This window comes from Erpetoichthys calabaricus, chromosome 14 (assembly GCF_900747795.2).
Source record: "Erpetoichthys calabaricus chromosome 14, fErpCal1.3, whole genome shotgun sequence".
Lineage (NCBI taxonomy): Eukaryota > Metazoa > Chordata > Cladistia > Polypteriformes > Polypteridae > Erpetoichthys > Erpetoichthys calabaricus.
Genome location: NC_041407.2, coordinates 104,253,261 through 104,397,439, shown reverse-complemented (window position 1 = coordinate 104,397,439; position 144,179 = coordinate 104,253,261). Strand labels below are relative to the sequence as shown.

Here is a 144,179-nt window from a genome sequence, read left to right as displayed (position 1 = left end):
GTGGATGAGTTTAAATACTTGGGATCAACAGTACAGAGTAATGGGGATTGTGGAAGAGAGGTGAAAAAGAGAGTGCAGGCAGGGTGGAGAAGAGTGTCAGGAGTGATTTCTGACAGACGCACATCAGCCTGAGTGAAAGGGAAGGTCTACAGGACGGTAGTGAGACCAGCTATGTCATATGGGCTGGAGACGGTGGCACTGACCAGAAAGCAGGAGACAGAACTGGAAGTGGCAGAGTTAAAGATGTTAAGATTTGTATTGGGTGTGATGAGGATGGACAGGATTAGAAATGAGGACATTTGAGGGTCAGCTCAAGTTGGACGGTTGGGAGACAAAGTCAGAGAGGCGAGATTGCGTTGGTTTGGATATGTACAGAGGAGAGATGCTGGGTATATTGGGAGAAGGATGCTAAAGATAGAGCTGCCAGGGAAGAGGAAAAGAGGAAGGCCTAAGAGGAGGTTTATGGATGTGGTGAGAGAGGACATGCAGGTGATGGGTGTAACAGAGCAAGATGCAGAGGATAGAAAGATATGGAAGAAGATGATCCGCTGTGGCAACCCCTAACGGGAGCAGCTGAAAGAAGAAGAAGATTTGTGATACTTGGAATTTCTCCTTAAGGGATAATGTTACATTCCTCCAATACCGTTCTAGAAACCTCTAGAGTCTGTGACAGGAGGTGCTGCAATTGTTCAGATAGGTAGTGGAAGTCAAATACACTATTTATGTAGTTATTTTCTTTACTTTATTATTTATTGCTTTCATATTTCACCAAGAGAAGTTTAAAAGCACTCAGTAAAGGGTTTACAGGGTAGGTGAAAAGTGAGAATCAAGTTGTAAAATTCTGCTTTACAATCCAACATTTTAGGCATCTGGGAAACCTACTATACCCGCAAGGCATAAAACTGATAAACATATTTTTAATATGTCAAAGTAGTTTTTATGAATACAAATATAAAATTATATTTAAATATTATAATATCTATGACCAGAGGGGTTGACTTTATACTCCGAGAAGAGATTAAAAACAATAACATAATGAACACAGACTTCTTGACATATCACACTCCAAGCACATAACAAGTTTATTCCTACTTTACCAAATTTATTCATGGACTTTTTCAGCTAGGTTGAGTCCAAACATTATATTAGAAGTGGGACATTTCTCTTTATTATAAAACAAAACCTTGTGACGAGACGTGATCTTTGGAAGACAGACAGAGAGACACTTTCACGTCCCACGAGATGGACAAGTCACGTCATACTTACAACCTTTTGAAGCAAGTCCTGTGATACACATGCAGAGCAAGTTAGAGAGAATGGAAGTAGGAAAATTCGAAAGTCTCAAAAAAATGAGAGTAAAGATCACATTAGCGCAAACAAATGGGAAATATTACTCAGTGAAATAACGGAACAGCGAAAAGAGATCGAATAGTGTTTGAGGATATCTGGGGGAGAAGTGAGACAAGGCAGTGAGAAAAAAGGACAGCTGCTGTACAGGCTTTTAAATGTTCGAAGCGCCATGCGAGATGCGGATCACGCGGCACGGCAGGAGCAGCAAGCCAGCAGCTGATCGAGCAAAGAGGAGGTAAAAAAAACAACTGTTATTTGTTTCCCATTGTATCACCGTTTAAGAGGGGTTTTGGAGGAGCAGCCGCGTCTCCTTGGGGTGCGTTCAAAGAAATCCTGACTAATAACATTTCATGAAACATTAAAATGTAAAAAGTCATAATACCAGTCATATTTTAATTTTTCTCGTCTTTTTTTTAATTCATTTTTCCACATCTTAAAACTGGCTTTGTGAAATCAAACTTCTCCATTGAAAGTCAATCCATTATTTTAGAATGCAAATAAAAGCTGGTTGTTTTGTTTTCAAGGAACCCTATTTTAGCGATCAACTTTGCAATTTCTGTGCCAATGGACTCAACCAGAATTAGCTATAGTGGATTTAGAAAGTATTCAGTCCTCTTCACTTTATTGTGTTGTAAATTTAATTTAAAATGGATAAATTTGCCATGTTTGCCCATCAATCTTCAACCAATAACCCATAACGACAAGATGAAAACATGTTTTCAGAAAGGTTTGCAAAGGTTTTAAAAATCAAAAACTGAACTCTCTCATTTATATAAGTACTCTGACTCCAGACTGTGGTAATGTGAATCCTGTTTTCTTTAATTATCCTTGAGATGTGTAGAACTTGATTTGGAGTCCACCTGTGGCAAGCTGAATTAATTGGACATCGTTTAGGAAGGCACACATGCAACTGTGTATAGAAAGTCCCACAATTCACAGTGCGTGTCAGGACAACAACCAAGCCAGGAAGTCCTAGGAACTCTCTGCAATTAAACTGTGGTGAGGCACCAATCAGGACAATTTCTAAAGCTTTCAGTGTTCCCAGGTGCAAAGTGGCCTCAGTAATTATAGAATGGAAAAAGTTGGGAAACACCAGGATTCTTCCATGAGGAAAAACATTCTCTGGTCTGATGAGGCAAAAATTTAAGTCTATGGGCAGGAAACCAAACACTAATATCTGGTGAAGACCAGGCACTGCTCATCACCTGCCTAATACTATCCCTAGGGTGAAGCATGCTGGTGGTACCATCATGCTATGGGGGAGCTTCTCAGCAACAGGGACACTGGTCAGAACTGAGGGAAGGATGAATGCAGCCAAATACAGAGAGATCCTTGAAGAAAACCTGCTCCAGTGTACATGCAACCTCAGACTGTGGTGATGGTTCCATAACCTGAATCATAAACTGAGCTTTGTGACAAGCCTCTGATTCTCATTGAGTGGTCCAGCCAAAGCTCAGACTTAACTTCCACAGAACATGTGCAGAGACATCTGAAAATGCGGTTTACGGACAAACCCCATATCATCTAATGAAGCTGGTGCAAAGCTTGTAGAGACCTGAACCTGTAATTGCTTCCAAAGTGGCATCTACAAAGTACTGAATTAATGGTCTGAATACTTAAATGAATGAGCGATTTCAGTTTTTGATATTTAATAAATTTCAAATAAAAACATGTTTTTACTTTATCATTATGGTTTACTGAGTGTAAACTGATGGACAAAAACGACAAAAGTATCGATTTAAAATTAAATTGATAACAAAACAAATGTACAGAAAGTGAAGCAGTCTGAAAACTTTCTGAAATGACTGTATACAACAGATCCAGCTTTACTTGCAATAATCACGGCATCCATTAATGTACTCCACAATGGGATACTATATTGTAGTATGGTCTTCAAGTACTACAGCATGTGCTTCCACTCATGAAATTGGGAAATGGGTACTAGTTTTGGGCAATTTGTATCATCTTCAACACATTTTTTTCTATCATTTTTATAATACTTTAGTCCTTGGTTTCAACAGTTCTTGGCCCTGAAGAATGGACAGTTGGTTACTAAAACATACAGACTGTTGAACTATAGTGGTTTCCTTCATTATCAAACAGAAGTCTCACACTTATGGAGCTTATATGTGGCTATACAGCACCTGTGAATCGGCTACAATACTGAGATGGACTTCTATGATTCTCTTTTGGTTTCTTTCCTTTAAGACTGATACAAAAACTTAGAACTGTTGTTTGTAATTTAAGTACTTTGAACAACATTCTGATATGACTGATTTCCTACTTAGTTATGTAACTGATAACTATTGTAATGCGTACCATTTTTTAATTTAGTTTGAATACTAGGGGGCGCTGCCCCCTACTCGCTTTGCTCGCCAACCCCCATGCCTGCGCTATGCGCTAGCCTCTTCGTGGTTCGCCCGCTCACATATGGGGATGCAGATGTACAATTTAAACAGATTGTTATTTTCATGGGAATTGTTACATATGCATAATAGAACTAACTATTTTACATTACAGCGAGTGATTAACCATATTAAAAAAATAGTAAAATGTAATATTTTGAAAGTAAATTATGTTTCATGTCGCATTACAGTTATTTGTTGCGTTATATGATTTAGTTCTGTTTGGCTGAGAAATTAACACACAAATACTTTTTAAACTTACACTTTTACTGTAAAAGTGTAAAACTTCAGTAAAAATTATTTTTTAAATAAAATTTTCGTCAACATCGCATTGAATTTTTGATTCTGTGTTTGGACTTTCATCGTGACAACGCAACGTATAACTGCCTGTGAGTGAATATCGTTTCTTTCTCTCTAATAAATAAACTGACTTTTTCAAATGTTTGTCTCTGTGATTTGTTAATTGTCTTTGCAAAAGCTATTCTAATGGGAAACTGTTAACATTTTAATACGAAAGGCACATCAAGATCTCCTTTGTTGTCTAATGTTATCCTTTCTTGGATACATCCTTTCTACAGTAAATCGTGCGGTGGAAGACCATATGGTGTTAACGGTTGTAGATATTCTTCAGGATATTGTAAGTTGATGTTTTCATCTTCCGCACGATTACCACCAACTGTTTCAGCAGAGTGTTATAATTCGCATTTAACCAATTTCCTGTGTAACCGATCGACAATTTTTGCGTTAATTCGTTTCTCGGTGCTAGGATTGCCCATGTAATCATTTCTTCTGTTGATAACCCTTCAGGATGAAATTCTTCAATAAGATTTGGACATAATACATCTTCTTTTATTGGGAACTTAAAGTGAGGAAAAGTTAAAAATTTATAACAGCTAAGAGAGCAGGAACTGTGTCTGTCAAAAGCATTCACACTAATGAGAGGTGAGAGGACCGTGTGTGTTGTTTTCTATGGTTGAGAGGAGGACGGGACTTGAAAAAAATGTCATGGCAAAAGTCTCGTCTCTCGTCTCGCAGGACTTGAAAATATCTCTTGGAAATAGTCTCGTCCCATCTCAAGATTTCCTTTTATAATAGAGAGATTTATAATTAAACACGTCTACTCTCTGTTGTATAATATCTATAATATTTGAGTGTAGATATTTATTTTAGAATAAGTGCCAGGTATTGTGAATAGATGGATACACATCAAGAGGCTAGAATAAATGAAACAGGTCAATGTTGTCTTAAAACCAAGATTTAAAACAAGGCGCTTACACCGTCCTAAAAAGCATTAACCAAGATGAGCAAAACATGTATACTTTCTTTCTAGAAAGGGGAACAATTTAGTTTAATCACTGATAATTTTAATATCAGTATGTTATGCACAAGGGGTTTGGAAAATGTGAGGAGTAGGTAAATTTGCTTTGTTTTCTGAAACTTAATTGTTATTAGTATTATCATGGAGAATAAAACTGCCCACCTGCCATTAGTATTGGAAGGCATCAAACCAACTTTGAATAAAGGAGCTCCACTAAAGAAGGGCAGAACAGTAGCAGAGTTTTTCAGGAGCGCCTCCGTCAACACCTGGCAGATTTGGATGAGACGGGACCTGCCACTGTGTGATATTTGACTTTCTTCTTCCAAATCCTGTGTTAGTCCTAACACAACAACAGGCTTCATGTCCATGCGCTGCAAGAATGAGAGGCCAAATGCAAGCCTGTGTACCATGTCCTTGTCCTGGAAGACCTCCTCTTCCACCTGTAAGGGCAAAAATGTATTATCTATAACGTATTATACTGCAAATACACACATAAACCATTTATATAGTTTAAGATTTATTCCATATTAATTGTCATGTGTAAAATGAAATTGTTATTTGCAGAGCTCTTTCACAAACTAGTAGCAGGGGTACAGGGAGATTCACTCGAAAAAGGCCCTGAATATGCCGTTGTAACTCCCGTTAGAATGAAGCAATCTGAAACAAAAAAATACACTCTATACCTTGACATATGTGTAATCGATTACATTACATGCGATGCTGGAAGTGGTTTCCGTTTTCTACCTGACACATTTCGATGTGGCGCTCTCATGTTCCTGAACGCATCGGCAAGCATCTCTGTGGGTGGAATAGCAGCAATTTCACGTTGCATGTTTTCCTTCTGATCTTCCACAGGGCGAGGCTTGTTCTAATAGACTTTTCCTTTAGAGTATAACCCAGATCCAGTGACCGTGGTGGCCAAAGCATCTTTGAAATGACCCTGTTGCCGAAGAAGGACTCCATTTCTGCCATGCTCCTGGCTCAATGTGTGATACGTTGCTCCATCTTGCGGGAAGTAACATTCCGTTAACTCATCCAGTTGATTCTGGATGCGCTGCTCAATACTGTACACCACCATCCTGATGAGAAGTCGAGTGACTGAGTGAAGGGGTACGGGCGGGAGGCACCCAGAACTTGCAAATGGAGGTTAAACATCGCAACGGCTGTCTGGCGCCTACCTCATCACTCTGACGCACAGGCATCCTGGCTTGTTCGAAGCTCCATATACTGAGGAGCACATTGCTTCGACCTAGCGAGAGTTCCAACAGAATATTCGGGCCTCTTTCGAGTGAATCTCCCTGTATAATACTCAACAAACAACAGTTGAGTACAAAGACACTGAATACATTGAATGAAGATGGGATGACTCTTGAGCCATCTCCAAACCCAAATAAACACTGAGTAAGTCAAAACTACAAAGCGAGGATTTAAAGAACACAAGGGAATTTTAAAAGAAAAGTAAATACAACACCAAATAAACCAAAAACAAAAAAAGAATCTCCTGCTCAAAAGGCCTTCCTGAGCAGGATTTCTCTTCGATTAATACGTTGGGGTACCTTGAGCACGTACTTAATGACACAATTCATTAGCACTTCTCTAAACAGCTTCATTTAGCCCTTTTACTCCCTCAGGCCTGTCCTCCTCCCTCTTGCAACCACATGCTCTCCCAAGTTCACTCAGTTTTTACTGAGAAGGAACTTTCTCGTAGGTGATGAAACCATCAAGAAAAGACACGTTTAAAAAAAAAAATAGCGTAGGCATTAAACGCGCCATTTAAATAGAAGGATTCTTTATAATTAAGAACAATTTAAAATAAAAAACTTTCACTTCAATAAGTAAATTTAAAGGAATACTCCACAGAAAAAATATTCTTTTTTAATGTTTTTTAAATTTTTTAAATGCTTACCCCATGTATAGTATTTAGTTGTGATGGCCAAGATAATTTTTTATTTTCATGTTTTCCTGCAGAATGAAGATAATAAACCTCGTGACAGAATGGGTGTCTGTAGAGACCATCACTGGAAAGCAGCAAACAATACCAAAAAAATCCATGAAAAGAATCCCATGTTACTCATGTTGTACAATCAATGTCAAGTCATTCTGTTGTACTTCAATGTCCCAAACAGCTACTTTTACTAAGTCACTGATAAATAAACCACTCATGAACAAAAATGGAGTGTGCTCTAATGCACCCAAACATTTAAATTGGAGACCCATCTGCTTTATTGGTCAGATGTCCAGTGCAGTAACAGCTGATGCATTGGCTAGTAATGTGCATCATGTGATATCAACAAAGAACAGGCACTGAAAGACAAGTAAAACTTAAGATTAAAAATTAAATAAAAGCAAGTGAAAATATCAGGAAGAGAATCTGCCACATAATTGTGCATATCTAAGATGCTTCAACAAGCAGAAGGTCAATTCACCTGGGCAGTTTCATAGACTGCTTCTAAATAATCCCGAAGTACTGTGGATAGGACTATTTAATTTAATGACGTGAGGCGGGTCTTCACTTCAAATGCTCGTTTGTGTTTGAGTGCTTTCCATTTTTGTTCATGACAGCATTCCCTCTAAGTGGTTTATTGCAAAATATTTTAGTAAAAATAAATGTGTTTCACACATTGTGAGCCTATCCTCACAGGTGGCGCAGTGGTAGTGCTGCTGCTTTGCAGTAAGGAGACTGTGGAAGATTGTGGGTTCGCTTCCCGGTTCCTCCCTGTGTGGATAGCGCTTTGAGTACTGAGAAAAGCGCTATATAAATGTAATGAATTATTATTATTATTATTATTATTATGACTGCGTGACATGACGTGTGGATTATGCGATGCAAGTAATATGAGATATTCTTCATGAAAATATTTGGAGTGCAGGAAGTAAGTAAAATATGATAAAAAAAAACACTTTTTTTGGTGGAGTATTCCTTTAAACTTAAAATTTAACTACTGCTTTAAAACAAACAATTCAGCAACACCAGAGACACATGTCGTATGTGGCAGGGCGTTCAGACAATTACAAACTGCAAGCCCAACCCACACAGCAGTGATGGTGATGCCTCCCTTCTGGATGAGCTGAACAACTTCTTTCCACAGTTTGAGGTGCCAAACAAAGAGCCTTCCTCCACTGACCAGGTACTCTGTCTCTCCACTACTGACATGAAGAGGACTCTATCCAGAGCCAATCCACGCAAGGCTGCAGGACCTGACAACATACCTGGTCGTGTGCTCAAAGAATGTGCCAGTCAACTGGCTGGTGTCCTCACAGACATCTTCAACACATCTCTGAGCCAGTCGTCAGTATCAGCATGCTTCAAGTCGACCACCATCATACCAGTGCCGAGGAAGTCATCAGTGAAATGGTTGAATGACTACCGACCAGTTGCACTCACGGCAATCATAATGAAGTGCTTCGAAAGGTTAGTCATGTCACACATAAAGACGAATCTCCCTGCCTCCCTTGACCCTCTCCAGTTTGCATACCACTCAAACAGGTCAACTGAGGATGCCATATGCTCTTCCCTTCACCTCTCCCTGACACATCTGGATAAAAAAAAGACAAATGTCAGGATGCTATTCATAGACTTTAGCTCTGCCTTCAACACAATCATCCCTCAAAAGCTGGTTGTAAAACTGAGCAGGTTGGGCCTGAACACCACCCTCTGCAATTGGATCCTGGACTTCTTGACAGAGAGACCCCAGTCAGTTCGGATGGGCTACAACACTTCCAGCAACATCACACTGAGCACTGGAGCGCCGCAGGGCTGCATGCTTAGTCCACTGCTGTTCACCCTGCTGACTCACGACTGCACAGCCACGCACAAAACCAACCACATCATCAAGTTTGTGGATGATATGACAGTTCTGGGACTGATAGGCAGGGATGATGAAACAGCATACAGAGATGAGGTGGAACAGCGGTCTGCATGGTGTGAAGACAACAATCTATCTCTCTATGTTGACAAAAGAGATAATTGTGGACTTCAGAAAATCACATCCTGCCCACATCCCACTCAGCATCAACGGTTTAGATGTGGAGACTGTTAGGAGTACCAACATATCCGACCACAAGCGCCTGCAAAGGATAGTGAAGACAGCCGAGAACATTATTCGGGTGCCTCTCCGTTCACTACAGGACATAGTTTACAAACGCAGTGTCCACAAGGCCTGTAGCATTGTGCAGGACCCCTTTACACCCCTCACATGGACTTTTCACACTTCTGCCATCCAAGAGAAGATACTGCAGCATCAGAGTCAAATCTGCCAGGCTGAAGGAGAGTTTTTACCCCCAAGCTGTTAGACTCCTTAACACCAGGCTGCCCCCTGGGATCTTCCTCATGGCCTCAACCACCTCTAAAAACAGAACTTTTATACATTTGAGCCACTGTGCTGCAAAGATGAGTGTGCATATAGAAAAAGAAATGAAAATCTCATACTGACCTTTAAGGATTTTGACACTCTTTCCTTCTGCTGTGAAACTTTCTGACCTGTCATTGTTTACACATCTTAAACAACTATTATCATACACTGGTGATTTCTGTATTATCTATTATTTATTTATTATATTACATATCTATTGACTATATTTATGTTTCTAGGTTGCAAATACCATACATTGCATCAATGTTCATATTGCTAACTACACATCAATATTGCTGCACTTCTTTGTCTTGTCTTTACACAATGTCTTGTCTTGTTTGTGTTTTAATTTTTTAATTTAAATTTTAATTCTATTTTTAATTTATTATTTGCACGTCATGTTTTTACACTGTGGACCCTGAACTTCACAATTTCGCTTGTCTGTATACTAGTATATGGTTGAGATTACAATAAAGTTCACTTTGACTTTGAAAAAAATAAATCTTTCTTATTTAAGTGTTGGGATGCACCATGAGTTGACCATATTTCACTATCAACAAACACTGGAGTAGAAAAAAAGAAAAAGGTTGGTGTCCAGTCCAATAATCTCCCATATGCTAAATATAATCACAGAAGTAAGGCTGCTATCTAAACATGAAACTGCTAATTGGACACTGTGAGAATTGCCAAGTATAATGTTGGTTGTGTGTAGTTATAGCAGTAGCACATACAACATACTACTTAAATGGAATAAAAAAAATTATAATACAAGTATAATTAGTCATCTAAAAGGGCACCAATGGGGAAAGTACTTTGTCTACGTCAAAGCTAACAGGGAAAGCACAAGTTGTGCGCACCACAGCCTGATTCTCTTTTGTCTTTATTGCTATAATTATCTTATCTTCGATTGGCATTACCCACACTCCACTAGATTGGTTCAAATCCTATCTCTCAGGCTGCACTCAGTTTGTTCAGCTTAAAATTTTTACATCCCAACCCACCGCTGTTACTTCAGGTGGCCTCTGTCCTGGGACCTTTCACTTTCATTATTTACCTCCTTCCCCTTGGAAATATCTTTCGTAAATATAACATTAGCTTCCACTGTTATGCTGATGACACCCAGCTCTATCTCACTAGCAAACCTACCTACTTCCACCTTCCTCGCTTATTGATTGCATAGCAGAAATTAAATCCTGGATTTCTTCAATTTTTATTAAATTAAATAGTGACAAAACTGAGGTTCTCCTCATTGGTACGAAATCAACATTATCCAAAACTGATCATTTTTCAGTTGTTATTGATAATTCCTCTGTCTCCCCTTCCCCACAGGTGTCATCTTTGACAGTACTTTATCTTTTCAGTCCCACATCAATAACATCTCCCGTTCTGCATATTTCCACTTGCGTAACATTAATCGTATTCGCCCCTCCCTCACTCCCCACACCACTGCTATCCTTCTTCATAACATGGTCACTTCTCGTCTGGATTATTGTAATTCCCTTTTCTTTGGTCTTTCTCGTAAATCCCTTTATTAGCTTCAGCTGGTCCAGAATCATTACTAGAACCCCCTCTCTTCACCATATCACTCCCGTCTTCCAGCAGCTTCACTGGCTTCCAGTTAAGCTCCGCATTCAATTCAAAATTCTTCTGTTACCTTTTAAGGCTCTCCACAGCCTCGCCCCTCCATATCTGTACAACCTCCTCCATGTTGCCATTCCCTCCCGTACCCTTAGACCCTCTTCCTCCATCCACTTGACTGTCCCTTTTGTCCATCTTACCACCATTAAGTTGCTCTGCTCCCCAACCCAGGAACTCACTACCATCTCAGCTTAGAAATATTGAATCATTCTCACTTTTCAAATCTAAACTTAAAACTCGTTTGTTTAAGACTGCTTTTTCTTTTTGACTACAATTGCTTTGTCTGATTTTAAATTTAGTATTTAAGTTTTGTTTATAATGTGTGTTTTATCTATTTTTCGGTGTCCCTGAGTGTTTTAGAAGGGCACATATGAATGAATAAAATGTATTATTATAAGAAAGTTAATATTCTTTGAAAGCAAAATCTGATATGATATTTACAGCTGCAATACATTTTATTTTCATTTATATCAACTAAGAAATAACAGAATTAAGAGTGTGCATAAATTTGATTTGATCCAGAAGATTATTTGACAAAGGTCACATTTTTTAAGAAACACTTTACCTCACTTAGCCAGTTTGTATTGTGTTTATTTGGCCACCTTATGGGAGCCACTTTGCCCTTCGGCTCTAACTTTGTACTTTGTGCAAGAACTGCATTATTAACAACAAAAAAAAAAAAATTAATGCATATCTTGGTGAATGCCATCCCAGTAAAAAGACATTATTGATATGGGATTCAAAAGACTACGATCAAAGATAACCCCCAAACGTTTAACCTAAGGGAAGGGATAGACTGATGTACCATCAATATTAAGTGAAAAATTATTAGATTTTGATACAGCAGACTTGGAGACAATGAGGAGATCCTCTGTCTTATGGCTATTGAGTTGGAGGAAATTAGAAGAAAACCTCAAATAGACAATCATTGAGGCAGGAAGGAGGAAGGACAGAGTTGGGCTTTGTAGAGATATAGAGGTGAGTATCTTCTGATAACTCAATTGCAATGTATTATACCAGAATTCCCACTTAGAAACAATTAGCTATTTTTGCGGGAAGAGACAAATGATATCCAATAAATAAATTCAGATGTATTACACTATGCATCCGTTCTTAGTGATGCCTTTTGTGTTGCAGAGTTGTGAGGAACTAGGAACATCGCAGGCAGCCCCTCATCACAAAACAGAAGCCAGTTCTAAGCAGGATGCTAATCTATCACAAGTCAGGCACATATATCAAACCCAAACCCTGGTCCCTTGTAAGATCCATCCACATGCCGGGTGCCATTAAAAAGCCACAAATGTAATCCCAACCTTTTGCTCACTGCTTGATTCAGAGTTTTTCTATCTGCAAATGCTTATAAAAATCACTATGTAAAATACTGAGCTATCAGCACCAGCCCAATATTCATTACTTTGTAGCAAAACATTCTCAAAATTGCTTAATCCCATTCAGGATTGCTGGAAGTCACAACCAACCCTGGGTGGGGTATCAGGTCATCACAGGGCCCACTCATGAACCTGCACATACCCACACAGGGCCAATTTAGGATTACCAACAGACACATTTAACAGGGACTACCCAGGAAGTACTTAGTGATTTAGAAAATATAGAGGGAGAAGTGCTGCTTACATTAAATAGACTGAAATCGAACAAATCGGCAGGTTAGTGACTGCATATATACCATTGACATTATTCGCAAAATACTGCACACTGAGGAATTTGATAAGGACTGGAAGCTAGACAGCATTATGGCATTATACAGTGGTACCTCTGGTCACGACCATAATTCATTCCAAAACTCTGGACGCAACCCAATTTGGTCACAACCTGAATGTAATTTCCCCATAATTCCCTATAAGACTGTATGTAAATACAATTAATCCGTATTGAACCGCTCGCTGTAAACACTTTTTTTATGAGTTTTAAGCACAGGGAAAAAAATTTAAGTTCGAAAAATCCTAAATTTATACAAAAACTAACTCTAAACAACCAAGAAAACTAACCTTGAATGAGTCGAGTTTTGGTGTGAAGGAAGTGAGGAGGAAGCTGGGTGGAGATGAGGTTACAGTTTTGAGGGAGAGTCCGGCTCCACAACAGAGGGACGTTCTCCTTCGGGTGTTTTCTCTCTTGTGATTTCTTCTATTTCAGGGGTTTCTGGTGTTTTTAGCAGTTTAGCTAATAGAAATTGAGCACAAAAAGTTCACAGCGAATTAACACATGTCTGACCGAGAACGTTGTACAGGGAGAGACTGAACACGTGCGTCGTCTTTGTTAGGCCCTGTATACGCAAACAAAAGAAAATGGGAAACGGAGAATGGGAAATCATTGGCGCTTATGAACCGGAAGAGAAACTGGTCGCCAGTGTTTTTGTTCGCCACCAAAGCATGTGGTCGTGAACAGATGCAAAATTTTGGCAAACTTTTTGATTGTAACCCGATTTGTACGTGTTTGGAAACATTTGTGACCAGAGGTTCTACTGTATAAAAAAAATGATCAGGTTAATCCATCTAACAGTTAGCTCAACATGCATCTTGAGTAAATTGATGGAAGCAATCGTTATAGAAAATGACTGAACATCACATGACAAGGGAAGGTGTTTTGGTGGACAGTCAGCATGGTAAAGGCAGGGGAGATCATGTTGCACTAATACGCTGGAACTTTAAGAGGAAGTCAAAAAAAAGTTGATCAGGGTGTTGCAGATAATATTGCTTATCTTGATTTTCAGAAAGCTTTTGGTAAGACTGCATGACAGGCTAGTATTTAAACTAAAAGAAGAGGGAATTCAAAGTGTAACATGCAGATGGGTATAAAATTACCTTAAACCAAGAACAAAAGGTTATGTCGGAAAGAACTGTTTTTCATATTAGCTGATGTTAAATGTAATGCCCCTCTGGGATCAGTGCTGGGGTCGCTGCTGTTTTTAATATAGATTTAAATGATCTGGATGAAAATATAAAAAAACAAGTTGGTCGGGTTTGCTGATGACACCAAATTAGGTAAGACTGCAGCTAATGTAGAATCAGCTAAATGATTACAGAGGAACCTCAACGAAATATAGGAGAGGACAAATTACATGTAACCTAAATAAATGTAAAGGATTAAATGTGGGAAGAAAAAAAATTGAACCAACAATGAAACTTTAAAAGTACAAACTTATGAGACAAGCCTAGGAGTTGCATTAGACTTGTCACTATCGACATCTAGACAGAGGACAGAAGCCATTCTAATACGATGTTAGGTCATATAGCGTGTTGCGTAGAGTACGACTCAAGAAAGTTTATCCTTAAACTTTATAACACACAGGCAGAACCTCAACTGGAGTACTGTGTGCAGTTTTGGACTCCACATTACAAAAATGACAAAGCAGCTCTAGAGAAAAGTCCAGAGGAGAGTGACTAAGCTGAGCAGGTCCAGGACTAAGAGGTAGGAGTTATAAGGAGAGACTGAAGGAGCTGAACACTTTCAGTTTAAGCAAATGAAGATTAAAAGGTGACAGGATTCTTCTTCTTCTTCTTTCAGCTATTCCCGTTAGGGGTTGACACAGAATCATCTTCTTCAATCTCTTCCTGTCCTCTCCATCTTGTTCTGTTACCCCCATCACCTGCATGTTCTCTCTCACCACATCCATAAACCTTCTCTTAGGCCTTCCTCTTCTCCTCTTACCTGGCAGCTCTATCCTTAGCATCCTTCTCCCAATATACCCCTCATCTCTCCTCTGCACATGTCCAAACCAACACAATCTCGCCTCTCTGACTTTGTCTCCCAAGCGTCCAACTTGAGCTGACCCTCTAATGTCCTCATTTCTAATCCTGTCCATCCTCATCACGCCCAGTGCAAAAGGTGACAGGATTGAAGTTTTTTAAATTACAAAAGGAATTTATATGGTGGACCACAGGCTGTTACTTTAAATTAAATTCTTCAACTAGAACACTGGTACACATTTGGAAACTTTTAAAGTTTAGAACATTAAGAAGTTTTTTCTTCGCACAACAACCATACACATGTGGAATACATTACCAGGTACTGTTTTGATGTTATTTTGGAAAAAAAAGATTAGTGAAGAGCGGCACGTTGGCATAGAGGTGGCACTGCTGCCTCACAGTACGGAGACCCGGGTTCGCTTCCCGGGTCCTCCCTGCATGGAGTTTGCATGCTTTCCCCGGGTGGGTTTCCTCCGGGTGCTCCGGTTTCCACCCACAGTCCAAAAACTAGATTATCCCTAGTGTGTGCTTGGTGTGTGTGCCCTGCGGTGGACTGGTGCCCTGCCCAGGGTTTGTTCCTGCCTTGCACCCTGTGCTGGCTGGGATTGGCTCCAGCAGACCCCCATGGCCCTGTGTTAGGATATAGCAGGTTGGGTAATGAATGACTGACTGATTGATTAGTGAGCTTTGCTGGACCAAATGGCCTGTTCTTGTCCAAATTGTTCTAAAGTGGGATGGAAACCTGGAGTATTGGGTAAAAACCTACACAGGCTGAAAAATCAACAGAGGTGCCCAGAACAGCAAGGCAGCAGCACTAGCCAGCAATATCCATTGCTCAGTATTTATTAAAATCAATTAGCATTTAGTGATGAAACGTCCTCTATTTAAATACACTACTCAGCAATAATAGGAACATATTCAGGGCTCAGTCCATCAAATCCTGCTACTGACAATGTGCGACTATCAGCAAGTCACTTGACCTGCCTGTGCTCCTATTGGACAGTCAAAAGAAATGTAACCAACTGTATTGTAAATGTCGCCTTGGATAAAGGCATCAAGCCAAATACAGTAAGTAAATTTAAATTTTATATCAGAGCTGTAAAACCAATGTGTCTTTATTGTAGCTGAAAACTCACTCAGACACAGAAGCTCTGTGCAGAGAGAAAAATGGCTAAGAGTAGAGCAATGGAAAATGGCGATTTTGCCTGTTGCAATAAGAAAACTAATATTTAAATACTGGCATTATTCATACATACAAGTTATCTGAAGACATTGCAAGGTCAAATGTTTTATTGTAGCATTTTATTTGCTTTATAACAAAAGTTTTAAATAGAGAAAATGTGCACTTAAAAACAGACTATTCATCTGTTCATTGTAATGTTTTTCATTCAGCTCATTAGCACAGTATTACAACAATATGAGCAGTGATACATGTAGAGTCACTCGGAGAGCTAGTAGTGGTGACTGAATTGGCAATACTGGTATAATTATAAGTTGTAACCATTACAGGCATACTGCTCAAAGATTTGAGTGCTAGTAATATAACATGCTTTGCAATAATGAAAAAAAGGGTCATGCGGAATCATTTTAATAATTTTCCATAATGTCTTTTTACTGGGATGGTGTTCACCAAGATTTGCATTAATTTTTTCTTCTTTTGTTAATAATGCAGTTCTTACATAAAGTACAACACTAGAGCCAAGAGGCAAAGTGTCCCCCATAAGGCAGTCAAGTAAATGTTGGAAAGGCAAATGGTAACATTATGGTTAATACTCACAAAGTTTTAATGATTATATGAGCACATTGTCTGCCACCTAAAGTTCTCATTGAGTAAATGTTTGTGCGACTTTGGAATATTGCGAGAATGTCATGCATAGTCACTCGTTTATCTTTAATATACTGCCTTTACAGTGGAGGAGAGGTGATCCTGCAAGGCTGTGGGCATGAAGCAGCAGAGTGCTTGGACTGGATGGGGAAAATGTGGTTGAGAAGAAAGAGCAGACTCTCTCCGCATTGGATTTCTCATCCAGGCAGTATACGATGTGCATCCAGGCAGTATACGATGTGCTTCCAAGCCTATCAAATCTGCACACCTGGGGCACAGCAGAGTCACCAGCATGCCCACTGTGTTCCAAGCGAGGAACTTTAGAACGCATCCTAGCAGCTGTACAAGTTACCTGGAGAGGGAAGGTATTGATGGAGGCACGATCAGGTCCTGAAAACCATCGCTGAAGCAATCACCGCAGGACTTGAGTGAGTAATGTGGTGCCATCCCGTCAAGAAGACCATCACCTTTGTCAGAGCTGGAGAGCAGCCAAATCCCACCAAGAGATCATTATCTGCAGGAATCTTGGCATCAGCAAGAGACTGGCAGTTACTGGTGGACCTCAAACAGCAGCTCGAGTTCCACAGCCACCACCCTGCAAACAGATATACACTTGTATCTGAATCTACCAAGCAAGTCGTGTTATCCCGTGGGAAGATCGCTTGGACAAAGCCTTTGAATTCAACCGCTCCAAGTAAGCAGAACTCCTATGGCTTAGGGAAGGAGAGCCAAGGGAACAAAGTAGCTAGCTGTCTGGACACATACTGGGGTTTGACGAACTACGGTGGGGTTACCTGGAGGAGGGTGTATAATGCTGAAAGACCTGAAACACCCGATGATCCCAAGAACAACACTGATGAAGTGTCCAGACTGAGGCAACATCAAATTTATATTCACTGCACAGTGAATACCATTCTAACATTTTACAGATACAGCAAAGCTGTTACATATTTTTACAACGTGGCTCAGGATAAAAGCTAGTCTGTGGTATGGATTAAACTGCCACTTGACAGTCAAATATCTTAGAATGGAGGTAGTTTCATCACCCATCTGAAATTAAAATATATGTAGATAATCTGTTGGTGTATCTTTTGAGACCACAGTGGTATCGGTTAGTCATGCATTGCCAAGCAGAAATACAAGCTGTTCTGATGTTCATGTATTCAATAGGATTAGAACTCCTAGCTCCAGACCACTAGGTTCAAATCTTAACTGCAACACTATCCATGGAGTTTCCTTAAAGGGATTCCAGGTTCCTCCTAGATTCCAAAGAAATGCAGTTTAGGTTGAGGAGTTTCTTAAATAGTGCTATGAGTGAGTGAATATGCCCACCTGTTGCTGTTTTGACCAAAGTAAAAGACTAATTGTAATGGGTCTAGATAGATAGATAGATAGATAGATAGATAGATAGATAGATAGATAGATAGATAGATAGATAGATAGATAGATAGATAGATAGATAGATAGATAGATAGATAGATAGATAGATAGATAGATAGATAGATAGATAGATAGATAGATAGATACTTTATTAATCCCAATGGGAAATTCACATTCTTCAGCAGCAGCATACTGATACAATAAATAATATTAAATTAAAGAATGATAATAATGCAGGTGAAAAACAGACAATAACTATGTATAATGTTGAATGTTAACGTTTACCCCCCCCGGGTGGAATTAAAGAGTCGCATAGTTTGGGGGAGAAACGATCTCCTCAATCTGTCAGTGGAGCAGGACGGTGACAGCAGTCTGTCGCTGAAGCTGCTCTTCTGTCTGGAGATGATACTATTAAGTGGATGCAGTGGATTCTCCATAATTGATAGGAGCCTGCTAAGCGCCCTTCGCTCTGCCACAGATGTTAAACTGTCCAGCCCCATGCCAACAATAGAGCTTGCCTTCCTCACCAGTTTGTCCAGACGTGAGGCGTCTTTCCTCTTAATGCTGCCTCCCCAGCACACCACTGCGTAGAAGAGGGCGCTCGCCACAACTGTCTGATAGAACATCTGCAGCATCTTATTGCAGATGTTGAAGGACGCCAGCCTTCTAAGGAAGTATAACCGGCTCTGTCCTTTCTTGCACAGCGCATCAGTATTGGCAGTCCAGTCTAATTTATCATCCAGCTGCACTCCCAGATATTTATAGGTCTGCACCATCTGCACACAGTCACCTTTGATGATCACTGGGTCTATGAGGGGTCTGGGCCTCCTAAAATCCACCACCAGCTCTTTGGTTTTGATGGTGTTCAGGTGTAGGTGGTTTGAGTCGCACCATTTAACAAAGTCATTGATTAGGTCCCTATACTCCTCCTCCAGCCCATTCCTGATGCAGCCCACGATAGCAGTGTCATCAGTCTATAGCCTGAACAGAGTTGTATCGCCATACTTTGGTCATCAATCACAAAAGAGACATTCTGAAGAGGGCCATATTCACCATATAATCTAAAAATGGTATGATTACCACTGATGTATTTTATTAAAAGGGCTAACTGTGAAAAATGGGGTGGCCGAATGCTTTTAACCCGTTTAACTATCACAGTAAATCTTACTCATTACATATGGGTGTGTGCCAACTTTGCCAATCCATTTGACCCAGTTTCCTATGCTGGGCAAAACTCAACTGTTATTTATCAAAGGCATATGTCGTTCTGTTAATATTGAATAAGTAACTGCTTTGCACGATGTATGTGCATAAGCATCTGGCTACAAGTGAACAAGTAGTCAAGGGAATAAGAAGCTGTGAATAAGCAGCCAACTTCAGCCTCGTTTGAAGTTGTGCATTTTACATCAACTGACCCCCAAGGTTCACCTCCTAGTGTGATAATAGAGATCAAAGTTACTCCTTTTTACAAAACTTGTAAAAAAAATATATATATATAGGCATATGGAGTGTCGCTTTATTCTGTTTTGAGGTTGCTGGTCATGAACTTTATTGTATTTTTGATATTTAATTCTTTATTGGTGGTCCAAGCCCTCTAAGAACTACTTCCAGAAGTTTAAAAATGACAAATTTCAAATATATAGGTATGTGGGGTACCATTTTGGACTATTTTCAATGTCAGGGATTACACATATGACGTTATTTTTGATCCTTTATTAGGGATCTAGCTTTCAGATAGATCGATAGATACTTTATTAATCCCAAGGGGAAATTAACATACATAATTCAACGAGCTCTATCAAAGTTCCCCTATTACAATAGTGAATATTTTAAATATTTAAATTAAAACACACATTTCAATATTTCAATTATCTGACGCAATCATTCTTGATTATTATGTACTTTTACCTCATAAAGTAAATCAGTACATTTCTTATGAAGGCATAGGGCAGCCTACCTTAACTCAGACTTTTATATCACAAAATTTGGAACTCGTCGTCGTCGCCATAACTTCTGCAGATTGTACACATCACGATATTTATAGCAGCGGCGATGCTGACCGACCTTTGGCACCCTGGCCCGTTTTGGAAAGTTCCCAGACGGCGCTCCTTCTCTCTTTACACCCGCCGTCCTTACCCCACTGCTTTTTGGGCCTCAGTCCATCCCCTTGACCCCGCGACTTACCTCCATGACTGCGAAGGCCGGCGACTGTGAGCGAGAGCACTTTTGGAAGTGACCCAGCCAGTAACGGGCTTCCCGTGGATCGCCCCCGACCTGCTCCAAAAACGTCGTGACGTCCAGGTAACTCAAGGAGCGGCTAACGGCCATGGGCGCTGCCATTGATGACAATAATCGTTTCTCGTTGAATGTCTCGGCTGTCAACCGATTTCTAGACAGCCCGGCACCGGACGCCACGCTCATCCGTCGCCTGAGTTGTGGCAACGTGCCTCTTGAGGGTCGGGTTGGTGCCAACAAGTGGTTTGCCATCGCAATGGTGGAACCAGGGTTTACTTTTGCCATATCGCATAGAAAGCGTGATTTTGCTGCAGCAAATAACTGGTGACCCACTCGCTTACTGTAGCAGCTGTCGCTTCACGTCATTCAAGTGAATGAGGTGGGCGGGAAAAGGGCCACAGGAGGGATGCGGATGGGCGTGGCCAACCAGAGCGCCAGATTTAAGATGCTGGCACGGGCGTCAAGCCGTCGTTTAAAGTCACCCTCGCTGAGTCCTGGGGATGTGGAAGGCAGAACTGCAAAACATCGGCACCAAAAGCCACTGGAAGCGCTGCAGAGTGTACGTACAGGACTGGACTTGGATTTGAACCAAGTCTGAGAAGTTGCGAGGTAGCTAAGTACTGCGGCACCATGTCGTGCGTGAAAATGATATCCACCCAACATTTGGAGCTTAAAACAAACGTCGCATATGGAAGAAAAAATCGACATTTTAAAGCGTCACACTCGTGTGTTTTTACCAGAGCTACGTTTATAAAATAAGTATTAAGTTGGAGTTTGCCCTACCCAGAGGGAAATGTTGACAAAAAAGTCCATTTGTAGTACCAAAACTAAGGTAAGAGCAGCCAAAAATATAGGGGTGAGGATTGGGTGGTCAAGTCAGTGTTTCAAAAACTCAGTCCAGGGGTCTTTGTGCAGGCTGCAGGTTTTGTTCCAACCAGTTTTATAGTCAGTCATCTTCCCTCAAGTTGATCTCATTTTACCCAAGGGACCCGTTTTCCTCTTCCCTTATTTTGCATTCAGAAAAGCAGAGCTGTGTGATTTTTGCCTCTCACTTATCTATCTATCTAGTTTAACATAGTGCCTTTCACTTATCTATCTATCTATCCATTTAGTTTAACATAGTGCCTTTCACTTATCTATCTATCTATCTATCTATCTATCTATCTATCTATCTATCTATCTATCTATCTATCAAGACAGAGGATAGGAGTCTGTTATAATATTTATTGAGCTTCTGTAAAAGCTAAATTTCTCCCAGGGGACTAATAAAGTGCTATCTATCTATCTGAAGATTACAGAAATATTATTGTAAACAATAGGCCCGTAGTTGCAGCTCCTTATTGGGTTAAAACTACCTTGTGCTCAAAGCTTTTAGTATAAGTGTCATCTCTGGTAACCCTTAAATTGAACAATATGGGTACTGATTAGAAAAGCACTAAATGCATGTGATTAAATATTATTATTATTATTATTATTATTATTATTATAGGATGAATGAATGGACTACAGTATATAATTTTTAAAGTGCCTGCCTTGGGATAATGGCCATTTTAGAAACATGCTGTATAAAACCACTACACTACTAGTTTATTCTTCACTTCTGATCTCCAGGATTAACCTACTGTATTTGAGTCCCTTAACTGTCTTTCTTTACAGATTAGAAATATATGATTTTGTTCAAGTGTACCACTGTACATGTAAAACAATGGTGTTTACTAAATGATTGCATTATACATTATAAAACAATCATTGCTTTGATGCATGTTTTTGTATTTATCATATATGTATAGTCTATCCAGAAACCATTTTCAATTGGCTTCTAGTAACCACCTATTTATTCTCTTTGTGCCCTAGATGGAGCTGATTTTATGCAAGTTCATCAGACCTGATGTGACAGTCTAAAGTACAATCGGCCAGCAGGTGTCATGCTTGAAGCTTTTCATTTCATGATTCATTGTTCAGGTTGGTCTTTTCTGGATATTCAAACATCTGTTGTCAGAATTAAAATGAAAAAAGTCAGTGTGACTCTGCCGATCTTTCCATTGAAAACCATAGACTGGCTTATTATGTGCTGTTCATCTTTTTTTGTGACTTGTAAATTTCACAAGTCTTAGCAAAGTAATGCCGTTCATTAAAATAGTGTCCATTTTTAAGTATGTATTTTTTTTTCATTAAATTTTATCAGATCTTCATCAACAATCTGAAGAATGCATCTTTAGTGAACAGACAATACATAGCTCATTATGAGAAAAATAAATGAGATATATATATATATATATATATATATATATATATATATATATATATATATATATTCACGGCATTCGTAGTCTGTGTCACAATCTGATTGTATGGGTGGTTACCTTCCAGGTAACGCTTGTGGTTGGCCAGCAAGTCTGCTAACATCCGCCACGGTGCCCTCAGTTGTGAAAAGCATCTGCATGTTAGCAGACTTGCTGGCCAACCACAAGCGTTACCTGGAAGGTAACCACCCATACAATCAGATTGTGACACAGACTACAAATGCCGTGAATGTAATTACCCCGATCTACATGCTGTCAAATAAACGAACCACACGCCGTGGCGCAACGTTAGGGGCATCGCCGCTAACGTCCGAGGTTCGATTCCCGAGAGGGAGTGCAGTAGAGTGTGTATGCCTGATGAGCCCAGAATTAGGGCAAAACACATGTCGCGTACTCTTTGCATTATTTGACAGTAAGCTATTTCAACCATGTATATATATATACTAAATACGGTATGTTTTTTTTCAGGACTGACACTTGTCAAGGGCTCTCCTACCTTGCACCAAGTGTTGTCAGGATGGGCTTTAGCCCCATGGGATCTCGAATTGGATTAAGTGGATTTGAGAATATCTCTATCCATCCATTATCCAACCTACTATATCGTAACACAGGGTCACGGGGGTCTGCTGGAGCCAATCCAAGCCAACACAGGGTGCAAGGCAGGAACAAATCCCAGGCAGGGCGCCAGCCCACCGCAGAGCAAGCACACACACACACACACACACACTCACACACCAAGCACACACTAGGGACAATTTAGGATTGCCAATGCACCTAACCTGCATGTCTTTGGACTGTGGGAGGAAACCCATGCAGACACGGGGAAAACATGCAAACTCCACGCAGGGAGGACCCGGCAAGCAAACCCAGGTCTCCTTACTGCAAGGCAGCAGCGCTACCACTGCGCCACCGTGCTGCCCTTAGAGAAAATGTGTATGTAATAAACTTCATGAATGAAAATTAAGAATCTAAGAATTCAAAAATCATAAAGGCTATCTTTATTGCTAATTGAAAGCTATATATACATCCAAGGCATTGTTTCCACTAGTAATAAAATTAGATAGATAGAACTTTATTTGTCAATCTGGCTTTTTACAGAAGCTCTTTAAATAAACAAATACATAAATAGATAGATAATTAAGTAAATAAATAAATAAAAATACACAAACTATGATCTGAACATACACTGGAAAATTACAGTGTATTAAAATTACAAAAATTAAATAAGTTCTAACTTGGCTGTCACAGTCACAATGAGGCATGATGCAGACATATTGCTGTTAGTATAAGGTAGGGTTGCCACCAGTCCTTTAAAATACGGAATCGTCCCGTATTTGAGAATGAAATTGCGCGTCCCTTATTTTTTTGTATTAAAAGTGGTAACCCTAGTATAAGGGAGCTCCCATTGTGTTTTCTTGACACACTTCTGCTGAATGATTAGTTGGCTGAAAGTCCTCAGTGTGAATGAGTCAGAAAGAGGATGTGTAGCATTGTTCATAATGGCACTCAGTTTTGTTTTAATCCTCTCCTTTGCTATGACCTCCAGGGGTTTAAGAGTGCATCCTATAACCGAGCCTTAATTACCTTGTTGATTTGGCGGACCTCTCTCTCTTGAAGTGATGTTACCAGCCCAGCACACCACAGTGAAGAAAATCACACTGGCCATCACAGAGCTGTAGAAGAGGTGAAGAATATCACTTCCCACAATTTCCTAAGGAAAAACAGCTTGCTCTGCCCTTTCTTATATAGTTCCTCTGTGTTCTGAGACCAGTCCAACCTGTCATTAATGTGGACCCTCGAGTATTTTGTCGGAGTGGACCACCTCTATATCCACTTTTTGAATAGGGACCTGACATAGAGGGTCAATAACCAGTTCATTGGTTTTGCTAATGTTAAGATGCTGCTGAGAATTTCTGCAAGTGACATGACCTGCTGTTATATTTATTTTATATTTATTTTTTATGCAAGATTAGACAGGAGTCCCCGTGGACTGTGATGTTTGCTGATGACATTGTGATCTGTAGTGAGAGCAGGGAGCAGGTTGAGGAGACCCTGGAGAGGTGGAGATATGCTCAAGAGAGGAGAGGAATGAAGGTCAGTAGGAACAAGGCAGAATACATGTGTGTAAATCAGAGGGAGGTCAGTGGAATGGTGAAGATGCAGGGAGTAGAGTTGCCAAAGGTGGATGAGTTTAAATACTTGGGATCAACAGTACAGAGTAATGGGGATTGTGGAAGAGAAGTGAAAAAGAGAGTGCAGGCAGAGTGGAATGGGTGGAGAAGAGTGTCAGGAGTGATTTGTGACAGACGGGTATCAGCAAGAGTGAAAGGGAAGGTCTACAGGACAGTAGTGAGACCAGCTATGTTATATGGGTTGGAGACGGTGGCACTGAGCAGAAAGCAGGAGACAGAGCTGGAGGTGGCAGAGTTAAAGATGCTAAGATTTGCACTGGGTGTGACAAGGATGGACAGGATTAGAAATGAGGACATTTGAGGGTCAGCTCAGGTGGGATGGGTGGGAGACAAAGTCAGAGTGTCGAGATTGCGTTGATTTGGACATGTGCAGAGGAGAGATGATGGGTATATTGGGAGAAGGGTGCTAAGGATAGAGCTGCCAGGGAAGATGAGAAGAGGAAGGCCTAAGAGAAGATTTATGGGTGTGGTGAGAGAGGACATGCAGATGATGGGTGTGACAGAGCAAGATGACGAGGACAGGAAGATATGGAAGAAGATGATCCGCTGTGGTGACCCCTAAGAGAGGGCAGCCTGCCTTGGTCTACATGGGGGCCACAGGATCAGAGCTTGGAAGCTCATCCCAGTTGGGGCGCCTGGACAATTATGAAGCCCTGGACGGCAGCACTTCCTGGTGTGCCGGAAGAGATTCCAGGTACGCCCAAAGTGCTTCCTGGTGCAAGGGCGGCACTTCCGCCACACCAGGAAGTGTTGCCAGAAGATCATCAGGAAGCACCTGGAGCACATCCGGATGAAGTATAAAAGAGGCCATCTCACTCCATTCAGAGAGCCGGAGTTGGGAGGCAGAGGACGGAGCTTGCGACAGGAGGAGTGGTGGTGGCAGAAGAGAAGGACAAGGAGAAGGAGAGCTAAAGAAAGGGCTGAACAGAGAGTATTGGGGTTTGTGCACTATATTGTGGGTGCAGAGGGACAAGGAAATAATAAGCGTGTGTGTTTCTGGGACATTGTGAGTCGTTGTTTGTTTGTGTCCGGGTTCAACATCCACAGTATTATTATTTATTTATCGACCCCACCCCCTTCCTGTGGTCAGCAACCAATGCCACCCACTAATAATAATTTCTTCAGAAACACTGCAGGGTATGGCAGCTCTTTGTAGATCACAAGGCTAACTGCTGAAATGCCAAATTCACCCATTGCTCTGTGCTATTTTATGAATGTAACAATCTTTGATTTCTTTACTTTAAGATGAAGACAGTGATTACAATCTGTTCATCGTCTTCCTCAAATTTCTCTTTCAAAGGGTTTACGATTACCTACTGATTTTGATGTAATTAATGTCTGCCTGCTCCCTCGGAGAGAATATAAGCAAGAATGATAAACGTCACTTAATTAATAAACATGCAGTATAATTTATAGTGATGAAGAGTATCTCAAGTAAGTGCATTAATAAGACATTGGCAGAAATGCAGGGCATCACAGTCATGTGTGTCTGTCCATAGTTCAAATGCGGAGCTTACATAAAAGATTAATGGCCGCATTTAGCTTTCATTTCAGGGTCCGTTTCTGCTTAAAAAGATATTAGATAACCGAGACTGTCAGCTGCCAGCGATAATGGAGCTTTTGACTTTTTAACGGGACTGGGAACCTTTTGAGTGCTTTTTTTTTTTCTTAAGTTTCCCCAAAATTTGGCTTATTTTTTTAAATGACATGTTGCTTGTGCTCTAAATTCAGCAGGCAATACAAAGATTAACATCGTCAGATCACATTTTGTTTCTGCTTTTGCCCAGCACACAAACTGAGCAGGCATTGGTAATATTCAGCTCTGTTATTTTATTTTTTTTCAAGCTTAAATTTAGTTTATTAATTACTATTTTACTACTTCACATTTTTAAAGCATCATTTAAAATATAGTCTCAAAAATGTCTAGAGCAGGGGTCTCCAACACGTCACTCGTCGAGCTACTGGTTGCTCGCAACCCCTTTCCAAGTAGCTCCCAGAGGGTTAATGAATCCTACATAAATTTGAACATTTGATTAGTCAAATTAGGGGGTGGGTGATCTTTCCAAAAAATCATATCACAATCCTTTTAACACAAAATCACGATCCACAATCTGAATTGCAATCTGTCTTTTCAATGTGGCATACACTTAAGAGAATATCCGGACTCAAACTCATCAAGACCTTAGTAACACTTTATTTTAAATTTCAAACAAAGTTGAATTCAATTGTTCTGTCGTTTGCTAGCTAAGCAGAGTTAAGGACCATGCCCCGAAGCTGGCGAGTGAGTGAGGAAGGGCCCTCCCCTCGGCCCGCTACGTGGATCTCGGATTTGCACAAATAAATCGGTACGGCAAGCGAAATGAGAGAAGTCGCAAAATCAACCGGAATGTTCAAGCAAATTATAGAAAAAAAAACTATCTAAATCTGTTAAGTAGCTCTCTTGTGAAAAGCGGAAAGACATACAGACAGACAGAGAGACATTGGATTTTATATATTATATATTAGTAAACCTTCAAAATAATGTGCAGTTAAAGTCTGCACAGCATTCTCAGCATTTCTGGAGCTTAGTAGAGTCAGATAACTATAAGAATCTTCACCAAGCAGCTCTGAAAATGTCTGCTTTATTTGGGTCTCCATACCTCTTGTGCGTCTGCTTTTTCTGACATGAATGTCATGAAGTCAAAGTTCAGAACAAGACTGACAGACGAACATTTAAGTGAATCCATAAGAGTGAACCTGAGTGGCTCCACTCCACCAGACACCTCAGTGCCAGTCATCTGACAAACTAAACAACACATCGCACATGCAACTGGACTTGTGAATAAAGTGACACAGTGACATGTGACAAAATGACAAATGAATAAGTCATATCTGTGTATTTGGAATTGCATTGTTTTTGTTTTGACAGCCTTCATGTTTTAATTCAATAGTGTGAGACACTAGAAAATGCATACAGACATACAAAATGCACTTGCAGGTGAACTCAATATTTTTTGTGATGCAAAACGTGTAGTTGTGGACACCAACAGTTTGTAAATGTTCAGGCAAAACAAGCTTATTCCGTTTGTTTGGGTTGAAATAAGCTATGAGAATAAACGTTAGAAAACATCGGCCATTTTCATTTTGTAAAAGTAGCTCTCAGGGGAAAAAAGTTTGGAGACCACTGGTCTACTGTAAACCTCTTCTCATATAGCAAAATCTGGATAGTAAAAACTTACTGTATCTGGGGTATCAGTTGATCACAGGGTTCACTCACCACTTTCTTTATAATTGAAGTGTAGGCTTTGTAGAATAAAGGGAATGTGACTTTTGTAGCTGTTGTCCTCTGCTAACCTACCTTTATTATCCTTAACTTCAATAACACTGCTGGCTACTGTCACCAGGTGGTGCCTGGAGTGTGGGGTTCTCTGCAGATCTGGCATTTTTGGCACTAAAACTCTGGTAAGCGCATATGGGCCTTGGAAAGGGACCCTCAGAAGTGGAGGAGACATCCTGAGAAGGGTGTGTGTGTGTGTGTGTGTATGAGAGAAAGAGATGATGAAGCACTTGTGGAAGAACCTAGGGGAAAGACAGGAATTGTTCAATCAATTAGATTTTTATTCAGTCACAGATGAGTACCTTGATTGTATGTTGCAAGGCAGAAGAGCAAAGTTCCATTTTTCGATTGGCTTTTTATGATTTCTTCTTCTTCCCCCTTCCCCTTAATCAAAAAGCATAATATCGTTTAAATAAGTATTTTATTTTATTACGCTAATGGGCCATCGGTTCTTTTTTTTTTTTTAATTGTCAGATAGATCCTAAAGAAGGAAAGGTCATCTTTCCTGTGTCAAATAGACGCGTTCCTAAAGAAACTGGAAGTTGTCCTGGGTCAACTTACTGCACCCTGTCTTATGACAGACGCCTGTATGAATAACCTGCTATTATAGCAGAATGGCTTTGTCAGCTATGAACCCTAAGTAGCTTGCAAGCAGTTAAATTTTCTTTCACACGCTTAAAAAGCGGCACTTTTGAGACATGCTCCTCTACTTATATCCTTTGGTCTTGGTACGTAGCAACCTGTGAGTCTTGGGAAGGATCCTGGCTTGGATCAGCTCATGGAGTTGAAGAAAGTGAATGCAGGTGGCGTTGTGTCTGATAACAAGCAAGTGGCATGAATGTGCAGGCTGTGGTCACAGCAGATAGAAAAAAAATCATTGGAGCTGCATGGAAGACGCTGTTAGGAAATCGGAGCAACAGCTTTGGAAGGTGGTTAGGGATTTGTGCAACTGTGTTTTGATAACATCTCTGTTTAGTAATTTGGCTGTGACAGTGGATAGGAATGATTCTCTGTTTTCAGCTTTGCTTATTTTGTGACTTATGTTTCATCTCTTGATCTCCAATTATAAAGTATCTCTGCATTTTGCTTCTTATACAGTTACACCAACGTTAACATCAAATACTCCAAACCAAAACCAGAAAATCAAAAGAATATTCACAAAATTCTATTGTACATAAGTAATTGATGTGAATCATGATAATGATGATGACTACTCAAAAGCAGAGATATGTGCAGGTTCACACACCATTTAAACTGCGTCACCTCTTGGCAGTTTAGCCTTCAGGCCTCAAGAAGAAACTGAAAAGTTCAGGCTGCACATGCATATGCCTGAGCAAACGTATGGCGAGAACACACCAAGGTCTAGCAGCCTGCCCCAGGAACCCATACACAGGCTAGTGGCATTCAGCACAGAGAAAATTTCTATTATATAAAAACATCTTGGCACGAGACAAGATGTTTTCAGAGAGATAACTTCACTTCCCATAAGACAAGACTTTGTGCCAAGAGATGAATTGAAAACCTAACAGGTCCAAGCAGAGGTGGAAATAACAGACAAACAGTAGAAGAAGAAAAGACAAAAAGAGTAGAAGACAAAGTAGAACATCGTAAAGAGGTTCAAAAACGTTGGCGTGATAAACATGCAGAGCAGGTTAGAGATTATGAAAGTACTAAAATTCGAAAGTCTCAAAAAACTGATAGTAAGGATTGCATTAGCGCTAACAAACGGAAATTATTACTCAGTGAAATAAAGGAACAACGAAAAGAGATAGAATATATGGACATAAGTGATATGACAAAGCTACTACAAGTTTAATTTCAAAGAAACCACATTCGGTCAGGTTTATATTTATGATCACAGAGAAGCGATGTAACATAGAATCGACAGAGTTAAACGATCAGATGTATTAGAAATTCTACAGCCAATGATGGCTACAAATTCATACGTCCAAAAGTATCTCACTTTACACAAAATTTATCTGAGAAACACGGATAAAGAAGTCTTCTTGGATTTCTATATGAATCTGAAAGATCACGCTCGCATATAATATAAACCAACATGTGACGAATTGTCCGCAATAATAGTTTCGAAAGACAGAGATATCAAAGACAGAGTTGATATTAGTGTTTATCCAAAAGCACAGCACGATTCGTCACAAACGGCAGATCTGGGAAATGACTAACGCGTAGGGCCCGCACAGGGGTTGGGGAGTGAAGCGAGCAGGGTGCAGAGCCCCCTACTACTCCAAAAAGAAACATTTTTCCACTAAAGAAATGGCATTCTGCTTATGGAAAATTACACAAAATGTGTATATGATAACTAAGTTGAGATTGTTGCAAACACTTTAACAATACATTCAATTATTGGTGTAAGCTACTCATTTTTGTAAAACAGCACCATTTTCTGGAGTTGGAGGGCAGTGCCCTATTTCATCTTAAAGCAGAGACGCCAAGCTCTCGAGATGAAACTTTGGAATTTGTCACCAAGCATAACATATCCAGGTACCCATAATTGAATTCAGCGTTACAGGGGGACTGAAGCCTTATCCTGACAGCATTGTTCACAAAATATAATTCATCCCTGAATGAGGTGGTAGTCCACTACAGAGCCTTATTAATAACTGTGTTCAATGAATTCACTCTTGGGCCTTGGGACGTTTTCTCATATACTGTAAGTCAATTGAGTAGTAGCCATAATGGACACATGACATGCACACTCCTTTCACTCCTCATGTGTCTAAGTGATGCTCCATGCCTCCTACTGCAGAGCCACACACCCACAGTTACCGTATGCTAAGACTATTTTTGATTTTCGAATATTTGTTCTAAAACTGTAGAAGAACATGTTCTACAGCACTCAGTTTATCCAATTGGAAAAAAATAATTATGTTAATTTATATTTTCAAATTATATAAAAAGATCCATGCATCCATCCATTTTCCAACCTGCTGAATCCGAACACAGGGTCACGGGGGTCTGCTGGAGCCAATCCCAGCCAACAGAGGGCACAAGGCAGGAACCAATCCTGGGCAGGGTGCCAACCCACCGCAGGACACACAGAAACACTAGGGCCAATTTAGAATCGCCAGTCTACCTAACCTGCATGTCTTTGGACTGTGGGAGGAAACCGGAGTGCCCGGAGGAAACCCACGCAGACACGGGGAGAACATGCAAACTCCACGCAGGGAGGACCTGGGAAGCGAACCCAGGTCCCCAGATCTCCCAACTGCGAGGCAGCAGCGCTACCCACTGTGCCACTGTGTCGCCCTATATAAAAACATCTAAAATTTAATCATTCACTATTGATATTTTAAGAGCCATCTTTCAAGTTTTTGTGACTTTTGGGTTCAGGGTTTTTAATTTAACCAACAGTCAAACCGTACCCTTGGCCTGCACCCACCAATACATACACACATAAATTCACCACAGTTTTAAAGCAGGCTTGCCAACATGCTTACTGAACACATCCTTGTAGCATCTACCTTTTAATTACCAGTTCATAATTCATTCATTTCACTGAATGCTTATCTGATGGTGGTGAACTTCAAGATGAAGTGGTTTTAGTTACTGTGTGGTTGTATTTGTTAAGAGAAATCGAGACCCTGGCTACAAGGAAATCTGAGAGCATTTTCCATGCAATGAGGTCATAAAGTGTGTTATTTCAAGAAGGAAATTCAATGTTAAACAGCATTTACATTACACTACAAGACAGGGGTCAGCGCTTGCACTGAGGCTTTGTGACATTATAGGAACACTCGGTTACAGTTTTAGGATCCAACCCTTACTTACAAATGTTACACACCTTTCTGATATGCTTGTCATAATTGACAGACTAATCTGAATTAACCCAATATTGTGCCTCCAAATTCAGAATGTTGTTTAATTCAATTAAATCTCTGAATAGGTTTAAGAAGTCATTGAGTATATTTTAGTGGTCTTTAGTGGCTAGTGCACTAGTCTACACTGTAGTCTGTTGAGGTTGTGACAATAGACGGTGCTATATCAGCACTTAACCCGACATAGGCAGACACAGGAGGCACACTAATAAAACACAAGTTTTATTTTCTTTTTCTTCACCCGCACAACACAGTCCCAAAACACCAACACCACAATGCACAATACTGTTCTTCTTCTCTCTTTCTCCTCCACTCCTCCTCAGCAAACTTTTCCTCCCTCCTCCCGACTCTGGCTCACCGAGTACCGTTCACTGGCCCATTATATAAGGCTCCCGCTCCAGGTGCTTGTTGCCCCACTTCCGGCTGCACTTCCGGGTGTGGCAGAAGAACCGCCCACAAAGGCTCAGGAACAGCTGCAGCACCCCCTGGCAGCACCTCTGGATCCCAACATGGCTGTATCCAACTCCATTTCCCATGAAGCCCTGCAGGAGTCCGATGCAACGCTGCCACCCAGGGGGGCTGCTATCTAGCGCTTCAGGGGAGGTAACACCCTGACCAGGCTTGCTCCCCCGATCCTTCCAGCGAAGAAGTGTCTTGGGCGAGTAAGGATCCCAGCAATCTGTGACAAGGTATAGGATACAGTGGTCACAAATGCTACTTGTATTACAGAAGTGACCCTGGACTTACTGGAGACAGAGACAGAAAAGAGGCTTAAGGCAAAATTAGAGGATATCATGAGCATCATCTGACAAAATGTATACGGCCACTGGTACCTGCACCAGTACGTTTAGGAATGTTTTCAGTCCACAGGGCGTAAGGTTACTGAGCAGCCAGTCATACTAAATATTGTGAGAAATATCTCCGTATTACATAAAAAAAAACACTTGGGACGAGACGAGACCTGTTCAGAGAGACAAGACATGACCTTCTCAGAAAGACACTTTCACATCCCGCTAGACTAGACTTTGTGCCAAGAGATTTAAATATGCCCAGGGCCAGAAACAGACAAAGAGTAGATGACAAAGTAGAACATCGTAAAGAAGTCAAAAATGTTGGAGCGATACACATGCAGAGCAGAATAGAGATAATGGAAGTAGAAAAATTAGAAAATCTCAAAAAATGATAGTAAAGATCGCATTTGCACAAACGAACGGAAAATATTACTCGGTGAAATAACGGAAGAGCAAAAAGAGTTCGAATAGTGTTTGAGGATGTCTGGGGGAGAAGGCAGTGAGACAAAAGAACAGGCTTTTAAATGTTCGAAGTGCTGTGCGAGATGCAGATCACATGGTACAGCAGCTGCAGCAGCAGCAGCAATACAGCAGCTGATCGAGCAAAGAGGAGGTAAAAAAATGTTTTATTTGTTTCCCATTGTATCACCATTTAAGAGGGGTTTCGGAGGAGCAACCATGTCTTTTTGGGGTGCATTTAGTCCTCCTCTTCACCACAGTGTATAACGATGGCAGGGGGGTGGGGGTGGGGTTTTGGCGAGCGAAGCCCCCTAGTTGTAACTTAAAAAAAAAAAAAAGCCTTCAAAAAGTATTCAGACCCCTTCACTTTTTTTTCACATTTTTGTTACGTTGCAGCCAAATGTTAAATTTGCTTCATTTGAGAAAATAATTTAAACAACACTCGATAACCAAAAATTAGAAAGTGAAATGCAGATTGTGGAAATTTTTTGCCAAATTATTAAAAACAAAAACCTGAAAATATTGACACACAAGCATTCAGAATGTCTCTGTTGGTGTTTCTGCTAAAAGAACATTTGTGAGTTCAGGTACAGATGTTAAAAGACAAGACCTGGTTCGCGATCCACATTCCAGTTCATCCCACAGGTGTTCAGTATTGTTGAGGTCAGGGCTCTGTGTCAGCCACTCAAGTTCCTCCATGTCTTTATGGAGCTGGCTTTGTGCACAGGGGCCCAATCATGCTGTAACGGAAAAGAGCCTTCCCCAAGCTGTTGCTTTATATCTGGAAGTGTGTGTCTTTGTGTACTGTAGTATTAATAGTACCCTTCACTGGATCCAAGGGGCCTAGCCCATAGAAATAGACCTTATAATAGGTACTCTGCAGTCAGGAAAATAGCATTCCCATGGCATCTACCAAACCAAGATTAATCCAACAGACTACCAGATCGTGAAGTGTGATTCATCAGCTTGTCACACCTTACACATTACAATTTATTTGAGAAATTCCAGTCTGGTATCTGCACTGGTCATAGTACAGAAACGGCACTAACGCGGGTTGTAAATGACATTCGGATATCCTCTGATGAAGGAAACTCCACTGTAATTAAGTTGTTAGACTTAAGTGCAGCATTTGACATCACTGACCATTCTATTTTACTGCACAGGATAGAAAATGATGTTGGGCTTACAAGCACTGTGCTCGCTTGGTTTACTTCTTATTTATCAAATCAATTCCAATATGTACAGAAATGTGCTGACAGGACTCCATCATTATACACAGAAGTGAGATACAGTATGGTGTCCCGCAGGGCTCAGTACTGGGACCTTTACTGTTTTCACTTTACATGCTTCCACTGGGATCTCTCATCAGGAAACATCATGTTAATTTTCACTCGTATGCAGATGACACCCAGTTATACCTTTCATTGAGATCAAATGAAGTTTCTCCGATGTTGTCTTTAATTAGTTGTGTTAGTGAATTAAAGGAGTGGATGGATGAGAACTACTTGTCTTTAAACACAGATAAAACAGAGATGTTAATTGTTGGAGGGAATGACACTGATCACAACAATATTTTGTCATCATTTAACTCAGTTGAAATCACCATTAATTTTACTGAATCAGCCCACAATCTTTGACTCTAGCATGTCATTAAAAGCGCACATTACAAAGTTGTCCAAATCGTGTTTCTTCCATCTTAAAAATGTTGGGAAATTAAGGCGCTTTCTAAATGAACAGTATTCTGAGAAATTAATTCATGCATTTATTTCTAGTAGCGTTGACTACTGCAATGTGGTGTTCACTAGATGTTCAAACTGTTCTTTATACACCCTCCAATTAATCCAAAATGCTGCTGCAAGAATTATTACCAGAACAAGAAAATATGAACACATAACTCCAGTTCTTAAATCCTTACACTTAAGTTTAGGGCAGATTTCAAAATCCTCCTTTTAACATATAAAGCATTAAATGGCCAAGGTCCGGCTTACTTGTCTGAACTTATGACTTACAAACCAGAGCGCACATTAACATCTCAAGATGCCAGTCTGCTTATGATTCCAAGGATTAATAAAATAACTGTGGGAGGTCAAGCTTTTAGTTACAGGGCCCCTAAACTGTGGAATGGTCAGCCTGCTACTATAAGAGACACCCCTTTAGTCTCAGCTTTTAAATCCCGGCTGAAGACTCACAACTTCAGTTTAGCACACCCTGACTAGAGCTGCTGATTAACTGTACAGACTGCATCTCTGTTGTTAGTCGTTAGCACTAAAACATAAGTAACATGATAGTTATAATTTGTTACTGACCCTCACCTATTCTGTTTCTGTTCTCGGTACTCAAATGTGGCACTTGGTGCCAAGGCCCACCTGCCAAGTTGTTTTGCCTGCCTAAGGTAAAGTCATCCCTGATGGAGGATCACAGGAGTCGTGGGGGAGAGGGGTCCTTTCATTGGATTGGCTGGCCCAGCGCTGTTTCAGCCGTGGAATGGCCAAATGGGGGAGGCAGCTTAATGGCTGAGGTCTCCAGGATTCTAAACAAATCCAAATCATATTATGGGATATCATCTACTGTTAAATTCTGGTCTGTACTTGTACATTTTTTATTTTTATACTGTATTGAGCATTTGTTCTGTTCTGTGTATTGTACTGTATTGACCCCCCTCTTTTTGACCCCCCCTGCACGCCCAACCTACCTGGAAAGGGGTCTCTTTTTGAACTGCCTTTCCCGAGGTTTCTCCAATTTTTTCCCCACTAGGGCTTTTTTGTGAGTTTTTCCTTGTCTTCTTAGAGAGTCAAGGCTGGGGGGCAGTCAAGAGGCAGGGCCTGTTAAAGCCCATTGCAGCACTTCTTGTGTGATTTTGGGCTACTATACAAAAATAAATTGTATTGTATTGTATTGTATTCATCACAACACAGAGCACATTTGCACTCCTCCAGAGTCCGATGGTAATGTGCTTTACATCACTCCAGCCAATGCTTGGTATTGCACATAGTGATCTTAGGCTTCTGTGCAGCTTCTTGGCCATGAAAACCATTTTCATGAAGCTCCCAGTGCACCATTTTTGTGCAGAGGTTGCTTCCAGAGGATATCGGTAACTTTTTACAGGCTGCACAATTCCTGTAAAGATTCCGGAGCCTTTTACCTTCTACAAAAATTCCATAAAAAATGACCCCAGGTAAAACTAGTACTGTCTGAAACGACAAGTCAGTAAAATTCTGTCATGTGAGTGATTCGGACTGGACTAAAAATATAGGGTTCCTTTGGTAATAATTACTTTATCCTACTTCCTGATGTAAAATGTGGCTAACAACTAGCATCCCAGGTGCTAACGTGGAGCTACCTGGGTTTAGCACCGTAGAGCGGACAGAGACACAAATACCTGCGGGAAGTGGAAAGGAGGAGGTCTCGCTCTCTATGTGAACACAAGGTGGTGCAACTCTGGACATGTAAACGTCAAAATCTCCACCTGCTTCAGGGACATCGAACTGTTGGCCAAAAGTCTGCATCCCGATTACTTGCCCAGAGAGTTTGGACACATCATTGCTGTTACTGTTTACATCCCTCCTCGGGCGGACGTGGAGATAGCGGGTGACATCATTCATTCCGCTGTTGCTAAATTACAAACACAGCACCCTGAGGCGCTTGTGCTAATCGCTGGAGACTTTAACCATGTGATGCTGGACAAAACATTACCTGCCTTCTCTCAGTATGTGGATTGTAACACCCGGGGAAATAGGACTATTGACTTACTGTATGCAAATGGTAAAGACGCATACAGCGCCACCCCACTGCCTGCGCTTGGGAAAGCAGATCATAACCTGGTTCTGCTTCAGCCTCACTACAAACCAAGTGTGAGGGAGCTACCTACAACCACACGCTCATTCAGGAAGTGGTCCCCCGAGGCAGAGCAGGCTCTGAGAGACTGGAACTACAGACTGGGATATCCTGCAGGGATCACATAGTGAGAACATTGAGGAGGTCGTTGACTGCACTACTGACTACATCAACTTCTGTATGGACATTGTAGTTCCAGTAAGAACAGTACGCTGCTATGCTAACAACAAGCCATGGATTACAAGTGACATCAAGGGCCTTTTGAACCAGAAGAAAAGGGCTTTTAAAGGCGGTGATCAGCATGAGCTCAAGCGCATGCAGAAGGAACTCCGAGTCCAGCTCAGGTTGGCGAAAGAGCAGTACAGAAGAAAGCTGAAGCAGAAGTTGCAGAACAACAGCATGAAGGAAGTGTGGGATGGGATGAAGATCATCACTGGCTGCAGCTCGAAACAGGGTGCCACCATCAAGAAAGATGTGAAGAGAGTAAACCAAATGAACAACTTCTTTAACAGCTTTGACCACCCTAACCCACTCTCACCTCGGAGTACTGCACCCTCCACACATCCTTCTGCTGATACCAGCATAGGAGAGATTCCCCCCCACCCACCCACAATTACAACAGCACAGGTGAGCAGAGAGCTGAGGAGACTTCGTGCCAGCAAAGCAGTGGGTCCAGGTGGAGTATCGCCACGACTGCTGAGCTGGGGAGTCCTGTACAGCGCATCTTCAACCTGAGCCTGGAACAGGGGAGAGTCCCGAGGCTTTGGAAAACATCTTTTATCACCCCAGTCCCAAAGGTATCACGTCCTAGTGAGCTGAATGACTTTCGGCCTGTTGCTCTGACGTCACATGTGATGAAGACCATGAAAAGGCTGCTGCTTCACCACTTGAGGCCACAGGTTCAACACACCCTCGACCCTCTGCAGTTTGCATATCAGGAGAAGGTGGGAGCGGAGGATGCCATCATCTATATGCTACACCAATCCCTCTCCCACTTGGACAGAGGCAGTGGTGCTGTAAGAATTATGTTTCTAGACTTCTCTAGCGCCTTCAACACAATCCAACCTCTGCTCCTTAGGGACAAGCTGACAGAGATGGGAGTAGATTCATACCTGGTGGCATGGATCATGGACTATCTCACAGACAGACCTCAGTATGTGCGTCTCGGGAACTGCAGGTCTGACATTGTGGTCATTATTAATTTTGCTAACATTTGAACAAAAAGGTTGGTAAGATGAAACAAAAAAATCACTTTGCTATCCCAATATAAGCCAGAGTTATTTTCCAGTTTCTTTGTTACACCTTGCCTGATGAAGGGGCCTTAGTTGCCTCAAAAGCTTGCATTTGTAATCTATTTAGTTAGCCAATAAAAGGTGTCATTTCACCCTACTTTCTCCTGTATCAATCTATGGCTAACACGGTACAACACTCTACTGCTAAGAAAACACTCTGAAAATGTCGTTGTAATATTGTTGCTTTCAGTTTACACAGAAGGTTGTCATGGATTACAGCCTGGCTTATTTTTCTCCAAAGTGCTTCACTTATGGGAATAATCCATTCAGATCTATCAAAATCCGGCCATATGGAGAGATTGTACATAGTATGTGCCTGGCCTGGATTAATTTTCACATTTATTTTTTTTTAAGAAAGGAAAAGTCATCACTTCACAGCACTGTGTCAGTATACACAAAACAACACAAAGTATTGTGAGTCATCGAGAATTGTCAATTAAGCACATCAATGATGTTATCTACTCTATATCTTTATATATAATATGCTACCGTGGCTGTCCGTTTGTCTGTCCAGGATATTAAATCACTTGTAGCTCGCAAACCGTTAGACCTATTGACCTGAAATTTGCTTCACATATACTAAGTGACGTCTACTATCTACTTTCGGGGTGATGATTGACCTCCAAGGTTATTCCGCTTTTCATTTTATTTTATTGTAGAGTCAACTCTCGGCAGCGGCCAGCAGGGCGGCTGTGTGGCGCATGCGTACGGGCACCGTTGATTTTCTCTTTCTACGAGAGCACTGGGGACCTAAGCAGATCGACATTCCTAAGACCTTCATCTTTCATTATTTTAAGATATTGTGTGATGGACACCAGTTGTTTTGGCTCATTTTATATCTCATTATTGTTTGGCTGCTAATTAAGGAAAGAGAAACAATTAAGGGGTCCGAGTCTTCAAGAAGTGAGATCGACAGGCAGATCAGTGCGGCGTCCACAGTGATGTGGGCTCTGCATCGGTCTGTCGTGGTGAAAAAGGAGCTGAGCCATAAAGCAAAGCTCTCAATTTACCGGTCGATCTATGTTCCTACCCTCACTTATGGTCATGAGCTATGGGTAGTGACCGAAAGAACAAGATCGCGAATACAAGCGGCTGAAATGAGTTTCCTCCGCAGGGTGTCTGTGCTCTCCCTTAAAGATAGGGTGAGAAGCTCAGTCATCCGGGAGGGGCTCAGAGTAGAGCCGCTGCTCCTCCGCATCGAGAGGAGTCAGATGAGGTGGCTCGGGCATCTGATCAGGATGCCTCCTGGACGCCTCCCTGGTGAGGTGTTCCGGGCACGTCCAACCAGGAGGAGGCCACGGGGAAGACCCAAGACACACTGGATGGACTATGTCTCCCGGCTGGCCTGGGAAGGCTTCGGGATTCTCCCGGAAGAGCTAGAAGAAGTAGCCGGGGAAAGGGAAGTCTGGGTATCTCTGCTCAAGCTGCTGCCCCCGTGACCCGACCTCGGATAAGCGGAAGAGGAGGGATGGTTGGATGGATGGATGGAGTCTTCAAGTCAATTAAAAATTAGTTCAAAAGAAGTTGCAGTAGAACCTCTGGTCACGAACGTTTCAGAACACGTACAAATTGGGTTAAGATCAAAATGTTTGCCAAAATTTTGCATCTGTTCACGACCACACTGGTGGCCAGTTTCCCTACACGCGTTCGTATGCGCCAATGATTTCCCATTCTCCGTTTCCCATTTTCTTTTGTTTGCGTATACAGGGCCTAACAAAGCACCTGATGATGCTGTTTCTAGTGTGGTTGAACGAGAAGCAACTTGCAGGGGATAGCATAAGTGAGCCAATCATATGCGGGAAAGGCTGGAAGATTCATGGCGATTTGCTGAAAAAAATCCTTCTTCGAGTGGCAAAGGTGAGAAATTTAAAGCCAGTAGAGGAGGTTTGAAAAGTTTTGCAAGAGAAGTGGCATGTAATTTTTTTCCCTGTGCTTAAAACTCATTAAAAAAAAGTGTTTACAGCGAGCAGTTCGTAAGGGTCTAGTACAAACTCTTACAATGTTAGTTTTCTCTGTTGTTCAGTATTTTCTCAGTGTTATTCAATGTTTTTACATTTAGTTTACTATTACAGTGTGCATTCTATGGTATAATTAACTATTTTTGTGCTTAAAAATATATATATTTACATACAGTTCGTACGGTCTGGAACGGATTAATTGTATTTACATACAATGTTATGGGAAAATTACATTCGGGTCGCGACCGAATCAGGTCGCGTCCAGAGTTTTGGAACGAATTACAGTCGTGACCAAAGGTACCACTGTACTTAGCATCAAAAACAGGTCACTCACTCAGAAAAGGGTTAGAATGAAAACCTGCTGCCCACGGTGGTCCTCCAGGACTGGAGTTGGCAACCCCTTCACTAGTGCCTATTTAGCAATGGCAATTCACCTAACCTGCATCTTTTTGGACTGTAGAGTGAAATCAGAGCACTTGGAGGAAACCCAATGTGGGCAGAGAGGGAACAAACTCCACAGAATAAGCAGCCAGCATGCGAACCTTGGTCTCCTTATTGTGAGGCAACAGTGCTATCACTGTGCCACTGTAAAGCCCAACTATAAGATATTTTGCTATAAAATACATATCTTAATATTACAATATACTATTTCTGTTTTATTACATAAACATCCATCCATTTTGTAAATTTGCTTATCCTGAGCAGGGCCACAGAAGCAAATCTCAACACACATTAGCACAAGGAGGGAAAAATTCCTGGGAAAGGGCAGCATTCCATCACAGGGTGAGCACACTCGCACAAAAACACAGAAGGCCCATCCATCCATCCATTATCCAACCCACTGCACTATATCCTAACTACAGGGTCACGGGGGTCTGCTGGAGCCAATCCCAGCCAACACAGGGTGCAAGGCAGGAACAAATCCCGGGCAGGGCGCTAGCCCACCGCAGGGCACACACACACACACCAAGCACATACTAAGGACAATTTAGGATCGCCAATGCACCTAACCTACATGTCTTTGGACTGTGGGAGGAAACCCACACAGACACGGGGAGAACCTGAGAAGCAAACCCAGGTCTCCTAACTGTGAGGCAGCAGCGCTACCACTGCGCCACCATGCCGCCCACACAGAAGGCCAATTTAACAAAGCCAATTCACATAAACGGCATGTCCTTGGACTGTGGGAGGAAACTGGAGCACATCCACATGGACTTGGAGAGAACATGCAAACCTCCATGCAGGGAGCACCCAGGATGTAAACTTTGGTCTCCTTATTGCAAGGCAGTAGTGACACCACTGTGCCACCCTGACATGAACATCTCATTGTAAAACACATAACTTATTAGAACAATATATTGTAAATATTCCACTATGAAATACTATAAAAATCTCCATATTATAATATAAAAATCACCTTACTAGGATACATATTTAAGATCTCATCTCTCTATTATAAAAAAAAATCTTGGGCGGGAGATGAGGGAGACGATACGTGATTTTCTCGGAGACCCTTTTACATCACGCGAGACAAAGAAGTGAGACAGAAGGACAGCTGCTGTACAGGCTTTTAAATGATCGTCGCGCAGCGCGACAAGCAGAATGCGCAGCTCAGCAGCAGCAGGCCAGCAGCTGATCTGACCGCATCTCCTTAGCATGCATTCAACCCCCCCACCCCCCCCCCCCCCCCACCCCCACTTCACAATGCGAGCAGCGTTATACGTCACGCGAGAAAGACATTTAACCACCACCGGGGCCGGAAATAAAGGACAAAGAGTAGATGACAAAGTAGAACATCGTAAAGAATTCAAAAATGTTGGCGCAGTACACATGCACAGCAGGTCTTCTCGAATCTTCTCAGAAGTCACTTTGAACTCTCGTGAGACTACTTGCACATCACACCCTACTTACAATTTCTCAGAGACACTTTAATGTCCCGTGAGACAAAGAAGTTAGACAAAAGGACAGCTGCTGTACAGGTTTTTAAATGATCATCGCGCAGCGCGACATGCAGATCACGCAGCATAGAATTAGCAGCCCCTGGGGGGATACCTCATTCACTACAGCTTTACACTTACTGGCAAATATGAAGAAATAAAAAATGAATTAAAATGAATGAAATGAAAATAACAATCTCTTTAAATTGAATATCCGGTTTGCCAAACCCGGGGGTTGGCGAGCAAAGCGAGCAGGGGGCAGAGGCCACTTAGTCATTATAAATAAAATATATGTTTTAAGAAATGATTTTGATGAGATAGTGGATCCACTTTGGCAGTGAGAGGGGCTGTTCTTATGGATTCTATGATTTATGGTTTAATGTTTACAAACAGAGTTTCCTTCTACTTTTGGTGAAGGCTTGGGTGTTAAATCTGCCATAAACAAAGGTACTGGAGAGAAGCACATTTATAGTGTGGCTGTTTGAGGACATATTGAAGAAAGATTATTTTTATTCTGTTCGGCTCTGACCAAATGATAAAATTGTAGTCCCAGCCCAATTTAAAATATTTTTCACTGTGTCCTCAATGAGCCACTGTACACTTCTGATTATATTTTATCCATCAGATATAAACTGCTTGTCTGACACAAACAAAGCTGAATCAATCTCCCTCTAAGACAGATTACTGCAGTCCATGTGGTCATTAGGGATATGACTTTGGTCAAAGTAAATGCTGGTATGGGCAGATTTAGTGAGTGGCTTTATCTACAGATTATACACAGTGCTGTACGCCTGTGCATCGGGAGCAACTTCAAGGCTCTAGTGAGGTTAGACACACGTCTTTCAAGTGTAGGGAAGCATGGCTAATAACTTTTCCTCACATACTGGAGAAAAGTCCAGAGATAGACCATAACTACTCTTCCCATTTCGCCCGAAGGTGCCGCCCCTTCTGATCTTGGGCACTCAGTTTGGCACATTTGGCCACGTCATTTCCAAGTGCCTTCCGTTTTTTTATTCTTGCCTTTTCGGCACCACCTTTGCTTTTTTTTACCGTCCATCTACTCTCGGCGTCTCTTAGGGGAACGTAGCTCGGTAACTGCAGATCCTCTCTACTATAAGGATCTGGGTAACAGGCAATCAGCCCTACACACCAGCCTCTGTGTGACTGGCTGATTATGGTCACATGGCACACGTTAAAGCAGGTTACACAGTGAGTGCTGGCTGGCTGTACCTGTGAGTGCAGAAGCAGTAGGTGTAGTATAGTATGTGACATGTATGTTGATTCTGATTTAACATCGGCCCTCGCGGCCCATAAACCCAGCCGGCCCACCGGGAATTTTCCCGTTTCTCCTGATTAGCCACTCTGGGCCTGAGGGGAAGAGTGATGTCAGGAGTGGGGAGCCGGGCAGGGCCCTCTTCACTCACGTGCCAGCCTCTGTTCGAGTCGCTGAACCTGTCGCCATGTGTTGGAGTGTACCTTTGCCTCCACTTAGCTAGTGATACCCGTTTGTTTATTGATTTTTAAAGTTTGTCCTGTTTCATTACTAAGCGGGTAGAGCCATGGGGACGGCTAGTTAGCCTATAAAAAAAAATCTGAGGTGGGGAGAGAAGGCACATTTTAATCGTAAAAGTATCTTTCAATTTTTCTGAATCTTACACTTTCATTAAAAAAATAAGAAAGAGTCCAAGCGTCAACATTTACGTTCTTTTTCTTTGAGGTGCCCATCACACATAGACTGTGAAACTAAAAGGTATTTGTTAAGTTAAGGATTCTGCATTTGTGAATTCCTTTCAGAATGACTATAAAGAAACTGAAAGATGTTGTGAAAAAATGAAAAAATGTTTTGAATTGGTCTTTTATTGAGATGCAAACAAATAACCACTCACATCCCACATGTCAAATGGTCCAATGCAGACTCCTGAAATGTCACCCCAGTGAACTTCGTCAAGCCACCTGAGGATGAATTGCACGCATTACATTTCTGTGTTCATTAAACATAAATTATAAATGACCTCTCTTTGTGTCCAGAGTGATGGTGTCCACTCTTTGTGTCACTTCTATCCAACCTGCAGGGCTTCATAGGTCAGAGCTGACCACCACTGGCAGCCTAAGTGTCTTAAGCAGCACACCAAGTGCAGGGAATAAAAATAATAATAATAATTCTTTGCATTTATATAGCGCTTTTCTCACTACTCAAAGCGCTCAGCAATTGCAGGTTAAGGACCTTGCTCAAGGTCCCAACAGAGCAGAGTCCCTATTGGCATTTACGGGATTCGAACCAGCAACCTTCCGATTGCCAGTGTAGATCCCTAGCCTCAGAGCCACCACTCCTTTGAACTTAACAAAACATACTTAAAATGAGCGGAAAGGGGCAAGAATTCTAAAAGTTCTTATATAACCTGCCAGTGGTCAGTGGTGAAGTGGCCTCTAATCAAAAGAAGATTTGTCTTCAGAAAGTAAAAATTTAACTTGCCTCTTGTGAAAAAAAAGAAAAAAGGTGTGAGGATAAAGGACTACTGGAAATGACGGTATGCTACATGATATGTCACCGTAGGCAGGCAATGTCGCTGAGGCTCCAGTTTCAAAAGTCCACCATTGAATGTCATAATGACATCGAGACAAACAATTAACCTGCCTGTGCTTTAATTGCAAAAACTATCACAAATCTTTGAAGCGCTATGGCATAATGAAGTTTTTAACATGAAATAAATATTGTATAACTGAACTACTGATGACTACCACTTTGAAAGGTTGGAATTTTTGCAAGTAAAGGTATATAAGTTTTTTCAAATGTGCTTAATCCAAGTTAGGGTATTGAGGGTGCAGAGGTTACGTTCATAGCATCTGTTTCAAGGCAGGAACCAACCCTGAATGGTGGACCTGCCCATTGCAGGGTCCTTTCACACATGTACCCACACCCACACAGGGTCAATTTAGAATTGTCAAATATTTTAACCTGCACTTCTTTGAAATATAGCAGAGCAACCAGCGTACCTGTGGAAAAATGCACACACATACAGGGAGAACATGCAGACTCCACACACACAACACCTAGGTTTGAGATATAAGCTCAAGACACTGAATCTGTAGGCCAGCTGTATAAATCCAACTAGAAAAAATAAACTTAATGGAAAAAGGAGTGTTGCTGTTGTCAACTTAACAAGTTGCAATATAAAATAAAGATTTTTTATGCTGTTGCATATAATGTAAAATGCTACTTTTACCTTAACATGGTGTTCTATAGAATGAAGATTTGTTCATAATACTGTTCATTTAAATTGTATCAAAGTGTTGTGGTATTCATTATGAAAGGAAATGTACGTAATTAAGGTAAATTACTTGTATTGTTTTGGTAAAGTGCATTTGTATGTTGTCATATTAAACTAGGTAAGGGGCTATAGAATAAAGTTTGGTAAATTGTGTGATAGTCAATTTTGTCATGATGGGTAGCATATGAGGAGGTTAATTGTGTTTTTGATAAGGTTTGTTCAAAATGAAAGAACATGCGTTCCAAAAGGAAGGCTCCAGCCCTGATAATGTGCGTATCTTATATATAAACGTCTACGCGTGGAAGTGTGTGTGTGTCTGTCTGTCTGGCCCGGAAATTAAAGGTGGAGTCGGAGTAAGGGCTCCACCTCCGAGGATGCACAAGCAAGGCGAGCACGTCAGTAAAAAACAAAACCTCCGAAGAAAGAGTCGTGCGCTTAGCCACTGATACAGAAGCGAGGCGAGCACATCGGCAAAATGGTATCCCTTTTACATTTCCTCCCTCTGCTAATACACAAGCAATGTGAGCATGCCGGCAAAAGGAAACTTCCGAAGAAAGACAGTCGCTTAGCCGCTAATGCAAAAACGATGCAAGCACGTTGGCAAAACGAAATCTCCTAGCAGAGAGACGCCCAGAGTAGTTCCTTTCAATTACCTGACATCTGTACATTTCAATTTTTTTTGTAACGTTTTCAATAGTTTGTACAACCCCGGGTTTTTTACAGCACAGGCTTACACAGCTAATATATATATATATATATATATATATATATATATATATATATATATATATATATATATATATATATACATATATATATATATATATATATATATATATATATATATATATATATATACATATATATATATATATATATATATATACATATATATTGTGGACATGTTGGACCCGGACACCGACAGGCTGACACAGAAAGTCTTAAATCACACATGTTTATTTACAACCCTTACCTCCAAGACAACACACAGTGCATAATCACCAAGCACAGTCTCTTATGTCTCCTCTCTGCTTCTTTGGCCGCCTCCAACTCCTCACTGGCAAGCTCCGTCCTTCTTCCACCCGACTCCAGCTCCCTGATTGGAGTGAGGCTGCCCCTTTTATTCAATCCCTGGATGTGTCACAGGTGGCCCCTGATTCACATTAACCGAGTGTGTCGGAAGTGCTGCAAGGGAATTCAGTCCTCCTTCCAGCAGCACTCCCAAGTGTGGCGGAAGTGCTGCATACTCCAGACCAGGGGGCTATCCAGGCGCCTCTTGGCAGTGGCCACGGTGTAGCATAGGGTTGGATCCCCCATCTTTGTGGCCCCCGTACAACCCAGGGGTGCTACTCCCTTGTGGCCCAGGGAAAACAGTGCCCTTCTTCCGGCACTCCTGTAGTTCCGGCATCCTGGTGGAGCAAGGTCCATTTGTCTGTCCAGGATTTTAAATCACCTGTAGCTCACAAACCGTTTGACCTACTATCTGCTTCCAGGGTGATGATTGACCTCCAAGGTTTTTATTGTTATTTTATTTTATTGTAGAATCAACTCTCGGCAGCAGCCAGCGGGGCAGTCGTGTGGCACATGCGTACGGGCGCCGTTCTCATCGCTACCACCTTTGCTGTCACTTCCCCTACCTCTTCATATCTTAAATCATTCTTGAGGCAGATTGAAGACTTAACTGCCAGCTTAAGTGAAAAATTAAAGAAAACGTACTAAGTAATTGCAACACAAACACTGACTTAATTAGTTTTAACGCGAAAAGATGCCGACGGACGAAGAGAAGAAGCAGGCCGCTAGGGTGGAGAGAGAAGAGCTGCTCAGGAAGGTGCATCAACCTCTGAGCAAACGAATGATAAATCTACAGAGAAAGAGGATGAGAACTAGGAATGATCAAGTCAAGTAAATTCACTGCACGTTATCGTTATAGCAGTGCACCGTTATTGGTATGTAATAATAGCATATTACATTTTCGTTCTACATTTTAAAAAATAACATATACGAGGGGGGACCCAAAAATAACCGGAAATATTTTTAAAACGTGTTTAATTTAATTTTCTGTACAAACTACAATTAGTCTGCTTCAAAGTACTCTCCATTAGCGGAAATACAATTATCTAACCGTTTGTTCCATTGTTCAAAACATTTTTTAAATTCGTCTGAAGTAATGCCCATTAATGCTCTGGTCGTTTCTTGTTTTACCTCTTCGACGTCAGCAAAACGCCTTCCTTTCAAGTCTTTTTTCATCCGAGGGAACAAAAAGAAATCACACGAAGCTAAATCCGGTGAGCAGGGTGGGTGGTTCAGGGTTGTCATACCGTTTCTTGCCAAAAATTGGCGAATGCTGAGAGCAGTGTGAGATGGAGCGTTGTCATGATGAAAGAACCAATCGCCCGACTCCCACAGATCAGGGCGTTTCCTTCTCACACTGTTGCACAACCTACTTTTACAAAAAAATTCACTGAACACAAGCACAACCTTCCAGACTGATGGCACTTGGCAGACTGACTTGTGAGGAGTGTAACTAGATCGCCCTAGCGGCCCAACCACGTACTACAAGTACCAACCTAACAACAACAAAATTCCGGTTATTTTTGGGTCCCCCCTCGTATATACAGTGCATCCAGAAAAGTATTCACAGTGCAATGTGAACAGTGCAAATGTGCAGCAGTGCAATACAAATAAATTCTGTACAAATCATACAATGTGATTTCCTGAATTTTTTTTTACATTCTGTCCCTCACAGTGGGAATGCACCAACAATGTGAATTTCAGACCCCTCCATGATTTCTAAGTGGGAGAACTTGCAAAATCGCAGGGTGTTCAAATACTTATGTTCCTCACTGTATACAGTGCAATCAGGGTATTCAGACCCCTTCATGTTTTTTAACATTTTATTATACTGTATTTCAGCCTTCAGCCTAAAATCACTTCAGTTGGGAACAATGAATTTAAACAACACTTAATACTGAAGAATTACAAAGCAAAAACAGGATTTTGTAAATTTTTGCTAATTTATTAAAAATACAAAATATTACATTGACAGTATTCAGACCTCATTATTCAGTACCTATTTGAAGCAGTACCTGCCTGGAGTCTTCTTGGGTCTGACATGATAAGCATGGAGATCTTTTTTGCCATTCTTCTCTATAGATCCACCCAAGCACTGTCAGGTGGGATGGAGACGTCTGTCTAGAGCTATTCTCAGGGTTCAGGTCTCTCCAGAGATGTTAAATTGGGTTCAAGTCCTGGCCCTGACAAGGTCACTCAAGAACATTCACAGAGTTGTTTCTAAGCCATTCCTGTGTTGCTTTTTCTTTGCTTACAATCATTTTACTGTTGAAGGGTGAACCCACCCGACCCAGCCTGACATCCAAACAGCAGGTTTTCTTTAAGGATATCGCTATACTTTGCCCCATTCATCTTTTCCTCAGCCATGACTAGCCTCCCAGTTCCTGAAGCTGCCACCACCATGTTTCACCACTGGAATGGTAGTGTGCAGGTGATGAGCAGTGCCTAGTTTCCCCCTGACATGCTACTTAGAATTGAGGCCAAACAGTTCAATCTTGGTTTCATCAGCCCAGAGAATCTTATTTCTCACAGAATGTGAGTCCTTTAGGTGACTTAGTAATAAAAACCTACTTAAGGACATTTATGCTAGGCACAATTACAAGTGGGAGCTGGATGGTCTTGTGGCCTGGAACCTTGGCCACCGGAACTTATATTCAGATCATTATTTATAGACTTATATATACTGTATATATATATATATATATATATATATATATATATATATATATAATAATATATATATATATATATATATATATATATATATATATATATATATATATATATATATATATATATTTACAGTATATATATCTATATGTAAGAACTCTACTTTTCTTAGTTATGCATCTTTCTTATGCCAGTGTGTGTTATTTATTTTTATATATTTATGTGTAATTCTAATTCTAATTTCTTATCTATTTGTACTTGCAAAGAAAAACAAAATATACTTATTTGACATTTTGTAAAGCACTTTAAGCTGCATTATTTAAATCAAAATGAGCTATAGAAATAAATGTTGCTATTGATGTTGTTTGAGCAAACTCCAACTGGGCTTTCATGTGTCTTTTACTGAGGAGTGGCTTCCATTTTGGCAATCTGCTAAAAAAACTCAGATCAGAGTTTTACGGTGATGGTTACCCTTCTGGAAGTTTCTTCCATCTTCATTCAGGTTCTCTGGAGCTCAGGTAGAGTGACCACCAGTTCTTGGTCACCTCTGTTACTAAACCCTTACACCACAATTGCTCAAGTTTGCTCTAAGTAGAGTCATGGTCGTTCATAACTTCTATTTAGGAATTATGGGGTCTGCTGTGCTCTTGGACCTTCTATGCTGCAGACATTTTTTGCAGCCTTCCCTCAGATGTGTAAGGGAAGCTCTGCAGGCATTTCCTTCGACCTCATGGCTTGGTTTTTGTTCAGACACAGGACCTTCTATAGACAGGTGTGTGCCTTTTCATGTCCTGTCAGTTGAATTGACCACAGGTGGATCTCCAAACATCTCAATGATGATCAATAGAATGAGATGCACTGGAGGCAAAGCAAAGGCTTAATACTTGTGTCAATGTGACATTTCATTTTTTTTTATTTTTAATACATTTGCAAAACTTTCCAAATTTATCTTTTTTTTCGTTTTTGTTATTCTGAGGTAGGGCGGCATGGTGGTGCAGTGGGTAGCGCTGCTGCCTCGCAGTTAGGAGACCTGGATTCGCTTCCCGGTCCTCCCTGCGTGGAGTTTGCATGTTCTCCCCGTGTCTGCGTGGGTTTCCTCAGGGTACTCTGGTTTCCTCCCACAGTCCAAAGACATGCAGATTAGGTGCATTGGTGCCTAAATTGTCCCTAGTGTGTGCTGGGTGTGTGTGTGTGCCCTGCGGTAGGCTGACACCCTGCCCAGGGTTTGTTTCCTGCCTTATGCCCTGTGTTGGCTGGGATTGGCTCCAGCAGACCCCCGTGACTCTGTAGTTAGGATATAGCAGGTTGGATGATGGATGGATGGATATTCTGAGGTATTGAGTGTTGCGTGATTAATGGAATAAAAATTAAATGATTTTAGCAGGAGGCTGCAACATAACAAAGTGTGGAAAATGTGAAGGTGTCTGAATACTTTCTGAATGTGCTATATGTGTGTGCACATGTATGTAGGGTCACAGCGCAGCTGGAGCCTGTCTCAGTAAGCATTATGCAGACAGGAACAATTCCTGGACAGGACTCCTGTCCAGCACAGGGTAAACACACACACACACACGATAGAGGCTAATTTAGCAATACCGAACCAGCTAACTTTCATGTCTTTGATTGTTGGGAGAGAACCGGAGCACCCAGAGGAAACCCATGCAGACATAGAGAGAACATGCAAACTCCACGCAGGAAGCACCAGGGACACAGAAGTCCCACTATGCCAGCTTGTCATTCTCAGACATTTTCAAATTCATCTAATCTTATTAAGTCATGGGAGGGCTAGGGCCTATCCTGGCAGTAGTGGGTTCAAGGAAAATGGAAGAACATGCAGACATCATACAGACAATGTCCAGGCATGGGATTCTAATCCAGGATACTGTATCCATGATGCGGCAGTTTACTGTGAAAACTGTGTAGCTCTGTATATGAGAGTGGAAGAGAGAAACCTTGTAATAAATTGGTACTCCACTTCAGGCTTTGCACCATACCTGGGTCTGGGAATGTTATATCTATACAGTATTTACAATATTTATATATATTTATATATACACACACACATACAGTACATTTATATACAGTATAGTATCCGCCAAATAATACAAAGAGTACACGGCACATGTTTTGCCCTTATTGGGGCTCGTCAGGTGTACACACTTTTGCATTCCCTTATGGGGATTGAACATCGGACATCAGTGCCTGAGGCGAAGCCTCTGACGTTGCACCATGGTGGCTGGTTTGCGTATTTGACAGGGTGGAGATCAGAGTATTACATTCTTAGGTCTGAAACACAGTCTGATTAGGTAACCACCCAATTAATCAGATTGTGTTTCAGACCTAAATACTGTATATATATATCTGATTCAGTATTTCATGTTATCTTCCTCCTTTTCTGTTAATTATATCTGACCAAATGACCTCTGCACTGTCAAGCCTGCTGCCTCTCCACATTGAATGCTGTCCACCGTTGATCCTTGTAAAGGTTGAATTGTTTCACATTTCAATAACTTTTACCCTGCTGATCAAGAGGACTGAGAGTCTTTGGGCAGCACCCAGTGCTCCCTGACTTAGGGTGGCACAGTTTGTCGTGGTGCATTCCAAATAGGGTCCTCTTCATGGGGGTAGTGGTCTACTTCTCCTGCTGCTCCAGTACTCCCTCAGCATCATTCCACTTTTTGCCTCGGTTCTTTTTACGATTCCTCTCAGCCATCACAATGGCAGCAACGACTGTGACCAGCACGGTAACGGTGATGACCAGTACGGTAGCGGTTTCGGCAATGCAGAGTTGTGTATCAACCCAGGCCAGTGGAGAGCCAGCCAGTTGCCAGGGTTTATCACAGGTGATGTTCTTGTAGTCATCTACATGAAGATGGCGGACACTGAGGATCTTGCTGAACACCCTGTGCAGGTCACAGTCGCAGATCCAGGGGTTGTTGGCCAGCTGGAGGTGTGTTCCAGGCGTGTGGAGGTTCAGGAAGGTCTTAAACTTGAGGTGGATCAGTTGATTACCTTCGAGGCCTAATAGAGTGAGGCTGTGTAGTGAAGTAAAGACTTCAGTTTCAATGATGGAGATATTGTTATGACTCAGATGAAGCACCTCCAGGCTCTGAAGCATGGCCAGCATGCCATCCTTGAGGACGTTTAGATGATTGTCCTGCAGGTAGAGGTGCCGCAGATGTGACAAGGCTCTGAATGTTCCAGGTTCCACCGAAAGGATCTGATTTCCACTTAGATCCAGTTTTTCCAGATTTTCTAGCTTTTCAAAGTTGCGAAACGTCACACTAAAAAGGTGGTTGCCAGCCAAATTCAGTTCTCTAAGGGATGAAAGACTTTCGGAGAAATCTGAGGGCAGGCGCCGGAGCCAATTGTGGCTCAGGTCCAGCTTCTCTAGGAAACCCAGGGAAGAAAATGCCTCAGGTTCAAGGCGATGAATGTAGCTGGAAGGCAGCAACAGAATCCTAAGGGACCACAGGCCGGCAAATGAGCGTCCCAGCAGGTCCGAGAGAGTATTGCCACCCAAGTCGAGCAACCAGGTGCCATGAGGTATGTTATGGGGAACGTGAGTGAAACCACGGCCCCGACAATCCACAAGGTCTGAGGAATCATAGCAGAGACATTGATGAGGGCAAACCTTAGAGGCTTCCACAAGGGCCACACTGAGAAGGAAAAGGAAAGCACTCCTGGCCATGACTGCTTACAAATAGGGGCCGTCTCGTCGGTAGACCTGACTCATTCTGTTTAACAGAAGCCTGAAATGAGAAACAAAAAGCAGAAAATGTTATCTGGTCCTTGTAATTTGTTAGACTTCAGCTAATTTCCAAATCACTGAGTATCTCCTTAGTAGTCCCTGTAACTGCTCGGCGGCCGTCTGTTGTTATTACTTCAAACTTGTCATTTGGCTGATGTTGAAATCCATTTATTTACCATGAATTCTCAAATCTGTTTAATCCCTGTCAGGGGCACGGGGCAACCAGAGTCTATCCTGGCAGCACTGAGCATAAGATGGCAGTCGATCATAAAGCATTCTCACACTAACACTGGGTGCCATTTCAGTGTCACCAATTAAGGTGTGACTGGAGGGTAAAACGTGACTATTGGGAGGGAAAAACGTGAAGACACGGGGTGTAGTGGTGACACTGCTCAGAGAAGGTGAGGGCTGACACAGCTAGAGATCAGCTGACGTCACCAGGAGGCATGCCACTCACAGTGTTCAGAGATGGGCTCTGCGGGGTGGATGGACGGAGCTCTTCTTTTAGCTCTTGCCGCAAAGCATTCACCTCTGAGCCAGTGATCGTGCTGCCGACAGTTCAATACAGAGCAAATCTTCAAACTGGGAGAACATGCAAACTCCACACTGACAATGACCCGGCACATCCATTTATTTGAGGCTGAACTTCACTAATTATTCAGCTGGCTACTTTTTTGTTCCTAGCTACGTGTGCCTAGTAAGTAGTCAACCAAATAAGTACAGTAGCTAACTTCTTTCTCATTTCATTTAGTTAGTTAGTAAGTTAATAGCAAGTAAGTAACAAGTTACAAATCATTTCAAATAAAAACACCCAATTTGTGCTCATATGGAGCCCTGAATATTTACCGGTAACTATCTTGGCTTTCATTTTATAAGAACCTAAAGGCTGTGCTCTAGTAAGTTCTGTTTTTTGGATGGTGAACATATGCAGAGTAGACGCATGCTCCTTGCTTGACCTGGGAATTCCTGTGGCTCAACGTTGTGACTGTGCACATCGGATACCAGTGCAAGAATAAGTTGCATCCCTGGGTACAGTGGGAAATTTAATTCAAGAATCTCCGTATTCATCATTAAAAGTCTGCACCTAAACTGTCTGCTGTACATGTGGTCCTTGATAGCCGAAGGGTTATGTCTGCCCTACCGATAACTCAATCAAAAAACAGTAACCGATAGGGTTAGGTCTATCTAGTCTTGGGAAATTAGGGATGTTTACTTCTCTGGATGAGGTCCCTTATAATCCCCCCCGCCAACCCGAAAGTGAGATGATTGTACTCACCACCAGAATGTTAGTTTCCCAAGAGTTTACTTCTGACTCTCACCATCAGCTTTGTAATGGACTGTTTACTATAAACTATAGGGTATGGGTGACAAGTGAAAGTGACAATGCTCACTTCATGGCTTTTATTCATGTCACTGCAATAAACAAATTAAGAAATAATGAAGTAAATCTGCGGTGGGCTGGCACCCTGCCCGGAGTTTTTTTCCTGCCTTACGCCCTATGTTGGCTGGGATTGGCTCCAGCAGACCCCCGTGACCCTGTAGTTAGGATATAGTGGGTTGGATAATGGATGGAAGGATGAAACAAATACATAAACAAACTAGGGGGCTCTGCCCCCTGCTCGTTTCGCTCGCTAAACCCCGTTTGATTACACGTCACCGCTCTGCTGCTTATGTATGGGGAAGCGGATGTTGTGGACGAAAAAGGCACACTGACAGCAGGCAGATAATATTTCTTTAGTTCTCTTTATTATTCATTCGGAGTCACAGTAAGTAGAGATTCAAAGAGCCTAACTTATTGCCGCAAAGCTCAGTTTCAACCCTGATCAAAAGTCAGGAGGGGTTTTTTATACTTCAGCATCTCGTGATTAATAAGACAGAAAAACATCCTTATCATCTAAGTAGAGTTAAACAATATGTCTGTTGAGCTAAGCATTATCTGTGTTCTCAACGCTAAGCACAGGAGAGACGCCTCACATAAACTGTATGTACTTTCTGCAGCCTTGTGACCTTGTCCCTGAGACATTCACTCTGGGAAAGGAAAAAACAAGAAACAGCTTAGATTTTATTCATGTGAACACTATTTCTCCTGAACCCTGAAATAACATATTTTTGTTAGTTCATAAGCCAAAGCGTCTCTCACTGGCAAGTTACAAAATAGTTATTATAAAAATTCTAATTTACTAAACACACAAAATACATGGTGCTGAGGAGAACATTCTTCTTCTACAATGTACAATTTAAACAGATTGTTATTTTCATGAGAATTGTTACATATGCATAATAGAGCTGACTATTTTACATTACGGCAAGTAATTAGCCACAGTTAAAAATAGTAAAACGTAATAAATTGAAAGAAAATTATGTTTCATGTTGTGTCAGAGGTATTTGTTGCGTTATACATGTTTCTGTTTGGCTTTGAAATTAACACGCAAATACTTTTGAAACTTACACTTTTACTGTTAAACTTCAGTAAAAAAACAATATTTGGAATTAACTTTTCTTCAATATCACATTGAATTTTGATTCCGTGTTTGGACTTACATCGTGACAAAACAACGTATAACTGCTCGTAAGTGAATTTCGTTTCTTTCTCTCTATTAAATAAACCGACTTTTTCGAATGTTTGTCCTTGTGATTTGTTAATTGTCTTTGCAAAAGCTATTCTAACAGGAAACTGTAAAAGTTTTAATACGAATGTCATATCAAGATCTCCTTTGGTGTCTAATCTTATCCGCAGAATATGTACTACATTACCTTCCTTGTCGCCTGTTAAAATTTTACATGTCAGAATTGTTCAACCAATATTCAATACAACTAATCTTGTCCTATTGCAAAGCCCATCACTCAGACATAAATTATGCAATAACATTATGATACAACCTTATTTCAACAGTAATTTGGCCGGAAGGTGTTAACGGTTGTAGATATTCTTCGTGATATTGGAAGTTGATGTTTTTATCTTCCGCACCATCACCACCAACTGTTTCAGTGTAGTCTATTGATACGCATTTAACCAATCTGCCGTGTAACCAATCAACAATTTTCACCTTAATCCATTTGACTTCATCGTTTCTCGGTGCTAGGATTGCCCATATACTCATTTCTTCTGTTGATAACCCTTTGCGATGAAATTCTTCATTAAGATTTGGACATAATACGTCTTCTTTTATTGGGAACTTAAAGTGAGGAAAACATAAAATTTATAAGAGCTGAGAGTGCAGGAACTGTGATGACAAAAGCATTCACGCGAATTAGAGGTGAGAGGACTGCGGGTGTGGGCCGTGAACCGGAAATGGTGGAGAGGAGGGCGGGACCCCCTCTACCAACTTGATAAAATCTCTTGGCAATAGTCTCGTCTCATCTCAAGATTTTCTTTTTTAATAGAAAGAGAGATAAGTAACAAAATGTACTTCATGACACATTGAACTATTTATACTCGCATTCCATTTTGTTATTATTTATTTATTGTCACATAACAGAGTACTATTATTTATTTGCAAATTTATTTTTCAATATTGTCCAAAACATTCCTCCATAGTTCAGCACTGTGCCAATAAAAAATAGGCTTTAAAGGGGGTCTTTGTGAAAGTTGACAGTCATTATGCACCATATGTAGCATGTCTTAGATCAGCGTTTCTCAACCTTTGAGTATTTGCAACCCAAGTTTTCATAACAGTTTTAATCGCGCCCCCCCCCCCCCAATGTTTTTTTGAAACCCTAATAAAATTTATTCCTATATTTTTTGCTGCCGATACACCACTACAAGTTTAAAATTTCCCTACAAATAGCAAAATTATGCCACATATGGCAACATTTGGGGTGCACCCCACAGTTTGAGAACTGCTGTCTTAGATATTGATGAAGCAGTTGTGTCCCCCCCTACGGACGTTTACTGGGCCCCCGGGTTGAATACAACTATAAAAGAGAAAGAAAGAAACGTGGCTCTTGAAGTCCTTTATGTCGAGGACTGTTAAATAAAAATGTATTGTTCGAAATGAAGCAAAACTTACAGCAAGATGGAAAATTTTTATTTTTGTATACTTCCACTTTATTTATATTTCAACAGTTTACTTTTTCTAATTTCAAAGTCAGACCCTCAAACTAATCTTATGCAACTTATCTGCCTCTGTACTTAGTAGAGGTAAGGCATCCAGCCTGCCTCTGTTATTACTATTTTATTATTATATTTATTATTATTTATTATATATAAATAATTCACAACGTTAGGGGCATCGCCTCTGGCGCTGACGTCCAAGGTTCGATTCCCGAGAGGGAGTGCAGTGGAGTGTGTACACCTAATGAGCCCAGAATGAGGGCGAAACACGTGTCGTGTACTCTTTGCATTTATTTGACAGTAAACTATTTCAACCATTCTATGATCTGCTCTTCACAAACTGAAGGCACCGTGGCGGATGTTAGCAGATCGCTGGCCAACCACAAGCGTTACCTGGTAGGTAACCACCCATACAATCAGATGGTGACACAGACTTCGAATGCCGTGAATGTAATTACCCCGATCTACATGCTGTCAAATAAACGAACCACACGCCGTGGCGCAACGTTAGGGGCATCGCCTCTGGCGCTGACGTCCGAGGTTCGATTCCCGAGAGGGAGTGCAGTGGAGTGTGTACACCTGATGAGCCCAGAATGAGGGCGTACTCTTTGCATTTATTTGACAGTAAACTATTTCAACCATATATATATATATATATATATATATATATAGTGTGTGGCGAGTGGCTGGGGGTGGGGGTACACAGCAGGGACGCCCAATGGACCGGAAGAGGGATTATGCCTCCTCCGGACCACGAGGGGGCAGCCACCCTGGTTGGTATGGGGACCACAGGAACAGAGCATGGGCAGCTCAACCCTGTAGGGGCCGGATGCCGGAAGAGCCCTGGACGTCAGCACTTCCGCCACACCCGGAGGTGCTGGCGGTAGGAAAACCGGGTACACCCGGAGTGCTTCCGGGTGCTCAGCCGGCATTTCCGCCACACCAGGAAGTGCCGGCGGAAGTTCATCAGAAGGCACCTGGAGCACGTCCGGGTGAACGTAAAAGGGGCCACCTCCCTCCATTCGATAGCTGGAGTCGGGTGGAAGAGGACAGAGCTTGGAGGAGAGGAGTGGAGGCGGTCAGAAAGACGAGTAAAGGCATTTTGAAAGGCCAGGACTTGATGGGTGATTGGTGCAGGGGCACTGGGTTGTGTGCACTGCAAATTTGAAATTGCATAATAAACGTGTGTTGGTTGTTGAACCTTCGGTGTCCACCTGTCTGTGTCCGGGCCAGTCTCCACAATATATGTATATATACATTTACATTTTATTTTTTCATTTAATTTGGGAGCCCCTTTTTGTGGAACCTGGTTCACCTGCACCATTTGCAGTTTTGCACCAGAGAGTACGAGCCAGCAATGGAAAATTTCTGTGGTGCCCCCCATTCCCATGATGCCCTAAGCCCCTGTTTGTTTTGCTTAATGGTTAATCCACCCCTGCATCACTTTGTCTTTTTTTTCTACCACCAAACAACTTGTAGGGTCTTCAAGGTGAGGGTAGGGTCTTCAGAAAGAACCTTTATGGAATCAAGTACAGGTTTAAATAAAACAAATATACTTGAATAGATGATAATATATTTGTGAAATACCAGTGAGTTCCTGACTTTAAAATGTCTCTGGGTGTGTACAATAACACAGGCTGAGTTCAGGTTTTCTTGATCTGTTTACTGGACATTAAAGCCTTCTGTTTTAGGAACCTTTTTAAATCCAAAAGAACCAATTTCATATATAGGGTGGGCCAGATCTAATTATGCAATTTTCATTACGCTGTAACTTATTAAGTTTATTACATAGAGAATTCAAAGCACCTGCCCTGCACAGAGATTTCACTTAAAATTCTTTTTGTTGCCGATAGATGGCAGCACCTGCCATGCATTCCAAAATGGCGGGGTTGTCAGTCGAAGAGTTTCATAATTAGATTTGGACCACCCTGTACAAAGAACTCATCCTGGAATGAAATGGTTCTTTGTTAAGCAAAGGAGCTACAAGGAACCACACAACCCAATAAAGTGCCACTAAAAAGGCAATATTTTTAGGGGGGTTGACACAGCTAGTTGAATTTTTCCCTCGTTGCCCTTTTCACGCCCGGGGTAGGGGGACGGAGTGACATCTGTGTGTAGATTCCATGTTTCCTCACCGTGGGAATCGATTCATTTACATTACATTTCATTTATTTGCTTAGCAGACTCTTTTATCCAAAGTGACTTACAAAGGAGGTCAACATAATCGAGTAAACATCAGTTAGAGACTGATTTGAACAAGTGTAGCGAGACAGGTTACAAAAGTTGATCACAAGTGAATGGCTATAAAGCCAGCACAACAAAAAAAATTCAATTTAACAATATGAAATATCCATCCATCCATCCATTTTTCAACCCGCTGAAACCGAACACAGGGTCACGGGTCTGCTGGAGCCGATCCCAGCCAACACAGGGCACAAGGCAGGAACCAATCCCGGGCAGAGTGCCAACCCACTGCAGATGAAATATCCACAGAGCAAAAAAAAAAATTCATTAACAATTTGACAGATATTCACAGAAGAGAATGCTTTTCAATCCTTTCTTAAATATATTGAGGGGATCAGCAGTTCGAATGGAAGTGGGCAGCTCATTCCACCAACTAGGAGCTACATATGAAAAGAGTCTGGATTGAGATTTGACACCACGCAGAGGTGGCATTACCAGACGCTCTACACTGGCAGACTTGACTGAGCGAGAAGGAGCACAGCACCTCACCAGCGTCTCCATATACACAGGTACTGACCCATTGTCTACTCCAGGGGTCTCCAACACGTCGCCCGCGAGCTATAGCGGTAGCTCGCAACCCCTTTCCAAGTAGCTCGTCAAAGGGTTAATGTATCCTACATAAATTTGAAAACTTGATTAGTCAAATTAGGGGGTGGGCAATCATTCCAAAAAAATCATATCAAGATCCTTTTAACATAAAATTACGATCCACAATCTGAATTACTATCTATCTTTTCAGCGCGGCATGCACTTAAGAGAATATCCGGACACAGACTCATCAAGACCTAAGTAACACTTTATTTTAAATATCAAATAAAGTTGAATTCAATTGTTCTCTCGTTCGCTAGCTAAGCGGAGTTAAGGACCACGCCCCGAACCTGACACGTTAGTGAGGAAGGCCCCTCCCCTCGACCCGCAGCGTGTTTCTCAATAAATCGGTACGGCAAGCGAACTGTGATACATAGCGAAATGAGAGAAGTCGCAGAATCAACCGGAATGTTCATGCAAATTATAGAAAAAACCCGATCTAAATCCGCTAAGTCATTTTGTCGTGAAAAGCGGACAAACAGAGAGACATTGGATTTTATATCTTCTTATATAGTACGCTACCGTGGCTGTTCGTTTGTCTGTCCAGGATTTTAAATCACCTGTAGCTCGCAAACCTTTTGAATTATTGACCTGAAATTTGGTACACATATACTATGTGACATCTACTATCCGCTTTTGGGGTGATGATTGACCTCTAAGTTTATTCCTCTTTTTATTTTATTGTAGAATCAACCCGCAGGGCAGCTGTGCAGCGCATGCGTATGGGCACTGTTCTCATTCCCTGCACCTTTGCTGTCACTTCCTCTATCTCTTCATATCTTAAATTATTCTTGAGGCAGATTGAAGACATAAGTGCCAGCTTAAGTGAAAAATTAAAGAAAATGTACTAAGCAATTGCAACACAAACACTGACTTAATCTGTTTTAATGCGAAAAGATGCCGACGGAAGAAGAGAAGAAGCGGCTAGTGTGAAGAAAAGAAGATCTGATCAGGAAACAGCAAACGCATCAACCTCTGAGCACACGAATGGTAAACGAACAGAGAAAGAGGATGAAAACTAGGAATGCTCAAGTCAAGTGGATTCACTACACGTTATCATGCAGTGCGCCATTACTGGTACCCCATTACTGGTATTATATATTAGTAAACCTTCAAAATAATGTGCAGTTAAAGTCTCAACAGCATTTTCAGCACTTCTGGAGCTTAGTATAGCCAGATAACTATAAGAGTCTTCACCAAGCAGGTCTGAAAATGTCTGCTTTGTTTGGGTCTCCATACCTCTGTGAGTCTGACGTGAATGTCATGAAGTCAAAGTTCAGAACAAGACTGACAGACAAACATTTAAATGACTCCATCAGAGTGAACCTGAGGGGTTCCACTCCACCAGACACCTCAGTGCCAGTCATCTGACGAACTGAAAACACATCACACATGCAACTGGACCTGTGAATAAAGTGACATGTGACAAAATGACAAATGAATAAGTCATATCTGTGTATTTGGAATTGCATTGTTTTGTTTTGACAGCCTTCATGTTTTAATTCAATAGTGTGAGATACACTAGAAAATGCATACAGACATACAACATGCACTTGCAGGTGAACTCAATATTTTTTTGTGATATCTTAATGCAAAATGTGAGTTGTGGACACCAACATCTTGTAAATGTTCAGGCCAAACAAGCTTATTCAGTTTGTTTGGATTGAAATAAGCTATGAGAATAAATGTTAGAAAACACGAGTAGCTCTCGGCCATTTTCATTTTGTAAAAGTAGCTCTCAGGAGAAACAAGGTTGGAGACCCCTGGTCTACTCTATAGGCAAGTATCAAGGATTTGAACGAATTCCTTAGAATTGCGCTTTCTTCCCGCATTCCAACCAAGAGTGTGAACAGAGCTAGTCGAGTGAGAGCAGAATTCAACATAAGGGCACATAGAGGACTAGACTGGACTACAGCAAAACAGCGTCTTCAGTTCCATCATCAGTCTGTCTTCCAATCCCACTTACCTAGATCAGGGTCACGGGGCAGCTGGAGCCTATCCCAACAAGCACTGGACGAAGCGGCGGTTCATTGCTGGGTGCACACACACACACACACCCAACAATCCTACACACACACACACACTAGGGTTAATTTAGCATCATCAGTCAACTTAATATTCATGTCTTTTGACTAGGCACTCTTAAAAATAATAGCTCTCTATTGGCACTTTGGTTCTTTCTTGGGTTGTGTGGTTCCTCATAGAACAATCTCTTGAGAAAAAAACATTTTACCCTGCAAACGGTTCTTTACATGTGAAGTTGTTTTTCTTATGCTTTGAAAAACTTCCTAATATGTAAAAAAAAATCTGAAATCTTTAATGTATGATAGGCAATGCAGGACACTAACCGATTAAGAAAACCTGAACTTAGCCCCATATTATGTAGCAAGTTCAAGTCAAGTCAAGTTGGGGGGTCTGCACTGGTACAGCGCGTTGCCGCACCCACCACACGAAAAAACAACTCAGGATCCCGGTTGGCAACCCCCCGCCCCCACCCAAAAGCACACACGCGGTCCAGTCCAACCCTCTGGAAATGACCCTCCATCTGCCGCAGCCAGGTGTTACGTGGGCGACCCCTTGGCTTGGTCCAGCCTCTCGGGTCCCCAACAATGAGGATCTTACAAGCCGGATCACCCTCAGGGAAACGCGCCACATGGCCGTAGTGCCGTAACTGACGCTCCATCACAATGCAGGTCATGTGCCTCATTCGGGACTCCATGAGCAACACAAAGTCAAACCAGCGATACCCAAGGATTTTCCAGAGAGACACACATGAAGGAGTCCAGTCTTTGTCTCAGGTCACTGGATAGCGTCCATGTCTCACAAACAGGGAGCACCAGGACTCTAAAGACTGGGACCTTCGTCCTTTTGTATAGATATCGGGAGCGCCACATACTCCTTTCCAGCGACCTCATGACCCCCCATGCTCTCCCAATCCATCTACTGACTTCATAGGAAGAGTCACCAGAGTCATGAATGTCACTGCCAAGGTAAGTAAACCTCTCGATGAGGTCGACATTCTCTCCACAGACAGACACACTGCTGATAGTCGTGCCCAAGAGGTCATTAAAGGCCATAAAAGCAAGAGCCCTTTAAAATCATCACCCATAATTTTCACAAATCTTGATACATCTATTCATGGTTACTTATGGAGCCTGTTAAAGATCTAAAGAAATAAAGGACCTTTCAGGAATCTCCATGTGAACAAAAAAAGGTCTCCCCTATGGCATCACTCTGGAGAACCACTCTGGCACCTTAATTGTTAATAGTGTGGGAGAAAACCGGAGAACCAGGAGGAAAGCCACACGTTCAAGGGGAGGTGCACCACAGCTGGGCATCTTCAGGTCCAGATTTCACAAGGAAACAATAAACGTGGAGTAAGATCGGTAGCCAAATATGAAGAAGTGTCGACGCCTGGGGATTTCTGGGGTCACACGACCGAGACTGGGACCCTCCGCAATAATAATAAATTAAGATTTAAACATCCAGTGCCCTGGGCCCCACTGGATCAGCTTGCATAATATTCGGGTTATATAACGAGTAAAAGATTATAAATGAAAAGGGTCACAGCTGGATTGTCGTGGACGACCTTCACGAGCGCTCAGATAAAACTGAGTAGTTAATTGGCTCGTTCGTTTTCGTTGGTGTCCACCCAGACCCGTTAATTTTATTTATTTATTTATCTATTTATGTATTTGCTAATTGATCATTTTAATTTAACGCATTATTTAATTAGACGGGTCTGTTTTCAGCTACTCTCAATTTATATCAATTCATCCACATATATATATATATTTTTTTTTTTTACATAAAGGCGTTCACGTGTCTTGGTCGCCGTTGTAATGCCATTTAATCCCGAACAAATACTGCGCGGCTTTGAGGAGACGTAGTTCACTTTCCTTAGAAGTGTTTTCCATGCTCTCCGAAATTTGTATGAATATGAGCTTTTTGTTTCCCTCTCCATCATTAATGATATCGCTCTTGATTAAGAAATGCAAACTAAACTGGTTTATCCGTATTAGACCAGTTTTCCAGCAGGATATGATAAAGAAAACCGAGCCACGAATGAAAACCTCATTTAAAACTCTGAGTGTGCAGGGTACTTGTTTAAATTTTAAACTTTAAAAGTAAACTGGAATGGAGTATAAGACTGTTGTAATAGCCATCAGAATTACGGTTATCAATTGTCGTCTCGTTCAGGGTTATTTCCTGCCTTATCCACGCAATTAAGTTAATAAAAATAAATGGAAATGTTAAGTGAATTTTGAGACTATCGGTCGCTTTTAAAAAATTACGGCTACTTTTCCCAACGAGTCGTAACGCGTGTTCTATTTACCCGCCTATAAGAACTTAATGTCAGCTCGTTGTCTTCGGATTGTTAAAATAATCATAAGTGTGCACAGCCACATTCTCTATACGAAAGTGGATCTTTTTATTCTGGCATCGGGTACTATGGTCAATTTTGGATGATATCAAAACGAGGTGGCAACTGTTTTAGGAGCTCCAAAGCTGCCCCTAGTTCTTTATGAGATTAATAAATGGCATGAAAAGAGAGAAAAATGGAAGATAGAGGGACGCACCTGCCGTATCCTTTCACCTGGTAGCCTTCGCGAAACGATCTTTCAGCTCAGCGCGCCGGAGCAACCGATGTGTACCGCATCCCAGCTGCTGTCTGAGGCATAGCCCCGTGTTTACAGAGACCACCTCGGCTTGACGTCACACAGCCCTCCAATCAGAGCTACCCTGGAGGGCACAGAAAGCCATCTGACATACATGAGACACATTTGAACGAAACACAGGTTGGTTGGCACGTGTAAGACTAACTTTGGAGAGTTATCCCCGTTTTCCCAAATCCCACACTCTTAAAAAAATAAAGTTGCTTCAGTGCCGCTTTACCGGGTGGTGTGACTCCTCACAGAATCAATCCTTGACAAGAACCATTTTTTTTAAATGGGAAGACTTATTTGCATATACATTTATTTATTTGGGCTTTGAAAAGCTTCTTAATAAGCGGACAAAACAAAAATCTTTAATGTCTAGTAGTCAACCTAGCAGAACAAGACAAAAATGAAGTTAGCCGGGTATAGACAGCGAGAGTCCTTTTAAAATCAGGAACCCATTGGCATTTCACAAATCTGTTATCATGTATTAAAGGCTATGGAGCCTGTTGCTCTAAATAACAAAAGCTTCATTCTGAAATCTTCATGTGGTTGGTTCTTTTAGAAACCAAAATATTCTTTATGGCATCGCATTGAAGAACTACTTTGGCAACTTCATTATTAAGAGCTTAGAGTCGGTGTAACCGTTAGTTTTAAACCAATGAAGTACAATAATGAAGCTGAATATAAGGTATTGGTGCACGAAATTAGATAGATAGATTTGAAAGGTACTATATGATAGATAGATAGATAGATAGATAGATAGATAGATAGATAGATAGATAGATAGATAGATAGATAGATAGATAGATAGATAGATAGATAGATGTGAAATGTACTGTATAATAGATAAATAGATATATAGATAGATGTGAAAGGCAATATATAATAGATAGATAGATGTGAAAGGCAATATATAATAGATAGATAGATTTTAAAGGCACTATATAATAGATAGATAGATTTGGGGGGGGGGGGGCAGTCAATGTTATCAATTCCTTCATCCTCTCACCACATGAGGCTGGGCATTGTTGTGCACCAGGAGGAACCAGCTGGGGTCTAACAATGGGTCCAAGAATTTCATCCTGATACCTAATGGCAGTCAAGGTGCCCACCATTGTCTATCCTGTAGAGGTCTGTGCATCCCTCCATGGATATGCCTCCCTAGATATACCATCACTGACCCCCCACCCCCCCCACCACCAAACAGCTCATGCCGAACAATGTCACAGGCACCATAACGTTCTCCACGGTTTCTCCAGACCCTTTCACGTCTGTCACATGTGCTCAGGGTGAACCTGCTCTAATCTGTAAAAAGGCAGTTGTGGACCGGCCAATTCTAGTATTCTATGGCAAATGCCAATCAAGCTCCACGGTGCCCACTAGAGGACGTCGGCCCTCAGGACACCCTCATGAAGTCTGTTTTATGATTGTTTAGTCAGAGACATTTACACCAGTGGCCTGCCTGCCTACTGGAGGTCATTTTGTAGGCTCTGCCAGTGCTCATCCTGTTCCTCTTTGCCCAAAGAAGCAGATACCGGTGGGTCCTGCTGATGGGTTAAGGACCTTCTATGATGGGTCCTGTCCAGCTCTCCTAGATGAACTGCCTGTATGTCTCCTGGAATCTCCTCCATGGCCTTGAGACTGTGCTGGGACACAGGGCAAACTTTCTAACAATGGCGCGTGGTATTGATATGACATCCTGGAGAAGTTGGACTACCTGTGCCAGCTCTGTAGGGTCCAGGTATGGCCTCATGCTACCAGTAGTGACACTGAGCGTAGCCAAATGCAAAATGAGTGACAAAACAGATGAGTTGGGAAAAATGTCAGTGGCCTCCCTCCACCTGTTAACACATTCATTCCTGTTTTGGGGGTCATCTCATTGTTACCCCTCTAGTGCACTAAAGCAGCTGAAACTGATGAACAAGCCCCTCTGCTACTTCACTGACCTGATCAACAGCCCACCAGTGTCATTGACTTGATGCTCTACTCGCATTCAAAAGTGGGTCTTTAAATTTTTTGAGCAGTAAACTTGGGAGAAGTGCTACTAGGTTTAAAAAGACAAAAATCAGGTAGAGTACTTGGAGTCCATGACATTGAATTAAGAGTAATAAAGGAAGATATTGATAACATATACAAATCATTAACACTTGTGCAGAAAAACAAAGTTCCTAAAGACAGGAAGCTAGCAAACGTTACTCCAATGATTTCACAAACTGTAGCAATTATTGACAGTTGAGTTAACATATACAGTATTATGGGAAAATTAATGAATTCATCCATCCATTATCCAACCCGCTATATCCCAACTACACGGTCACGGGGGTCTGCTGGAGCCAATCCCAGCCAACACAGGGCGCAAGGCAGGAATCAAAATTCAATGTGATATTGACGAAAAGGTAAAAGTGAAAAGAGATCAAATACATGGAGATAGGTGATATGCCAGTATGTAGATATTGTTTGCCTTTAAACTTTAAGTCGGAGACGTGTAGATCATCTAATTAGTGTTGCCATCAGGGAAAAGTCGTGTTACCTCCTAATGAAGAGGCGTATCCGCAAGAATTAAAAGATTGGTTGTTTGGTGAAAGTGAAATCCACAAACGCGAGCGACAGAGAGGCGAATTTGCTGACGCAACGCACAGGCGAGACGGGGGGCAAAGGGTTTAGCGAGCTAAGCGAGCAGGGGGCCCCTAGTTGATAATAATAATACATTTTATTTATTCATAGGCGCCTTTCTAAAGACTCAAGGATGCCGAACAACAGATGAAACACACGTTATAAGCAAAACTAGAAATACAAATCACCCACGACAATCACGTGTCTCCCTTCAGGATCAGATATTCCATCTGTTTTGTTGACGTTTTCAAATGCACTTGTGATGCTTTGTCCTGTTTTGCTCACCATATTGTGAAATGGATTCCAGGACTGCATGTATAAGCAAGCAAGCAAAGATTAAGAGGTTTACAAAATGGCAAAAGAACGAAAGAAGTTTGATTCTGAGCCAAATATCTATTTTTCTTGCTCTTGAGATGACTAGAGATATTGTTAGACACATTTTTTTTCCTTGATTTCCCCCTTTGCTCCACAGTTTACAATTACAAATCCAACAATTCAGACATCTTGATTAAAGTGCACATTGTAGACTTTCATGGGCCCAAGCTCCATTTCAGGGCAACATAATGTTTGGAACGCAGCAAGTCAACTCAAGTTGGGGAGCCTGCACTGGTACAGTGTGTTGCCGCACCCACTACACAACAAAACAACAACATTTATTTATATAGCACATTTTCATACAAAAAGTAGCTCAAAGTGCTTTACATAATGAAGAAAAGAATAAATAAAAGACAAAATAAGAAATTAAAATAAGGCAACATTAGTTAACATAGAAAAGGAGTACGGTCCCATGGCCAGGGTGGACAGAATAAACAAAAAAAAACTCCAGAAAGCTGGAGAAAAAAATAAAATCTGTAGGGGTTCCAGGCCACGAGACCACCCAGTCCCCTCTAGGCATTCTACCTAACATAAATGAAATAGTCCTCTTTGTAGTTAGGGTTCTCACGGAGTCACTTGATGCTGATGGTCATACAGACTTCTGGCTTTTAATCCATCCATCATTTTTGGAACATCATGGTACTTAGAGTAGATGGTGGTGGAGCAAGCCACCACCAAAAGGACACCGGAAAAGGAAACAGAAGAGAGAGTAGGGGTTAGTACAGATTTTAGAGCCACCACGAATGGTTATAATAATGAATTGGATATACAGAGTATCAGGATTAAATTACAGTGAAGTTATGAGAAGGCCATGTTACAGTAATGTGTTTTCAGCAGTTTTTTAAAGTGCTCCACTGTATTAGCCTGGCGAATTCCTACTGGCAGGCTATTCCAGATTTTAGAATTTATATATTACTATAATATTATTATTATTAATATTAATAATTAATATTATTAATTATAATAGATTTTAAAACAACTCGAAATCCCGGTTTGCAACCCCCCCAGGTAGGCCCTCTGGAAATGACCCTCTATCTGCCACAGCCAGGTGTTACGTGGGTGACCCCCTGCCCTGGTCCAGCCACTCGGGTCCCCAACAATGAGAATATTATGAGCTGGATCACCCTCGGGGAAACGCGCCACATGATCGTAGTGCCGTAACTGACGCTCCCTCACAATGCAGGTAATGTGTCTCATTCGGGACTCCATGAGCAACACAAAGTCAAACCAACGGTATTCAAGGATTTTTCAACCGTACCAAAGGAGTCCAGTCTTCGTCTCAGGTCACTGGATAGCGCCCATGTCTCGCAATCATATAGCAAGACAGGAAGCACCAGGACTGTAATGACTTGGACTTTCATCCCTTTGCATAGATATTGGGAGCGCCACACACCCCTTTCCAGCGACCTCATGACCCCCCATGCTCTCCCAATCCATCTACCGACTTCATAGGAAGAGTCACCAGAGTCATGAATGTCAATGCCAAAGTAAGTAAACCTCTCTATGAGGTCGACACTCTCTCCGCAAACAGACACACTGCTGATGGCCGTGCCCAAGAGCTCATTAAAGGCCTGGATCTTGGTTTTTATCAGGACCCTCACAAGCCCAGACACTCAACCCCTCGCTCAGTCTCTTGAGACCCTTGATCCTTGACTCCGCGAAGATCACAGCATCGTCAGCAAAGTCAAGATCCGTGAATCTTTCATCACCAACAGATGCCCCACAGCCACTGGACACCATGACCCTGCTCAACACCCAGTCCATACAAGCATTGAACAGAGTAGGAGCAGAACACACCGCTGACAGACCCCAGAATCAACTGGGCAAAATGCAGAGGTCCTGCCTCCATTCTGCACAGCACTCACAGTACCAGTGTATAGGCCGGCCATGAACACAGCAATGGTCTCTTAAAGCCATCATATTTAGCACTTTGTCGCATATCTCTCTACATGCAATGACTGCTTGGTCAGCGGTTCACAGGCAGCAGTGGTGTAGCTAGGGGCAGGCAGAGGGGGCGGACCGTCCCAGGTGGCACATTTTTGGGGGCGGCATTATTGGCCAAAAGGCTCATTAGAATTTGTGTGTAAGCAGCAGGGTTTGGAAAAATATCACTCATGATGAAAAAAGTAAAATTCTCTGATTTTTATCCACAAATGCTTCAAAAATTATTTTCAGACTGTCCTTCTGTGACGGCATCAGACACAGCAGTTGAAATTTATGAGGCAATAACAAAAATAAACATAAACATTACACCGATAATAATTTCTAGGAAGATAAACAGCTAATTTACAATTTTTAATTTTGTTTCTTTATCAATTTGAATGTGTTCTTGCTCTGTGCAGAAAACATCCCCACCTATCACTTGTATACTAGAGTGGTTGTGGTTTTCTCAGTGTAATTACAGTCCTATGATAAAGTTTGGGAACTCCTCCTAATTCTTTGGATTTTTGTTTCTCATTGGCTGAGCTTTCAAAGTAGCAACTTCCTTTTAATATCTGACATGCCTTATGGACACAGTAGGATTTCAGCAGTGACATTAAGTTTATTGGATTAACAGAAAATATGCATCATAACAAAATTAGACAGGTGCATAAATGTGGGCACCCCAACAGAGATATGACATCAATACTTACAGTGGTATGAAAAACTATTTGCCCCCTTCCTGATTTCTTATTCTTTTGCATGTTTGTCACACAAAATGTTTCTGATCATCAAACACATTTAACCATTAGTCAAATATAACACAAGTAAACACAAAATGCAGTTTGTAAATGGTGGTTTTTATTATTTAGGGAGAAAAAAAAATCCAAACCTACATGGCCCTGTGTTAAAAAGTAATTGCCCCCTTGTTAAAAAATAACCTAACTGTGGTGTATCACACCTGAGTTCAATTTCCGTAGCCACCCCCAGGCCTGATTACTGCCACACCTGTTTCAATCAAGAAATCACTTAAATAGGAGCTGCCTGACACAGAGAAGTAGACCAAAAGCACCTGAAAAGCTAGACATCATGCCAAGATCCAAAGAAATTCAGGAACAAATGAGAACAGAAGTCATTGAGATCTATCAGTCTGGTAAAGGTTATAAAGCCATTTCTAAAGCTTTGGGACTCCAGCGAACTGCAGTGAGAGCCATTATCCACAAATGGCAAAAACATGGAACAGTGGTGAACCTTCCCAGGAGTGGCCGGCCGACCAAAATTACCCCAAGAGCGTAGAGACGACTCATCCGAGAGGTCACAAAAGACCCCAGGACAACGTCTAAAGAACTGCAGGCCTCACTTGGCTCAATTAAAGTCAGTGTTCACGACTCCACCATAAGAAAGAGACTGGGCAAAAACGGCCTGCATGGCAGATGTCCAAGACGCAAACCACTGTTAAGCAAAAAGAACATTAGGGCTCGTCTCAATTTTGCTAAGAAACATCTCAATGATTGCCAAGACTTTTGGGAAAATACCTTGTGGACTGATGAGTCAAAAGTTGAATTTTTTGGAAGGCAAATGTCCCGTTACATCTGGCGTAAAAGGAACACAGCATTTCAGAAAAAGAACATCATACCAACAGTAAAATATGGTGGTGGTAGTGTGATGGTCTGGGGTTGTTTTGCTGCTTCAGGACCTGGAAGGCTTGCTGTGATAGATGGAACCATGAATTCTACTGTCTACCAAAAAATCCTGAAGGAGAATGTCCGGCCATCTGTTCGTCAACTCAAGCTGAAGCGATCTTGGGTGCTGCAACAGGACAATGACCCAAAACACACCAGCAAATCCACCTCTGAATGGCTGAAGAAAAACAAAATGAAGACTTTGGAGTGGCCTAGTCAAAGTCCTGACCTGAATCCAATTGAGATGCTATGGCATGACCTTAAAAAGGCGGTTCATGCTAGAAAACCCTCAAATAAACCTGAATTACAACAATTTTGCAAAGATGAGTGGGCCAAAATTCCTCCAGAGCGCTGTAATAGACTCATTGCAAGTTATCGCAAACGCTTGATTGCAGTTATTGCTGCTAAGGGTGGCACAACCAGTTATTAGGTTCAGGGGGCAATTACTTTTTCACACAGGGCCATGTAGGTTTGGATTTTTTTTTCTCCCTAAATAATAAAAACCACCATTTACAAACTGCATTTTGTGTTTACTTGTGTTATATTTGACTAATGGTTAAATGTGTTTGATGATCAGAAACATTTTGTGTGACAAACATGCAAAAGAATAAGAAATCAGGAAGGGGGCAAATAGTTTTTCACACCACTGTAGCTGAGCCTCCTTTTGTCCTCTAGACGCTGTCCTCCTATAGCCTCTGATGAGAGTCTGATTCTGGATGGAGGTCTTGTTGACCATTCTTCATATAAAATCTCTCCAGTTCAGTTCAATTTCATGGACAGCCTGCTTCAAATCATCCCAGAGATTTTCGCTGATATTCAAGTCAGGGGACTGTGACGGCCATTCCAGAACATTGTACTTCTCCCTCTGCATGAATGCCTTTGTAGATTTCCAACTGTGTTTTGGCTCATTGTCTTGTTGGAATATCCAACCCCTGCGTGACTTCAACTTTGTGACTGATGCTTGAACATTATCCTGAAGAATTTGTTGATATTGGGTTGAATTCATCCGACCCTCGACTTTAATAAGGGCCCCAGTCCCTGAACTGGCCACACAGCCCCACAGCATGATGGAACCTCCACCAAATTTGACAGTAGGTAGCAGGTGTTTATCTTGGAATGCGGTGTTCTTCTTCCGCCATGCAAAGTGCTTTTTGTTCTGACCAAATAACTCCATTTCTGTCTCATCAGTCCAAAGCACTTTGTCCCAAAATGAATCTGGTTGTCTAAATGAGCATTGGCATACAACAAGCGACTCTGTTTGTGGCGCGAGTGCAGAAAGGGCTTCTTTCTCATCACCCTGCCATACAGATGTTCTTTGTGCAAATTGCGCTGAATTGTAGAACGATGTACAGGTACACCATCTGCAGTGAGATGTTCTTGCAGGTCTTTGGAGGTGATCTGTGGGTTGTCTGTCACCATTCTCACAATCCTGCTCATATGCCGCTCTTGTATTTTTCTTGGCCTACCAGACCTGCTGGGTTTAACAGCAACTGTGCCTGTGGCCTTCCATTTCCTGATTCCATTCCTTACAGTTGAAACTGACAGTTTAGACCTCTGAGATGGCTTTTTGTAGCCTTCCCCTAAACCAGGAGACTCAACAATCTTTGTTTTCAGATCTTTGGAGAGTTGCTTTGAGGATCCCATGCTGTCCCTCTTCAGGGGAGAGTAAAGGGAAGGAAGCCCAACTTGTAATTGACCACCTTAAATACCTTTATATCTCATGATGGACACACCTGTCTATGAAGTTCAAGGTTAACGAGCTCATCAACCAATCAGCATTGAGCAGTGACAGGCATTCAAATCAGCACAATGACAAGGGGACCCACATTTGTGCACATCCAATTTTTCACATTTGATTTAATTTCATACAACTAAATACTGCGTCACTAAAAATCTTTGTTCAGAAAACACCGCAGTACTCCTAGGAAATGAAAGACATACCACTGGTAACTTTGTAGTTGAAAGGAGAGTCAATTATCATGCAGGCTGAGAGGGGGTCACAAACTTTTTCATATGACTGTGTATTAAACTAATAGAGCGTCTATACTATATTCTTGTCTAGTTGATGCTTATAAATAATTATATGTGAAAAATTATTGCTGTTTCTCCATATATGAATAAATCTATGCAAAACGTGTCTTAATTTTTCTCTATACGTCATTTTAATTCTCTATTTAAATATGTTAACACATTCAGATATGTTGGAGGGCGGCAGATTGAAGCACCGCCCCGCCCCGAGCAGCACGAACTCCAGTTACGTCACTGACAGGCACTGGCAGACAGTTTGTTGTTTTGTAAATTCATCAGGTTGTCAAAGTTGGATTTTTCTTTTTTCCTTTTGCTGAAAACTCTCAGAATATCATCTTGGAGTGAAGGGGCTTGCCTGCCTGTTACACAAACTTCTTTCTATGGCTCTTAATAATTCATTACAATCAGGGGGGATTTTCCATTGTGCACCCAGTAACGGGCACGCCGGGAGGCTGTAAGTCATACTCCAGGCCGGTAAACACGAATATTTGATCAATTATGTATACCTGGAGGGATTCCGGTTTCATCCGTGCTCGCCAGCCATTATGCAATGGGATGCACCAGCAATGACCTGGCTGGCCTCTCATCTGAAGTCACCTTATTTCTTTATTCCTTTCTTTGATTCTGACTTTTATTTTAATATCACATTTTCTGTAAGGTGCTTCAAATGTTACATTCCTTTTTTCATGCACCAATAGCATTGTTGTAATAATACTGAAAGCATGTTATAGATGTTATGTTATGTTATATATGGGGCGAAGTGGTGGCTCTGAGGCTAGAGATCTGCACTGACAATCGTAATCCCGTAAGCACCAAACAGTGACTCCACTTCTTAACCTGTAATTGCTCTGTCCTGGGTATGACATTATTCTGCATGTAGGCCCTCCAACCTGCAAGGAAGAACATGCCAGTCGGTGGCACTCCAGCACATTGGTTTCATTCCATCTGTGCTGGTGTGGTGCTTAGATGTCACCCATTCCATGGCTGCACTCGGGTCCTAGTCTGGGATCCTGAGTTGATTTGTCATGTGGTTTGTGCAGTAACACGCTGTATCAGTGCCTGATCCTAACGTCTCTCTCTGCTCTCCTCATGTTATAAACAACCGTTGTGGTAACTCAAGAAACTCACGCTATGGACAGACCCCCATCCCTCTGGTCCCCTTCCCTCATCCTCAAAGTCTAATAATACTGAAGGTGCACCATTAACACCGAGAGGTCCCCAACCCCCTGCCCAGGACTCCGCATAGGCTTTGACCGGTAGTGTCCTTTCTAAAGGTGCTATATAAAATTAAAGGTGGGTCAAGGTTCCTTTTAAAAAAACAACAGAAATGATGCTCAGCTTCAAGTATCCTGGAGGATACAGCAGAATAATAAGTTATTAAAGATGCTGTGTCACAGTTCTAGTGACCTAGGTTCAAATGCCTTCGTGAAGATTACTTGTTCTCCTCATGGGTTTTAGCCAAGTACCCACTTTACACGACACAAATGTGTCCATGTAGCTTAGTTAATTGGTTCTGTGGGTGTGTGTGTGTGTGTGTGTGTGACCTGCAATAGATATGCATCCCATCCAGAGATTTTTCATGCCTTGGGGACCAGTTACCATCCAACCCTAATCTGAGTAAGCAACTTAGGGAATGGATTTAGGGGAGTCGTTCACGGGGGATATACCGGCAGAGCAATTGTGCAGCCCACCGTACTCAACGGCTCAGTAGTGAACCTTTTTGTTATTATCTTTCCGTCATTCTTCCTTCTTTCTTTGTTTTAGCATTCAAGGTGACCACTGTCCATTGTTAAGAGCAAAAGGATATTACGTAACATAACATTCTCAAACTCAATTCAATTGAGGGTCGCAGAGGGCATCACTAGGCCACATCTTTTGGGAATGTCCTGCGCTTACACCATTTTGGGCCAAATGCCTTGAGGTAAGGAGACTGAGGTTCACGTCCCAGGTGCTCCCTGCATGGAGTTTGAATGTTCTCACCCATGTTTGCATGGGTTTCCTCCAAGTGCTTGTGTTTCCTCCCACAGTCCAAGCATGTGCAGGTTAGGTGGACTGACAGTTCTAAATTGGCCCCAGGTGTGTTTGTGTGTGTGTGTGTGTGTGATATTTTATCTGACATGAACAAATACACCAGTTATTTTGAGTTCTGATAAAGGCAGTTGTGTCGTGACAAACTCCATTAAACATCCCCCCGCTGTAATGATGCAATTACATGCTGTAATCTTGGTTAGGGTTAGGGTTAGGTCTGCAAGTCCGTCATGTTGATATTTTGTGTTTCATCAATAAATACACCACAGTTAATTTGAGTTCTGATAAAGACAGGTGTGTCGTGAAAAACTCTAATTGCGACACACCCATTTTAAGAATGAACCTGGTGCGACATTCTGTACCTTGTCCGATATTCTCATTAAACATCTTACACAACACCCACTTTAATGAAACACAACATGCTGTAATTATGGTTAGGGGTAGGGTTAGGTTATAATAATCAGTTGATAAGTCACGAATAAATCCACTGCAAGTAATTCAAGTTCAACGACCGGTGTGTTGTGACAAACATTATTTGCGACAAGCCCCTTTTTAGGACCAACCATCTGCGACATTCCCATTAAACATCCCACCACTGTAGTAGTGCAATTACATACTTTACTCATTGTTAAGTTTAGGGTTGGGTCTGAAAATCCATCGTATTGATATTTTGTGTTTCATCAATAAATACACCACAGTTAATTTGAGTTCTGATAAAGACAGGTATGTCGTGACAAATTCTAATTGTGACACACCCATTTTAAGGCCGAACCTGGTGCGGCATTCTGTACCTTGTCCGATATTCTCATTAAACATCTTACACAACACCTACTATAATGAAAAATAACATGCTGTAATTATGGTTAAGGTTAGGTTTAGGTTATATTAATCAGTTTATAAGTCATGGATAAATCCACTGCAATTCGTTCAGGTTCAATGACCACTGTATTGTGACAAACATTATTTGCGACACGGCCATTTTAACGACGAACATGTGCGACATTCCCATTAAACATCCCGACAATGTAGTGATTCAGTTACTGTACATGCTGTAATTGTGGTTAGGTTTAGTGGAGGATGCTTTTCCAACATGAGAAAAGCTGATGCATGGGTTCAACTGAGTGTAAGTGTTAAAATCAATTTTGTTCAATTGTTATAACACACTTAGATTCTCTAATATTATAATTATCACTCAACTCCATATCTAAGGGGCTATCCAAAGACCAATAATTAATTTACTTAAAGATTAGGTTCGATAATAGTCCAAACAATAATCTACAGGTTAGGTTTAGTGTATAGGGGATGAAAGCCCGAAGGCAAATCCAGATGCAAGGGTACACTAGTGCAGCTATAAACCTTACATTTATTTTATAGAGATTCCCTATTCCATCAAAGATTAAAAAGTAGTCTCCAACTCTAAGTTGTTCCACTATCATCCAGCTAAATCTATTTCTAGAAATCCTCTATTTAATTTGTCAAATGTATTTTTATATTTATTTTTAGACAATAACCCTCACTAAGCTCAGGGTTATTGATCATTTTAAACAAATTTAATAAAACAAATTATCTGGGTACAATCCTTATAGTTATCTAACTAGATCTACTGTGAACAAAAAACAACTACTCCACTTTTTATATAAATAGACTGGACACTTAATTTCAACTCTCCTCCGACCCCTAATCTCTGCCTACTACCTGTCCAATTCTCTGCCCATTCATACTTCACTCTGTCCTTTCAAAAGTTAACACAAACAAATACCTCTCATTCCATCCGCTATCTTAAGTTAAGGGCCTGCCCCACTGTTTCAGCTTAAAGCCCTACCCCCCCTATCTTAAGCTTAGGGCCCCATCCCCGTGGGGTTAAAATCAGGGTTTGGGTAGGGGTAGATCATCCACCATCTCAAGATAAAGATCCCCTCCACTATCTTAGGGTTAGAGCCCCACCCCCCTGGGGTTAAGATAAGGGTTTGGGTAAGAGCAGACCCTATTATAAGAGGTTAGATAAAATATAACACAAAAACTAACACTCATCCTACACATAAATCCATACGAGTCAGGTTATCCCTCAAATCAAGGTTTAACAACCCCAACTCCTATGCTAGACAAACATATAAAACATTCCATCCCTTCGTTCAGACAACACACTATACGCTGAGGGCTTTATTTATCCAGTAATTGACCAACTAATGAGCAGAATCTGAGCCTAAGCGATTCGGGCGATCCACCTCCCTATATAGTTTAAACCTAGGAGTGAGGATCACTCTCGTCATATCACATCTCAGAAGCTGCTCATTGAAGTTAAATATCTTTCTGTTCACCACTGGATCAGCTGTGAGAGGAATCTGCGCTAAGAAAATTTGCGCATACATAAAAATGTTCCATAAAGTTGGAAAAATTAGGGTTAGGGTTAGGCTTAGGGTTGTGTCTGCAAGTCCATCATGTTGATATTTTGTTTCATCAATAAATACACCACAGTTAATTTGAGTTCTGATAACGATGGGTGGAGTGTGTTGTGTTGTGACTGACATCACCAGGTACGCCGAGAGTGCCGTCATTGGCCGTGGGCTGTTAAACTCTTCTCCATTGAGAAACTCTTCATTACAGTGGAAATACAAGCACTGTGTGCCCAATGTGTGCATCCTTTACTTGAAAAATTGCTGTAATGTTTGACTAAAATTATTTTACAATCATACATTTATTGATAATGAAGTTTATTAACGTGTATATTTACACAAGCATCATTTATTAATCATGAAGTTTACTAATTATTTATTAGTAGAAATAAAATGCTTAGGAAGTCAGTCCAAGTTTTTGGGGGCCTGGTGCTTCCTGTGTTGCTATATGGTTGTGAGACATGGACGCTATCCAGTGACCTGGACTCCTTCCTGTGTGTCTCTTTAAGAGAATCCTTGGGTCCCGCTGGTTTGACTGCATTGTGAGGGAGTGTCAGCTATGGCACTACGGCCATGTGGCGCCATTACCCGAGGGTGATCCGGCTCATTGTTGAGGTCTCGAGTGGCTGGACCAGGCCAAGGGGACACCCATGTAACACCTGGCTGAGGCAAATAGAAGGTAATTTCGGGAGGGTGGGACTGGACGACGTGTCTGCCTGGGAAGGGTTGCCAACCGGGATCCCGAGGTGTTTCGTCGTGGGGTGGGGGCAACCCGCTGTACCAGTGCCTGCTCCCCAACTTGACTTGACTTGAAGTCAGAGGAATACTTTCCCCCTCACCCCCCAAATTACTTCTAAATTTGATTTCCAATTCTATTAAAAATAAAACGGCTAACAGTAGTGGAGAGTTGTGTAATGACTTTGTAATAACAATGTGATTGCTGGTTTGTGTGGAGTATTTCAGTAAACAAAAAGAAACAAAAGAAACAATAACACGGAGAGGAGGTCTTCCATTTCAAACCGTCACCTTCGATTCTCGTTCATTTCATGACTAATTGAAATCGAGTAGCTCTTTAGTTATTACCTACGTTCCTTCAGTACATTTTAAGGCAAATGCAGTTCTTAGGATAAAAAGTAGTATTCATTGGCCATGATAATGTGATTAAGTATAAACACGAAAGTTAGAATTCTAGTCAAGGTGGCGTCCCTTGCAGTTTACCAATTCGATCGGTCGTTCCATTGGCAAGTCCACTGAAGTTTGTACGCATTACTACAGACTACACACTACTTTAGTTTTCTTCACCTTTTTTCACTGCAACCGAGTTCAGATCTGGAGATCACTCGCAGAAAGTTGCAGACTGCTGATGACTACTTTAGGAAGTTCAATGCAGCCGATACAAAATGTCTCTTTTTAAGTAACATGTTCCTATAAGAAATCTCATCTAGAAAAGCCTCCTTCAGTGGTGGGTTTGTGTCTACCACCCTAACAAGTTGCAATCCACTGGTTGATTTGTTCAGGTTTTAACAGCACACACACACATGGGCCCTCCATGCTGCTTTCAGTATCTTTTTCATAATGAAAATTCAACTTATTTATATAGCGCCTTTTTTTGGATAAAGCTCTTGCCTTTAACCACTAAAATAAGCCGTACAGAAACCTCCCCGAGACCACTTGGGTTTATTTTCAAAACTTTCAAATCAGAAACGCATTTAATAAAAAGGGGTGGCACGGTGGCACAGTGGGTAGCGCTGCTGCCTCACAAGTTAGGAGACCCAGGTTCGCTTCCTGGATCTGCGTGGGTTTCCTCCCACAGTCCAAAGACATGCAGGTTAGGTGCATTGGCAATCCTAAATTGTGTGGGTGGGTGTGTGTGTGCCCTGTGGTGGGCTGGCGCCCTGCCCAGGGTTTGTTTCCTGCCTTGCACCCTGTGATGGCTGGGATTGGCTCCAGCAGACCCCCGTGACCCTGTAGTTAGTATATAGCGGGTTGGATAATGAACGGATTTAATAAAAAATAAGAGCATCGCCATGAGAAATTTCAGAAGCATTTTGACATGTGAATTGCCTTAAGATCTCATGTAGAGTTGGTACTGGAGACTCACCTGGCTGCCCTTCTTTTGGAGTACAGAAGGTCCTTTTCTGGGGCCCTCTCATGAACCAACTATTCAAATGGCACCAACTTGTGGTGTGGCTGCCTAGTTTCGCAGCCGAGTCTCCATTGTGGTAAGCTGCCATGTCTGCTCGTCCTCCTCCTTCCAGCCAGCCAGCCATGCTGGAGCCTGTGCTTACAAAGCCATTCACAAAGTATTCAGACCCCTTCACTTTTTTTTGTGTTTCGTTATATTACAGGCTTATATTAAAATCATTTAAATTCTTCTCTCTCTCCCCCCCCCCAACGAGCAACGCTCAGTACCCCAGGAACAACAAAATGAAAATAGCAATTTAGACATTTTTGCAAATTAGAGGGCTTTGCCGCCTGCTTGCCCACCACTTCACTTCGCATCTCAGCTGCTCACATTGTGAAGTGGTGGCTGAACGCATGTTAAGGAGATACGGTCGGATCAGCTGCTGGCTTGCTCCTGCCGAGCTGTGCGTTGCTCATTTAAAAGCCTGTACAGCAGCTGTCCTTTTGTCTCACTGCCCTGTCCCGTTGTTAAAGTGTCTCCGTGAAAAATCACGTATCATCTCCTTCCAAGGGTTTTTTTTTTTTTAATAACAGATTAAAAATATATAAAAAAAAACAAGTATCCCATTGACGTAAGTATTCAGACCCGTTACTCGGTACTTGAAGTCCCCTTCCGCAGCCATTACAGCCTGGAGTCCTCTTGGGTCCGACGTGACAAATTTTGCATATCTGGGTTTGGGTGGTTTGGGGAAATCTTCTGCCATCTTTCTCTGCTGATCCTCTCAAGTTCGGTCAAGGTGGATGGACAGCTATTGTCAGGTGTCACCAGAGATGTTCAATTGGGTTCAAGTCCAGGCTCTGGCTGGGCCACTCAAGGACATTCATAGAGTTGAACCGAAACCATTCTCGTGTTGTCCTATTGAAAGGCGAACGTTCGAGCCAGTTCCAAGTTCCCGAGTACACTGGAGCAGGTTTTCTTTAAGGACATCCGATTTTCTCCTGTCGGATTTCCCTGGACAGTGACTAGTCTCCCAGTCCTTGATCCTGCTACCACCATTCTTCAGTGTTGGAATGGTACTGCGCTAGTGATAAGTGGCACCTGCTTTCTCTCGGATATTAATTACAGTATACTTGGAATTGAGGCCAAACTCTTCAATCATGGTTTCATCAGACCAGATAATCTTGTTTCTCACAGTCTGAGGGCCCTTTTTGTAAACTAACTGAGGAGGGGGCTTCTGACTGGCCTCTCCTAATCAGTCCCATCAAATGAATTGACCACAGGTGGCCTCCAAACATCTCAATGATGATCAATGCATTGGGATGCACATGTGAATTTCCCATCGGGATTAATAAAGTATCTATCTATCTATCTATCTATCTATGAGCCAAAGCAAGAGGCTTGAATGCTTGAGTTAAGGTGACATTTTTCTTATTTTTTAATACATTTTTGCTTTGCCATTCTGAGGGGGACTGAGTGATCCTTGATGAGGAAAAGACATGAATTTTAAACAATTTTAGCACAAGGCTGCAACACAAAATATGATAAAATGGAGGGAGCCTCAATACTTTCTGAATGTATTGTTATCTATTTTCCTCTTACTGGACTACTTTATAAGTGGAGGTTAAAAAGCCAGTATTTGTTATTTTAATATATACGTCATGGGTCGCCAAGTCCGGTCCTGGAGGACCACCATGGCTGCAGGTTTTCATTCTAACCCTTTTGTTAACGGGTTTTTTTAATGAACTTCTTGTGAATTCATTTTAATTGAATTGCTATTTTAAGATTTGTTCTCCTGAATTTCTTCATCGTTCCTCTCAGTTGCTTCATTTCTTTCCTTAAATGGCACCCAAACAGAAATGAAATGTGAAGTGAGGGAGCCAACAGAAGACCAGCTAAGTCAGGGCCTCAAACTCCAACCAGCTGCTTAATGAGGCGTTGAGTCTTGTCGTTCATTAAACTCATTCTTTAATTCCATGGCTTGTTGCTGCTCTCATTGTGCAATAGCAGACATGTCCGACGTTGTGGATTTTCTCTTTCTAAGAGCTCTTGTTCAAATGTTTTGTGGACCTGAGCGGATCAACATCCCTGAGACCTTCACCTTTCTTTATTTTCAGATACTGTATGGTGGACACTGCGGTGGGTTGGCACCCTGCCCGGGATTGGTTCCTGCCTTGTGCCCTGTGTTGGCTGGGATTGGCTCCAGCAGACCCCCCGTGACCCTGTGTTCGGATTCAGCGGGTTGGAAAATGGATGGATGGATGGTATGGTGGACACCAGTTGTTTTGGCTCATTTTGTATCTCATTATTGTTTGGCTGCTAATTAAGGAAAAAGAAACAATTAAGGGGTTAGAGTCTTCAAGAACAAGTCAATTAAAATTAGTAGCAAAAACAGGTCACTCATTAAGAAAAGGGTTAGAATGAAAACCTGCAGCCAGGGTGGTCCTCCAGGACCGGAGTTGGTGACCCTGACCTAAGTGATTCAGTCAGTGAATACATTGTAAGATGATGGCACCTTTGCTGCTTGGGCGTTGATAAGATTAACAGAATAGGAGATGCCAAAGTGCTCCATAGCATCTGGTGATGGAGGAGGAAGAGGAGGAACTGGCAGGCAGCTTTGGGTTCTGGGGAAGCAAAGAAGCAGTAAAACCTGCGCCGTTAGAACAAAAGAAACAAACAAGTTTGACACGTTTGCTAAAAAATACATTTTTTTTTTGGTCAAATCCACAAGCAGAGTCTTCCAACATGTCCACCCTGGTCTTTTTGTTAAAATGCCATTGATGAACTTCTACTTGCACTGGATTAGCATGATCTCATATAACCCCCTTTTTTTAAAAAATAAACTCTCTCCTTCCACAAACTATTCAAATTAACAGTATTACAGTCCGAATTTGTTATTTTTATTTTAGAAAATGTCTTTTTTTTTTTTTTTTTTTTTTAAAGTGTGATCATTCAAGTCACATTATAACTGTCATAATACAGAAAAGGAAAAAAAAAACACATTGAAACAAAAGAGCAAATAAAAAAATTCTGTTTTAATTTTGGAAAAAATGGAAAGTTAGTCAAGTAAACTTTATGGTCTTTAAATTATTCTCAAAAAAAAAAAAAAAAAATCAGCGTATGTTACTTGTTCCGTTTTTTATTATTTATATATATATTTATATTTTAAAACTGTTTTTCTCTAAATCAGAAAACTAGGGTCTCGGACTCCCCCCTCCTCTGCAGTACTGGCAGATCTGAAGGGGCCGGAGCCCCTGTTTGACACAGCTTATTGAGGGGGGAGGAAGGGTGAAGGGGAGAAAAAAATAAAAATAAAATAAAAAAAAAAAAAAATTAAAAAAAAAAAAAAACAACAAAAAAAAAAAACAAAACTCCTGTTCCAAAAATCTTCTGTGGCTCAAGATGATAAAGTCGAGTCCTTCTGTGTTTGCTGTGCTTGTGAACGCTGCATTACCTTTTGATTCTCCAAATCTCTAAAATGTTTCTCGACCTACAAAAGAAAGGAAAAAAAATGAATACGTCGTTCACGTTAACAGCCAATCATAAATCAGCATGGTCATCACGTTTTTTTCAAGAGGTAATCGACGGTGAGAAAAAAAAAAAAAATCAAACAGGCCGGCCAATCCAGAAGCTCACACCTCCACTTACTATTTTGCGTACGTGACTTAAAGCGCTTCCCTCTTTGCCTTTGCAATTCTCGACTTGGTACGGTGGGGTGATTACAACATCATCCATCACAATTATATTCTTCTCCTGCCATTTACAGTCTTTGATCCTAAATAAAATAATGATAATAAATCATTCCACAATGTTAGCAAAGGTGTAGAAAGCCTCACTATAAAGTGGGCACCTACAATCAGAAACACATTCAGCATGAAGAACACAAAACAATTCACATAAGCTACAAGGGTGGTGATGAGGTGGCTCGGGCATCTGATCAGGATGCCTCCTGGACACCTCCCTGGTGACGTGTTCTAACCGGGAGGAGGCCCCGGGGAAGACCCAGGACACACTGGAGGGACTATGTATCTCGGCTGGCCTGGGAATGCCTCGGGATTCTCCCGGAAGAGCTACAAGAAGTGGCCAGGGAGAGGGAAGTCTGGGCATCTCTGCTCAAGCTGCTGCCTCCGCGACCCGATCTCGGATAAGCGGAAGAGGATGGATGGATGGATGGATGGATGGATACAAGGGTGGTCCCAGGAGGAATGCTGTGCAAAGTTCAGATCTCTCCAGAGCAGAGTGGACATGTGTCAGTGGAGGAATAAAGTAAGCAGACCTCTGAGAGGAAGAAATTACAAATCTGAAGTGCTTGGGTGGAAAGACTGCAGAGGGGACTGGACTGGGTGGTCTCGTAGCCTGGAACCCCTGCAGATTTTATTTTTTTCTCCAGCTCTCTGGAGTTTTTTTTTTTTTGTTTTTTCTGTCCACCCTGGCCATCGGATCTTACTCCTTTCCTATGTTAACTAATGTTGTCTTATTTTAATTTATTTTTGTCTTATATTTTTCTTTTCTTCATTATGTAAAGCACTTTGAGCTACTTTTTGTATGAACATGTGCTATAGAAATAAATGTTGTTGTTGTTGAAAAAGGCGGGTTGAGAGGAATTCCCTACACTGCGAGTGTGGTGGAGAATGACAGCAGGGTTGGAGCGGACTTGTGGGTTTTAGAGCAGACAGTTGAGAGGCTGGGGATTAAAGCAGAAGTTGATCTGGAGACCCGGAGGAAAAAAACATTACTGTTAACATACCCAATGGAGGCAGTCACTGTTAGTGACAGAGGTGAGAGTCAGTGGATGAGCATAACGAGTAAAGGCCCCATCACATCACATTATCTGCTTAATTCACTTCATTGTTGCTGGGAGTGCAGGATCCTATGTAGTGCTGGACAGTATACCAGTTCATGCCGAAAACCGTTTTTTATTTTTGTGATGATATGGATTTTTCTTATACTGCTACACCGGTTTAAATAGCCTAAACGTGGCGCAGCAGGAAACTGTTTAAGGGGGGACCTTTTTCACTACTACACCGCTAAACGCATGCAACGGAGTGCATACATTAGTGGAGGTACTGAGCAGTGAAAATGGACAGAAGACATTCCGAAACTGAATCTGTATCAGACAAAGTTCAACGTGATGACACAGAAGAGCTTCTGCTGAAAAAAGGAGCCGTGTCTGTTGTCTGGAGATACTTTGGGTTTAAAAGGTTGGATGTGGACCAAACAACTATTGACTACAAATGCTGTCGAGCTAAAGTTGTCGCGAGCCATGTGCTGCACCACCTTAGGCACAAACATGCTTTTGAGTACCATGAATGTATGGAACTAAGATTGGCAGCCTCCACGTCCTCAGGTAAAACTGAAACAGTCAGAGGACACTCGAGTCAGACGTCACTTGTAGACACGTCTGCTAGAGGTACTGCCTATGACAAAAAAAGCAAGCGGTGGATCAAGATAACCAACGCTATTACAAATCCATATAACTAACCTGTCAGTAGACGGAGATTAACATTAACAGAAAGTGTAGTTGGTTTACAAAAAATATTTACTATTTATTCCTTTTCTAAGACATGTTCAGTGCAATACAACTTTTGACAAGCACCTCTGGATATTGGGCGGCACGGTGGCGCAGTGGGTAGCGCTGCTGCCTCGCAATTGGGAGATCTGGGGACCTGGGTTCGCTTCCCGGGTCCTCCCTGCGTGGAGTTTGCATGTTCTCCCCGTGTCTGTGTGGGTTTCCTCCCACAGTCCAAAGACATGCTGGTTAGGTGGATTGGCGATTCTAAATTGGCCCTAGTGTGTGCTTGGTGTGTGGGTGTGTTTGTGTGCGTCCTGCGGTGGGTTGGCACCCTGCCCAGGACTGGTTCCTGCCTTGTGCCCTGTGTTGGCTGGGATTGGCTCCAGCAGACCCCCGTGACCCTGTGTTCGGATTCAGCGGGTTGGAAAACGAATGGATGGACCTCTGGATATTTTACTAAGTCTAAATGCCTCTTTGGATGGTTGATAATAGGTTGTCAAATTTTTAGTTTAAGTTGTTTGCAAAATTTGTTCAATAAAAAGGTTCTATATTTTGACTGCAACTGTCATCCAATGTGATTCCTTCTCTTCATTAGTGCCACCCCCCTTGAAAACTATCACTTTATGGGGCCATGCAAACCTGTATTAATACGTGTGTGCACATTAAAATGTTTTTTTGTACAATGTACAATTCTCATGACAGTGGAATAGGTTCTTCTTAGTCAGTCTACTGCAGAAACTGCAGTGGAAAATGTGGTTAACATCGACTCACACACGGGAAAAAAAATACCGTTGAATACCGTGAAAGCGGTATAAATTTTGAAAAATACCGTGATAATAGAATTTTGGTCATACCACCCAGCACTAATCCTATGCAACAGAAACCAGCTGTGGACAGGGCACCTGTCCACCAAAAGGTGCACCCACAAACTGAGAGACAATTTGGAATGCTCAGGTAAGGCCCTGTCACAACATTACACGACTTCTCCAGCGATTTACAATTGTAGACTTCATTTACATAATGTTGATGAGTTGGCACATCAGTTGTGGCACGCTGCCATGACTGCCAGTCGTGGAGTCACTCACAATTAGCGACTCTGTATAAATAGTTTAATTTTATCTACAGTTGTAGGGATGGGCTCTGCTTGTGTAAGAGCTGACAGCCAATGAGTGCTCACCCTGAAGTATAATGCATTTAATGCAGTTATGAGGAATAAAGAACGAAGGTGTTTTGGACCTCGCTACACTGAAGACAGGCTCAGGTGTTCAAGGTCACTGAATTTATGTACTACAACATAATTAATTAATAAAAAAATTTAAGGGCAGAAACTCGGGTTGACAGCACATTATTGGCTGTTGGCATGCAGGAAGCTCATGATTCTTTTCAGATATGAAAGTGTTCTGGAAAGCTGTCATGTGGTCGGGTAATTTGATACGACCTGCGACTGCAACAAGTTCAGCAACACTGCTAAATCAACGTCGACATCCCTTCTGACTACAAATAGCGTAAAGTGCCACAGGCTTTACCCTGCCTTAAGAGGGGAGTTAATACTATATGGGGGGTTGACTGGGAAGGACTCAATGAGAATATTCACTTACTGCAAAGGCAGCACACTTGAAAAGATGAGAAAAAGGAAGGACTCACCCTATCACAGCTCTACACCGACAATGATGTACACACACACACACACACACACACACACACACACACACCCTCTCATCCTCCATTCCCAGACAAGCCATGAGGCATCTTGTACATTAGGATTACTTCTCTTGAGACTTACGTTTTGTGTATAGTTTGAAAAAGCTGCTGGCCTTCCATGGAAACCCCGGCACTAATTGCATACGCTTGGGATAACTTATCTTCTTTTTCTGACCGTGCTCTGGTGGCAAGCTAAGGGAGGAAATGAGACACAATAAAACATGATGGTCTAAAATGGCATTATATACATACACATATTATTTATACACACACAGTATTATATTATATTAATATATTATATATACATACATACATACATACACACACACACACACATACACACACACATACACACACACACACATATACACACACATATACATATACACAAACAGTTAGGTCCGTAAATATTTGGACAGAGAGAACTTTTTTCTCATTTTGGTTCTGTACATCACCACAATGAATTTGAAATGAAACAACTCCGATGCAGTTGAAGTGCAGACTTTCAGTTTTAATTCAGTGGGGTGAACAAAACAATTTCATAAAAATGTGAGGCAACTAAAGCATTTTTTGAGCACAATCCCTTCATTTCAAGTGGATTCATTATGCAAGTGGATTCCAATGGTGCTGCGTTGGATTATATACTTCATGTCTTCATCTTTCTTCAAGAAATGACTTCCACTTTCATATGGTCTCTTGGCAATTCTTACATAAATGTAAACTTAGCCAGTGATAACAAATAGACATTATGTCTTTGCAGTCCTGCTACAAAGTTAAACGACTCACTCAGGGTTAACACAGTAAGGCAACAATAAGAACTGAACTGGTGGTCTTACAGTTTGTGTCCCAGACCATCCTACCAGCTACTGACCCACCCTTAATGCGGTGCAATCACCAGTGGGTACCGCTTACAAGCCAGCAGCTCCATCTGAGGGATGCCTGCTCATGAATGCAGAGAACTGGCTCATTTCTAAATGACAGCTGTGCCCATTGTTCTCTCATTTACAGACTGTGAATGTCTCTTAATGACTGTGCCTTTCGATGCCATCATCATCTTGAGCGCACTTTCCCTCATAAAAAAAAAAACACAAACCATTCCCACTGAAAGGGAAGAAAAATGCTTAATTGGCACAATTCTACCTTCCATCAAAACAGAAGATGCTTCATTATGGTAATCCTACTACTGAAGTGATCAAAATGCAACAAAATGGAACGATTCTGCTGAAAAGGCTCACAAAACTCAGGCATACAGTAGGACGTACCACACAGTTCTACTTCTTAACACCATGACGCAGCTACTCGTAAAAAGGACCACCCTCAATATTTAGTGTTGCCACCCACAAACATTTTTTGGGGGGTCAAAAAAAATCCTTTATTCAAGAAATTTAATAAAGACAATGGCAGTGAGCTGCTGGTCTCTTGAACATAAAGAAAGACATATGGCTGCAAAATTAGACTTTCTGCACATAATGATGTGATTTGAGCAGTAAAATATAGCCAAAAGGAAACACATTGTTATTTTGGTATAGCAAAAACTACTAGAGAGAGATTTTGTTCAAAATTAGTTAACTTGTATCATTCTCCAATGCTTATAACTTTGTCAAGTATCATTCAGAATATTCAGATTCGGTTCTGCACACAGGCTCACACATTTACACATTTACATTTACAACATTTAGCAGACGCTCTTATCCAGAGCGACTTACAACAGTGCTTAGTAGTCTACGACTATTCTTCAGTCTTTTTAGGCTAGGATTAAATCTACTGTCATTAAACAAGTTACCGCTGACCAAGTTGTACACATCATTCGTAATGTAGTAAAATCATATTAAGGAACATGTAAAATATGTAAATCCTTTGAAAGTTAAAAACTTTTGATTCTAACTAGACTTTAATTTTACTAGGGGTTCTCTTAATGAACCAGGAATAAAAAAATTCTGGTAAGTTCTTGTATGTGTAATATATATACACACACACACACACACACATTTATTATACATACATACATACACACACACACACACACACACACACACACACACACATACATACTACATACAGTGCATCCGGAAAGTATTCACAGCACATCACTTTTTGCACATTTTGTTATGTCACAGCCTTATTCCAAAATGGATTAAATTCATTTTTTTCCTCAGAATTCTGCACACAACACCCCATAATGACAACGTGAAAAAAGTTTACTTGAGGTTTTTGCAAATTTATTAAAAATAAAAGAACTGAGAAATCCCATGTCCATAAGTATCCACAGCCTTTGCTCAATACTTTGTCGATGCACCTTTGGCAGCAATTCCAGCCTCAAGTCTTGTTGAATATGATGCCACAAGCTTGGCACACCTATCCTTGGCCAGTTTCGCCCATTCCTCTTTGCAGCACCTCTCAAGCTCCATCAGGTTGGATGGGAAGCGTCGGTGCACAGCCATTTTAAGATCTCTCCAGAGATGTTCAATCGGATTCAAGTCTGGACTCTGGCTGGGCCACTCAAGGAGATTCACAGAGTTGTCCTGAAGCCACTCCTTTGATATCGTGGCTGTGTGCTTAGGGTCGTTGTCCTGCTGAAAGATGAACCGTCGCCCCAGTCTGAGGCCAAGAGCGCTCTGGAGCAGGTTTTCATCCAGGATGTCTCTGTACATTGCTGCAGTCATCTTTCCCTTTATCCTGACTAGTCTCCCAGTTCCTGCCGCTGAAAAACATCCCCACAGCATGATGCTGCCACCACCATGCTTCACTGTAGGGATGGTATTGGCCTGGTGATGAGCGGTGCCTGGTTTCCTCCAAACGTGACGCCTGGCATTCACACCAAAGGAGTTCAATCTTTGTCTCATCAGACCAGAGAATTTTCCTTCTCATGGTCAGAGTCCTTCAGGTGCCTTTTGGCAAATTCCAGGCAGGCTGCCATGTGCCTTTTACTAAGGAGTGGCTTCCGTCTGGCCACTCTACCATACAGGCCTGATTGATGGATTGCTGCAGAGATGGTTGTCCTTCTAGAAAGTTCTCCTCTCTCTACAGAGGACCTCTGGAGCTCTGAAGCCCTGACAGAGTGACCATCGGGTTCTTGGTCACCTCCCTGACTAAGGCCCTTCTCACCAGATCGCTCAGTTTAGATGGCCAGTCAGCTCTAGGAAGAGTCCTGGTGGTTTCGAACTTCTTCCACTTATGGATGATGTAGGCCACTGTGCTCATTGGGACCTTCAAAGCAGCAGAAATTTTTCTGTAACCTTCCCCAGATTTGTGCCTTCAGACAATCCTGTCTTGGAGGTCTACAGACAATTCCTTTGACTTCATGCTTGGTTTGTGCTCTGACATGAGCTGTCAACTGTGGGACCTTCTATAGACAGGTGTGTGCCTTTCCAAATCAGGTCCAGTCAACTGAATTTACCACAGGTGGACTCCAATTAAGCGGTAGAAACATCTCAAGGATGATCAGGGGAAACAGGATGGACCTGAGCTCAATTTTGAGCTTCATGGCAAAGGCTGTGAATACTTATGTACATGGGATTTCTCAATTTTTTTATTTTTTAATAAATTTGCAAAAACCTCAAGTAAACTTTTTTCACGTTGTCATTATGGGGTGTTGTGTGTAGAATTCTGAGGAAAAAAATGAATTTAATCCATTTTGGAATAAGGCTGTAACATAACAAAGTGTGGAAAAAGTGAAGCGCTGTGAATACTTTCCGGATGCACTGTAATTGATGGTCGCGCACACACACAGGTTACACGAGCATCTTGACATAAAGGTAAACTGAGAGAAGGGTAATAAAGTCAAGTAGAGCTAAAAGCCTTCCTGAACAGAGAAGTTTTGAGCTGTTTTTTTAAAAGATTTCATGGATACAACACCACATTCTGATTGTTAAGTGGCAGTCCTCCCTGGTGAACATTGTCAGTACCACAACTAGCTGAAGACCAGTCAGCTGAAGCTGGAACCTCACATTCGTTTTCGATAACTTCTACCAAAATCTGAGTCCGACAAGTCATAGTCCAGTTCAGAGAGAATAGGCAAAGCATCATCCACGGAGTATTTTGCTTTTCACATTTGCTTTGATTTCTTGCCAGATGTCACTGCCATTTTTGCCGTTGTGTGTGTGCCTTGCTACTCACGTGAGCGCAGGGAATCTCCTTCAAACCAATGAATCTAACTTTCCTTCTAGCAATAAGAATCCAACGTAATGGTTGGTTTTGTCACCGTTTACAGTTGATTACCATCGTCAACTCCTCCTTTTGACAAAAGTCAACATTAGCTCTTAAAGAGTTAAAACATACATATATATGTTTGGTATGATTCTTTTCAGAACTTCTCGAACTTTAATGCGACTATGTTCGATTTTCTGATTCTTATTCCATTTTTAAATTCTAAACTAAAAAATATCAAGAGGTCACGTCTCGCGAGACGGGACTTTGTGCCAAAAGATTTAACCTAACCACGCCCGGGGCCAGAAATAAAACACAAAAAGAGTAGGACAGCTGCTGTACAGGCTTTTAAAATGTTTGAAGCGCCGCAAGAGATGCAGATCATGCGGCACGGCAGCAGCAGCAATCCAGCAGCTGATCGAGCAAAGAAGTGGTAAAAAATGATACACATGCAGAGCAGGTTAGAGAGAATGGAAGTGGGAAAACTCGAAAGTCTCAAAAAATGATAGTAAAGATCGCATTAGCGCAAACAAATGGAAAATATTACTCGGTGAAATAACGGAACAGCGAAAAGAGATCAAATAGTGTTTGAGGATGTCTGGGGGAGAAGAGAGACAAGACAGTGAGACAAAAGGACAGGCTTTTAAATGTTCAAAGTGCCGTGCGAGATGCAGATCACATGGCATGGCGGCAACAGCAGCACCAATACAGCAGCTGATCGAGCAAAGAGGAGGTAAAAAAACGTTTTGTTTCCCGTTGTATTGCCGTTTAAGAGGGGGTTTCTCCCTACAAACTACTCCTCAAGGTTTTGTATGCTATGCCTGACCCTGAGGTACCTCATGGGAGACTGAAGCAACCTTGGAAGTAGTCTAGTGACCGGTATAAAAGAGGTCAGGGGTCATTGCCCCAGTGAACTTAGCATTGAGCGGAGAGTAGATGAGAGTTCACCTTGAAGAAGAAGGAGAAAGGATAGGGGGACAATAACGAAGAAAGATAAAAGGTGTGGATAAGCGTGAATGGTCTCATTTTGCTTTAGTGCCTCAATCTTTTCGTTTTTGCCTCCAAAATCCTTCTTTACTGCCTATAGTTGTAAAAAGACCTCTCTTCTATTTATTTTTAGTTTCTTTACAAAAACACACACACACAAACAAAGGTTGTGGGAACACCATACTACATAACAGGTGTACACAGTAACTAGGACTTGAGCAGCACCCAGAGGAGATGAATGGTATTGCACAAGTACAGTGCATTCAGAAGGGGAAAAAGGGCTCTTTAGTTCATACTTTACAAGAAACAGGTATATAATGGGAGTAATTAGAGGGCCTAAAGACAGAAACCCCACTCCAAATTTATAGGTACATCAATAGAAGTACTTGATTGATCAAAAACAAAAAAACAAAAAAAAACTGTAGAAGATGAATCTTTTTAAATTAAGCAAAGTGGAGATTAAGACAGGTCATGACTGCAGTGTTCAAACTCGTTAAAGTGTAGTAGGATGCCACTTGCTACAAGTTCTACAAAACATGGGAACACCGGTGGAAACTGATTAAGGGTAAACCTCACAGTATCTCTTTCATGCAGAGAAATACAGACATGTGAATGAGCTGCCAAGTAGTGTGGTGAACAGTACTACTGTACGTTGGGGACCTTCAAATTTTAACTGGGGTTTGTACAGATATTAGGTGAATAAGGATCAAATGTTGGGCTGAACGGTCCAATTGTTTTGAAGTGAAGACTGGATTCCTGACCAATGAATGAGGGTGAGAGGCGGATCTTTAATTAAAAAAAAAGTCAGTCCTTTGTCACTTTAGTTTCCCCGTTGATTACGGGCGCCTATTTAACAATATTTAACGATATTTTAGCAAAAAAGCAGGTGTTTTGCCTGTTTTGTGCATATGATTGGATAACGAAAATGTGGGTTATGTGACACGAGTAATGCAAGATTGTTTTTTTCTATTGATGTTTCTTCACATTGTTTGCCGTTACGCATTGCTCATCATTGGGCTCTGTTATATCTCTCCATTCTGTATGAAACTCTAAAGAAAAAGAAAATTCTTACTGCCTGCACCTTCCAATTCTTTTGGGTTGCATTACAGATCACATCATAAACTCTTGATTAAGATCAAGATAAGGGTTCGAGGTCCATTGGTTTGTAGGTTTTTGCACATCAGACAGACAACCCTTAAAAATAAAGATATGGTTGAAGTACAGGCTCAGAATATACTTCAATAGCCTACATCGACCAAACTCCAGGGCAGCTGGAGTGCTGGCATATTAAGCGACTTGCTCAGGGGGCTTACTATGATGCAGTATTGAGGTTTCAACATCTTCACTATGGCCACCAGAGAACACCACCCACAGTGATTTGCAAGACAGAACATAAGGAGGTCACAAGGAAGAGAAGTCTACAATCAGTACAAGACATGAACTACACTGGGATGGGACATCAGTCCACTGCAAGAGAAACTCACACTGTCACTGACTGGGGGGGCAAGTACTAGTCTCTGCAGAACACTGACCCAAGTGGGCGGATTTCAAGTACTGGAAGTGTATTACAGTGGACGGTTTCAAAGCGTTGTTCTGATTGGCTAAAACAAACACTGGGTAGATTTCAAGCGGAGTAGGTGCGTTTCCATTGGAGTTTCTGATTGGCTAAAACAACAACTGGGCGGATTTCAAGTTAAGTATCTGATTGGCTGTGGGACGGGACTTCTTATCATACCGGAAAAAGAATCTTAGTCTGGATGCGTATGGATATTAAAGACGTTCAAAGTTATTATTGAACGACTGGAATTCTTTTTGAAATAAGCTGTTCGGCAGTCTGTTAGTGCGTATTTTGATTGACATCATGTTTTCCTGAGGGCAGAGGTTCGAAGTGCTGATGACCGGGGTGAGACATGTCCTTGATGATGTTCTTTGCTCTGCTATGGTACCGGGTGTTGGCAAGGTCCTCATATGAGGGAGCCATTTGTTTTAAAAGCTGGTGTTAGGTTTGTGGAATATCGACACATGAATAATCATATAAAAGGTAAAGTGCATGAGCATTGCACAGAGACAGAATATTATATAGGAGCTAAATACACATTAATTTGAATATTGTAGCAGAATATAAATATATATTGGACAAAAGAAATATTGGTATTGTACAGTCATGTTACTGTGCTAAGGGGATGGGGAGGTAGACAGAATGTACACATAACACAGTGACGAGAATAAATGTAATGTGCAGCACATCTGACATTGACATCCGGAAGAATGGTAGGTTAATTAAAAAAAAAAAAAAGCGTGCTCAGCAGGACATCGCGTGTGGATGTGTGTGGTTATAAATTGGAACGGTACCGCTTAATGCAGAGCAAAGCAGGCACATTACACATCCCAGCTCATTGCATTTTAAAAATTGAAAGTTAGTGGCGGAATCAAGCCATTACAGTTGTATTTTGCAGGGTGTGTTCCAGTTTCCCTGTTTTTTGTCACCGAAAAAAAGGTTTAACGATGACTGGATGCTTGAAACCCACCCATACTGCTTGGGGAACACCCATGTTGTTCTGCAGAGACACCCTTCCCCTTGGGGGGGTCAGTTTATATACACACACAACAAACCTAAGTGTGTTAAATCTTGGGTGAAAACTGGAAAAACCTACTCCCTAAATTAGAGATGTCCTACTCCGATCTTGGTGGGCCACAGTGGCTGCATACATTCATTCTATCTCTTTTCTTAACACTAGAATTACCAGAGCCTACGAAAAAACTCGTAAATCCGTCCCACCTTAAATCGCGTCTTAAATCCGTTTGCACATCTCTGCCAGAGTCTTTTGTCATCTAAATGTGCTGATAAACACAAGCTACTAGCAGCCAACTATTCCATCCCCCCACCGACTTAGAATGAACTTCTCCTAGCTCATGCCTTGCCTTGATTTGATTATCTGGGATTGAAGTGGAGTTTTACAGTGGAAATAATATAGCGTTATTTGGAATACACGCATTTCATGTGTGTTCCGTTTCTATAGTAGTCTGTGCAAACACATTTTTAAAACAGAAACGTTTTTCATATTCTAATAGTAAATGACAAAATGTAGGCATAAACTATTTGTACCTTTTGTGAAAGTGTTTCTTTGATATATGAAGCCTGAAGTCCATATATCAAAGAAACACTTTCACAAAAGGTACAAATAAGAGAACACTCTGGCGGAGAGGTGTAAACGGATTTAAGACGCGATTTAAGGTGGGACGGATTTACGAGTTTTTTCGTAGGCTCTGGTAATTCTAGTGTTAATCAGTGACCAGTTTCTGCTGCTAATTAACTTATTTTTTTGTTCTTTTATTTCACCTTATACAATTTCTTGTATCAGGAATTTGTTAGTTTTTTCGCATACCCCTTGGGGTCAGAGCGCCAGGTCAGCCATTATACAGCTCCCCTGGAGCAATTACAGGTTAAGGGTCTTGCTCAAGGGCCCAGCAGAGTAGGATCTCTTTTTGGCAGTGACGGGGATTCGGGATACCAGCACAGATCCTTAGCTTCAGAGCCACCACTCCGCCCTTAACATTTTAATTGACTGCTTGATTGTTCTCTTAGAAAAAAGAACAATCAACAGTTTTGAAAATGTCTGCTGTGGCAGAATGAGAGCAGTAACAAGCAACGCAGGTAAATAACGGGTTTCATTAACATCAAGAATCGTCTTCTAATTAAGATACTGGTTATCTGTTAGCTCATTTTACACTTCATTTTTGTTTGGCTGCCATTTAAGGAAAAAAAAATCAATTCAGAAGACAGGGTCTTTTAAAACACAGAAATTAAAATGAAGGGAAGTCAATTAATAACAGAAATTGGTCCCTGATGAACAAAGTGGCTGGAAGGAAAACCAGCAGCTACTGCAGTCCTCCAGGATTAGCGTTGGACACCCTTGTCCTAAATAAAAGGGATGTCATCTACTGCTGGGTGGTAGATGTTTAACTGACACCATTTAGAGTTTCATACATTGTTACTTTTCAGCCAGCAGTGAGCTTTCAGATATGTATTTTATGTTATGAAACAAGAATGTTACCAAAATAGTTAAATTACATTTCTCATTGTTTAAATGAATTGCTCCGTCCTGGGTAGGACATTAATCTGCATCCAGGCCCTCCAACCTGCAGGAAAAAAAAAACCTGGGGGTTGGTGGCAGAATTGGATCTCCAGCCACCATAAAAAAACCTCCCAGTGTTCCACTGCATCTGAACTGGTGTGGTACTGAGGTATCTCAACCATTGCATGGCTGCACTCGGGTCCTAATCTGGGATCCAGAGTTAGTTTGTCATGTGGTGGATGAGGCAATTCACTGTATCAGCGCCTGCTCCTAAATGAATTACTGAAACTTGTGGATCTTTATCAGTTCAAAACCTCTCAAACCCACAAAATCCATTTTATATTGATTGGGGGGGGGGGGGGGGGGGGGGTCAGGGGTTACACTGGGTGCAAAGCAGGAGCCAAATGTGGAGAGGCCCAATTTAAGATCACTAACCAATCTAACCTTCACATCGTTGGGGATGCAAGCAGAAAACTGGAGAATCTGAAGAAAAATCCACAGAGACCAGACAGAAGGTACAAAGTCCATGCAGAAAGCAGCTAAGAGTAGGATTCAAAACAAAGACAATGGTCCCACTGACTGGTCTGAAGACTCGTTTCTCTTTAGAGACCAACCACTACAAGCAGATATGTATTTTTGTTAACTAAGTTCACATCAGATTAAACTTAACTAAATATTTACAATGTGCCACCAATAATGCAAATCCTAGCTTTATTTTGCCTTTCCATTCCCCTCACCTCGTTATTTTCATCCTACTGATATGCTTCTCTTTAGATTATCCTGAGCAAAACCCTAAATCTTTGATGCATCCTTTTGTTTCACTTCAGGACTATCTGAACTATTGAGAAAGATCAAGTTTATAGTGCAGTTTAAATTTCATTTTGTACATTAGCTGTGTTATTTTCTACCTTAGTTACATTTTAAAAAATGAAGGCCTATCATTTTTGGCTTCAGTCTAAATGACTTCTGCACATTTTCAATCTTGGCCAAAAACGAAAATGGAGGAAGGAAGATGGGGGTGGAAAAACAGATTAGGCAATGCTAGCCTTGGCCACAAATTAAAGCAAAAAATCATTTGGTTTTAATGAAATGTGACACTTTCACATAACCATCACGGCTGTGCTTTAAACAAAATAAAGTAGAAATGAAACATTTGGCTCTCGCTGAGACTTGCAGGATACAGTTCACCCTTACATCGGAGGGGGCAATCACCAATAAACCTTAATTTATGTTTTGGCACATTCAATCTTTCCAAATTCAACCTTAAAAGCACTAATCCTTCATTAGACTCAAGCAGCAAAAAGTGGAAAAACGTGACCCATTGAGTCCCAGTGGGGTAAATATACCAATAAGAGAGGGCATTCACGTAGTGGGGCACCATCCTGAACAGGGAAAGCACTTGAAATTTGCACTTGGGAAGCCAACTGTGCATTTTGCTGTGTGAATTTATTTTTCACGTTCTTGGGGGGGGTATGGGGGAAGGCTTAAGATAAAATAGAAAAAACTGTCTATTAGTCAAGTGGTTCTCAAACTCAGTTCTGGGGACCCCCATGTTTGCTGCTGGTTTCTGTTCCTAATAATTTCTGTTTGTAGTTTAACTCCTAGCTTAATTGTTCTACATAGTTTTACAATTTATACATTGACCCCAAAACAAAGTTTGGTAAAATTTTTATTAGAATATTTTATTACCAATGATGTACGTATGCTACATGGAAATGATTGGATTTTAAGACTTTCATTATCCCGATTTTTATTCTGCTGTTCTGGTTATTTAATCCATTATTTATGAATGAGGGTGGCACGGTGGCACAGTGGGTAGCGCTGCTGCCTCACAGTTAGGAGGCCAGGGTTTGCTTCCTGGGTCCTACCTGCGTGAAGTCTGCATGTTCTCCCCGTGTCTGCGTGGGTTTCCTCCCACAGTCCAAAGACATGCAGGTTAGGTGCACTGGCGATTCTAGTGTGTGCTCTGCGGTGGGCTGGCGCCCTGCCCAGGGGTTGTTTCCTGCCTTGCACCCTGTGTTGGCTGGGATTGGCTCCAGCAGACCCCCCCCACCCCCGTGACCCTGTAGTTAGGATATAGCGGGATGGATACTGGATGGATTTACGAATGAGTGCCTTAACTGGTCTGACCCTTAAGCAGTTTAAGACTTTCAGCATTCAATGTTTGCCTGGGTATCTGCTCGGCTCCAGGTTCATTTTCATTACTATGACACCATTAAGAAAGAAAACTACACAGAAAAGAGGCAAATTAATAGGAAAACAAAAATGACAGTCAAGCATTTGTATTTTTGTTGTAGCTTTAAATATTTCTACATGCCTTATATATTAAAACAAAAACACACACACATTACTGTGCAGAATAAAAGCTCAGCTAATTACAATGACTGGTGAAAGCCATGTCACATTAGACAACATTTCCAGTGAATTTCATTTGTAGCCTTCATTTTCATAATCATATCGAGTCTGAGGCAGCTGGCTGCGTGCGCCCATAAGGGCCGGTCGTCTAGTCTGACATACCAAGTGACTCACTCCAGCTAGTCTACAAGTTTGACTTTATCATCAGTCGAAGTGGTGGACTCTGGGTGCTTGACAGCAGACAAACCAATGAATGCTCAATTGAAAGTACACATACAGCAGTAATGAGAGCTAAGGAACATGGGCGTTTGGGATCTTACAAACAGAAGAGAAGCTAGCCTGTCTGATGTCTCGTGTATCACGACAAGATGGTATGATACTGTATACAGTGCCCTTCTACTAATTATACATCAATGCCTATTTTAGTAGGGCTGTGGAGTCTGAGACAATTTTGGGTACCTGGAGTCGGGGTCGGACTTGGCAAAAATGTACCGACTCTTAATAAATTTAAATTGTAATGAGAAAAGAAAAAAAAATACAGCAAGTTCAAATGTCCCATTTCACAAACAATAGTCATAACGAAGTACTTCTCTGATGTAAGAATAAAGCCCAGTGCATAGTTGCGTTACTACTAGTGTGAAGTTCAGTCGAGTTATTATACAACCCGACATTCACATATTGTAATCTGGATTAAAACTTGGCTGCAATAGTCCTGACACGGACCAGCAGCAGCGAGCACATCACACTCATCTTGCTTCATCTTCACTGGCTCCCTGTGTCCTACAGGACCGAATATCAAATTCTACCAATAATCTACAAAGCTTTAAATGGCCTTGTGCCACTACATCAGTGACCTTCTCCATCACTATGTGCCTGTCCGCCCACTAAGGTCCTCCGATTCTGGCAATCTTGTTGTGCCCCACACTAATCTACACTCCACGGGTGACAGCAGGGCCTTCAGCTGTATAGCGCCCAGACTTTGGAACGACATCCTGAAATTAATGAGATCAGCCGACTCCATGAATTCTTTTAAAAAACAACTTAAAACTAATCTATTTAGGAAGGCTTTTAACTTAATTTAACATTCTGCCCATTTTTTCCAGTTTACCACTCTGTCCAGGTGCTCAGGATAATTTGTGTGTCTGTCATATCACAAATTAGGTTTTTCTTTTAGTATTTTACTCTGGTTTATTGTTCTTTATTCTATTTGATGCTTTGTTATCTGTTTCATTGTTCTATTCAGGAAAACTTTTGTATCCAATGTTACATGGACCCTGCTGTTTTTATTTTCTAAGACTCTGTGAAGCACCTTGAGCATGGGAAAGGCGCTATATATATATAAAATGTATTATTATTATGGTACATTACAAAAAGTGTTTTCATTTTATTTCAGATATAATGCGTTTAACAAGTTCATTTGAGTGTAAACAAGTGTAATGATGTAGGTGTAGATGTGTGCTATGGCCTGATGTGTGTTCAGGGGTTTTTGTCTTTTGTTTAACTGGCCAATATGGTAGAGAGTCAGCTTCCTAGCCACTAGTTCTGTGGTTAAATGGCGCGTGTGTTGCCTTCCTTTAATCAACATGGAAAATACATCAGCATATTAAATACAGAGGAGTCCGAGTCAGAAGTACCAGAAACTAAGGAGTCGAAGTTGGAATCGAAGGATTTATCCATCGACTCCACAGCCCTGCATTTAAGACTTATGGAGTTGTTTACTTTTACGTTATTACTTATTCTTAATTAATCTAATTTGCTTTTTAAATTTCTTATAACTTTCTCTCTGAAATCTTGCAAATCACTTTGAGCTACATTCTTTGTATGAAAATGTGCCATAGAAATAAATGTTGTTGTTGACAGAATGGGGGAAATCATAAAAGACTGCAGCTGAACTTGCCGTGCCTGCTAACCCCTCATACAGCACAGGCTCCACCAGGGTTAGGCTTAGGATGCTATTAGTCTTCACAAAAAGGTGCAAGCATAATGATGCTGGAAAGCGGTCATGCTGTCAATTAAATTTGACAATGTGTTGTGTCAAACAGATATGGTTTGGCGGCCAGATCAGCTCCTCTAATCTGAAAATTTCACACACTCAACTACGACTGGTTGTTGCATAATGTGACATTTAGGCCAGAAAAAATAGACTTACTGATTGTGGAACGTGGGAATGGATAAAAAACAGAAATCTGCAGCCACAGGGTCTCCCCAGGACTGAGTTGAAGACATCAGCATTAGCTTTATAATGTACTTGTAAGCCCTAACCTGAAGTACGATGTTCACTTTTGGACTCCGGGCTACAAAAAAAAAAGATAAGCATTGCTAAAAAATGAGCAACTAGGCCGATTCTGGGAGGTATATAAGGAGTTGAACCTTTTCAGTTTAAGCAATTGGAGATTAAGAAGTGGTGTGACTGAAGTAATTTAAAATTATGAAAGGAAATGGTACAGTGGATCCAACCTGTTACATTAAATAAGTTAAACAAGAACACAGGACACAACTGGAAACTTGTTGAGGGTAAACTTCACACAATCTTCTCCACACAGGGAACCACAGATCCATGGAATAAGCGACCAAACAGTGCGATATACTGTAGAACTTTAGGGACCTTCACATCTCAACTTCATGTTATTTTGGAGAAATTAGGTGAACAGAATTGCTGAACTCTGTTGGGTTGAATGGCCTGTTCTCAACAAACTTTCTAATGTTAATCTCATTCTTATTATTAATTTATTGATCTGACTATTAAATGTGTTCTTCACTATCATGAGATTTTATATATATATATATATATATATATATATATATATATATATATTATATTATATATATATATATATTCACGGCATTCGAAGTCTGTGTCACAATCTGATTGTATGGGTGGTTACCTACCAGGTAACGCTTGTGGTTGGCCAGCAATCTGCTAACATTCGCCACGGTGCCCTCAGTTTGTGAGGAGCAGATCATAGAATGGTTGAAATAGTTTACTGTCAAATAAATGCAAAGAGTACACGACACGTGTTTCGCCCTCATTCTGGGCTCATCAGGTGTACACACTCCACTGCACTCCCTCTCGGGAATCGAACCTCGGACGTCAGCGCCAGAGGCGATGCCCCTAACGTTGCGCCACAGCGTGTGGTTCGTTTATTTGACAGCATGTAGATCGGGGTAATTACATTCACGGCATTCGAAGTCTGTGTCACAATCTGATTGTATGGGTGGTTACCTACCAGGTAACGCTTGTATATATACATATATACATACATACATACATACATACATACATACATTATATATATATATATATATGTAATGTTACCTTATAATAATAAATCCATTTGATTAGTTTAAAATATACACTTAACAAATATAACAACATGATCTAAATATTTTATTGATACAAGATGACATTTAGGAGGAATTAGGTAGGCAGATGGCGATCTTTGTGAGGGTAAATGGCATTTTACAATCAAAACTCTCCTGATGTTCTGACCCCAAAGATGATGCTGCCAGCTCCCAAATGTTTTAAGTGTTAGTGACAAGTTTTCCAGAGAATCTGGATATAAGCATCCATAAGAAGAATGAACAAAAAAAGGCTCCTGCACAAGTCCATGCATATCATAATGAACAAATGAGGTCTTCACCTAAAGGTGGAGAAGTTATGTTACAGTACTTTAAGCTACCGAAGATTTGTGCAAATTAAATCTAAACCAAAGCAGTTATCAGCAAAACAAAGAGTTGAGCATCTGGGAGACAAGGCAGTTTAGGAATAGAGATGACCGAACAGTTTGTCTGAGGCCAACATTCATTACGTGTGTGTCAAAAGAAAGATGAAAGATCTTGCCAGCTTACCTTGTTAACATTCAGTGATGCTAATGGTGGAGGAGTCTCCGTGCGGTCATTTAGTATAGCAACTTCTGAAACGAAGGCTAAATTAATCAAGATAACATCACTGAGATTGGGTTTTCCGCTGGAAGAGGGGCATTCTGTAAGAAGACTGGAATCAAGGAAAAAACATTTTTTCTGAAAGGAAAGATTATTAAACTATTTGGAAACCCTAATAAGCCCACCGATTTAAAAAAAGGATTAGCGGTACCCACCACAAATTGCAATAGGATTACACAAATCGATTCTGTATTCCAGCGTCACCCATTAACCAATTGAGTTTATTTAGTAATTGGGTATTTCATACATATACAACGCTACAATTACTTTTAAATACATATTCATGCATGGATAGATACACATATATTCTCAAGCCCACTCAATCTAGTTAAATTGTTTTGGGGGGCCTGTGCCCACTTCCAGTAGCATCGGGCACAAGAGAGGGGCCAACCCTGTACAGAACGCTGTCTCAATACACTACCCACTTACAGTCATGTCAACTAACCCAACTTTGGGTATGCAGGAGGAAAATCCACACTGACAGACAGAGAGAGTTAGAGAGAGCGAGACAGAGAAATACCACACTGACAACAAAGTGCTGAACATTGATGGATTAAAGGCCAGAAGTCCACATGACTGTCATCATCAAGTTCTTCCATGATAACCCTGAATATCATGAGGTCATTCTTGTTAGGTAGAACGCCTAGAGGGGGCTGGGTGGTCTCGTGGCCTAGAACCCCTGCAGATTTTATTTTTTTCTTCAGCCTTCTGGACTTTTTTTGTTTTTCTGTCCTCCCTGGCCATCAGACCTTACTGTTATTCTATGTTAATTAGTGTTCCCTTATTCTAATTTTTATTTGTCTTTTTTCTCTATCTTCATCATGTAAAGCACTTTGAGCTGCATTATTTGTATGAAATTGTGCTATTGGAATAAATAATGTTGTTGTTGAACAATTTAAACCCAGGACACCAAGTCCAAGAGAGGCCAGTTATAACTTATTACGTTTTTAATAAACTCCTTGTACAGTTAAGTGGCCTCGTCCTATTCTCATACTCTAGCCAGGAAGACAATCCAAAGTGAAAAAAAATGAAGCTAAGTTTAAATAGACAGGAGGGTCTTTTTATTTTGCAAGTATTTCAGATAACAACAATTACCAAAGAGAAGACACGGCACTAAATATTTGAGAGAAGGAGGCATTTCTGTATTATTTCCACCAGTGGGGTTTATTTAAAAAGACATACATTTTATAAGTATGGTATTTCAAAATAAATATTGCAAAATCTTGATAACTTAAAATTGCCCATACAAAAGATAAACTAAAACTTGAGTAGGCATTTCTGTAATCCACCTAAAAAAAAAGATAAGTGTTTGTGTCCAATTAATTGCTATGTCTCCATTATTTTAAAAGATGGCACAACACAAACATTATAAAACGCATTGCATTTGTCATTCCAACAGACGGTGCACCACAGAGAGAAAGAGTTAGGAGCAGGCACTGATGCAACGCGTTGCCGCACCCACCACATGATGGACCACCTCAGGATCCCAAATTAGGACCCGAGCACAGCCATGCAATGGGCGACACCTCAGCACCACACTAGTTTGAATGGAATGCAATAGCATGGAAAAAAAAAAAATTAAAAAAAAATACTGGCTGGACTGCCAATCCACCACAAACATTTGTAGTAATTAAACGCATTGCATTTGTCATTCCAACACAAATGGCACATTACATTTGCAGTGCATATGTCTGTGTTAACACTCAGAAGGGTATAACAGCTAGTGGCACAATAAAGCTCTGAACTAGCAGACTCTAAACTCTTGACTTATTGTTACTTTGGACTATCTAGGTGAACAGAATGGATGAGCTTGCTGGACTAAATGGCCGGTTCTTGTCATAATGTTTCTGACATTCCAAATAAGAACAAGCTTAACCACGTCAGGAGCTCCACTTGTTAGAAGATTTGGACTGGAACAAAAAACCCATGGCAATTGCTACCCTCTAAGTGGGTAATGCAGGGCTATTCACCTCAGCCCATGGAGAGCCGCAATGGCTACGGATTTCAGTTCCAGCCAAACGCTGCTTTTCATTGGTAATGACATCAAGTCCAGGCAGGATTGTCATGTGTACAGAGGTGCAATGAAATTTGTACATGCATGTCTTCATAGAACAGTTGACAAAAACACAAAATCTACTTCGCAAGGAACATTTTATGTGTCTATAATAGTAATATGGTATGTAACATGTATTTGCAAGTATTATGATAGATAGAGATAGATAGATAGATACTTTATTAATCCCAATGGGAAATTCACATTCTTCAGCAGCAGCATACTGATACAATAAATAATATTAAATTAAAGAATGATAATAATGCAGGTGAAAAACAGACAATAACTATGTATAATGTTAAATGTTAATGTTTACCCCCCCCCCGGGTGGAATTAAAGAGTCGCATAGTTTGGGGGAGGAACGATCTCCTCAGTGTGTCAGTGGAGCAGGATGGTGACAGCAGTCTGTCGCTGAAGCTGCTCTTCTGTCTGGAGATGACATTATTTAGTGGATGCAGTGGATTCTCCATAATTGATAGGAGCCTGCTGAGCGCCCTTCGCTCTGCCACAGATGTTAAACTGTCCAGCTCCATGCCAACAATAGAGCTTGCCTTCCTCACCAGTTTGTCCAGACGTGAGGCGTCTTTCCTCTTAATGCTGCCTCCCCAGCACACCACCGCGTAGAAGAGGGCGCTATTATTTCTGCACTGTTATGATACAATATTTAAATCTAGCCATCAGCAACAGGGCAAATCATCCCAAACTAGTGCCGGTTCTAAGCTCCAATAAATACAGACAATTAGAGTCAGGAGAAACACCCAGCAGTACAAATTTAGCTAAAACCTTTCACATATCAACTGTGTATGGAGATGGGAGGAGATGAAGAGAAAGAAGAAGCAATAATATTACAACATTTAAACTCATAATTGGAATCAATAAAGTCAGAATCGGAGTCAATCTACATTCCAACTGCATAAACAAACCACCAGCCACACAGAGATGAAGCAGCTCGAGACCTTTATATGCCTGTAAGTCAAAGTCAGACTTTTAAAAAATAAAAACGCTTTTTCATACTATTACACCATTGTCTTTTTAAAGTCTTCAATAAATTTGCCAAGCCACAATTGCTAATACTGTTAGGAACACAAGTAATTATTTCATTTTTCTCTGAATCCAGGAGGGACTGTGTGGGAGTCGAAGTCTAGTAAGCCTGGACACACAAATCATAACTCAATACAATGATTCACGAACTCTTTGACTGGAAACACTCGGCTGACCACATTTCCTCTCCTGAAAACATAAGCAAGGCTAGAAATGCAGCACACTTTCCATCTTCTGATGAAACAGCAAAGAACAGTAAGACCTTGGACACCCACGCATAAGCTGGCAATGTAGAAATAATACAATGGACATGGCAGGGTTTATTTTGTGCATTTCCGGTCCCCATGTGGGTGGACTATCAAATGGGAGAGGAACCTATGGGTTAAATTACTGTCACAAGTACAGTTAACATTTTTATTTTGCATGTGCTAATCGACATGCAACACACTCAAGTGCCTTGAACTAACGAATCTCAAAACATCTGCCTTCCAGTTTACAACATGATCTACCACTAGGAGACATTAATTTAGTGGATTTTGGAATTTAGCTATTGGTAGAACATCCAACAAAGTAAACTGTCCAAACAAAAGTTTAACAGATCACTAATATGCTTGCAAGTATAAACACATGTATATACGCACACATACAGATAAACGTTTAAGTATTAGTAGTGATCAAAGGCTTATATGCCTTCCCTATAAACTTTTTTTTTAAACCCAATTTCAAAAAAAGACTAATATGCTAATTACATTTAAAAATCTTTTAAAAGCTACTTGAATAAAATGCTTTGTCTCTCTCGAGTGCCCTCTCTTCATCACCGGACTCATCATCTTAGTCATTGGCATAGGACTTCCCCTAAGAGGTAGCATTACATATTGGGGAAGAGGTGGGTCCGGAGAACAGGGTGGTGGGTCTTACGTCTTTAAATCCATTTCACAAAGCAGCATTTGCAACCCATGCAGGGTGGGCCGGCACTGCAGTGCTCGCCAGCTTCCTATGATGTGCTTCACTGATTGCCACAAATGTCAACGCAAATCAGCGCAATACTGGCAAGTTATGTGGGCCTCAGCATCATTAAAAATTGCGATCATCATCTTACCAGCACCCCTGTGTTGGCTGGGATTGGCTCCAGCAGACCCCTGTGACCCTGTGTTCGGATTCAGCGGGTTGGAAAATGGATGGATGGATCTTACCAGCACTGGTTTTGGCTCTAGAATTTATTTGATGTTGGAGAATTATGATTCCACAATTCTGTTATTTGGACATTGGGGTCATAAGAATGTAAGAAATTTACCAGATGAGTGGAGATCATTCAGTCTATCAAGCTTGTTTGTTTAGCTAAGAACTAAACTGTCCCAAAATCATATCCAGGCATTTATTAAATGTTGTCAAAATTTCCATTACAACTATATGTCTTGGTAGTTTGTTCCAGAGTCCCACAGCTCTTTGTGTGAAGAAGTGCTTCCTGGCTTTGGTCGTAAATGCCCGTCCCCTTAAATTTCCACTGGTGTTCTCGAGTATGTGATTCGTATATCAAAGTGAGTTTCCCCATATGAAATAATGGAAACTCAGATGATTCGTTCCACAACCCAAAACTATTCATAAAAAAATTAATACAAAATATAAAGTAAAAATACATAAGATCGTTCCTCCCCCAAACTATGCGACTCTTTAATTCCACCCGGGGGGTAAATGTTAACATTTAACATTATACAAAGTTATTGTCTGTTTTTCACCTGCATTATTATCTTTCTTTAATTTAATATCATTTATTGTATCAGTATGCTGCTGCTGGAGAATGTGAATTTCCCATTGGGATTAATAAAGTATCTATCTATCTCTATCTATCTATCTAAAACAAATAAACCTGCACTTTACCTTTGAAAAGAATCATGGCTGGTGTGAGCGAGTTTCTAAACTCTTGTGGGATTCCACCCAATGGTACGAAAGCAATCCCAAAGCAATTGCAGTCTCCCAGCACTGTAGCAGTTCGCCGTAAAAGCGAATCCAAAAAGATCGCGGACAAGCTATAAGCACCTGCCGTCGATGGGTGATACAAGGAACATTATAAATGTGCAGGGCACAGTACTACTTGGCCACGACCCTGCCTGACTGCTGTGTCTGTGTATAGAAGAGCGGCAGATCCCGCTACAATAAATAACCGTGCTGTTGCCATTTCAAGCTGAATAAAACTGGTGTTGCTAAAGAACTGACACTCCGCTTCGTGTTTTGGGGTGAAAGATGGGGACTCGCACGTCACAGAACATACACACAGTCACAATGCTGTAGTAAACAGTATACGCTCGTATGGATGTTGACTATATGAGTGAGGCACGTCGACTCAGATGGAGAATAGGAGACAATTACCCACAATCCTGCAGCGAGAGAGAGAGAACCACCATCAGCTCAGTTGTGATCACAGGACACTCAGCAGACAAAGCATATACATACTATTCGTACTGCAAGACCTCGCTCATTTATCAAGTCAAAATTTATAAAAAATTTTAGCCCGTCTTGCAGAACAGTCGTAAACCAAGTTACTCGCAAACCGAGGTTCCACTGTATTGTTTGGGAGGTGATGATCCTTTATCAATCTCAGCAACTGTTGTTTTTAATGTATTATTTTTCTGAACTGTTGCTATTATATCTTTGACTTGGATATTGTAGGTTGCATCGAGTAAACAGAGCTGAACAAATATTTGTGTGTGTTTTCATTTTAGGCTGTTAAGCAACAAAATGTGAATATTTTCAAAGGGGTGGGAGAGGTGATTCTTTTCTATACCCAAAGTATGTCATATCCTTAACACCAGAATCCCTGAAACTGTGTAACTCCTGACATAGCACACTGATAAGGAGTTACAAGCTTCTTGGCATAAAAACCCACTTTTGTTTTGTAAATGCGTGGGTTAGCAGAATGCTAACCACCCACTCCATTCAGTCAGATGAAGGCATTACCCTGCTGCGATCCTCACCGCTGAAGTCTGTGCTGAACAACTTATCTGGTGATGCGTTTGTATGGAATTATATAGGTCACAAAATCCCATGATTTGAAATACATACATTTCATGTGTGTTCGGTGTCTACAACAATCCGTGTAAATATAGAATGACAGAAGAAATGCGAGGCAAGAAATGCTGAACACATGGCTGAAACAGAAAATGTTTTCGTATGTTAATAGTAACAAACGACAGAAAATGTTTAGATACGTTATAGTAATAACGACAACATTTTGACGTGAAGTGTAGGATGGGTGAAGACTGAAGTCCAAATATCCAAGAAACACTTTCACGAAAGGTGTAACAAAGAATACAAGCGAACAAAAAGAAACTGCTCATTTGCATTTTGCTGTACCCCAACTATCAGTTGGTACGAAGTAAAAAACGTTTGCATTCACGTGTTTGATCGTTTCATTTTCAACCAGTTGTCACACTGCTAACGCTGCTCTGTGACAGATTTATGCAGATGGTGCAGTGGAAAAGCTACCGCTTAGCAACTTCAAAGTCATGGGTTTGAATCTCGCGTCATCCTTGCATTTAGCGCTTCGAGTATTAAGCTGCTAAAATGTGAACGATTTTTTTTCTTTCATTCAGTTTAATTCAACAATCCAAGAATAAATAATCTTCTTTCGGCTGCTCCCATTAGGGGTTGCCACAGCGGATCATCTTCTTCCATATCTTTCTGTCCTCATCATCTTGCATGTCCTCTTGAAATCACCTGCATGTCCTCTCTCACCACATCCATAAACCTTCTCTTAGGCCTTCCTCTTCTCCTCTTACCCGGCAGCTCTATCCTTAGCACCCTTCTCTCACTATAACCAGCATCTCTCCTCTGCAAATCTCACCTCTCTGACTTTGTCTCCCAACCGTCCAACTCAAGCTGACCCTCTAATGTCCTCATTTCTAATCCTGTCCATCCTCGTCACACCCAATGCAAATCTTAGCATTCAAGAACCCAAGAATAAAACTGAATATAAAAAAAAAAATCGTTCAATTGACACGTTGATGTGAAAGTCTATGAGCGAAGAAAAGTAACATCCACCATAGACATTGTGGTGTCTGTTTGCTCAACAAGAACACCAAGAAGAAACGACTGAGCTGTGTTTGAATGTCTGCTTTTATCCCTTCAGCTGTAACTTTTACAAGTACCATAAATTTACACAGGATGTTACAAACTCAAATCAAATGTATGTTCTTATTATGTGATAATAACAATAGCAGCTCGTTACTCAAAGCACTAAAAGTGAGAATGTCACGAGTTTCTCCAAGAAACAGAATGTTGAGAATGACACGCACGTATACTTTTGGTAATTTTGGAATGTTTAGTCTATCTTTTAAACAAGTGCAAACAAAACTTGGTTATTTTTATCAGTTTACTGATTTCACAGTACTGTCATCCTGTGTCTAGATTTTCTGATGACTCTGCGTATTGATGTGGACTCGCACCACGAAACATCTCAGTTCTCAGATTTATACAGTGATAACTGCAGGTGGCTTGCCACAAACCTGCGACATCTTGATTACAATGGCCTTCAGAAGCAGTTTATCATCAGCCGGAGCTAAAGGAGTTCTCCTATTAGCTCACACTGCAAGGTTTATGGCTGACCACTGTCAATTCACCACAGTGCTTATCTGCGAACTGTGATGCTTTCTCGTGCGAGACCACAGCAATACAATCCATAAATTGGGGAAGACCTCTTCTGGTAGTTTATCTATACATAAACTCAGGAAGTACCATACAAAAGGTTTTAAATCATAAATGTCTTGGTACACACACATTAAAAATAGGCACACAGCTCATAGCTAGGCTGTTATGCTTATATGTGAGCTTAAATATCAGAAGGCCCACATCCATTCATTGCAATGCAGTGCTTTGTGAACCTTTAGCCATTGAGAGGGACCGGTCCATTTAAAATCACGAGCACATTAAACGTATCATGGCAATGATGGACTGCCAATAATTAACAAAGCACCTAGTGCCCCTAATTAGAATATGCATGTCCAAGATGTTAATGAACACAAGTCACTTAACACAGGGCCCTGCAAGGCAAGTACAAGAGGGAGTCAAGCTAAAGTTAGAAAATGGGATTTATCAGAAAATGGAATGAACCTTAACAAAACTGATAATGTACAGTAATTTCTCAATGTCGTCTCCACCCAATTCAATGCACGTGTGCCACCTGACTGGAAGTGCCTGGATCCCAATGGAATAAAAGGTTTGGTTCTCGTCCTCGTAACCACTTGTGCACAGCTTTCTTCACGTTGTCATCTGTCTTGAATCGACGACCACCCAGATGGTTTTTTTAACGGTCCAAAAACGTGGAAATCACACAGTGCAAAATCTGGTGAATAAGGAGGATGTGGCAATACCTCACACTTCAGTTTCTCCAGACAAGCCTTGGTGTTCTTAGCAGTGTGTGTCATTGTCATGCAGCTAAAGGACTCCCTGAGACAGCAGTCCCTGCCGCTTGGATCGAATAGCAGGCTTCACATTGGTCTCCAGTAAGTCACTGTAACTTGTACTAGTGACTGTAGTACCCCTCTACATGGAGTGTTCGACAATAACTCGGGTGAATGAGTGGGGGCAAGGAGAAGACAAAACCTTTTATTCTGCTGGAATCTGGGCACTTCAGGCAGTTGACAAGGGTGGAGACGACATTGAGAAATGACAGCATCAGTTTTGTTGGTTTGTTCCATTTTCTAATAAATCCCACTTTCTAACTTTAGCTTGACTCCCCCTCATACATAATGTTATGATGAGGCCAATGTTAAAATGTGTTTTAGTTGTAACTCATTAACAACAGACAAAAAAAAGTGTTTTATTTCTGGCAGAAACTGAAAAGTGCAAAATACTGCTAAATGTTGAACACAATAAAGTGTCAAAAAAGCTGAAGCTAAAACCAAAAACATGATCACCTGCTTACAATCTAGGCCTATATTTCAAGATGAGAGAAAGTACTGCCAGTACAATTCATTTTGGAATGTTTAAAAAAAAAAAAAAACAAAATGGAAAATTAGACGTACAATTTAACTTTGTTATTTCTTAAATAAGGGAAAATTCAGCTGGCACCACTTAAAAATTCTATTTAAAGCTAATCTCTTATATAAATTAGCTTATAGCTATAAGAACAAAGCCAATGATTTCCTGATTCGTTGACCATTAAGTATGCTATTTGGCCATGTTGGTGAAACGGCCAATTCTTAACTTAAGATGTTGTAAAAAATAATTTGCCCACTAACTTATATACTTTGAAGTGTAAAGGTGGCAGTCATGGCTGCACTTTCTTTGGTCAAATAATCAGTGCTGTGCACAATGCAAAAATCAACTTGGAACAGCTACCAAGGATGTCATAACCCAAGAGCTGTGCCAATTGGCAAGCAGGAAGAAACAAAGCCTGGAATTTTAGTACGTTGTACCAAGAGAGTAATAAAATGAATTTCGGTGATCCTGTGCCATATTTATTAATGTCAATTTTAGCTTGCAGAGGAAACCAAAAGTTCAGTTTTTGCCATCATAACCTATTTACCTTTAGCTGTACGTTTTACTGCGGTGGGCTGGCGCCCTGCCCGGGGTTTGCGCCCTGTGTTGGCTGGGATCGGCTCCAGCAGACCCCCGTGACCCTGTAGTTAGGATATTGCGGGTTGGATAATGAATGGATGTACGTTTTACCTTGGAGAGTAATTTTCAATAGCTCACATATTTAAAAAACACTAAAATTGAAAACATGCCTTGGACTGCTTACTGAGAAAAACTAAGGTTCCTGCTTCAAGCACTGGTCACATCTTTGGACAATCAGAACCAGTAGCCTGTCTGACCTACAAGTTCATTCCCTTCAGAGCACCCTAAACTGGGTACCTGCTGCAGCAACATGTTACATTCAGAACCAACAGCTCTCTTAGCGTGTTACCATAGGATTTGGTCCATTATGTCTGCACAGTATTATTACAATCAACATACCAGCCAGTGGACATCTGGTGATGTCTCGGTTGCAGGACTGCACATCTTCTGTTCATTTGTTTTCCAGCATCTGCATCTTCTGTAACAGAACAGCTCCTTTGTCACAACTAAAACAGGTTAATCAACTCTCCATTATTTTTACAAAGAATGGACAGACCCTCCTCTTTGGTTGTTACAGAACCCTGGTGTGGTAGCTTAACATACTTACACACCCCATTTGCGATTATCTTTTCGTGCAGTTTAGCCTACGACAACATCTGGAGTCAATTCTAGAAAATCTTAACTCTTCTTCTTTTGGCTGCTCCCGTTAGGGGTTGCCACAGCAGATCATCTTCTTCCATATCTTCCTGTCCTCGTCATCTTGTTCTGTTACACCCATCACCTGCATGTCCTCTCTCACCACATCCATAAAGCTCCTCTTAGGCCTTCCTCTTTTCCTAGCAGCTCTATCCTTAGTATCCTTCGCCCAATATACCCAGCATCTCTCCTCTGCACATGTCCAAACCAACGCCATCTCACCTCTTTGTCTCCCAACCGTGCAACTTGAGCTGACTCTCTAATGTCCTCATTTCTAATCCTGTCCATCCTCGTCACACCCTGTGCAAATCTTAGCATCTTTAACTCTGCCACCTCCTGCTCTGTCTCCTGCTTTCTGATCAGTACCACCGTCTCCAACCCATATAACATAGCTGGTCTCACTTAACTCTACTTAATTTTAAGTGTTAGACTTCTTAGGCTTTCCTCAAAAATGTATTAAGTTCAAAATACAACGAGCCTAGTTAAGTTGTACTACGTAGCAAGCAATATTTCATTATTTGTGTATTACTAGTAAGGATGCCAAGGTAATGACTTCTATTTAGAAATGAGACAACACACTTAGTCCACGATACAATACATATTACGATTCAGGCCTCACCATAAAATATTCCCATAACATGAAAGTTTCATTAAAAAGAAATGTGTGTTACTTCTTATTAGACATTTATAAATCAAAACACATTAAATATATTTAAATTAGTGCACAAATACACAAGTATGAACATAAGAAAAAGCTTACAGAAACTTAAAATAACCCTACATATCAACACAACATGTCTGCATTGCTGTGTCACATGGATTAGCACACGCAACACAGAACTTCACTGTAATCTGTAAATGTTACAGTAGTGACCCTAAAAAGCTATAAAAGTTACAGTAGTGCAATACTACCCAAACTTAAATTGATCTTTTTTGTTTTCCCTTATTTAGCATCAATGTTTCAACAACGGTTGTCCTTTTATTTGTTGCTGACCCGATGGCTGTTGGCTTTGACTGGGTCTGGATCTATAAAAAACTTACAATGTTGTATTTCTTTTAACACAAATGAGAATGTCAATGCTCCGCATAAAGTGGAGACCTCCTGACTGTGACAATATATCTCCTTCACTCACTGGGGACACACAGCAGAGACAGACGCAAGGTTAGGCCCGAGAAAAGCAAGCATTGGGAATTTCACTGCTCTCTCCACCATGCTAAAGGACGGATATTTAAAACAATGCAAGATCCACTGCTGTGTAACTCCATCTCTCTGTAAGCTATCCCTGTTAATGGAAGTGAAAGGTGTATCAATGTCTTGAGAACTCGTTCTCACAGCCACAGCTCGTGAACACTGTTGTAACTGCAGCTTGCTGCTCCAAGAACTGTTTGAATATATCATGATAACTGTTTCAGTATGACAAGTCTGTGCTTTGGTGGTCCCAATCAATTTAAAAAGCAGCCTGTGGATTAATTTATGAAACAATGTTGCAATTGACCATACCCATCCAAGGATACAACTGACTAAATGAAGTGTCTGTGCCCGAAACACTTGACATGCAGTCATGGCCCACTTTCTCATATACAGTGGTACCTCTGGTCACGACATGTAATTCGTTCAAAAAATCTGGACGCGACCCGAACGTAATTTCCCCATAAGATTGTATGTAAATACAATTAATCTGTTCCAGACCGTACAAACTATGTAAATATATATATATTTTTAAGTACAAAAATAGTTAATTATACCATAGAATGCACAGTGTAATAGTAAACTAAATGTAAAAACACTGAGAAAACCTTGAACAACGAGAAAACTAACATTGTAAGAGTTGGCGCTAGACCCTTACGAACCGCTTGCTGTAAACACTTTTTTTATGAGTTTAAATCACAGGGAAAAAAAAAATTAAATTCCACTTCTCTTCCAAAACTTCAAACCATCCTCTTCTGGCTTTAAATTCCTCACCTTCGCCACTAGAAGAAAGATTTTTTTTCAGCAAATCGCCATGAATCTTCCTGGCTTTCACGCATATGATCGCCTCGCTTATGCTATTATCCCCTACAAGTTGCTTTTCGTTCAAACACACTAGCAACAGTTTTTCCACCTCTTCCAGCACTTGAGGCCTCTGCTTGGTTAACATTATAACTCCTTTTGCAACATCAGCTGCTTTGTTAGGCCCTATGTACGCAAACAAAAGAAAATAGGAAATGGAGAATGGGAAATCATTGGCACGTACAAACGAGCATAGGGAAACTGGCCGCCACAGTTTTGAGGGAGATTCCGGCTCCACGACAGAGGGACGTTCTCCTTCAGGTGTTTTCTTCTATTTCAGGGGTTTCTGGTGTTTTTGGCAGTTTAGCCAATAGAAATTGGGCACAAAGAGTTCACAGTGAATGAATACGTCTGACCCGAGAACGATGTACAGGGAGAAACTGAACACGTGCGTCGTCTTTGTTAGGCCCTGTACATGCAAACAAAAGAAAATGGGAAATGGAGAATGGGAAATCATTGGCACGTACAAACGAGCATAGGGAAACTGGCCGCCACAGTTTTGAGGGAGATTCCGGCTCCATGACAGAGGGACGTTCTCCTTCAGGTGTTTTCTTCTATTTCAGGGGTTTCTGGTGTTTTTGGCAGTTTAGCCAATAGAAATTGGGCACAAAGAGTTCACAGTGAATGAATACGTCTGACCCGAGAACGATGTACAGGGAGAAACTGAACACGTGCGTCGTCTTTGTTAGGCCCTGTACATGCAAACAAAAGAAAATGGGAAACGGAGAATGGGAAATCATTGGCGCGTATGAACCGGAAGGGAAACTGGCCGCCAGTGTTTTTATTCGACACCAGAGCGTGTGGTCGTGAACAGATGCAAAATTTTGGCAAACTTTTTGATCGTAACCCGATCTGTATGTGTTCGGAAACGTTCGTGACCAGAGGTTCTACTGTACAGTGATACCGTGGAATCCGAACTTAATCCGTTCCAGAACCCCGTTTGAGTTTCAAGACAATTTTTCCCCTTTAAAATAATAGAAACTGGATTAATCTGTTCCTGGATCCCATGAACTCGAATTTTCAAAATGATTTTAACAGTAAATACACTGGATTTTAAGGTAAAATATTAACAAAAAATAATATTTGAATAAAAATGTACATTAATAAAATTAAAAATATAAAAACCTGTATTTACCTTAAAAAAGGAATGATGGTGACGCATGTAGGAGGAGGAAGAGGAGATTATTGCTTGGAAGGCGAGTCACCTTCCATGATAACATCAGGGAAACGTACGCACAAACACACACGAACAACATGTGGCTGTGTGTTGACTTATTTTGAGGAGGCAGCAATTTTACACTGTTATACAAGCTGTACACGGACTACTGTACATTGTGTCAAAGTGTCATATCTTCAGTGTTGTCCCATGAAAAGATAGAATAAAGTATTTACAAAAATGTGAGGGGTGGATGTACTCACTTTTGTGAGATACTGTAAGCCAATCTGGAAAAAAATCTCTAAATAAATAAATGAATGCATAAATATGACCTTTCCATTTTCCAGTGCTACTTACAGAAATATCAAAAAAAAAGTAATTCTGATGGGAGAACACTGCGACAAAGTGGTTAATTGTGCTGCCACACAGATTTAGCGGCCTGGATACGAATTCCACATCTACTATTTGTCTCTTTAAACTTGCCTTGCATCCAGTGCTACCAAGATGACCCTCACTGTGTAAATAGGTTAGAAAATGGAAGGGCGGGCAGACATACAACTGCAGCAGAGCTACATGCATTAAATGTAAATGCCCCACACCCCTGAGTCACTTAAATGGGCACCAAAACACAGTATCACTCTCATGCTGGGAATGATTGGGTAGAAAGACTTTGCAGTTTATGAAACTGGTTGCACCTTTATGGACTAAATGACGTATAAACACTTGAATAGTATATGCCATTAAGTCGATTCAAAGTTATTTTGGAGAATCTAGGCCAGGGGTCCTGGAGTGCCGCAGTGGCTGCAGGTTTTCATTCTAACCATCTTCTTCATTAGTTTTTGCTGCTAATTAACTTCTTTTGCCTTAATTTTAATTAACTTCAGGCTCCTTAGTTGTTTCTTTTATTTAATTAGCTGCCAAACAATAATGAGACACAAAACAAAGGTGCCACATGACCAGCTCACCTGTGCCCATCACACACTATCTGAAAATAAAGAAAGGTGAAGGTCTCAGTAAGGTTGATCTCTCAGGTCCCCAAAACAGTTTGACAATGTTCTTAGAAAAAACAGAAAATCAACAGTTATGGAAATGTCTGCTGTGTCAGAATGAGAACAGCAACAAGCCATAGAAATAAATAATGAGTTTAATTAACAGCAAGAATTGACTTCTCATTAAGAAACTGGTTGGACTGAAATTAGTTGAAGTTTGAAGCCCCAATTTAGTTGGTCAACTGTTGACTTGTTTCACATTTGATTTTTGTTTGGTTGTCATTTAATGAAGAAAATAATTCAGAGCACTGAATCCTTAAAAACTGGGCTATTAAAATGAAGGGAAGTTAATTAGCAGTGAAAACGGGTCACTGATTAGGAAAAGGGTGAGAATGAAAACCTGCAGCCACTGCGGCCCACCAGGACCAGAGTTTGCCACCCCTGATCTAGGGGAATAGGATTGATGAGCTTGATTGGTTCACTTTCATCGAGATCATTCTGATGTGTTCATTAAGTGTATAAAGTAACACAGAGAAAAAAAAAAAATCAACTGATTTGTCAAAAGATGCGTTACCACACTATCACAAAAAAAAAAAACTTTTTAAAAAATGAGTGGCTTTTCTTTAGCGTAAATAAAATGTAAAGGAATTGTGCAAGGCGAGTCTTATATGCCTCCACACGTGTGACCAGGAAAATGCCATCTCTGGCCAAGCGGATTTGATGTATGGAAATAAGGTCAAAGGTCATTGTTGCATCTCAATAAATATGGACAGAATAGGGGCATCTCCAAATTGCCTCAGTGGGAGCAACCACTTGGAACAGAGTGTAAGTGAAACTTCTCCATATTATTCATAATGTATGAAGGCCAGTGGAATTCTTTGTGCCACTTCCGAGACACTTATCAAACACAAAACCACCATTATTTATTGTGTGTGCAAACAGAACAACACGTTCTTCCAAGTATTTTTAGCTTAAGAGTGACATATCTAAAAACATTTCTGGGAAAAAAACAAAAAAGCAGTATGCAGAATTCCAAATACAATGCAAACATCTATACGTTTCATAATAATATATGGTACGTAAGGAATCACATTAAATTTATTTCAGCGGTCCTCAATTACCGTCCTGGAGGTCTGCTATGGCTGTAGGTTTTCACACTAACCAATTTCTCAATTAGAACCCTTTTATTTACTACCAATGCAATACGTTTTTTGGGCTTAATTTTAGTTCTCTTGCCTGTTACCATTCAGAACACTTAATAGCCTATTTTAGATTTTAGCAGCTGCGTTTAAGTTTTAATTGTTGCCCGTTTTCTTAACCAGACCTTAGTTAATAATGAGATGCAGAGAACCAATAAACCAGCAGCTCTCCAGCTCACGTGCTTACCGTGAAGTATCTGTGATAAAAAAAAAAATGTTTAGAAAAGAACGAGAGGGGAATTGGAAGGACCGTTAAGTTTAAATCTGTTCTGGTCCACAAAACACTTGGATCATGTTCTCACAGAAGGAAACTCTACAGTGCAATTCAAATTACTTTTGGATGAATGCAAGCATTAACAAGGCAAACAGTTCAATATTAAGTTTCATTTTCACCATGGCCTGCTTTCTAATTAGGAAACTACTTGGAATAAAAACCTGCAGCCACTGCGGCCCTCCAGGACCGTGATTGAGGAACTCCGACTTATTTAATGAAGGTCTCTTAACAATGCTCATGGTGCCGGAATGATTTCTCTGTAGACATTTAGTATCATACTACAAAATGCAAGATGCACTACTCTTTTCCAAAAATATCAACTGAACTTGTTGAGAATTTTTGCTGCAATCACGATTAAGCAAGAATGAGATATATATATCACGATGTGTGGAGTACAAGTCCAAGGAGGTTCTGCTCAAGCTTTATAACCCACTGGTGAGGCCTCATCTTGAGTACTGTGTACAGTTTGGGTCTCCAGGCTACAAAAAGGACATAGCAGCACAAGAGAAAGTCCAGAGAAGAGCGACGAGGCTGATTGAGGGCTACAGGGGTTGAATTATGAGGAAAAATTACAAGAGCTGAGCCTTAAGGAGATAAAGAGGAGACCTGACTGAAGTGTTTAAAATGATGAAGGGAATTAGTGCAGTGGATCGAGACGGTGATTTTAAAATGAGTTCAACAATGACACAGGGACACAGTTGGAAACTTGTTATGGGGAAATTTCACACAAACATTAGGAAGTTTTTCTTTACACAAAGAACAATAGACACTTGGAATAAGTGACCAAGTAGTGTGGTAGACAGTAAGACGTTGGGGACTTTCAAAACCTGACGATGTTTTTTTGGAAGAAGTAAGTGGACAGGACTGGTGAGCTTTATTGGGCTGAATGGCCTGTTCTCATCTAGAATGTTCTAATATAATTGAACACACAGCAAACGTTGTGTCGGCTACGTCACACAACATCGTAAAACTTAATGTAAGAGGCTGGGGAGAGGAAACTCACCAAGTCGTTCATAAAGCACAGGAGCAATGTGAAAAACAGGCTCAAAATTTCAAAGGGAATTTCCGTGATGCAGGATCAGTGCAAATATGCCTAATGAATAATGAAGGAATGTTACAACAGAGGCAAATAACAAAAAATAAATAAATAAAAAGACACGTGCGTTTGTAAATCAATATTACCAAACTGTCTGAAGAGTGAGAAATCGGTGCAATAATCTAAAAATCTCTTATTTCAAAAAGAGACATCAGATGGGGCGGCACGGTGGCGCAGTGGGTAGCGCTGCGGCCTCACAGTAAGGAGACCAGGGTTCGCTTCCCGGGTCCGCCCTGAGTGGAGTTTGCATGTTCTCCCCGTGTCTGCGTGGGTGTCCAGTTTCCTCCCACAGTCCAAAGACATGCAGGTTAGGTGGACTGGCGATTCTAAATTGTCCCTAGTGTGTGCTTGGGTGTGTGTGTGTGCCCTGTGGTGGGCTGGCGCCCTGCCCGGGGTTTGTTTCCTGCCATGCACCCTGTGTTGGCTGGGATTGGCTCCAGCAGAACCCCCTGACCCTGTAGTTAGGATATAGCAGGTTGGATAATGGATGGACATCAGATGACTGACAAAAAATGTCACATTAAATGACATAAGCCGCATGCCCAGTGAAACTGAAAGCACGTATCAAAGTTTCTCTTTTACACATTCCTGTCCCCTAAACAGATAACTGGCTCGGAGCAATATTTAACAGCAATCGACACTCGTATGCCTGAAGACGAACCCATAGCTTGCTTTACCCAATAACAATACGCTTACCAATATTAATGCACTTGTCGACAGCGTGTCAAAGCAGTAGATCCAAATAGGTTTTCACGCTAAACCCTAAAAAAAATGTACAGATTAGAAATTAATATGATTAGAAATGTATGGTAGGCCAGGCCAGGAGAGCCATTCTGTGGTAAAAGAACTGCATTAATACACTCCATTGTTTTAGGTTTAAGTCCCACCACACTCTCGCTGTTTGACCTCTGTGCCTGTCACACAACCAACCTGCGCTTCAGTTGAAGAAATATGCATAAATACTAAAGAATGCGTAAAATGCTGATAGTCTTATTAGCAGTATTATTAAAAACAGAAGTAGCTCTGCAGAAGTACGTTTCACTTCAAAGATCTCAGGATGCGGATACTGAATGCTCTGAAAGGCTGCCAATTGTTCCAAAGAAGTGTGTCACGCCAAGGGTACAATTTATCTTTACCAGCAGGAGGTGGATGTGAACAGATTCTGTAAGGGTGAAGAGGATGAATGCAGAAATGAAGGGTAGGATTAATGCAGAGATGGCAAGTTGTGTTAGAAGAAAACGAAAAAAAAAAAAAAAACACAGGTGAAGGTGGCGTGAGCATTTACAACAACAACATTTATTTCTAGAGCACATTTTCATACAAATAATGTAGCTCAAAGTGCTTTACATGATGAAGAAAAGAGAAAAAAAAAGACAAAATAAGAATTAAAAGAAGACAACGCTAATTAACATAGAATAAGAGTAAGGTCCGATGGCCAGGGAGGACAGAAAAAACAAAAGATAAGTGAAAGATTCACTGAGCTGGAAGGAATGAGTCCAAATTGTAGGTCAAAGACAGCCCACAGGTAAGCAGTAGATGATAAGAAGAACGGGCCTTGGTTCCAGGGTTGCAAGAAGTACATAAACAGGACACCTGGTCCACCTGGATAAACCCAGATAATGGGCTTTTTAAAAATAGGTAATTGTGGTCAAGTATAATATGCTTATAAGAAACACTCTCAACCCCACTTAATACAACTGAGGTTTAAGAAGTGAAGAGGATGACCAAAGAGAAAGTGGACGGACTGTTTGAAGGGGGATCTAAGGGAGAAAGGAGCATCAAGCTTAGAGGTAGAAAACAGACGAGAGTGGATGAGGTTAGTCCAATATAGTGACCCCACGTGAACATGCAGAAAGCTTTAGAAGAAGAAGAAGGAAGAAGAGGAGGAGGAAGCACTGGGCACCAGGCAAGAAACCGCATTCAGCAAGCCACCAGTCCATCACAGGGCCCACTTGTACGAACACTTCTTCGACATCTCCAAAAAATAACTTTGGGGATGTGGAAAGACATCCAGCAAGTCTGTAGAGAAACACACACATTCACAGGAAGAGTGAGCAAAATCCACACAGATGATAACCAGATGTGAAATTCTAAAGTGGGACTCTGAGGGGACATCAGTGCTAACCATCTCACTGCTACTTTGCACTGGTCCGCTTTATAAAAATTGCTGGAAATTCTACTCTCTGAAAAGGTATTTTTAAAAAAATTATGCCTAAATATTAAACACCAAGGCTTATAGATAGGTAGAGAGACAGATAAATAGGAAACAATAATAGATGGATAGACAGACTGACAGATGTGAAAGACACTATATGATAGACAGACAGATAGATCTTAATATGTCCAAACGGGGAAATGTTCCTTTTTACAGAAGCTCAATAAATAAATGAACAAATAATTATATACCAGAATGACTAAAAAGAATGAAAATGTCTCACTTGCGGTCACAGTGAGGCTTTACGCAGGTGTACAACGGAACCCCAGTAATGTTCCTTAACACCCCTCCACTGAATAATTCATTAACGGTGTCAAAGAGAGGTTGTGTAGCCTTGTTCATAACGACACTCAGTTTCGTTTTCATTCTCTCCTCCACTGCTACTTTCAAGGGGTCCAGAGTGTACCTCATAACTAAACCTGCTCCTTTTAAATTACCCTGTTGATTTGCTGGGCCTCTCTTGAATTGATGTTGTCAGCCTAGCACTCCACACTGGCCACCACAGAGTTATAGAAGATGTGAAGGATTATCACTACCCACATTAAAAGGACCACAGTCTCCGAAGGAAAAAGAAAAAAAAAAAAAAAAGTTCTCTATACTCTTTCTGATATAGTTCCTCTGTGTTACAAGACCAAACCAGCTTGTCAATGACGTGGACTTGTAGAACTGCACCATCTTTACATCCACACCTGAATAGTGACTGTCGAAAGTCAATAATAATCAGTTTGGTTTTGCCGATTTTTAAGATGCAGGCAATTTTTTCTGCGCAAAGTTCTCCACCTGACAATCCTCTCATCTGTCCCACCCCACATTACCAATACACCCCTGTTTCTGCAAGGGACATGACCTGATGTTATATTTATAATCTAAGGTGTACAAAGTAATGAGATAATGAGACAGAACTGCTCCTTGTTGTGCTCACACAGTCCCTCAGCCTCACAAACTGCAGTCTAACATACAGATAGTCCATTATCCAGGACAACATAGACTCATCGACCTGCATATCTCCGAGTTTACCACTTAACAGGTAAAATTGAGAAAAAAAAATAACAGAATCCTCGTGGTGCCAGCTTTGTCCAGGTTAGAGTACGTCTTGTGGAGCACACAGATAATTGTACATTCCACTACGACTTTTATCTTATAGGCAAACTGCAGTGGGTCCAGGTAGCCTAATACAAGAGGACTCAAAAACTGCGGTCAGCCCAACAGAACAGTCCATTACCCAGAGCACCATTGGCTCTTCTACCTGCTTATCTACAGACAAATTCAGGTGTTAAAATTATGACCTGCTCCAGACATGCAATAGTATTAAACTACACAGAGCGGGTTTGTTGTACACAAGGACAGTTGACACTTCCTATCATTTACACCCACCAGTTTTCTTTTGCATCAGCATTATTTAAAGCCACGTTATCAGGTCCCCATGCCTTTGCATCTCATCCCAACTCCAATTTTGAAAAGCTTACTTCAGCACATAAACACAGCTCATACCAAACCCTTCCCGACAGAGTAAAACAGGTTACACTGATCCTTGAGTAGGACCCAATTTATGACGTTGGTGATTGAAATTAAAAACCCTTTCAGTCATTCCTTCTTTTTTTTTTCTGTAATTGATTGCACAATAATTAGAAATCGTGTATAAAGGTAAATGGAATTTGGCACATCCGAGAACATAAAACGAAATGGGTGTTCAAACAAAGCTAGCATTAGGACAAGGCTGAAAGGGCCACCTAGCCAGCTGGGTGAACACTCATGATACTAACAATCCACCACCAAGAATCGTAATCCAGCGACTTAAATAATCATGATGTATCTGATCACAACGATTTTTTCAGTTATTAAAGCGATCCCACTGTGGATCTATTAAATGAAAGAAAAGAAAATCTGCCATGATGTCCGAGTTGCCAGATAGTGCTCTGTCTTGCTCACCACGCCGACCGGCCCACTTCCCGAGACAGCGAGCGAAACGAGTGATCCCCGACTGGACTCAGGGGTCTAACGTCCCCGATCAGCGCGGGACTCACGGTCCGGTGACCTGAACAACCACAAAGAATGCAAAAAAGGTAGGCACAGGCTCACTATCTGGCAGAGATGGCAACCGGTCACCCCCACCCCCCTCCCCTTTCCCTCCCTGAGGCCCCTAACACCCGAACAGAGAGAGCGAGAGAGAGAGAGGCAGGCACATTACAGAATCGCCACTATTATCAAAGGATACTCAAAGTCAACATCTTAGACTGGTAGTCAAAGGCCACGACTTCCCCCTGAAGGCGCTGTCCCAAGCAGGTGAGGCAGGAGACCTGGCTGCCGATACTAAAGTACTCCCCCGGTCCCGGAGCCGCCATCTTGTCAGCCAGGAAACCTGGAGCGCCCGCCTTACGTACAGCAGCGTGCTGGCATCAGCAATGAGAAGTGGGCGGGGATTAGAACAGCGTGCGTGACGTGCTGACGACTGCAGCGTGGACGTGGAAAAGAGCTTTAAAACCGTTAGGTGTTATGATGATCGACGTCGCGTGTACTGTACAGCACGTCGAACTAATGGTATGGGGAGTGAATGGACTGTACCGGATTGGCGAAGGCGTATACGGCATTAAGACGCTTATAGTAATATTCGTGACATAAATTAAAAAAAACGTGCGGTCACCGAGTGTAAATGATAAAACAAAAACACTTGAAATGTAACCTGCTCAACTTTAGCGCCCGTGTGTTTCGCCCGAATGGCAGCTATGCGTAGACATTTCAAGGTCAAGCCGGCGGTCATGGGGCCAAAGCCGGCGCGTTACGGTGACTCCGAGGCATTGTCTTTTAAATGTCACGCAGCCACGTGCGAAGGAAGTCGCTGGTGTCGCGTAACCCACGTGCATTTACGAGATACCCTTTTGAGTGAGCGTTGGCGTCGTCTTTCGTTATATTTTTGCATGGCACCGTTTTCTACTAAATATTAATACACATGATTATGCGTGTTTTATTAAAAATAACGCTCGAGTGAGCGCTTGCATCTTTACAACAGGTAAGGGGTCGGGAATCGGTTACTGACAATTGTGTACTTTTGCCCCCCAATGTAGACTTTTCAGCGTTGTCGCCCTTTTACTGCTGATGATCAGCAGCGGCGGCGACTGCAAACAACTCGGCGGGAAGTTAACTGGCAGCCGCACGCACGTCATTGCGCTGCGCGGCTTGTTTACTTTTATGCCGACTGTGCGCGTCAAGATTTGGTGCCACCTGCTGGAGTGGAGAGTAACGACGCGGCACTTTTTTTTTTGCAGCGACGTTTAAGATCGCAAAGAATTGGTAGAGTACCTGTACAAACGATTCCTAATTGGCGAGCATCGATGTTTTGCATATCTTTAAACCTTAAAACGTAGCATCATTTTTGTCTGTTTCTGCCACTGTGATTTAGCTGGCAATAACATAATCTTTCACTTAATGTTCATGCTGTACACCTCACAATACTGTAATGATCAGACATGTCTCTTTCAGAATTTTTGCGGACAGAGTTGTTTTTGCTATACACATATGTTAGAGCAGAATAAGTTGTTTTGCATCAGTGTTTTTAAACAGACAATGCTATTGTTATTTCTACAGGTGCTGGAATAAGCTTCCGGACACAACAAAATTGTCAGTGAATGTGTTAGGAATAACCAGAAAAAAATGGTTACGAAATATCTCTGAGTTATATGTCTAGTTTTATCATTTGTTTTTCATTTAATGTTTTCAAATACATATCCAAAGCATACATATCCTTTATTGGTGACTCAGGGCCTGTGTATCATTTTGAAGCACAGATCTTACAGTGACAGAACACATCATCATGGTAAGGAAACTAGGGGGCTTCACCCCCACCCCCCGCCAGTGCTACGCGCCATTGTGAAGACGGGGGCTGGACACACCCCAAGGAGACGCGGCCGCTCCTCCAAAACCCCTCTTAATTGGTGACACAATGGGAACCAATTTTTTTTTTACCTCCTCTTTGCTCAATCAGCTGCTGGCTTGCTGCTACCGCCAAGCCGCTTCATCTGCATTTCGTGTGCCGCTTCGAACATTTAAAAGTCTGTACAGCAGCTGTCCTTTTGTCTCACTGCCTTGTCTCTCTTCTCCCCCAGACATCCTTAAACACTGTTCGATCTCTTTTTGCTGTTCCGTTATTTCACCGAGTAATATTTTCCATTTGTTTGCGCTTAAGCGATCTTTACTCTCCATTTTTTGAGACTTTTGAATTTTCCTACTTCCATTATCTCTAACCTGCTCTGCATGTGTATCACGGGACTTGCTTCCAAAGGTTGTAAGTATGACATGACTTGACCATCTGACGTCTCTCTGTCTCTCTTCAAAAGATCATGTCTCGTCGCAATTTTTTTTTATAATAGATTATACTGTGTATCCAAATTACAACATCAATAGTTGAAAGATTCAAAAATATCTTTACAAAAAAAATTCTGAAATATAGAAAGTGGAAAACATAGAAGGTGGAATGTTGTGTCATGTGAAAGTTGAAACATCCCTCTCATTTAGTAGATCATAGACTGCTTGTATACAGTGCATCCGGAAAGTATTCACAGCGCATCACTTTTTCCACATTTTGTTATGTTACAGCCTTATTCCAAAATGGATTAAATTCATTTTTTTCCTCAGAATTCTACACACAACACCCCATTAATGACAACGTGAAAAAAGTTTACTTGAGGCTTTTGCAAATTTATTAAAAATAAAAAAACTGAGAAAGCACATGTCCATAAGTATTCACAGCCTTTGCCATGAAGCTCGAAATTGAGCTCAGGTGCCTCCTGTTTCCCCTGATCATCCTGGAGATGTTTCTGCAGCTTCATTGGAGTCCACCTGTGGTAAATTCAGTTGACTGGACCTGATTTGGAAAGGCACACACCTGTCTATAGAAGGTCCCACAGTTGACAGTTCATGTCAGAGCACAAACCAAGCATGAAGTCAAAGGAATTGTCTGTAGACCTCCGAGACAGGATTGTCTTGAGGCACAAATCTGAGGAAGGTTACAGAAAAATTTCTGCTGCTTTGAAAGTTTCAATGAGGACAGTGGCCTCCATCATCTGTAAGTGGAAGAAGTTCGAAACCACCAGGACTCTTCCTAGAGCTGGCCGGCCATCTAAACTGAGCGATCGGGGGAGAAGGGCCTTAGTCAGGGAGGTGACCAAGAACCCGATGGTCACTCTGTCAGAGCTCCAGAGGTCCTCTGTGGAGAGAGGAGAACCTTCCAGAAGGACAACCATCTCTGCAGCAATCCACCAATCAGGCCTGTATGGTAGAGTGGCCAGAAGGAAGCCACTCCTTAGTAAAAGGCACATGGCAGCCTGCCTGGAGTTTCCCAAAAGGCACCTGAAGGACTCTCAGACCATGAGAAAGAAAATTCTCTGGTCTGATGAGACAAAGATTGAACTCTTTGGTGTGAATGCCAGGCGTCATGTTTGGAGGAAACCAGGCACCGCTCATCACCAGGCCAATACCATCCCTACAGTGAAGCATGGTGGTGGCAGCATCATGCTGTGGGGAACTGGGAGACTAGTCAGGATAAAGGGAAAGATGACTGCAGCAATGTACAGAGACATCCTGGATGAAAACCTGCTCCAGAGCGCTCTTGACCTCAGACTGGGGCGACGGTTCATCTTTCAGCAGGACAACGACCCTAAGCACACAGCCAAGATATCAAAGGAGTGGCTTCAGGACAACTGTGAATGTCCTTGAGTGGCCCAGACTTGAATCCGATTGAACATCTCTGCAGAGATCTTAAAATGGCTGTGCACCGACGCTTCCCATCCAACCTGATGGAGCTTGAGAGGTGCTGCAAAGAGGAATGGGCCAAACTGGCCAAGGATAGGTGTGCCAAGCTTGTGGCATCATATTCAAAAAGACTTGAGGCTGGAATTGCTGCCAAAGGTCCATCGACAAAGTATTGAGCAAAGGCTGTGAATACTTATGGACATGGGATTTCTCAGTTTTTTTATTTTTAATAAATTTGCAAAACCCTCAAGTAAACTTTTTTCACGTTGTCATTATGGGGTGTTGTGTGCAGAATTCTGAGGAAAAAAATGAATTTAATCCATTTTGGAATAAGGCTGTAACATAACAAAATGTGGAAAAAGTGACGCGCTGTGAATACTTTCCGGATGCACTGTATAATTGAAACAGGATGATCAATAGGGGGTGGTTGGGACGGGTGTTGCTGTGATACAACAGTTTGTCCATCTCTGAGGGAAGAAAAAAAAAAATCATTACAACTTATTATCAGGGTATGCAACTGCGAATTTTAAACAAAAAAATGCTGTGCTTTAATTATGGCCACGAGGACATGAATGATGCTATGCAGTGTTTTTTGAAAGTTTCCATTATTGTTCAGTCCTGCAGGTGCATTCAAAACAACAGGGCTGAGTTTAAAGGGTCACAGCACAACAAAGCATTCTCAAACCCACTTGATCCAATTCACATTTAGAGTGGTCCAGAATTATTCCTGGCGTCACTGAGTACAAGACAGAAATCAGCCCCGAGCTGGAGACTGGTCCTTTGCTTTCAGGGTCAAATACCCCTTTGCTGCAGCTTGTGGAATGGGTGTAGCTAAATATGGGTCGAGTTAAAAGTGTAACCTCAACCAGGCGTGCAACCCCATACTGCTACAGCAACTGTAAGTGCAATACTCCCGGTTGCACTATGGTTAAGATTAAAGTTGTCGGAGGATTATCTGACTGAAATAATGAGGGCTATCAATTAAACCAAGTTACACAAAGAGGCACATTTCATCATATTTGTGCAGGTCACGTCTTTCTTGTTTAGAGGAGAGCTTGGACGGAGCCAAACATGTGATGTCTATGAATTACAGGCGCAGTTAAGTGTTTAACCCTTGCCATGTTTAGGCACACCCTGTTCTGCATGCTACACCGAGTAACTTCTCAGCACTGTTGCCAGATTTGACGGACACCTTACCGCCCAATCACAATCAAAATCCCGCCAAGTCTTACACAATTGGTTAGTCCATTTCAAGCCAGCAAAAATGCTCCCTACCACCCCCAAACTGAAAAAATCCAAAATGTTACTCCCTCTTCTTCTTCTTCTTCTTCTTCTTTCAGCCGCTCCCATTAGGGGTTGCCACAGCAGATCATCTTTTTCCATATCTTACACCCATCACCTGCATGTCCTCTCTCACCACATCCATAAACCTTCTCTTAGGCCTTCCTGTTCTCCTCTTACCTGGCAGCTCTATCTTTAGCATCCTTCTCCCAATATACCCAGCATCTCTCCTCTGCACATGTCCAAACCAACACAATCTCGCCTCTCTGTCTCCCAACTGTTCCACCTGAGCTGACCCTCTGATGTCCTCATTTCTAATCCTGTCCATGCTCGTCACACCCAATGCCAATCTTAGCATCTTTAACTCTGCCACCTCCAGCTCTGTCTCCTGCTTTCTGGTCAGTGCCACCGTCTCCATCCCATATAACATAGCTGGTCTCACTACCATCCTGTAGACCTTCCCTTTCACTCTTGCTGATACCCGTCTGTCACAAATCACTCCTGACACTCTTCTCCATCCACTCTCTTTTTTTCACCTCTCCTCCATGGCAAATTGGTATTTCATCTGCAATAGTAGAAGAGGCTAAGAAGGTAATTTCATGAAACGATTTTCCCAAAGGATGTTGTCCTCCAGGGCATACAACCTACAGTGTGAAGCCTTTAAACTGATTTCTTGAAACAAATACAAGGTATGATAAATAGTAGGAAAATATACTGTTGAGCGTTTATTCATTCAGGTGAAACGGTATAACAGAGTTAGTGAAGGATTGTGTCAGCGTGCATCTGCAAAACAAAAAGTTCAAGAATATTTTCACTCTGGAGAGTAAAGAAGGTAAATGACAAAAGCAACACAATTACAAAGGTCACAGTGAAATGATTTGGTGACACAGAAACTGTCCTTTTAACAATAAAAAGCTACAGTTTAATTTTAGTATATAAACGTGGCATTCAGTTAAGAAAGAATTACTTACCAGCCACACAACAGTCTTTCATTTACATATCGTCTCAAAGAACAGAAGTGATCAGTTATTTTAAATCAGAACTATCTTCTCATACATTTTTCCCACATGTTTATGATATGAGTGCTGCTGCCTCACAGTTAGGAGACCTGAGGTTCACTTCCCGGGTCCTCCCTGCATGGAGTTTGCATGTTCTCCCCGTGTCTGCGTGGGTTTCCTCCCACAGTCCTAAGACATGCAGGTTAGGTGCATTGGCGATCCTAAATTGTCCCTAATGTGCGCTTGGTGTGTGGGTGTGTGTGTGTCCTGCGGTGGGCTGGCGCCCTGCTCAGGGTTTGTTTCCTGCCTTGTATCCTGTGTTGGCTGGGATTGGCTCCAGCTGACCGCCGTGACCCTGTGGTTACGTTATAGCGGGTTGGATAATGGATGGATGGATGTTTATGATATGTGACCTGACAGTAGAATTTCTGTACTTCAGTTACTCCACCTCTGCATTCCTGTTTGGGACACACAGTTGGGCTTTCCTTTTTTTTAAGATTGACTGTTTTATCAGCCATATTTGGCTGATCCCTACAGAAATGCCCAATTAATGCTCAATTTTATTAATGTCTGGGAGGTAGTAGCAGTGAATGCAATCTTGCTGGTTGAATGAACTGCAATTATGTGTGAAATTCACAGGTTTAAAATTTTAAATGAAGGATGTTTTGTCACTTTTCGGGCTTGGTGGCAGGATTGGCACTCCAGCCAACATATAAAAAAAAGCTCACGCTGTTCCATTCCATCTGAACTAGTGTGGTGCTGAAGTGTCACCCACTGCATGGCTGCACTCGGGCCCTAATCTGGGACCCTATGGTGCTTTGTTATGTGGTGGGTGCGGCAACACGCTGTATCAGTGCAGGCTCCTAACCTCTAACCTCTGCCTGTCATAGGTGAGAAAGAAAACGAGCATAAAGGGGTGGGGAAATAGAGGTAGACATTTTAGAAAAGCACACCTAATTTCAAGAAAAATAGCATTGAATAGCTCAGTTGGGCGTGAAACCATTAAATCTGTCAACTGCGATTGCATAGCTCATTCATGCATACACACTGGAGACAATGGGAATCAGTGTTTAACCTAACCTACACATCTTAACGGATGATGGAGGAAAACACACAGACTGCAAAGTATTAACCATCCAACACCAAGCTGCTATGAGTAATGCCAGGTAAAGAAGCAACCCCATAGTTTAGAAAATGTTTATGCATTAAATGAAAGTGTTGGAGTGACAGTGGAAACACATCTCTGCCAGAAAGTCACCTTAAGAACCATAAACAATACTTTTTATACAAATATTTAGCATTAGAGCATTCCAAGCTTAGAGAAAATCCAAAACTTTCAAATCCTAGTACAATACAACCACAAAGAATATCTGAGAGTCCATAACTACAGCATACTAGACAGATGACATGTAGAGTCCACATGGACACCAAATAATCACGGAATTTGAACCCAAGCTACTGGATCAGTGAAGCAGCTGCACTAACCGCTGTGCCACACATTCCTGCAGTGCCTTTTGGGTTTTATTTCCCCACCACTGTGAAAATCGAGGACTATTTCCTGCATGTCATGTCCCCAGGGGACATATAAAATGATATCTATCGGGTCTACTATCACACAGTGCATTTCACATAATTTTATCTATTTTTCTATTATATTGTGCATTTCACATCAATCAATCAATCTGTCTATTATATAGTGCCTTTCACATCTATTTATTATATAACACCTTTGGCATCTATCTATTATATAGTGCCTTTTACATCTATCTATTATATAATGCCTTTCACATCTATTATATAGTGCCTTTCATATCTATCCATCTATTATATAGTGCCTTTCACATCTAGCTATTATATAGTGCCTTTTACAACTATCTATCTATTATATAGTGCCTTTCACAGCTATCTATCTATTTATTATATAATGCCTTTCACATCTGTCTATTATATAACACCTTTCGCATCCATCTATCTATTATATAGTGCCTTTCACATCTATCTATTTATCTATTATATAATGCCTTTCACATCTGTCTATTATATAACACCTTTCGCATCTATCTATCTATCTATCTATCTATCTATCTATCTATTATATAGTGCCTTTCACATCTATCTATCTATTATATAGTGCCTTTTACATATATCTATTATATAGTGCCTTTTACAACTATCTATCATATAGTGCCTTTCACATCTATCTATCTATTATATAGTGCCTTTCACATCTATCTATCTATTATATAACACCTTTCGCATCTATCTGTCTATCTATTATATAGTGCCTTTTACATCTATCTATCATATAGTGCCTTTTACATCTATCTATCTTATAGTGTCTTTCACATCTATCTATTATATACTACCTTTCACATCTATCTATTATATAGTGCCATTCACATCTACCTATCTATTATATAGTGCCATTCACATCTATCTACAGTGGTGTGAAAAACTATTTGCCCCCTTCCTGATTTCTTATTCTTTTGCATGTTTGTCACACAAAATGTTTCTGATCATCAAACACATTTAACCATTAGTCAAATATAACACAAGTAAACACAAAATGCAGTTTTTAAATGATGGTGTTTATTATTTAGGGAGAAAAAAAATCCAAACCTACATGGCCCTGTGTGAAAAAGTAATTGCCCCCTTGTTAAAAAATAACCTAACTGTGGTGTATCACACCTGAGCTCAATTTCCGTAGCCACCCCCAGGCCTGATTACTGCCACACCTGTTTCAATCAAGAAATCACTTAAATAGGAGCTGCCTGACACAGAGAAGTAGACCAAAAGCACCTCAAATGCTAGACATCATGCCAAGATCCAAAGAAATTCAGGAACAAATGAGAACAGAAGTAATTGAGATCTATCAGTCTGGTAAAGGTTATAAAGCCATTTGTAAAGCTTTGGGGCTCCAGCGAACCACAGTGAGAGCCATTATCCACAAATGGCAAAAACATGGAACAGTGGTGAACCTTCCCAGGAGTGGCCGGCCGACCAAAATTACCCCAAGAGCGCAGAGACGACTCATCCGTGAGGTCACAAAAGACCCCAGGACAACGTCTAAAGAACTGCAGGCCTCACTTGCCTCAATTAAGGTCAGTGTTCACGACTCCACCATAAGAAAGAGACTGGGCAAAAACGGCCTGCATGGCAGATGTCCAAGACGCAAACCACTGTTAAGCAAAAAGAACATTAGGGCTCGTCTCAATTTTGCTAAGAAACATCTCAATGATTGCCAAGACTTTTGGGAAAATACCTTGTGGACTGATGAGTCAAAAGTTGAACTTTTTGGAAGGCAAATGTCCCGTTACATCTGGCGTAAAAGGAACACAGCATTTCAGAAAAAGAACATCATACCAACAGTAAAATATGGTGGTGGTAGTGTGATGGTCTGGGGTTGTTTTGCTGCTTCAGGACCTGGAAGGCTTGCTGTGATAGATGGAACCATGAATTCTACTGTCTACCAAAAAATCCTGAAGGAGAATGTCCGGCCATCTGTTCATCAACTCAAGCTGAAGCGATCTTAGGTGCTGCAACAGGACAATGACCCAAAACACACCAGCAAATCCACCTCTGAATGGCTGAAGAAAAACAAAATGAAGACTTTGGAGTGGCCTAGTCAAAGTCCTGACCTGAATCCAATTGAGATGCTATGGCATGACCTTAAAAAGGCGGTTCATGCTAGAAAACCCTCAAATAAAGCTGAATTACAACAATTTTGCAAAGATGAGTGGGCCAAAATTCCTCCAGAGCGCTGTCAAAGACTCATTGCAAGTTATCACAAACGCTTGATTGCAGTTATTGCTGCTAAGGGTGGCCCAACCAGTTATTAGGTTCAGGGGGCAATTACTTTTTCACACAGGGCCATGTAGGTTTGGATTTTTTTTTCTCCCTAAATAATAAAAACCACCATTTACAAACTGCATTTTGTGTTTACTTGTGTTATATTTGACTAATGGTTAAATGTGTTTGATGATCAGAAACATTTTGTGTGACAAACATGCAAAAGAATAAGAAATCAGGAAGGGGGCAAATAGTTTTTCACACCACTGTATTATATAGTGCCTTTCACATCTACCTATCCATCTACTGTATCTATTATATAGTGCCTTTTACAACTATCTATCTATTATATAGTGCCTTTTACAACTATCTATCTTATTGTGCCTTTCGCATCTATCTATTATATAGTGCCTTTTACATGTCTATTATATACTACCTTTCACATATATCTATTATATGGTGCTTTTTACATCTATCTATCTATTATATCGTACCTTTCACGTCTATCTATTATATAGTGCCTTTCACATCTATCTATCTATCTATCTATCTATCTATCTATCTATCTATCTATCTATCTATCTATCTATCTATCTATCTATCACACAGTGCATTTCACATCAGCCTATTTATCTATCCATTATATACTTTACTTAACATTTATGTATCTAGTTGTTTGTGTTTAACGTTTCAGTTCTTACAGTAAATTCCGACTTCATTTGCGTTTCTCGCTCCAGCCGAGTTGAGGCTCCGACTCGAGTTGTCTACGCTACTTGGCGGGAAGAAAAGGCGGGCGGGCGAGTGAATGCTCTCGCGCACGCGCACGCGCCCGCCCGCTCGATCAGGTGGGAGTGCGACAGGAAGTCCGCATTACCAGCCGATGCCGAAGAAGAGCAGCTGCCCGCCCACACTGGCCGGCGTTCACAGTGGGCTGCTGAAGCGGGTCTTTGTGCAACATCTGGAGCTCGACCTTTTTGCCTGATTTATTCACGTTGCGCATTGACGATGCAGGCGGCTTACATCCACGGAATCCGCGTCGCGGAGATTTTGCAGAAGCACCTCATCGGATATCAGAGCGTGTGGCTCGTAGTGACCCATATGGGGGACCCCAAAGCGGCGTTCCTTCTCTATTTCCCGTTCGCTTACTTTCTGAATAGGCGGACGGGCATCAGGGTGCTGTGGGTAGCGATTCTGTCGGAGTGGCTCAATCTCGTGTTTAAGTGGTAAGCGGGTCCTTGGGCTGTGGGGATGATATGCCGGGCGGTTTGCAGTCTGATCACCTTGACATGAAAATGGACAATATAAAAATTGTGAGTCGATCTAAAACACAAAAGCATTAAGGCACAGGCCTCTTAACTTTTACAAATTAATATGAAGATAGTTGTACTTGACGTTTTGCATATTTAGCCGAGTGCGATCGCTGTAAGTTGTGTTGGTATGTGTTTTCGTAATGTAAGGCGCTATATACACCAGTGACATTTAAAGACGTAAAAGCACGTGCAATACTGCAATTTCATTGCCCGCACATTGATTCTCATAAAACATACATAAATATCTTTTTCATTACGGCATCTCATTCTCTTGCCTAATATGTTACCACACTGGCAGCTCTCTCCGATTGCGACGCTCCAGCTACCAACAACAAAGTGAGGCTGCCCACCTTTCTTTCAAAACTGAGACACATCCTGCTAAAGTGGTGTATTGACTGACCTGCGGATCCTCATTTTGTAACGAAGGAGGTCAGTTGCTCAGTTAGACAATTAAGTGATTATGCGAGCTGTGAAAGGCGCAGTATTAATCCGTTTAGATTTTCCCTTTTTGGGGTTTAATCATTCCATTCCATAATCTGTACTTGACCATTCACTGACTCCTTGACAATGGAAGGCCCTTGCTTATTTCAATGCAATTAGAAAGAAACATCTGATGAGTCAATATTTACCAAGTCTGACATTAAGTACCGTCATATTTAGAAAGCTTGATAAGGTTTATGGATGTGGTGTGAGAGGACATGCAGGTGATGGGATAACAGAGGAAGATGATTCTCTGTGGCAACCCCAAACCGGAGCAGCTGAAAGAAGAAGAAGATATTTAGAAAACTTGATCATGTTAAAGTGTAAAGTGTGCATTCGATTTTTGATTATTTTACAAAATTAAGAGTACTATTTACATAGTAATTTCTATATGGCATCCACTCACTTAACTTCTTAATAAACCGGTTAACATTACAGTATAAATGTTCGATATAAGTAATTATTGCAGCTGCCTCAAGCGTTTTAGGAGAGTCAGCCTCTGAGGAGTTTGTATATTCTGCCACATCCTCGCAATATTTAGGTTACATTGTTGGATGATATCAAAAAGGTCCAATATTAGTAAATGTGCTTGTATGAAGTTGGTGTGCCCCGCAGTGAATGAATGCTCCATCAAAAAGTCGCACCTGCATTGTGCCACATGTTGCCAGGCTAAGCTGTTAAACTGAATTCTGTAGCTGGGAAGGATTCATATAGCATATTGTGTCGTTAGCTCTGCCACCAATTACCTAAGGGAGCTCTTCTAATTTTACCACAAAAGCACAGTTTGAATAATTACTGTATATATCTCCTTGCATATTTGTATGATTTCAAAGTGTTTGTGGATTATTTCATATAAGGTACGAAATGGAGCAAAAAATGTATGGCACCCTTTATGATGAGCTCTGTCACAGAATGCTACAAATCTAAGTTATATATGTTTGGTGGAAGATTTTAAGGTGAATTATGAAATGCTGGGCACATACAGAAGTAATTTGTTATATATGTCTGAGTTCCATTCCTTTTCTGTGATGCTATTTGAAAGGTCTCATTTTATGTTTTCTAAAATGTGCACCGCGGCAAAATCAAACTTTCACGCATTGCCATCTAGTTCCAGCATCATTAGGTCATATATTTTCGTAATTTTGGATATAAATCTTTAAACATTTCTCAGGTAGCCTTGGTCTCACAATCACACCTAATGCATTAAGGGTGATATTAGGTGTTACTCCTGGATGTGATTAAAGTGCATAGGGAAGAATAAATTATAATACCCTCTTAGCCCTCTCCTAGCATGCAGGTTTATCTTGATTAACTGGAAGACTTCCAACCGACATTCTATAACTCAATGGGTAAGCGGCATTCTATATGTACCTCAAATTAGAAACAAAATCTAATTCTGTCTTCAAGAAGATATCCAAAACATTTTTAAAACATGTCAAGAACTTATTAATATAATTTTAAGTTAAGCTTTTCGGGACTGTGGTTGACACTTCTAAACTATTAATTGTTTTATTTAATTAAAAAACTGCGGTGGGTTGGCACCCTGCCCAGGATTGGTTCCTGCCTTGTGCCCTGTGTTGGCTGGGATTGGCTCCAGCAGACCCCCGTGACCCTGTGTTCGGATTCAGCGGGTTGGAAAATGGATGGATGGATTTAATTAAAAAAGTTAGATGGGCTTTTTCTGTTCGTATATCTCATCTTTTTCTGTTTTTCATGAGAGGGTTTGAATCTTGTCTTGTTTTTATTCCCTTTCTGTTTCTGTCTTTCTTTTGTTTTCTCTGGATTGATTTAGAAGTAAAATGTATTTATTATGTTATTATTAATTTTGATTGAGTTGTATGCTGTTTTAATGCTCTGGTTCTTGAAAATAAAAAAAGAGTGTACAATTTCCAAATTTTCACCTAATAAATTGCTAAGTATACAAATACTTAATTCTTTCAATCTTTCTTCATATTTCATACCCTACAGCCAAGGACCCATTGTGATGTCTTATCCATGGACATTCCATAGCACCACTGCACCAAGTAGTCCACATGAGGCTTCAAGATTGCATTATGTGGGTGTTCTATGTTACAGCATCCCGTCTGCCTTTTTATGTGGTTGTGTACACCAGCTTGTAGTGGACAGGGGGTGAAATCACTAAGACAGTTTTTTCATGGGGTGCAATTTCCATCTCCAAAATATCATTTATAAAAGTATAGTAACATACTTATGTTCAGTTTAAAGCAGCTTCATATTTAAATTCTTACATGTGTAGCACAGCATTATATTTTTTCCTGTCTCTTCCATTCTGCTACATATTCATATTCAGTATTACTTTATTTTTTTATTGTTGTGCAAATCTATACAACTCTAGTTCAGCAAATACATTTTTTTTAGCAATCATGGCATTACACAAAATGTTTACCTTACCTTATTTGCAGATTTTTCACTTTTGCTGCTCTTATTAATTTCTTTGAATTCTTGCAGGTTGCTTTTTGGCGAGAGGCCATTCTGGTGGGTTGGTGAGTCGGGACAGTTTGTGGGGAAGTCTCCGGAGTTAATCCAGTTTTCTTCAACATGTGAAACTGGCCCAGGTGTGTAATACTTTCAATTCCTGTGGACCTCTTAGGCTATTTACTGATAGCTATTCTTATATCAAACAGTGGTGCTGTGTGATACATAAGTCATTGTGAATATTGACTTTTTCCCTAAATATTACACAAATGAACAGCAGTATGAAAAACATTACATTAACTGTTACCGTGGCTTTTTTTGGCTTGTTTTGGCTGCTAGTGGGCAGACACCTTTTTAGTTTATGTGAATTAACACTGTAGCTCTGCAAGGTGCTTGAATACTATATGTAAACAGAATTGCCTGAAAGAAGGACCTTTTCGAAGATCCAATAGTACTTCTGGGACCTACAAACATTATTCATCAGTGAAAAAGTAGGCTGCGTTCTTCCTTTTTTTTTAAACTCAATTCTAAAAGAACATGACTTGATGCCTCCTGTTGTAGGTAGTCCCTCTGGACATGCCATGGTGACTGGTGCAGTCTTGTGGGTTATGGTTACGTCATTGTCCACCTCACTTTACGCCTGGAGTGGAAGGTCAGTCACATATCAGTTGCACTATAGCTGGCTTCCGGAAGGGTAGCATGTTCAGACTGAATAGGTCCAGTAGACATTTTATTTGTACTTTCTGCAAGTACTGTAGGCCAGAGTTTGTTTCTAATTTTCCTCTCATAATTTATCCCCAATATACTTAATTGGCCCCTGCTTTTAAAACACAAGCATTTTCCTTTTCTTTTTAATTTTATTTTTGTAATAGTGCTTTACATTTGATGAACAATTTGGCACACCACATTGTGGTGCCCTCCAGCTGGTAAAGGCATGATGCTGAAATAAATGGAACAGAAAATTGGCATTTAAGACCTAGAACCTAAATTCAGAGATGCAAGCAGCCAGACAAGGACCTCTTCAGAATGTCATGGGTCTCACTGTCCATGACAGGGTAAGGAGCCTAACAGTCGAGAGGAGCTCAGCGTAAAGCCATTATTGGTTTACATTACGAGAAACCAGCTGAGGTGGTTCAACATCTACTGAGGATGGCACCTGTGCATCTGTAACAAGGGAGAATATATACCAGGCAATGTGTGAAATGCTGCTGCTGCTGCAGTGTGGCACACTGGATAGTTTATAGGTGTCTCGGCTGAGCTTAGAGACCCTGTGAATTCCCCAGCCGAAGCTGGAGATTCTTGATTGTGATCCGGGAGTTTAGTCAAAAAAAAATAACTGAAATTGAAAATGCTGATTTCTTGATCTTGGTGTTCAGCCCAACTCAAGTATATCCTTTTTTATGTAAAAATTATGCTTGTTTGCAGTTTTCTTTTGAAGATATTTCCCTTCCTCTTCTACATGCCCATTCTGCTGGCAGTGTGTATTTCCAGAGTCTTCATTCTTGCTCACTTCCCACATCAAGTTTTAGCAGGATCTCTGACAGGTTAGTAGTTTGCACCTTAAAACACTGAAGAATCTATGCTGGGTGTTAAGGTTAAATACCAAGACTTAGGGCATGGATAGAATAAAGTCACTGTGCGGCTCTACTAATGTTCAGGTACAGAAAATGATTGTATTTTGTTTGGTACTACAATATATTACTATTTGTCTCTTTTTAGGAGCTTTTCTGGGTTGGTTTCTGAGCCGATGGGTCCCTGAAGGAAAGCCTCTGAAATTTTTTGTGCACATTTCTCTGGGACTTCTGCTTGGGGCACTGCTCCTGCACTGTGGCCTGGAGTACAATGGAGTTAACCTATCCTGGTGAGTCCATCCATCCATCCATTTTCCAACCCTCTGATTCCGAACACAGGGTCACGGGGGTCTGCTGGAGCCAATCCCAGCCAACACAGGGCACAAGGCAGGAACCAATCCTGGGCAGGGTGCCAACCCACCGCAGGACACACACAAACACACCCACACACCAAGCACACACTAGGGCCAATTTAGAATCGCCAATCCACCTAACCTGCATGGCTTTGGACTGTGGGAGGAAACCGGAGCGCCCGGAGGAAACCCACGCAGACACGGGGAGAACATGCAAACTCCACGCAGGGTGGACCCGGGAAGCGAACCCAGGTCTCCCAACTGCGAGGCAGCAGCGCTACCCACTGCGCCACCGTGCCGCCCATCCTGGTGAGTCAAATGAGGGAAATGAGAAAACAAAAACTTATGACTATATATTTCTGAAAGGTGTTAGTGCTTCACTGCTAATGATAACTTAAATAAAGGAGTGAAAAACTTGGAGTGGAGTTGGGTGAAGCTCAAATTCTGGGCATTCACTTAACAATATGTAATTTACAAATCAGTTGGGATTCAGTAACTTATTCAATGCCATTAGTGAGAAATAAACCTGCGGCCTTCTAGTACGATTTGTCTTTGTTAGACATTCAGCTACAGTATCACTGAGTTTTAGCTACAGCTTCCTATCATCCTTCGGTTTATTGCACCATTCATCCTAGCATAGAGACCTAACTTACAGGGTTTACATACTGTTTGTTCATGGATTTTATTTTTTTTTTTTTGTAGGAAAGTGGGTGACAAAATAACCATAAATGTAACAAATGACAGTACAGCCCTTCAATTCCTGCACCAGCACCTTTTATCTTTTATTTATTTTACCTGATGAATTTGGGATTTCAAAGCATATCCCAGAGTAAAAGTTGTAAAGCAGGAGAGCGTCTTGAATACGACCCAACAGCATCAGCGCACACCCTTGCACTGGATCAATTTGTTAACAGCATGTCTTGGATTGTGTGTGGAAACCCACAAATAGGCATCACAACCGGAGGATGTCTGTGTAGGCTGACACCCTAAAGTCATGACATGTTGTTTTATTTCTGGGTGATTAGCCAGAGAACAAAACATCCTGAGTTAAGTAAAACACAACATCCAGTCTTGTTTTTTTATGTGGGACAGAAAGAAACCGGTAATAACATTCCATGCTAGGTGGAGAATTGGGATTTTTTTTGGTGAACATTTTTTTTTTATATTATAAAGTGTTAACAAATAAATGTGTTCAAAATGAAAAACAGACTGGTGAACTCTGACTTATAACAGTTACCTGGCATTCCTACACGGAAGATCAAACCATCAATGCACTCCAAGAATTCATAGAAAATAGAATGTTAAACTACATGCAATATATCCGTAAAAAAAGGAGATACAATTACTCTTTTTTTTCAAATTTGCTATGCTTTTTCAATAGAATCCTAGAAATTATTGTCAATATATACAATACTAGAAGCAGAGATAATTATGTGAACAGCAGTTTATGGCATCTGTCAGGTTTAACCCACATACTGTGTCAACCTCAGTAGGCTATCTCAAGATTGTGTGGAGTTTCAACAAAAATTGTATTTGTTAGCATGAAATTAATGGATAATGTATCCTTTGAAAGTAGTTAACGTCATTTCAGAACTCACTTATTGTAATTCAGGGTTGTGGGAGGCAGAGCCACCTCAGCTACTTAGGTTTTAATACAAAATATTACCTTGATGGGATGCCATTACAATGCATGGTACATTTGTGTACAGTCCCACACTTGCTAATTTTCAGCCAGTTTAGCATCACGAATAAACCTAAAGATGTACGAGAGGAAAAACCTGCACAGATATAAAGTGAACGTGCTAACAGACAGAGACTAGGCAGGCATTTGAACTTGGCTTCCTGTGGTTTGACACAGTAACAACTGCACTGGTAAGGGACTCTAAAATCAAATCAAATCAAATCAAATGTATTCAACATATTCCCTTTATTAAGTTTCCAGTTGTCAGTTTGCCCAAACTCAGTCATAGAGTCGTAGGGATTCTGAGTAGCTGCTGGTTTTTGTTCCAACTGGAATTTCTGGAGTGATTTTCCTTCTGATGTACTGTAGTTAAGCTGTGTGTGTCACGGGTGTCTGTCATCAGTTGAGAGGTTTTCCAGTCTTTTGAACATTGCCCTCTGACCCACACCTAACCAAATCATCTACATCAACCCCAGTAACTTTAGCTACATGTTTTGTAATCTGCTGTTTTTACATTTTTGTTTTTAAAACCTCTAAACCAAATAATGAAGCTGAAAGTGATGACAGACTGGATCATACTCCGATAAAAGGATTTAATTTGCTTGTCCACTTGAAAGTGTCCAAATATACACATGAAAAATATGCACTTATTGCATTTAATGTTTTTTTTTGTTTTAAATTCCAATTATTATCTAAGATAGTTCCTAATTATTTCTATTCAGTCCCTACTTCTACCTTTTCACCAGAACAATTGAGGGGTGAACGTGCACATTTCTGCCTCTTAAACCCTTTGAGAACAAACTGGGGATGCCAGGGAGCTCCAATCATCAATTGTAAATTTGTAGATGAGAAAACTTTAAAGCCTTGGTATTTATAATAATAATAATAATAAATAATAATTCATTACATTTATATAGCGCTTTTCTCAGTACTCAAAGTGCTATCCACAAAGGGGGAGGAACCGGGAAGCGAACCCACAATCTTCCAGTCTCCTTACTGCAAAGCAGCAGCACTACCACTGCGCCACCTGTGTAAAAAGCATTGTATTTTATGTAGATACAGTAAATATATTTAAACATTTTAAGTCATTTTCAAACAACTTGTAATACATAAGGCATACCCTTTACATGTCAGTTTTGGTTGTGATAGTATTTTAAGTCACTGGGCCTGGTGCATCACATGGCAGTTTCTTAACATTTGCACAATTGGATGAAAACTAACTACCTTGGCAGTCTTGGTTGTACTCAAATAGAGATGTTAATGTTGCTGTAGTCTAATAAAAAGTTATTTAAATGTAAGAATATCTTCAGTGTGTACAGTAAGTACAAATGGAATGGCCACACACCTGGGTTCCTTTCTCCCAGCACTCCTTTAACTTTACCTTTATTAACTTAGCAGTTTTCTCAAAAGCGGCATACAAGCTCAGGTCAACATAATCGAGTCAACTTGAAACCTGATGAGTACATGAATAATGCATAACTAAGGTGAAACTTCAGTTCCACAAAGTATGCAGTCCAAAGAGGCAAGGGCCCATGTCACATTTACACTGTCAATTTCCCCCTCTGTTTGTAGGTCTATCCAGCTGGCTAAGAAGTGGTGCATGAAGTCCGAGTGGATTCGACTGGATACGGCTCCTTTCTCGTCCCTGAATCGTGACTGTGGTGCTGCCCTTGGCCTTGGCCTTGCACTGTATTTGAAACCCGGGGGTTGGAGTCTTCCCCGAGCACCTCGGGCTCTCAGCTTGGCGTTCTCATCTATGGCCTTGTATCATGTGAACAGACTTCCACTGCCCACTGTCCCCACGTTGCTGTTCTACTTTCTGTTCTTTGTGAAGAACACTCTGGTGCCTTTAATTGTGATTGCCTTTATCCCTGGACTGGTGCACAGCTTTACCAAACACATGTCACGGAATGGGGATCAGAAACAGAAGTAAATGTAGTGGGATGGAACTTTCTTTCATAGCAACCTTCTCTTACAGCAACTTTTTATTTTGGATTCCTCAGGAAATTTTCCTCATGATGATATTTATCTGTTGCTTATAAGCAATAATTTATTAAAAATGAAACTGGAAAAAAAAATGGCATTATAAATACTTTTGCTTATGCTAAAAAAGTAGCCAATTTTTCCCCCTCGGGCCAAAGAACTAAGTATAGGGTTCCTTTTATACAAAGAAAAAATCACAGCATCAATGTGAAAAACGCAGTTTTTATTTTTGTTTTGTCTGCCTATGCATCTGATGGACAAAGTCTTCATTTTCAGGTAACAGGAAGCTGGGGTGACTTTTGTCTGTCTAAAGAAGAGTACGCAGCATGTGTTGCTTTTAATTTTGGAGTCTAAATGTACAATATTGAAGATATTTAAAACAACTTGCACCTGTGACAGCAGCAGAGACAAAGGCGGTCGTTTCTACAGCTCCCTAAACTTCAGCAGAGAGGGCGTCAGTGCAGTCGAGTGTTTTGTCGACAGTAAAGTTCACGCTACACAATAAGCCAAGCAGCTTGATATATTTACCAAGCACAGAAGTCTCTAATCTGTGTGCACCACCCTCAATCCACACATTTTATATGTGGCGTTTAACAAACAAATGTAAAAATACAAAAATGTTTAATTTAAAAACTGCATAAATTAAAACAAAAACAGTTGTGCATTTCAATGTAAAATTATGAGTTGTGTCTTATTTTGCTTTTAACAGTGAGCTTGGGCCAATTTTGAAAAACTGGTAATAAGCTGAGGTGGCACTGAAAAGGGTACGGCCTAAGAGAAAGAGTGACAGAGTCCTTCATTATGTAGACGCACCAGGCCATTAAGACACAAGATCAGGAGTACAAATGCTCAAATAGTGAGGTAAGAAATTTTGGATTGTTGCTGGAACTGATAAAGTGATTGAAGTAACATATG

At 41.1% G+C, this 144,179-nt stretch overlaps 4 protein-coding genes across 5 annotated transcripts in view; 1 reads left to right on the top strand and 3 right to left on the bottom strand.

The window, feature by feature from the left end:
- nags (N-acetylglutamate synthase) overlaps window positions 1-20,572 on the bottom strand; it is a 41,371-nt gene extending 20,799 nt beyond the window's left edge. The window contains exons 1-2 of the mRNA XM_028818724.2: window positions 20,157-20,572; window positions 5,236-5,513 (exon numbers count right to left, since the gene is read on the bottom strand). Coding sequence (XP_028674557.1) covers window positions 5,236-5,513; window positions 20,157-20,492 — 614 coding nt within the window. The 5' untranslated portion in view covers window positions 20,493-20,572. The remainder of the gene's footprint in view (window positions 1-5,235; window positions 5,514-20,156) is intronic.
- Window positions 20,573-51,569: 30,997 nt separating this feature from the next.
- On the bottom strand, window positions 51,570-64,441 carry LOC114664385 (leucine-rich repeat-containing protein 17). The gene is made up of 2 exons (XM_028818468.2): window positions 64,353-64,441; window positions 51,570-52,887 (listed from the first exon to the last, which is right to left on the bottom strand). Exon 2 carries the CDS (start codon window positions 52,824-52,826, stop codon window positions 51,768-51,770), a length of 1,059 nt encoding a protein of 352 aa, XP_028674301.1. The 5' UTR covers window positions 52,827-52,887; window positions 64,353-64,441; the 3' UTR covers window positions 51,570-51,767.
- An 18,170-nt stretch (window positions 64,442-82,611) lies between these two features.
- Window positions 82,612-124,021, bottom strand: lsm12b (LSM12 homolog b). 2 transcript variants are annotated; one of them, XM_028819571.2, is made up of 5 exons: window positions 123,853-124,021; window positions 102,221-102,354; window positions 86,890-86,999; window positions 83,233-83,369; window positions 82,612-83,084 (listed from the first exon to the last, which is right to left on the bottom strand). In XM_028819571.2, exons 1-5 carry the CDS (start codon window positions 123,977-123,979, stop codon window positions 83,068-83,070), a joined length of 525 nt encoding a protein of 174 aa, XP_028675404.1. In that variant the 5' UTR covers window positions 123,980-124,021; the 3' UTR covers window positions 82,612-83,067. The 2 variants fall into 2 exon arrangements, with proteins under 2 accessions (XP_028675404.1, XP_028675403.1); XM_028819570.2 differs by having other exon boundaries at window positions 83,243-83,369; window positions 123,853-124,019.
- A 10,282-nt stretch (window positions 124,022-134,303) lies between these two features.
- On the top strand, window positions 134,304-143,918 carry g6pc3 (glucose-6-phosphatase catalytic subunit 3). The gene is made up of 6 exons (XM_028819331.2): window positions 134,304-134,673; window positions 137,710-137,816; window positions 138,238-138,328; window positions 139,102-139,220; window positions 139,396-139,537; window positions 142,854-143,918. The coding sequence occupies exons 1-6, from the start codon at window positions 134,456-134,458 to the stop codon at window positions 143,212-143,214; spliced, it is 1,038 nt and encodes a 345-aa protein (XP_028675164.1). The 5' UTR covers window positions 134,304-134,455; the 3' UTR covers window positions 143,215-143,918.
- Window positions 143,919-144,179: the final 261 nt, after the last annotated feature.

Bases quoted from the DNA above. Each gene is read 5' to 3' on its own strand.
- lsm12b (XM_028819570.2), bottom strand. From the start codon at position 123,979: ATGGCGGCTCCGGGACCGGGGGAGTACTTTAGTATCGGCAGCCAGGTC. The intron at 83,370-86,889 runs GTAAGTCTCAAG...TATTTTATTTAG, and splicing joins TTTCAAACTATACACAAAAC to GATCAAAGACTGTAAATGGC. The intron at 83,085-83,242 runs GTAAGTGGAGGT...TTTCTTTTGTAG, and splicing joins TAAGTCACGTACGCAAAATA to GTCGAGAAACATTTTAGAGA.
- g6pc3 (XM_028819331.2), top strand. From the start codon at position 134,456: ATGCAGGCGGCTTACATCCACGGAATCCGCGTCGCGGAGATTTTGCAG. The intron at 137,817-138,237 runs GTGTGTAATACT...CTCCTGTTGTAG, and splicing joins AACATGTGAAACTGGCCCAG to GTAGTCCCTCTGGACATGCC. The intron at 139,538-142,853 runs GTGAGTCCATCC...CTCTGTTTGTAG, and splicing joins AATGGAGTTAACCTATCCTG to GTCTATCCAGCTGGCTAAGA.
- LOC114664385 (XM_028818468.2), bottom strand. From the start codon at position 52,826: ATGGCCAGGAGTGCTTTCCTTTTCCTTCTCAGTGTGGCCCTTGTGGAA.